Consider the following 128062-nt stretch of genomic DNA (forward strand, 5'->3'; position numbering starts at 1 on the left):
TCATTTTATTTGTATACTGAACCCAGTGTGGCCTCCATGTTATTAAAATTACTCATGCAAAATCTATATGGAATACTCTGTCACCTTTATGCATCACAACGTGGCTTCAGCTTATATAGTTGTGCAAGCTATGCGTCAGCTGTTTTACCACAGTGCTGTTGTACCAACTAAAATCTCTGTGCACTAATAAACAGAGTGCACTACTTCCTCCCTCATATTATATCTGTTAAAACTATGCAGATGAACTTACGAAACAACTCCACAATCATCTGTGACCAAGTCTGTAAAATAACGTAGCTGGGAAAGAAACATGGGAGCTGCTCTCCATTCTTAGCCTACAGTTTTGCGAAGATGACCTTGACTTATCCAGACTGTGTATCAAAAACAAACAGCAAAAATGCAATGAAACTTCAAGCAACTTTTTGAAATAGAAATCACCTTACTAAACTAGTAAACTGTGCAGAGATCTCTACTCAAACTCAAGCTTTTCTGTTTAACCAGACTTGTCATTAATTCTGTTTTCTTGTCCACACACACTGCCCATAAAGACCAAAATTGTGCTAAGTTTCCGCTGTGTGACCTTTAGGTGGGGAGGTCTTAAGATCCCGTTTGGACCCGGAGAGAACAAGCTCAGGAGGAGCTCTGACATCATGTCATCAATGTTTTATTAAAATTTGGGGCTTTTTGTAGCCTGGAAGGACTTTTACATTCCACGTTGGTGACTTTTCTTTCAGACAGATTCCAGCTGTGTTCATTCTGGAATACTCAGCCAACAAATTAGGATAGATTAAAGGATTTTTTTAGTGCACATACTTGCTGCATAAGGAAACACAGTTTCTCTATCCAATGTTTACTTTGATTAGAAGAAAATGATTCTGCTTGTGCACTGATACAGTTTAAAAAAGTCCATTAAGCTGGAAAAAATGTTATACTTTAGACTTTTTATATTTATGTATTTTCACTCGCTGACATTCTGATCCAGCTCTTTTGTTTAGCTAAAATTTTGTTTTCGACTTTGTAATCAGGTTTTTAGTTTCTGTTTCTGTCAATATTTCTATTTTTCTGTTTCTCATCATATTCTTCAGATCTCCTCAGTTACCTCGTCTCTGGATCACCATGTCTCTGCCTGTTCTTTAACCTTCACCTTAAACCAGTTATTTCAAATGAATCCTGCAGTAGTAAATGTCTCCCTCGGTTTTTCTTGTTTAGAAGAGGGTTTTTGTAATATTTTGATACGTACTTTCCTACCCTACTTGCGGATGCTTCTTCTCAGTGGACAATAACTGAAAAACATTCAAATGGAAAAATCCTGATGAGATGAACCACCTCACCAGGCTCCTACCATGCAGAGTAACAGCATCTCTTTCCCTGGATTATGGCACCCCTTTCTTTATTTTAGAAACACAAAACTCAGCAGTTCTACACATAAAGATTAGCTGTTTCCAGGATTTTGTTCCCATGTATCATTAAGATAGGTGACAGTTGTAAAGTCGACGAATCGATAAATCCATAGCTCCAGCTTTCTGTTCAGCTCTTTATCCACCACCAGTTCCCACAGCAGCACCCTAATTTTCTGCAGATAAAGCCCTGATTTGTCTATCTGTCCCCAACACCATCCTGCCAAACATTAAGTTGAACTCCTCCTCTTGAGTCAGAGTCTCATTTCTAATCTGAAGAAGCCATTCTTTTTTTTCCATGAAGAACCATAACCTCAGACTTAAAAGGGCTGACTTTCATCCTGGCTGTCAACAACTGCAGTGCACACTGAAGTTCATGGCTACAAAACACCAATAAAATCACATCATCTCCAAGAAGCAAAAATGAGATCATGAAGGGCAATACTGCTCTTGCTTTGTTGAGACGAGAGAGCCAGTAAGTGCAACCCAGGGACCCCGTATTCCTGCAGCACCCACCAAAGAGAGCCTCCAAAGACTTATTTATAAGCCTTCTCTAAATTCACAAAACACGTGCATTGGATAATCAAATCCCCTTGAACTCCTTTATAGCAACTCTGTCATGGTAAAGATGAGTTCACTCTTCTGCTGACAAAAAACACACTGCTCCTCCTGAATTTAAGGTGCCTCAGTTGATGGAAGTCTCCTTTCTGAAACTCGAAAGTAACCTTTCCCAGAAGGGCGGAGAAATATAATGCCCTGGTGGATGAAACAAAGTCTTTTGGCAATCCAGGATTTGGTCCCTGTTTTCCATGTGTAATTTCATTCATCTCTGAATTTAAGAATTAAAGAGATAAATGCTCCCAAAAGACATGCCTGGATCACATTTATTCCCCGTAAACAAATTTAGTAACTTAATCCGATTCAAGCAAATCTTCCATTTTGGCATGTTGCTGAAAGAAAATGCATTTTAGATGTTGAAAAGGAGGAAGGAGCAGTAGGACAGAGACAGCATGGAAAGGCCTCTCTGACAGGGCAAAGGGGAATAACTTTGATGAAGAGCAGAACTTTGTTTTATCCCATAAAGTTCCTTGCGGAGAGCTTTCTGAGGAACTGGATATTCTTAATACACATTATCTCTCTCATTTATCACTGAGAGCCTGTAAAATGACATGAGCTGGAGCTCAGAACCTTTCCATAGGGAGGAGAAACATGTCACAGGAAAATGAAGAGGTTCTGTGTTTGAGGTGAGCACCTGAAAAATGGCCTGCGACTCATTGCAGCTTTCTGATGATGACAGCTCTTCACAGATGAAAACATACAGAGGGGTTTATAAAATAACTTAGTCTTCATTTGCAAAGCTTTCAGACCCGAAAAGGCATATTGTGTAGAGTAACAAGTGGCTTTAATAAAGCTGGATTGAGTCTTTTTGTTTAGCCTGGCGAGATTTCATCTCCTACATGATTACTGCTGGGGCTGCCAGTGTGACGATCAACTTCACAACGTGGCTTTGATTCTGTGAAACATTCAGGTCTGGAGCAATTGAACTGCACATACTTTAGCTCATTTAGAAACAAACAAAAAAGAAAGATATCCAAATTTCAAATGATGATTTAATTTGTTAAGGGGGGAAACTCAAACCGACCCGGCCTGATATAAATAAGCAGTTACTCCCTTGAACATAAGGACTGGTTGTGCCGTCCACTTTGGCAACACAAACTTGAATGTGATTAATATTATCCGTATGCTAAATAAAAATGTGAAGTCACAGAGTGACCAAGAGTGAGTCAATCAGTATTTCAATGTCATAAAACCACAAAGGCAAAACTCAAAGGATCAGTGTTGGTGAGTTGGTAAACCCTTTACTTAAATGTACAAAAGATTCTCAACATTTTATAATCCAGAACATTTTATGACAAATAGAAGTGGGATTGTCAAAGGGGTAAAACACCTTTCACTGTCTGACATTTTGTTTTTGCAGTCTGAATGAACAGACATTTCATTTCCAATCAGCTGATTTATGATCATATTTCTTGAGCCAGCTTATATGTCTATCTCTTCCTTCTGTATCTTGTCACGCCTGTTTTCTGTAATTCTCAAACTTGATCCACATTGTCAATATTTGTCTAATATTTATGGACTCAGGTTGGTCAGATCATTATATTGTCCTGTTGTTCTTTCTGTTTTGTTTGAGCTTTTTGTTTGACCTTTTAATACATTATTTCATTAACACCTACTTCGCTCTCAGAGTCTTCCTGTTTTTTGACTCCTGTATACTTCAGTTGCTAAGGTTTTATAAAAATATATTTTTACCTTGCATCCCTTAGATATTCACACACTACTAGGATTCAAGCTGAACTAAACTTGTAATATAAAGGGAAGGATTTACAGCGATGTTTAAAAAGAAAGCAGATGTTTTAACTGATCAAGATAAAGAAAAAAAGCATCTGGTCTTTACCAGGTTGTAAAATTAATAAAATGTACAAGTTTACAATGACACACAACAGATTTCACACTGTCATTACTTACCAAGCAAAGATGAAGCCAAAGGTCTGACCCATCTGACTGCTTGTAGAGCCACCTTTAGCAATAATAACTCTTAGTAGGCTTCTGTACTATTTTATCTGTCTCTGACATCGTTGGAAAAGAATTTTGGCTCAGTTTTCTTTTGCTGGTCCTACAGGATTTAAGAGAGAAAGTAACCAGGTGCTGTGGATCCAATTGGCTCATTAACTGATTATCATCTGTGTGACCACCCCTCTAGAAGCAGGGGTTTTATCAATTTTCTTCACTGGAGCTTAAAAGTGTGTTTTAGGTTCAAGGCAAAGACTGAGAGACATTAGCAATGACCTTAGAGAATCTGTTCCATAAACATAAAATATCTCTGACAGGAATAGAGAGTTCCAGAAAGATTTCCCTGACTATCCTTAGACTAAAACAATAACCCAGAGTTGATATATAACTGAGACACTATGTTTCAACCATTAGTATATACAGTACAGACCAAAGGTTTGGACACAACTGTGTGTCCAAACCTTTGGTCTGTACTTTATATATATATATATACACTTGCATTTGGACCAGGACAGATACCATAAGGACAGGTACCAATGGACAAAAACGATTTTTATTATATGTACTGGGAGAGCCCCAAGTTTTATTAAACAGTTTTGTCTGTTGTTTAAAATAGAAATAATAAGTAAGAAGTATTTACAAAAAAATTAAGTACAAGACATGTCTGTTGGATTTCAATCATTCCGATTAAAAATCAACACTGCTCTTTTCAATTAATTTTATCATTCCACATTTAATTCTTTTACTGCATGTTGGCAACAAACTAACCACGCAGAAAGTTGTCACAGAACACCAAGCGAAGGCAGTAGTAAACACATCTAAACAGATGGATGTAGACACAAAGGAAAAATGTGGCTGGATGAGCTGCCAGCTGGACAGCAGCCAAGAAAAACGGATAGGATACTTTATAATAGGCTCAGTTTTGTGAGCGGGGCTTGTTCATGTGCTCTAACAGAGCGAGGGAATGCTAAAAATCTCCAAATGGCTCTTTATTACAGTATCTCCGTAACAGTTGTAAAGAAAATAATCCGGTCAGCCTGCCAGATGCTGGGGTTGATTTTCCTTTAACAAACAACTTGATTAAAATACAACTAGGGACTGTTGAGAGCTGATTCTTCCTCTTAAAGCAGATAATGGATGCTTTACTGACTTTAAACAACACATGTTGTATATTGATTTTTCCTTCTTTGGACAAGAAGAGTTTGCTTTGAACTAAATTGAGTGACCAAAGGCTGTTTAAATGGTCCAAATTGGACTTCATCTGCATGTACGTAGAACAGTACACATGACAGTGGCCACTAGAGGGCAGACAAAGTGGCACTCAGCAGTTGTAGGAATGTACGACAGTGAGTCAGAATAGTAGGTAAAGATCGGCACAATCGCATTAACAAACCACATTCTAAGAAGCTGATCGATTCTGATACGGGATTGCTTGAACATGGATGATCGTATTTTGGAATTGCTCAGTATATTCCTTGATTATTGTGTCCCATAACTACCATGGGAAAAATTAATCTGTACCAAAATGTTTGAATGAAAAAAAACATCAGCCATCTGTAGACATCTGGAAGCCCCAGCAATGATTGAGCTGGCTGACCCAGAGTGCTGCAGAGTGTAGCTAAAGGCGGATATTTACTGATTGTTCAGGGCCAAGAGTTGGTCCAAAAACTCACCTCATCATCCCATGGAGGTCCATCGATTCAAAGTTCCCTTTAGCCACCTGCAGCTTAAAATAATCAGTCCAGGTTTCATTTATCTGCCAACTTCTTGACTTATGGTTTTTTCAAATAACAGGAGCAAAACCTGTTTTACTGAGTCAGCTCAAACCAGTGCCATCTTTCTCTTCTCTACAAATCCAGATGTTTCCAGTATGATCACCTGATTTTACATGCTTAATGTCAAATCTTTCTGCATATTGTTGCAACATGACTGAATATGCACATATGCTCAAAATGATGTGTGTATTACGAAAAGCTTTTCATGCTAAACATTTACAATTGGTGGACAAAAATAGGGCAACCAACTCAAACATCATAATCTTAAATTTGTGAGGTAAAATTTATGAGCAGCTGCTTCATCCACTACAGTTTTTTGGGGTTTTGTTAGCCACAAAGCCATATGATTATTTGCCAGTGCACTGAGGCAAACTCTGCAAATAAAGTCCCGTGGCGTGCAGCTCAATTTTAAGCCTTAAACAGCGGGTACGGGCACAAATTGGGCACATAAAAGTCCATGTGTTTCTGTTGACACCCACAGGCCATGAAAACAGGTCTGCATGAGCACAACATAATCCTGAAGAAACATCTGCCAAACATCAGTCAGCTACAATAACCATAAACATGATGTCATATCATTAGTCACGGGTTTATGCAATCAGTCATTCAACTCCTTTTGGTTGCAGGTTCGATTTAATCCTAAAAAGTGACTCAGAGACCAATTAAAGCAAACTTTGATTCCTGAGAAATGCGCTGAGAGTTTAACTGGCATCAGAAGTCATGAACAGTGCTCACCATTACGTTATGATTCTGTCCAACATCATTAGCTTGGGGGCCACACCTAATTTCTTCCAACAATGGTTGAGAAAGCTTCATGATTTATAAACAGTGACAAATACAAGATGTTGAGACAAAAACTTTTAGAGAGCTGAACATTAATGGCAAACTGCAAAAACATACAACTGAACGGAAGAGATTTTTTTTTTGCAGTGGGTCTTTGGTCTTCATGGTTATGACCCATTGCAAGTTCCCCATAGCTAAAATCTACTTGAATACTTGAGACCTGTTCTAAAAATGTTTACAGTAGCATATTTAAATAGCTCAAACACAAAGCATACTTTAACATGGATTATTACATAAAGTGTAACATCTTAGCATTGTAAGATATACGATCTACAGTTTTCCTTATCTCAGCTGTTGGGGATGCAACCAGTCAGCACCAAGGAAAATAAATGGCTCTCCTGGATTGATTGCTTTACAAACACCAGTCAGTAACATGTCAAGAAGCTTTCAACTTCTCAATCTGCATTTTCTTTTGAAAATTCTAAATATGTTCTATGAAATAATCAGCGATTAGGCAAATTTTCCATGAATAATTTGGAGTCACATTCCACAGAAAAATCCCCAAATAGTTGAATAGCTGAATAGGGTCCACTTAGGCATACTTTTTTGTAACAAGCTTCCATGAAGTTGTCAGTAATATTTACTTTTTCTGTGTTAGACAAGTATCTTCTTGTAAGATTTGAAGAAAAGTACCTGTAAAGACTATGTTTTTATCTATTTAAAACAACTCAAGCTGAAAACTTGATCACTGTTTTATCAGATATTCACCATAAGCAAATCAAGGTTTGAAACACGTTGTAATCTTTGTTTTTTACGATCGTTATCATCCCCACTGTTTCAGCAGCCTTCAGATGTCAACGTGTTTGTGCAGCCTTTCAGCTACAACCACTGCTGTAGGTCAATTTAAACTAACCGTTTTGATTTATTCCAGAGAACTGCTTTTGAACTTGAGATCAAAGCCGTCATTAATTGTTTTTGATGGTTCAGTAAACTTCTATTCATACATGTTAACCTTCCTGCACTGAAACTCAAACATGGGACATGAGCGTCTGTCCACACCCCTCTCACGCCTTCACATTATGACCCCTCCATCCCCAGTGACTCAGCTGGGAATAAGTCCCTCAAATAGTGACGCCGAAAAGGAATTCCACAAGTAGGACTTAAGAGGTCAACACTTCAAGGAGCCAGGGTGTGTGCCAGGTTCTTCAGAAACCATACATCACTGACGCTGGCAGAAAAGGGCTGGAACATACATTGGGGATGACCGACACTGTCAATGCTCAAAGTTGGTGGTCCACCTTTGTCCCCGCCGTCTGCTTCTTTTTTTTGTTTTACTCTCAATAGATGAAAACACATTAAAAAAGTAACTGAATGGATTTAGAGTTTCAACAATACCCAAATGTAGTTTAAGTAAATTGTTATATATAAGTCTTTCCAGTAAAACTGGAAAGGAGTTGAGGGGAAATGGGAAAACTGACTAATATGGCCACTGAAAAACATCATCATGCAGTAAACAGAACTGCTTTTTTGTGCAGATGGTTTTTATTTGTCCTAATCACTGTTTCATTACCCAACATCCATTGCTATGATTTCAAGGAAGTGGGTGACAATGTCTTCATTTAGACCTGGGGTCATTCCACATCTGTTCCAAGATTTCACTATCTTGCTTGTTGTGTTGTGAATGTTGTGTATTTCAGGTTTTTAATGATTTCTTTCCAAATGTTTTTTTTTTCACACAGTGGAACTGTTATACAACTGTTATTAAAAAATAAATGCAATTATTACTTTTTTTTACTCTGAATTTTTCTGTGATTTTTCTTGTATGACCAAGGCTTCAGAATTACAGCACACTATAAAAGTTTTTATAACCCATAAACCACTTTTCAGACTTTGTTGCATTTCAGTCACAAACTTTGGAGTTTGGATATTAATAAATATTTTGTGCAATAAAAAAATACATAGTAGTCCATAATTGAGAAGTAGTAGAAAAATTGTTTCTAAATGTTTTAGAAGTTAATTCAAAAATACTTTAATAATTTCAAAAATATGTTAATAATTCCAAAACATTTAATTTAAATGCTAATTTGATTCAAACTATCAAGGTTTCTTCAAGGAGTCACTAGATGATAATGGCTATGAGCAGAAAGGATGTCCTGTAGTGGTCTGTGTTGCAGAAATTGTGATGAAGAGTCTGAATGAAGGCCTCCTTTTGCTGAATTAAAGTCTCATCTCTTCTCCAAATCCCCACCAAGACATTATTGACTACCTGAACTGACAGGTGAGGCAAGAAGAGTGTTACACAGAGAAGCAACCGAGATATCATCATCGCCACCAACTGGACAACTATTTTGTTCACTCTGCAAATCTGTTACAGACTGCAAAACCTACAAAAAGTCATTTTCACAATTCCATGTGGGGGGTAAACATATGAAAGAAGACACTACGGTCCAAACTTGAATGTGTGTGAGGTGAGTGTGTTCAAAATTGTGTTCACCTCACACACACCACACTTAGAGCAAAAAGCAGGGGTTGTACTGTCATTGTGTGGGGTAAAATTTTCTTTTCGAAACAGGGAATCTGGTCAGAGTTGGTGGGAAGATGAATGGAGCAATTTATATTGGTAAAATATTTTTGAAAACCATGTTTGGTCTTTTTTTTCCAGGTCAGGATTTTTCTTTACTTTTCATTTTCTTTTTGGTCACATAAAATCCTAATAAAATTGTTTCTTGTGAAATGACATAATGTGAAAAAGTTAAATAGTATGTGAACACGTTTGCACGTTACTGTATAATGAAGCCTAGGCGCAAATTCAAACTGGAAGACTCTTTTATCCCCACCGGGACCCGTTAATTGAAGCGACCTGCCCACAATCGTCGACCTATCAACGCCGGACCAAGCCACGTCACGTCCAATCATCGACCAAGTCCCAGCTGATAAGGACCTTCATTCATGGCGTCCTTCGCTCTCCAGCCGAGCTCAACCCACCACCACCCCTTCTCCTCCATTCGCCCGGTCCTGAGGCCCGCACCCTTCTTCAACCTCCACCACCAGTGCCGAGCCCTGGGGGATGACGTTCCTAACAGCATCGGGGATGCTCATCTGAAGCCTATCGCTAACGCTGCGATAACCGTTATCCCCAGCCGGGGCCCGAGCGCCAACGACTTTAAATTCTGTTTGTCAATAAACTCTTCTAATTGTCTTCTCATCTCCGTCTGAGTCTCTCCAGATTGAATGTGTAAATTATACTCTATGTGTACAAACTGTTCATTTGGAAATTGCAACTCAACTGCACAAAAAGCTTCTGTGATCATCTTGGCTTGTCATTTGACTATTTATTCTGGGCAGAGTTGGTAAAGTTCATTTGAATTTCAGATTGTCTACCACAGACCTGACTCTTAAGCTATTTTAAACAAAGTTAAGGTCAGGACTACTCCAGAAGTACGACAAAACTCAGGTTTGTGCACTCAGAATTTGTTTTTGATGTCTGTTTGGTGCCCAATGAGTATCAGGTTGGACGACCATTTGAACTTAACATTATAGCCATCTAGCTGATGATTTGAGGTGAAGTTGAAGAATTTAGATGTAGTCCCACTAGGCTTTAGTGAAATTATGAATGTGTAGCTATGCAACAACATGACCACCCGGAATATTGAAGAAGACAATGACACAACTGGCAGATATTCTCTATGGAAATGCTACAATGTATTCAGAGGCCATGTCTCTTTTGGATTAACCTGTTGCTATGTTGGATACTTTCTGAAACTTACCTATGATTTCAGAAGCTAATCCAGAACTGCCCTAAAGTGGAGATGTGCTTAGAAAACATAATAGAATCGGGCGGGTATATTTACGTGCGTAAAACGAGCATAAATGGTGCCCAAATGTAATGTTGATAGCTACTAGAGACAGTCCCACCTAGTAAACTGTTTGCTACACTTAGAAAGTCTGTCAGACTTTCTCCGGCTCCTGGAGCAGCTGCCCAATGTGATTTGTTGAGTTTGGTTCCGATTTATGAGGTGTGCTATAAAAATTAAGAAACACTCTGTTATGTATCCTTTACCGGAGTCCAACAAAAATGTAAGATTAGCAAACCACATGTTCTAAATGTTTCTGATTAAAAAGATGTGTGCGATTCAATTACTGAAAGCTGTGGAGTTTTGCTTTAAATTATGTTTTTTTTTTTTTTTTCTCTCAGTGAGTGGACTACATTTCTTCCTTGTGTGTTTTGTCAAAACCATACACACACAGCAGAGAAACAAACTACTTTTTTCACTCAACAACCACTCATATTGCTCGGTATTAATCAGAGGAATTAAAATGACTCGCAGTGGTTTTTACACAAACAGGAACCACCTGACGACTGACAAACACAATCAAGCCTTGTGTCAGCAGCGGAGAGGAGCAGCCATTCAGACTGTGTACACTCTCCCACATTTCAAACAGTGGCTCACTGCAGGAATTTCTTGTCAAAACACAAGGGTTTTGGAGAAGGGAAAATACCGGATGTTCTTCAAGTGTCATCCCATTGCCAGAAGCCGTGTGTGTCAGATCTAAAGCAGGCCTGTTTCTGCAGAGGAATCAGGCTTTATGTTCTGTACTTTACAAAGCTGATGAGCTATTTGTGTGCTGCAGCTGAAGCTACCCGCTGTCACGTCAGACTGTACTGATCTGCTCACAGGTACGGAGAAAAAAAGGAGAAATCTACAATAAGATGTGTAACAGCTGAAGGAAAAAAATAATGATGGAAACAAACTGACTCTTATTCTTTATATCAACACATTAATTATCTCAGTTGATTGTTTGTGTCTCTAAATTGTTTCCGGATTTTCAGCAAGAAAGAAAACTGAGACAATTCACAACTTGTCAGAGAGCCTTTCACTAACCACCTATTGTAATTAAGGGCATATTTATTCGAGTCTAAGTTTTCTTTGTTTTAAAGAGTAAAGTTTGTTGCCTGAAGAGAGCTTCAAAATAAATAATCTGCATGACCATGCTCTTTGCAACATCAAAGTCTGAAAATAAAATTTCTGACTTGAAGGCTGATGTAATATCCCCTTTTCAACTAAGAGGAGAAATGTGCAGCTTTGTTAATCTCCAGTCATAACTTGTGCACATTAACTGTTATTGCCAGATGGAATGGTAAAAATGTAAAAAGTAAAATGAAAAAAGTATTGGAGAATTAATTTTTCTTTAAGAATGTTATTTTACAAATCATTGATGTGGCCTCACCATTACAGGAAGAGAAAAGAGTTGATGAAATGTTTCCCATATGAACAACAGCTTATTACTTAAAGCTTTAATGGCTCTAAACTAATTGAGGTAAAGGTTTGTTGAGCTGAACTAAAAGTGAAATTAAGAAGTTAAAATTGAGGACAAAAATATAAAACTGTTTAAAACAGTAACTAAAAACAAAAAGCACATAAAGATAAAAACATTATAGAAAAAATGTTTTGTGTCATTTGGCTATGTGCCTTGAGTCAAATACTACTGCACCCTCTAGCTTCCCATTGCAGTAAAACGTCTGCTACTCGAGTGTCATTTACTGTATCTTCTGTTGTTCTCCGGTGTAACATTTATTCTGGGTCCCCAAACCAGACATTACTTTTCAAACAAAAACTTCAAAAGGTGTTAAATTTAAATAAAATCTCAATGATCAATAACGATGATATGATTGGGCTGAGTAAGTAAAATTCAGGTCAGGTTATAGTGTAAAGATTCATTTGATGCTCTGAGATTTTTAGTGTAAATTGTTCAAAATTGCTACTTAATGTTCTTTAGATTCCTGAGTCAATCGTTTTTCTTTTTTATTTATTTAATTGAGAAATAGGAGTAATAAGCAGAGAGGCAAAAACAACAGTCAGGATGCTATAGACTTCCATCAAAGAGTCTTCCTGCCACCTGGGCCAAAATTGTGAAGTTGAAAGCACTTATGATTCACAAAACGTCTAGTATTTTTTTCAAATTATATGAACAAATTAGTGTGATTCTTGCAGTAAATGGTATTAATAAATTTTAGATGAGTCATACACATGTGCTTTATCAAATAAAACTTGTTTGGGTTCACCATTTCAAATTTTTTAACCCTAAAAAGTTTTTATTTGGGTTTTCTTTGCAACCCATTGTTTTTGAATGGGTTGCAAAAAACCCATTCAAATGGGTTTGAGGACCCATTTACAACACAATGAATTAAAACAAATAATAAATGAAATATTTATTTCAAATATAAAAGCAATGAATGTGAGAGGAAGAGAACTCTTAAACTCAGAATTAACAATGTAGAAAATTAGATTAGAAATAACATTTATTTATTTCTATTTTAAAAAAGAGTTTGATGGATCAAACATTTAATAAAATGCTACTTCTATTCTCATTCTACATGTACAACACGATGATATTTTCTACACTATATATAAAGTAAGTAATTTTCTAATCAATTTCATAGTTATACACTGCACACTAGGGTTAGGGTTAAGCAATTAACTATTAAAACAACACTGAGGCATAAAATGTAGTTAATAAAGGACAAACATGTTGCAATCTACTTTTTCTATTTAAGAATTTTACTTTTTCAAATATTTTATCAAAAACCTTGCATGAGTGAAAATCTTCCTCTGCATTTAAAGTGTCCTTCAATATTGCTTGTGCAGGTGGGCCAAACTTCTAGCTTTCTCGAATGATGAGTGAGGACCACCAGGATTCTGGTGTTTTAAAGCAGAGACCTATCTAAGAGTTTCAGGACATTGGCCCTAGAGGACCAGATAAGACCCCTGGTTTCTACAGGCAAGAGTTACTGTAAGACCTCTCTCATTCACTACTTCCAGCTTATCTGGTGAGATGCTGAAACCTTCTTTTCGGTTTTACCCAGTGTCCATGACCTCAGGTGAGGGTTGAAACATAGATCAGAGTGTGCACCAAAGGTTTGCTTTCAATTCTCTGTCTCTCTTTACTGTCAGACTGCTCTCCAATGCACTTTCAAGTATTTTGAGTACAGTACAATAAAGAAACATTTCACAACTATGACAAATAACTGTACCATTCCTCTTCAATCTGAGCTTCAACTGTCAAGCTATCCTTTTTGGTACGCAGACATAGCCTCTCCTCTAACATTTATTATAAGGACAGCTTGACATAGTCTGTGGCTTAAGACAGCATAGAAGATCTTCATGTTTCCTCTAGAGGGAACAGTTTCTGACAACATACAGAAACTTTAACACAAGTTCAGTCATTGAGCTCCTGTCCTGCTTCTAGTCAGTTTCTCCAAACACTTCGATGTTGCATGACTCTAGTTGATTTTAAGCTGAAGGGTAAAAATGTGCAGGATGTTACAGGAGAAAGTCTGTTTTAACAATTCCCACTCTGTCTCTATGGGGTAGCTGGGGAGATGGATTAGAGTCAGCTGAAGAACCACAGACCCACTGAGAGTTTTCTGTGCAGGCGTGGGTGTGTGTGTGTGTGTGTGTGTGTGTGTGTGTATGCGTGCGTGTGTGTGTGTGTGTGTGGCCATCAACAGTAAAGACCAAAGATGAATGCTGAACACTATGATAATGAATGTATGTCAGTGTGTGCATCACTTTATCATTACTGTCATTAACTTTACAAAAATAAAATCCTGGATGAATGACGTGTGGAATATTGAACTATGTTGCTGTGGTTCAACACGATTTGGAGATATTTGTTCTGCACAGCTGTCTTAAGGTCCAACCACAGCATTTCAGCAAAGCTATGATCTGGAGTTCGACTGGACCATTGCAATAATTTGATTCCTTTCTTCTTTATCCATTCTGTTGTGAATTTGCTACATTATTTGGGATTTTGTAGATGACCCAGTTTTGGCCACACTTCATCTATCACACAGAGGGGCTTCTATTTGAAACTAGAATACTTCAGTGTTCTAGTTGGCTCAATGATTGCAAGGTGGAAAGGTCCTATAGATGTAAAACAATTACAAATCATCACCCATCCACCACTGGAATTGAAAGTAAGGTTGACGTGTTTGTGTTGACGTTCTTTGTTCTTGGTTGAACAGCTCTACTTTGGTTTCATTTTTTAAGGAATGTTGTTTCAGTCTTGCAAACCTAAGTTGGGCTAAGCTATTCTTTTAAGAGAGAAGAGTCTTTCTCCTTCCACTCTTGCAAACAATCTGCACTTGTTCAGTCATTTTCTATTTATGGGCTTTGACATCAAACATGCAAACTGAGGCCCTTAGAGCCTGAAGTAGAGCTTTTTTTTATGATTTCTCAGAGCATTCTGGGATGTCCACTCCAGGGAGGATTTTCATATGTCTTAAATATTTAAATGCCTTTCTTTCTTGGCATTGTGGAAGCACATGTCTTCATGTCCCAGAGCAGCAAAGATTTGCAGTCTTGCTTATCTGATGCGTGAACTGTGTTCAATATGGCTAAAAACTGAAAAGTCAACTACTTCTTTAATGTTTTTTTTCTTTTGTCCACAAAACTGCAATGTTTACAGATGATCTGTGAAAGGAATCTGGAGTAAACTGTTGCATAAAGCTGCCTTGTTGTTGTGCTGGAGACAAGGTGATGAAATTTAGACCAACAGGCCCCATTTTACTCATCACCCCCGGCAGCAAACACTATAACTGGCGGTCTTCACCACCAAGGAAGTGGTAAGACAGACACTATACAAAGCTCTGAGGTCAGTATAATGAACCAGAAAAGCATTTGACAGTGTAAATCAAGAGTTCTGCTGCGGTTTTTCAAACAGGTTTCCTGAAAGTAGTGAAAAGTTGCAGGTTTTATACATTTCAACTTTAAAATTGTGCTTTTTCTGCTGGTCTGGAGGTGGAGCTCTATAACTACCACACATCATAATGACAGTAAAACTGAATCTCACAGACAGACTCCTGTTTGTTTCACACTGGGAATGTTTTTTTTATTCTACCGTAAATAAATCGTAAATCTTCATCTCTGGGCATCCAAGAAAATTAGCAGCCATCATTATGACACCAGCGATGTTATCTGAAGGCAAAACAGTTGGGTGTGTATTTTCGATTGGCTTCTCTGAACAACACATTCCAATGAAGTGAAACAGCAAAACCACAATACAACTTCTGTTCTCAAGATGAAACAAAGGAGGTTAGTGCTGTCTGTCTGTCAGGGAGGCTGAACCGCTGCAGGCGAATCCTCCTACCGACTGACGCACTGTTATTGTTTATACAAGCATATACAAAATAGCTGCAGATATGAAAACCAGCATGAGGAAAAGGATGCCAAAATCCACATGACAAGGGCTTATTAGTTCCACAGTTAGCATCGAAACCTGCTGGTTTGCACGTTTAATCAATGTTTTTTCATGGATCACAGCTTAATGACACAAGTGACTCATAAGTGTCTTTTGTACAGTGAGGAGCTCCACTGATGGTATCTGTACATCACAGTTAAATGCAACCTTGATATTCCCAGAGACTGCCCTGAATTCCAAAACGATATATTGCCAAAATGCTCCAAAGAATCAAGTCTTTGTAAACATTTACTCTCTTGTCTCATGGTCTGTTTGAGAAGTCAAAAATAGCTCCAATCATCTGTTCTTCCATCATTTTTTCCATAATCTCACTGGAAAATGACATTTTGTTACAGAACATATAAAAGGGAAAATATGACATGGCAACATAAAACAGTCTGAGATGTGTGGGTTTACCATTGAATGTTCAAAAGGATCATATGTCAAAGTAAAGTTTTAGTTTCACAAATCATATCCTAAATGTGGTTATAATCAGATTTAAGAAAACACATAGGTCTGCACAGAATAGTTGACCTATTTGTTGGGAGACCTCGATGTCAAGTAAGCTTTTTGGAAATTCACAATTTACTCTATACAGAATCCTGGAGGAACAATAACTGGGGTCTAAGTATATATTTAGCAATATGCTGCATCCTGAGCTCCCACAGTGAAACTGAATAAACATATGACAAAACTATAAAGTGGTTCTTACTTGCAGTGAATCTTTATAGAGTAGATAATATTCACTTATCAAAGCCTTCTGCCTGTATTACTTATTTCTGCACCCTTCTCGTCTGATCAAGAGGATCAGATCGCCCAAGTATCAACCACATATCAGCTCCTGCAGCCAGAACTGAGTCAGTGTGAGAAAATGTTTTGTACTTCCAAACGTCTGGCAGGAAGACAAGCACACATACAGTGAAAGATTTAAGGCAGGAATCGGAGGAGCTGTCTGACCATGCTAAGTCTTAGAATAACAAACATCTGTATGTTTTTTTTCTCAAAGTGGTGCAATGTCAGAAACCTGTTTTTAATCCCGTTTCAAACTTTGAGAGATGTATGCATGACTGAACACATTGACCCCTCCCACCAGGTGCAACATGGAGAATAGGCCACAGACTTCTATATGTGCAGCAGATGCAGAAAGTGAATTAAATCAAATTCTTATGATTTGTGTTGTTTTGAATTGTTGTGTTTGTTGATTCCACTTATTTACTTTATATGCCTGGATGAATTATCACACTTGCAATGTGTAGTGTTTGTAATATGTGTTTTTTTTTTTCTTTCTTTTTCAAAGAACACCTGAAGTGTGAGTCTTTTTTCCAAATCCCTTGGAAGATTCAAAGTATTTTTTGTTCACACTGGATCAATAGTTCACATGAGTCCTAAAGGTCATTCAGTCTTAACCATTCACCTTTGGTTGAGCATGACACTGTCAATGAAAGAAAGGCCTAGGCCTGAGGATTTTAAGTTTGGAAAGGTTGCATTTAAGAGGTGGGCCAGAATATGCAGCTTGTTATTTGAACCAACATCCAGACAGAAAGACAAAATTTGTTCCCATTTCTTTTAATGGGAACATTTAAAGAATGGGAACAAATTCCCACAAATTCAAATTCTGAAGAACAGAAAATACAATTCTTCTCAAGTCTCAACACTGATATGTTTGCCAAACTTAAACTGATTTACTTAATTCCAAAGAACAATTACTTTAAAAAAACACTTCGCACAAAATTATAATCAATGAGTGTCATTGCTATGAAGACAGGTCAGATGTGTTTGAAATCATTATTGTTTTGTCATTATTGTTTTCACTGCAACTAAAACGTCAGACGATCAGTTGCAGTGAAGAAACTCCAAGACCAATTCCTTTGAAAAACATTTTTACTGAATCCTGTTGCAGACACAAACTCCACATTTGTAAAACATAGACTTACAAAATAACCAGTAAGCCACTTTTGACATTTTGGTAAAGCTTGTTGTACACCGTAATGAAAGGTAGAGGTCTTTAAAACCAGGTCCTGGACAGATTTTTTAAAGTTTTAGACTAAAGGTTGAGTGTCTGCAAAGCTTATGTGGGTTCTTAAATAAGCTATTCATGACTAAGTTGAATTGTTCATTGACAGGCAGTAATTAAAAAAATGTTGTTAAACAAACATATATTGATGTTTTTTTCTATTTTTTTTATCTAATCTAACACAAGGAGGAAGTAGCTGGAACTTTTTCCTGTCACATTCCAGAGCAATTGATTCCTTAAATGCCACTGTCACTACGTGTTTTACGGGAACCAAAGCAGTTCATCCCAGGTGACTTTCTCCTGCCTGTTTATCAAATTCATCCACATTTGTAGGCTTTGCCTTCAAAAGAAATTCAAAACAATGAAGTAAGATGACGATTCTTGGACATTACAGTTTGTATCTTTGTGGTAAATATTGATCACCCAGATGGGTCACTCAGAGAAGAACTGATTCTTTCCTCATGCGGCTGATGTTATCAGGCCTTCCTGACAGACAACAGCCAGTAGTTTAGTAACATATGTTTAGCATATATTTCCATTAAGTCTGTGTTTTATCTCTCACCTATATCTAAACCATAGGGAAACAGACAGCCAGACAAAAGCCATATTGTGTCCAATTTTGGCAACCTGTGGCCCTGACATGTGCCAGAAGACTGAAAGGTGTTTTCCAGCTCACGTCTTTGACAAATATGCATTGTTTGAAAATTGGCAGCTGGAAGTTGCGAAAGATTCTTCCTTACAAAACATTCTTTCTTCTTGTCACCAACACCCAACACCTGACCTCCAGCACAAGTCGTTATTAAACTAATAAATCGTTTATGAGATGACATCCGTACAACCAGACCAATAGAAAACCCACCTATAGGTCACCTCCATAACCAACAATTTGTTAGAGAATCAAGTTTAATATATATTTTTACCTTATTCTTTATGTGTTTTAGACCGCTTGGGTCATGCACCAACATACGACTGCATGCTGCGGCATGTTGCAAACTGCAGATTCTAACTCAGCCTCCTGATACTAAACAGTCCCTTCTGTTTAATCTCCCTGAAGTTGTAGATATGCCCATGATAAGATGGGGCTACACTTCATCAAACTTTAGTGTGAAATTTCCAACATGACCATTAGATTTTTCATGAAATTTCTTACTGACTAACAAGAAGGTTACAGACAAACCAATATACGTTAGACTATTGTCTTAAGATTGTTTTGGCTTTTAACCCTTGTTTTGAAGATATTGACATATGGAGAGAGTCCAAAACTATTCATACTTCTGGCACATTTTGTCAAAAAAAATATTTTTATTCAACCAAGAAGGTTGTTTATATTTAGTAGAACCATGTATTTTTTGCCATATATGAATCAAGCCTCTCTAATGATTAGCAATCAACTTTTTGCAGGTTTGTACATGTATTTTGTTGATTTAGTTTTCCCAATGAGCTCTATGGTTGGAACACCTTCTTGCTGACACCCTAATGTTTGTGTCCTTTCACACACATTTGATCAGATTCAAGTCACTACTCTGGCTTGAGCTCTCCAGTCAGAAGAAAAAATAAACAAAATTCACATTTCTTCGAATCTTAATCTGCCAGGGGGGTGAATAATTTGGATCTTAGCTATATAAACTTTTGTCAGTTATTTTTAAAAGATTTCCAAACTAAAAATAAATTCCCACAAAATTAAATATTTTAAATATTTATTCATTTGACAGGGTTCAGTTAAATGTTGTTTATATACTAAATAATTGTCTTTAAACCACCAAGATATTGAAGGCAAGTTAAGATCATTTGTATAGTAGATACTAGCAATAGGGAAAAATTCAAAATGACAAATACATAAAACAACCACCAAGCAAGAAACATTACATTTCTGTGGCAAAATAAAGGAAAGTGACGAACAGTTGGAGTACACACTACAATTATTATGATATTGTAGTTATTATTAATCAGAGGAAACGCTAAACAAATGGGTTTTTGCCTTGATTTAAAAGAACTCAGGGTTTCAGCATTTTTCTGGAAGCTTGTTCCAGAGAAGCTAAAAAAAGTTCATTGGTTGGTTCTGATTCTGGGGATGCAGAGTAGACTAGAACCAAAAGATCTGTTTTGCTGAGCGGTCTGGAAGGTTCATACAACAGCAGATATTTAATTTATTTTGGTGCTAAGTGACATATGAATAACAAAATTATTTTAAAGTATATTCTCTGAGATATGGGGAGCCAATGCAAAATTGTGGTGATTTGCTTTATTTTCCTAATTTTAGTGATAATGTGAGCAGCAGTGTTCTAGATCAGCTGCAGCTCTCTGAATGATTTCTCAGGCAGACCTGTGAAGATGCTGTTGCAGTCATCAATGGGACTACAGATAAACTCATGGATCAGTTTCTTTAGATCTTGCTGGGATATTGGTCCTTTATTCCTAGAAATATTCCTCAGGTGATAGAAGGCTGACTTTGTAATTATCTTTATGTATCTGTGGAGGCTCAAGTCAGAGTCAATCATTGCACTCAAAATGTTGGGGCTAACATATCATTTCTAGCTGTAACAGTTGAAGCTGGGTGCTGATTCCTGATCAATTTTTCTCTAGTACAAAAATTACTTGTATAACTTGTATACAAAACAAAAAGATGTGACTAATGCCACATGCTTTGACTGAAGCACAGATCCGTTTCCATTTTGATAAAAATAAAGTTGCAATAATTAGAAGCAAACCTGATGCACACATTGGATTTCAATCAACAAATTAATCTTTTTTTTCAGCCTTTTGACCTCATTTAGCATGTCTGATAAGAACAAGTTCTTTTTACTTTTGTCCCCAATGTGAATGAAGGACAGATGAGCATGTTAATGTATTTATTGGCAGACTTGATATCATAATCCTACACCATTACCCTTTTAGTGCCATCAGTGTAGGAATTAAGTCACAGTTGCCTGTTTTGCTTTACATTTTTGACAAGCTACACTAGCGCAGTACAACACCAGTTCTTAAAAGTTGCACCAACTGGGATGTTATGTCTTTATGTTCCCACCATACATGTATGGCTTCTTCTATGGTTGTTGGATATGATTCATTCTCTTTTTGACACAGCTTGAATAAAACGTGTTGACTTTGATTCTTGAACATCAGCCAATCAGAGCAGAGCCTGAGGTTGTCTGTTTAGACCACACACTTGCAGTTGCTCCATCCGTCTGCTTCTCAGGTGTTTGGGAAGATCTTTGAGGAGCACACCTGCCTAAACTCCAGATAAGAGTGATAATGACGGTGTGAGAGCAGCCTGCAACATGTAATAGAAAAGAACTTTAGCTGCAGGCAGCTGAGGAAAAATTTGTTATGCATGGGAAGCATTACAAAGATATGTGACGATGAAGACTATTTAATGACTGTCAGTCTTGTTGAAGGATTTTGACATATGGCCAGCTGTTACTACTAAAGGAAATCCCTGTCGTAAGTTTGCCTCATTAATGAACTTTTTTTTACATTGGGCCTCTCTCAGCCCAGAGAAGGTGAAGGTGAAGTTCTAGATTTACTGGACTGTATATCTACACTCCAACTCTCATTTGTGGTCATTAGATGTGTCTCTATAAAGTGATTCTCATGGCGACCGAAGGGTAGAACTGTGGCTCCTCCATATTAAAAGGTAAGGTGGTTTATCTGATCCCAGTGCCTCTTGAAGCTCCACCCTGTAGGTTTCTGCTTGGTGGAAGGAGAGTTTGGTACCAGATGCTTTGTCCCCTTAAACCTTCAGAACTATGAGTTTGAAATTTTAACAATCAGTCCTGCTGTCAGGATCTTGGGTTGTTTTGGGTTATTCTTGTTTTGTAGTTTTTGTTTATTTGTCATGTGTTTGCCTTAGTTATTCTTATTTTGATTTGATCAACCTTGTTCTGTTTTACTTAGTTCAGCCTGTTCTTAGTTAGATTTTGTTTATTATGTATTTCTTGTGTTTAGTTAATCTTGGTTACAATTAGATTTGTTTTCCAAGTTCCCCTGTTTGTTTACTCTCCCTCGCCCTCTTATGCTATTCTCTCTCTCTCTCTCTCTCTCTCTCTCTCTTTCCCCCAGTCTGCCTTCTGCTCTCTCCCCTCACACCTGCAACCTGTTAGCCAATCAGCCCCAATCTATTGTTCCAGCATTCACTCACTCTCACAGTATTTGTCCACTTTTCTTTCACTCACTCCTTGCTGGTTCCTCCTGTTATTCACCAGCTTGTTCCATGTTACCCAGTGTTTTGTTGGATTTCTTTAATTAAACATTTATATCACAATACACTGTTGGAATCTACTTCCATTGTGGTCCAGCCTCATTCGAACATCATCCCCTAATGGGTTTAGGAATTGTTAAACTGTAATTGAGTATCTTCCTTGAATTATTCTTTAGTTTTTTCAAGCAAGAAACCAGGAACTAAAGGTTTCTGGTGGCATTGTGTAATAATATTGATTTATATGGCATCCCCATGAGGCAGCAAACATATTTTATTCACTTAAATCTTTGAAGAAATGTCACAAATGTAGATCGAATGATATATCTGCCTTAACATAATGTAAATATGGAGAACCAGTTGGTCATAAATAGGATAGAGTAATGCGTGATAACAAGCATCTTCTGCAGTGTCCACTAAAATAACATCAAAATGAGCAATGGTGAGTCCAGACTTTCAATGATATTTTGAAGGAAGTTCTGATCAGCATCTCATTGCAAGATTGCAAAAATGTCTCAGAATTGTTGTAGAAAAACTGAACTTTGACATCAACAAATTCAGGCGGTTTTAGAGGATAAAATCTTCTTTAGTGGGGGGGTTATGGAAGCTTTCAGCAAACTGCTCCAGAATCTCTGCTGAACTGATCTGACCACAAACACTGCTGAGAGGTTTCAGAAACTGAAGGATCAGAAGGGATTAGGAGTGAATATCCTGGAAGATGAATCATCCTCATTCCCGTTTGTAGAGTAAAAACACCTCAAAAGAGCGACGCCTTGACCATCAGCACCCCTTTGAAGGGAGCAGCAGCCTGCTGCTGCTTGTTGGTTATTTATCTGTCACCATCCCACACTCAGAGATCTGTACTGTCAAAAGGAGCTCAGAGCTCATGGAGTCTTCTCTGAAGTTATCTATATATCTCACAAATTTTTGCAGTGTTGGAAATCTTTGAAAACATTGTAAATATTTGCAGTGACAATGTGTTGAGCTCATTGGTGGAAAGTTGAGTAAGCAGCTAAAGGAGTAAATACTGTAAAACATCCTGTTGCATTAAGTTTAGTAATTGGTGTTAAACTAAGATCAAGAAAAAATTATTTTGTGCAGCTATCATTTGGAATATTTTTTATAGGCACATTTTAAAAGGTCATTGAAGTTCAAAGTTCAGGTTTTTGGAAGAGGTGCATCTTTATTCAGGCACTCCCTAGTGGCCAAAGGGTCTCCAACCTCAACCTGTGAGGATCTATTCAGCAACATTTACTTTTGTGTCTGCTTCAGTACATTTGAATCACATGTTCATTACCAGGAGATGTTAGATTCTACATTAAGAGGCAATTTCCAGGCTGGAATAAAATCCTTTATGAACTTTCAGTCCTAAATTAAATACTGTCACGAGGCCAGGATAGAAAAAAATGTAACAATGTTGGTCAAGAAACGGGAAATGATTGTAAAACCACTGGCTTGTGAGCAGATAATAAACAGCTTCACTCTCCATTTAAAACAGAAGATTCACTCAGGATGCTGGAGTTGAATTATTTTTAAGAGATTCCCATGGACTAGTCCTACTGTCCAATCTTAGTCGGAGTATATTTGCTTTGTCTCAAATGTCCAAAATGCTTCTGTCAAGGAATGAACACTTGATTAATCCAAACAGGAGGTTGAAACTAAAGCTGACACTTCAGGACACATGTGGTCTGCTTCCAACATAAATGTTGGTTTGATAAACGGTAGACTTATAAAAAAAAGAAAAGAATCACAATCAGTTGATAATGGGCTCAAGTTAGCATGTAGGAAGCACATGAGCCACAGATGAAAGCATATACTGCATTTGATTCAAAAGTGGGGCTATGGACAAATATGAAATCTAACAGTAAAAAATGTTGTGTTCAATTTAATAGATTCTGATTTTTTTGTTAAATTACATAGCTGTTTCATCCAAACTTTAAAATTCTTTATTTTAGAATTAGATTACTCAAATTAAACAAAAACATTGTACTTTGAAAAAGGAGACTTAATACTCAATAATCAGTTCATCTTTTGTGGATTTATTTTTGCTCTGTCGCTCCCAATTTACAAAGCAAATAGAGTTAAGGTACTGCAAACGCATCAAGCTGAAAAGGCATGAGAAGTTTGCATTCTTTTCATTAGATTGCTTTTTTTGCAACTACACGTTAGGCAGGAATCTCAATGTAATAGGTTTCCAGACAAACTTGTAAGCTTAAAGAGGTGAAGTAGATCCTGTTGGAATATAGGTTTTCATATCCCAAATGAAAAAACAACTTTTTAAAAATTTTAAGTTGCAGCAGGCAGTACTGATCCTTGAAATGTTGACCCCCTTTCTTCCTGATGTTTACTTATTAAGTGAACTGTCATTGCAGAAAACCATATTTTCTTGGCTGCAAAATCTGAGAGGCAAATGTATCTTTGAGAGGGTTTTGAGAATTGGGTGCAAACGTTACACAGTAATTTAGCTAGTCCCAGCCTGAGTGTTTATCTTTTTTTCATTTAACTTTCCAGCTACTCACAGCTTGCTTTTATAAACAGGATTAAGTGGACGACAAACATCAATTCATGTGGTGAAGTATAATTATTTCTAGTGCAACATCAAGTAAAATCCTACCTTGTTTATTTCTAAAACAATTTTAAAACAAATGTAGGCCTGCTTCCTGCATCAATGATAAAACAGGTGTACAGCAACCATTAAGACTGGCACAGTGTTAAAGATCTGTCATTTGATTTTCATCTGAAATTAGACTCGTAAGTAATGGCTTGACATGCTGATTGGAAACGCAAATTCAAGCCTGTAATCATTCCAAGCTGTCGACTCTTCATAGGTGCCAGCAAGGTTACAGTTGTGTCAAAAGCTTAACCTCTCTAAGCCAACATTTCCACATGATCTGTTACAACATCCCCATGACAATTGTTTTGTCTAGAAGTCCACAGAAAACAGTGGTTTCAGCCGCACACTCTGGAAGGGATAAAGTACATACAAGTACATGAGGGTGGGTTGTTTGGCTAAGGTTTCCCAAGTTGCTTTTGGAAAGAGATCAGACCTTGAAGAGGCCCTTCATCATCATGCTTCATCCCTGCTGGCCATGTTATGCTTGGACTTTTAGATAAACTCCTACTCCTGGGTCAGTCCAGCACTAAGACCAGGGCTTCTTTCTATCTGCCACATTTACTGAAATAACAGTTTTAATGTGGTATCACGTCATTCAATGATAGCAGTGATAAAACCTTAAGGTTACAGACCCTCAATAACCATCATATGCTTATGATTACTTTGAACTGGGTGTTGAAAAATCTGCATCTGTTAAGTAAAAATGCTCATACCAGTCTAAGCAGTTTTCTTATTTAGACCTTATTTTGATTACATGAAGTCCTGTAAATGAAGTCCAAGAAACTCTGGAGATCCATTGAATTAACTTGGCTTAAATTGAAATTACGAACATTGTATTACAATCAATTTTAATATTTGTGCATATTCTACAGTTATGTACAAATTCAAAAGTTTATAATGATACACCTGTACTAGTTTCACATTAAACAAGACTAAGTTTGTTAAGGTAGAGCTGCGGCAATCTTAAATTTGATGCCCACAAATATGTTTTCTGAACATTACTACACTGTATTTGAGAAATGGAATGAAATTCAAAAGTGAATGTGTATGTAAAATGTGTATGTATGCCCATCAATGCTGTGTGACAAGAAGGCAGTCTGCCTGTAGCTCTGTTGGAGTGTTAAGAAAACTCAGGTTGATTTAATTGCGACCTTCATCCTGTTGGAGCTTTTGGCTCTGCTGACTCTTATCTTCCTCTTGACGACACTCTATAGATTCCCTGATGGGGTTTAGGTCATACAAGGTTGCTGACCATTCCAGCATAGTGACAGGTATTGATATGGTTTTGGTACGTTTGTGTGGGCAATTGGTAAGCCTTGCTGTAAAATAAAACCTACGTCCACAAAGCTTGTCTTCAGGAAGAAACATGCAGTGCTTCAAAATCTCCTGGTAGATGGATGCTTCATAACCCCCTGCCCCCCCCCCCCCAAAAAAAAGAACCAACAGCATCAGATGAACCCTCAAATCATCACAGACTCTGAAGCTTCACACTGGACCTCAGGCAACTTGGATTTTATATCTGTCCACTTCTCTAGAATCTGACCTTGACTTCCAAATGGAATACAAAACATACATTGAGCTGCAAAGATGACTGTGGACCACTGAGCAACCACTGAGCAACAATCCCGTGTCTTTTCCCCTTAGCCCAGGTTTGATACTTCTGATGTTGCCTCTTGTTAGGGAGTGGCTTTCTGCAAGGAATGTTACAGCTATTGGCCAAGTCACACTTTTGTCATGCTTATAGATTTTTACAAGTTGTAAAACACGATCATCAATCATCAAAGAAAAGTTTGAAATACATCCCACTATGTGTGACGAATCTACGTAGCTTTCACTCAAACTTGGTTTGTGCTCTTCAGCCTCCTTTCATGCTCCATGTTGGAGCTTCTCTCTGTTTCCATTAGGACAAGAAAAGGACTCTGAACCTTTTGATGACTCCTGTACGCAGAACGTCATAGATAGGGTGAATGAATTAAATTCAAGTGTGTGGATGTAAATAAGTCTTAGATGTGACTGCATTAACACACCACACAACATAACACCAGCTGATGAAGGTCAACGCTAGATTACAGTTATTTATGCAGGAAAATCTATAAAACTGACAAAAACATCTTCTTTATGGTCCTCACATCAATGCTGTCCATGATGTCTGATCATATTTACATTCTTTAAAGCTGCCAACTATATCTACCTCTGTAAAGATTTTCTTTCTTTCCCAGAAACTGTGTAAAAGCATCCTGACAGCCTCGCTGAGCTCTCTGCATCCAGCTGGGTTTTACAGCATAGGATATCAATGATAGAGAGAAGGTGAGAATATCCAAGCAAAGGAGGAAGCAGTGCCCTCGCTGTGCTGAGGTTTATTTAGGCTTCTACCAGTGGATATGATGGTATTTCTGCCACTTCTACTTCGGGAAGATTATTAAATGTATTGAAAAACGTAAAAGAAGAAGAAAACGATCCTGAGAAAGCAAGTGAATTCCGTCTTAATCCTTTGAAAGAACACGACAGGAAGGATAATCGGCCAGAAGGATTCAAAGTATTCACTCACCTGCTATTTGTCCTAATAACAAGTAACAGGACAGTCCAGTTAACTAAGTCTGTGACACTTGTAATAGGAGAATAAACTGAGTGTGGATAAGTAGGAACAACATCTGAACAAAAATAAATGCCAAACGAATCCTTGACTGAAGTCACAATTCTAAATAGCAGGAATGGCTCTGTACCAGAACGTAGAATGTTGGTTAAACTCATCTTACAGATTGTGACAGCTTGTTGTTTTTTGTGGGATTTTATTGTAATTTTGCCCAACAGCAAGAACAAATCTTCCTTTGTTGGGTATTTTTAGTTGAGTAATATGCGTTCTCTGTAGAGTCAAGGCTATGATTCAACACTGAAACAATGAAATAATTACAACAGTGTTTACCCATCTACCTACTGGTTGTTACATCATCTAAGTCTTTCTTTCTGCAGCTCAAATCTAAGAAGAGGAGCAGGGAGTACTTGAAGGCATGTTGCCCTTTGTGGGGGCTCCCATGGAAACTATTTTGTTAGCCTCTTGTCTTGGGTAACAAATGGTCAGTTACCCTGAAAGACAAAACGACAATCTGTGAAGCAACTCAGAATGTCAATAAGCAATCATGCCAGAGGGGAAAAAAAAGCACAAAGCAGTTGGATTGATTGGATAACTTTTGATTTGTTGACCTCACAGACTTGTCCACACAACTCAATTGGTATTGTGAAAAGTATTTTCCTCCTTAAGTAATACTTCTGTTTTTAGATGCAAAAAAAGGTTGGAGCTCAATGATTAATGTCCAACTTTACTGATTATTCAATAACATTGGACCTTGACTTCAAGCTTTTTTTTGCATTTGTGAGTTTAACATCCTTAGTCATATAGCACCTGATCCAGTCACTGTTTACTAAAAGATGTGCAGAATGCCTCTGTTTTACTGTTATTTTTTTCTTATCTTACATTTATTTTCTTTAGAGCTTCAAAAGTGTAATAGCAGCCAAAGATAACCAGAGTAAATAAAGTAAGTCTTTTGTTCATGGTTTTATTTATTAACAGAAAATGACTTTTCCAACTAACTCAACCCTATGTGAAATAAGTAATTGCCCTACCTATTGAATAATGAATTAACTATAATTAGCCACAGTTCTTAGCATTTAGAATAGCCACACTTTCCTATTAGACTTAAATTGAATCTGTCTGGGGGCATTAAGTAGACTAGGAGATCTCAAATATACCAATTATACAAAAATTCAAGAACAGACATAGAGCCAGGTCAAATATCTGTCAATAAGGGAAAGGTCACAAAGACATTTTAAGGCTTTGAGAGTCATTCACAATTTGATAAAATATGGTTAAGAGGTGAATCTCCCAGAAGTCACTTGCCTAAGAGGGCATCAACAACTCATCGTTCTTGATGGCAATGAGTGCTCCATACTATTACAGAGCCCCCTAAGGCACATAAAGGATTTGTTTTCTTTCTTTTGCTTTACCTCAGAGGAGTATTGCAATCCCTAGGAATAGATATTGTGCTCCCAATAAATAAGTTAAATTTTATTAGGAAATAAAATGGTGCAGGGGTTAAGCACAACCCACATAGGGAGACGTTAGTCCTCAGTGTGGCTGTTGCAGGTTCGATTAATGGCCTGGCGACCTTTGCTACATGTCTTCTCCCTTCTCTCATTACACTCTTTCCTGTCAATTCACTATTAAATAAAGGCCACTAGAGCCAATAAAACCTTTAAAAACTGGAAACAAAAAACCCAGTTGTATACAGTCACAGCGATAACAAATGTGGGGGACTGCATAGTACTATAGAGTTGAACAGCAAGCGTAGCTTTTCATCTGACCTTTTACTCAAACCTGGTAATGACCTGATGACATGAATTAAGTATACTATAAAAAAAGGTTTATTTAATGAGGCAAATGTAGGAAGAAACTGTGAAATAAAATATCTGAGTCATTAATGTGAGAAATAAAGGATGTTTAAAAATCTCAAGAAATAATTGGAAAATGTTTGATTTTGTCATTCACCTTGCTATAAATAAATTTGGAGAGACATCAGGGATAGTTTTGGTCCAAACTGATGTCATTTCAAGGATTTCACCAATTTGACCATCATTCCTTCATTTTACTGACATGTTATGATAGCATGACAATGAGACCTACAGCGGCAGGAGAGCGGAATGTGCTTGTGTAGTCCTCAGGAGCCAAATTCTCAACAGTGAGACTTTCAGATGAAAAGAGGAAAATGATCCATCAGACCTCAGTGCACTCTCTAAAGAAGCTATTTGACATGAGCCTCACGGGCCTGAGTGCTGTTGTGTTTGGCTGCAGAGAGCTTGAAGCTGCAGGGCAAGCAGGAGCCACCTGTGGCTGCTGCGCGGGAGCCGCCCGGCCACCCGACGTGGAGATGGAGGGATGCGGAGCAGGACAGAGGAAAAACTAGTGAGGTGTTTAAGTAAAATTGAATGTAACGCCACACCCGATTAATCAAGAATGACCCATATTTTTCAAAAGCTATTTTTGTATTTATAAAACAGTTTCAGATTTACGTACTTTAATGATTATCATGCAATCTGCTTTGGAGCTTCAGAAACCTGTGAAGTTCAGTACAACTTTGAAACTAAATAAATCCAAAGCTTTATTTACAACCAATAAATTCGGTAAGGTGTATATAGTACCTTTCAGTATTTGAATTTATAAATTCCTGTATGTCAGAAAATTGGGAAACATTGCAAATCAGTAAATAGAATAATTTTTTGTTACTACTTCTACTTAAAAGTATCTTAAAACACAGAGTCCACATATTTTAAGTTTGGTGTGAAAAAGGTCCAGAGGCTTTGCTTTTCTGGGTTCCTCAAGTATATATTGGTGATGCATGCATTTAAACATAGTACTCTACTGGTAAGAACAAAGATATCATATTGTGCTAATGTTGATTGGATGTTGATGAACTAAATAATTTAAACTACCAAACTCACCCAACAAAGTCAAGGGGCAGTCTGCATAAACTAAAGATGTGTGTAATTGTTGAAAACTACATTCATTGATTTCAATCAATGAGGTCAACAATCTGATTCTGAATCCTAAATCTAATCTTTGCCAACAGGGAAAGTAAATGTCCAGTCACTTCCCAGGAAGACCAGCAAGATGCTATGAAAATAAAATACAAATTACTTGTTAGAGGAATCACAAGTGATCCACCAGGAAGTGCACAAAATATGGGAAGATTAAAAAAAAACACAAATTTTAGAATAATGACTGTGAACTTCAGCTCATGTTGCATCCAGAAGGGATCAAAAAAACATCATTAGAGGGAAGTAAAAAACATTCTCTTACATGACACTTAGGCTTCGATGTTATCATTCACTCTGCCCTGATTGGCTGAGATTACCTCAGGTTTTTTTTATGCTATGGAAACATTTGCTCTGCACAGGAGAAATAACATATCAGCTTTATACAATGTGGCTCTTCTTCTCTTAACCACATAAATGAAGCTGCGATGGGGAAACACTTCAAGGAGCAGGAGATGACAACAGGGAGAACAAGAAGAGTTTGGCTGTTGGTGGAAGACTTTGAGCAATGCTTTTAAGCCCAGGAGGGAGCACTGTGCTGAGTACCCGAAGCACAGCAGCTAGATTTCCCAAATGTTCATAATTAAACGTTTTCTATTTGAACAGGCAGCAGGGAACTCCTCCGCTTGTGTTTTTGTAGTGGCTATTGTGTTTGTGGAGCCAAATATTGGAAACTTTGATACCGAATCCCCTGATGTATGTTAACTTTGGCAGCCGCCAAAGGATTCTGGGGATGCTTTTCCTGCGCGTTGCAGCACCTCCACTGTCCACCACCCACCATCTCCTCAGGTCGCGGAGTTCTGCTCAGCCACTGCTCGCTGGGCCAAGGGCAAGGAAGCACAGGGAAGACATTGTGATGCATCTCTGGGTGAAAACTTATCTTCAGTGTCCCAGAAGTTTTCAGAGAAAACACTTCATTGTGGGAGTTTTTTCGCAGGGGCCTGTCTTCAGTTGGTGAACTCTGCTTCATCCTGGCTCATACTAACAGCGCTGCCTCTGTAGCCACAGGGGGGTTCAGCCACCCCCACGCTGTATTCTTCCCGTACAGTGTGCATGGTGCATGCCCCTTTGACCCTGTGGTGTCCCACTCCTACCTGGAGTTCAATGGATGTTCAGACTTCTGTTAGGAAGATTAGAGCAAGCATTCCGACTGCTCTCAGGGCAGCACAGGATGATCCTCTGCTGGAAGGGAATGTGAGCTGATGGCCGCACAGGAGGAAATACAGAGTCAGCAATCAAACTAAAGAACAAATAATCCACATACTATGTTTGGTATTAACTTCTCTATTGCACAAGTGCATTTGGTCAAACTGGGGTATTTTCTGTTGTGTTTTAGGGCAGACTTCCACTGCATGCTCAGTTTATATAGGCTCCTTACCTGCAGCAGTAGTTTAATTGTCTGAACAGCAAACATTTCAACTATATATTGTCTTTTCTTACAACCTCAGATAGTACCTTATATTTCAATTTTCCATAGTTTTATAACATGCAGCGGCTCTCCCAGTATATTAACCCACAAATTTGCTTAGATAAATGACACAAAAGTCTCTGCAGGCTGCATTTAGCATGTAAACTATTAATGATAAGAACAGCATACTTTGAAAAAGACTACATCTTGTTCAGAATGGTAGGGGGAGAAAGGAACTTCTCACTAAACAGAGTACGTTAGGTCTGCAAAGCCACATTTGAATGAATCAAAAGAGATTGGAATAATATCTTATAGATGAGACCAATGTAGATATATTTGTCGATGAGGCAGAATTTCCTTTTTGCAGAAAACCTCACACCTAGTGACAAGCACTGGGGTGGAAGGTTGATAATTTCTTGCTTTTTTTGCAGCAGGACTGGTCAGTGTTGACCATAAACTCTTCTAAGAGCACTGCAGTTTTCTTTCATCTAAGTGGAAAAAATATTCCAAACCTCGATGCAGACATGCAGCAAAATTGTTGAAAATAAAATAATCATGAAGTTGCAGTGACCTAGTCAAAGTCTACACCTCAACCTGATTAACATGCAGTGGTGGAAGCTTGTCTGTACCGCATATTTCAGGGAGCAGTGTAAAAATTAATGCCTGAAAACGTCCTTGACCTGAAGTCCCTTTGGAAAGAAGAGAGGGCAAAAAATCCTCCACAGCGATGTGAGAGAGTAAAAGCAGTCAGTTAACAACTAGTCAAAGTTAATGCTGCTTAAGGTTGTTCTACAAGCCGTGTCTGGTGCTTTTTTTTTTTAAGTGTGATTGTTTCTTTTATTTTCTTTCTTTGCCCCTCATTTTGCAAACCGATCAGATTACCTCTTGGTACATTAAACCTCATGTAAGACAGAAATTGTAGTTATGCTTTAGTCACATGACTGCAGCACTGTCTTTTGTCAAATAGTTATGTGATACTATACTGTTGCAGCCTTTGTTTTTTTATTTAGCTCATGGATTCATGTATACCCATATGACTGGTACTGACTTGTGTAAGATTAGCCCAACACAACATTGAAAGTCAGGCTTTGAGACATGAGTATGTGAGAAGAAATAAAACAGTCTTACTTGTCTTAGTTTTTTATGTATCTTTTGAGAAAATCTGGCATTATTCAGAGGTGAGTTTACGTTCCTGTTTTATCTCCTTACTATCTTTGCATATAATTTCACACTTGAATTAGTTTGTGCTGATTTGATTTTGACTCTGCAGCTGCACACTGCAGAATAAAATGTGGAATTTCTTATATTAAGTAGGACCAATTACAACCAAAATATGAACCATATGCTATCATGTTTGATCTCCCTTATCAAACATGATAAATAAGCATCAAATAACATTCTGTTTCACTTTAGTAGATTTTATCTTTGCTTCATTTCAGTTATATGTTCTTTGTCTGAACAACAATTGCAAACAAACTAGTATCAAACTAATAAACATGACTGCCAGAAGTCTCAAAGGGGTTCCACATTGAGAGTCCTGCAGCACCGTCTGGCAGCTGTCCCACATCAGGATCTGATGTAGGCAGGCACTTCCCCTTCATCTGGGCGGCCTGCCAGTTGGACCGGTGAACTGCTGGACCAGGCAAAGGCTTTGATGGGGTAGAGTAAGCCCACGGGGCATTACAAAATACACAAGAATGAAATAATGGGAGTGTCATGCTAACACACTTATTAGAATCAGCTTTCTCATGAGCTAAGTATGGAACTCTCTTCTTCTTGTTATGGTTCAAATTGATGCAGTACATCAAGGACTGATGAAATGGATTTAGATCTTTGAACAGACATGGAATATAATACTAATTAAATGTTTTCATTGGAGTATTGACCAAAACCCTAAAATCTTTTCTTTTACTTTGTCAAGTAAAAAAGTATAGCTGGGATGGATAAACCAAACAAACAGGCTTTGACATTGTCGACATGACCACCACAGGTGTTTCTTTACTCCCGAGCTGAGATTGGTGAAAAAAAGAATTTCAAAATGAGACTTGATTTACACAATACAGCAAAATGCAAATTATGCATCTAATAACCAAACCTCTACAAATGTGTGGATTGCACCTTGAACTATGCAAGTAGTTTGAACCACACATCAGCATCACTTGTTGATTTAGAAAAGCCATCTAAATCATGGCTTCTTGTAGTTCTCCATGCAGTTTTGAGACATAACCTTGTATTTAAGTTAGAGTGCAGTCATTCTGGATAAGGACTGCATAAAACAATAACCAGAATTTGGTTGAAGCATTTCGGCAGGGTCTCCTGGGGCTTATTAAGAATATGATTTAAGCTGACAGGTCATGAAGGGAACTTTTAGCAAGCACAACACCTTTGTAAAAATGTTCACTTCTAATTAGCCTAGTCAAGGTCCAAGGCATGGTGTAAATGTAAACTCATGGGATGGGATTGTCCTGGGCTTAATGTAGTAACCGTCCATCTATCCATCCGCCTGTCCATCCCTGGGGTGTACCTGCGTGTACTTGCAGGGTTTTGAGAGGCCAGGTGTCTGCAGCAGTCAGTCAGGTACAGTTCTCATATTAAGTTTTTTTTTTTTTTTTTTTTTTGCTGTTTGATGGTATTTTTGAGAACGGTGCAATATAAATAAAATGTATTTTCTTATTTACACTCATCACAGTGCAACACAGAAACACTCAGAACAAACAACTATGCACACACACTCATACTTCAGGCAATTCAGTGGCTATCCACCCACCTTTGACATGTGTCTGAATGAGAGACAATGTCTCTTTTGGAGAATCTGTACTTCAAAGTTTCCTTCTGTATTATGAATTATGAATAATCCAAGGTCAAGGTTTCTTCCTGTGGCTGGAATACAGACACCGGATGCACAGACAGTAGACTTTACTGACTCCTGGGTTTCTGGTAAGAAGCAGTTATCCTTTTGATAGATGAAAGGAGGTTGTAGCCCTTTGTCTTCCTGATGTAGCCTTCACAGATGATGAGTGAAATGGAGAGCGACTCCATTTGGTGGCTGTTCTTTATTAATGTTGTCACATATTCACACAATAAACTTCCTCCTCTTCCTGCTAAGCTGAAAGTGGTTAATGCGATGCATTGTGGGAATATTTGTTCTAATACCGGTCTACTTGTTTCTTATAGTTCAGCCCTTCATGGCTGGAGGCCCGATAGCAACTCAGTGTTTGGCACGTAGACATGATGAAGATTATTTGCTAAACTTTAAACCAGGGATCACTTTGCAGAAGAAAGGGGATTTAGATGACTTTGAACGTGGCACAGTTGTCTCTTGGTTTTAGAGAAAATCATTGAAAAAGAGAAAAAAAAAAAGTGATTTGCAGTTTCTGAATGATAATATATTTTTGTTGTCAGAAGAGAGGACACTCGTATATGGAATGCAATGGCAGTGCTAGCACATACTGTACTTGCACACTTATTGGCGCTTTTAAAAACATTGTCAGGATCATTTCTGAAGTGAACCAAAACAGATCAAACTACAAAATTTAAGCTGGACATTTTATTAAAAGAACCAGACATGGCCATCATGGCGTCATGTCCACGGAGCTATGTACTGGTTGGTGTGTGTGAAGAATAAACGCTTTAGCAACAAACACCAATCTTCACTACCGGTCAGGCTCAGCCTCAGTGGATATACTCACCTCCTCCTGGAAACTCCACCATCTGATTAGCAGTAACATCTCCTCTTTCATCATCTTGGTCATTTTCCAATCATAAAATTCCACCTTCAATAAACACCTTCCTCTTCTACTCAGTGCTGATCTGGAACTCCCTGCAAAACCTGGAGGAATATATACTGCTCAAAAAAATAAAGGGAACACTCAAATAACACATCCTAGATCTGAATGAAAGAAATATTCTCATTGAATACTTTGTTCTGTACAAAGTTCTATTTGCACAACAGCAGGTGAAATTGATTGTCAATCAGTGTTGCTTCCTAAGTGGAAAGTTTGATTTACTTGGAGTTATATTGTGTTGTTTAAGTGTTCCCTTTATTTTTTTGAGCAGTGTATATGCTGACTTCTCACATCAGTAAATTGTTTAAACATTTCGACTGTGTCTGCATTTGCGTTTGGAGGTATCACAAAAATCCAACATGTTACAAGGATTATTCAATAGATAATAAAGTGGAAGCATATTTTTTGAAAGGCATTTGCGGTGCATTTGAAGATTAATATCTCATCTCACCATGAAATCACACAGTGAGTCAGTGAACATGACATAAAATGCAAAGGTAGTAACATTTTCTTGTGCCTTCTTTAATAGACTCTTTTAGGGTCTTGCAAAATGGAAAGACGAAGCAGTGGCTTCTAATCCTCTTCTAATAAAAGTTTCTCTAAGAGCACAAGACTGCGCCCTGGATGACCCACATGCTTTGAAAATTGAAGTTTTTTTGAGTGGTTCTTCATTTTTGCATTTAGTCAGTTTGGTGCAAGAATTATGTTATAAAGTTTAGTTTATAGAATTAGGATTTAAAATTTGCTTCAGTGTGTCCTTTGTGTGGATCAACATAAATTACTTAGTTACACTAGAATGGTCAAAACAAGATTTGTTTGCTATTTTACAGGTTGCAGGTAGGGCTATGCTCCTTTGTGGTGATAATTTTCTCTTTGTAGATACTGTTAAAATTAATCATGATCCTGATAAGCTCAGAACAATAAATTTACTACACCGTAACTCACAAAGCCTTTGGACTAACCCTCTTATTTCTAAATCATGTGTTTTAAATCAGAATGACTTCTTTTCTCCACCTGCATGTGCTACTCCCAGCTGGGCGCTGTGAACCTTTCCCTGAAGGGAGATCAGAGTCAATCCGTGAAACACTGATCATAATGTTCAGCAGTATAACAGACTTCAGAACACTCTGTTTTCATCCATGTGTTCCCATAAACACAGTTTGTAGCAAGTACATCTAAAACAAAATGTATAAACATCTACTTAGGCTCCCACTACATAAAAAATAAAAAACAAAAAACTTAAATTACTGTTGAAAATTTCCATGTGTGCATTTAGGGTTATGCACTTGAATCCAAGGGTATGTTGTTCCTTAAACACATCCATTATGTGCATGTTAATCCGTGTGATTGAGCCGTTGGAGAAAACTTCCAAATGTCCACATGTCATGTTGAAGTGGAAAGCTCCAGTACTGGAAGGAAAAAGAATGCGTTCCCAATTCCGATACTTCAGACATAAAGGGCTGAGCGTCACAGCTCTTACTGTGTTTAATTTTTCAGGTATGAATCAGTAAATTGAATTTACGCACTTACAGTTGTTTTTCAAAGAGAAAAGAACACATTGTGATCTGATGGTAGAATGTCAGCCTGCTTGTTTGAGTGTTTAGCAAGTCAACACTTAATTCACGGAGTATTTCAACCATCAAGGTGTTGCCTTTTTGTACCACTGGCCTTTAAACAGCTCTTGATTTTTTTAAATTAAATTTTTTTCTGTTGAACAAAGAAAGTTTTTCAATTCATATTTGTTTAGCTCCAAATGAAGAACAAATGGAAACATGAACAGTTGGAGGAAAATGTTACCACCAGCAGAAAAAATACAGCTGCTGAGGCAACCAGACAGTGAAAAAACAGTGACTAAGACCTTTTCTAAACAGCATTAGAGCTATTTCTGTATTTCATGCTGACTGGCATTGACCAATATTACAAAGAAAAAGTGGTTAATGGAAAATACAGGTACTGCTCACTTGTTTGCATTTGTGTTGGCTGCATAGACTGGAAGATTACATGGCATGTTTTTGAAAATGATCCAACAAGGAAAGTATCCCTAACTAATTTTTCTTTTTTGATTCATTTTACAATGGATATTGTAGGACTTGGACAAAAACTTCAATTTGTAAAAGAGGACAAAACATCCAAGTCTCCACCTCTCCACAGGTGCAACTCATGGTGCCAGATGGGTCATCCAGTCTTTCTAAGACGTTCAACGGGTTTGCATTGATAGAGAATGTCTATGCCTCAAATATTACTGTCACAAAACAATCCAGAGGTCCCTTCAGCCAGAAGTATTCCTCAGCTGCCCATATTGGATCCTGTCCTGCCCTGGTCAGTCTGTATAACCCACTGTTCACTTTATAACCCACCACCATTGATTAATTGAATACCAATATACTTAAACTCATCCAACCTAATCAGAGATCCGCTCTGACCAAGAGGAAGTATAGTCCTTGTTTCAACTGGGAACCATTTTCTCAGATTCAAAGGAGTAGGCTCTCATCTTTTCCTCTACATTCACCAAGTCATATAATTTAAATACCACCAAATCTATGTACCAGCCATAGTTACTTCTTACCCACATACTGTGGCATATATCACACAATTTGCACATTAAAACTCTTCCACTTGGTGTAAAAAGTTTTAATGAACAAAAATTAAACACCCAAAGGGCCCAGGAGGAGCAAGGGTGACAAACTAAAGGATGTCAAACCCATTCCAGGTCTTTTTGTTTTCACTGCACAGCAATAACTCAGGCACCTAAAAGCACCTCTACCTCGTTGAAAACCCTTTGCTGAGCTAGGAGAAAATATTAATTTAATGTAAGCAAAAATCTAGTTAAAATGCAGGGAGCACAATGAAACAACACAACAAAACTTTAAGAGCACTTAAAGTTTTGTTGCACTTCTTTAAGTTCACATCTAGATAAAATACCGAATGCACTCATTATTACAAGGTTTTTGAATTTCACACAATTTTCAAAGAGATTGTTCTCATTAATTGTTCGAAAAGGGATCTCCGATTGTTTGCATTATTTCAGGTATAAATAAGTTGCCTATTAACTCGTAGTTCAAGATGTGGATTTTTCCCAGTTTGGAGAAATTTCAGTTTTTTGAAGAGTTAATAGTGAAAAAATCTGAAGCTTTGGGACCTCAAATCTACTTTAACAAAACATGGCTTTAACTTTGTTTTATGACCTAAATATACAGTATATGATACGGTGCAGAGAATAATGCATTTAGGATTCTGACAAAACTATTTCATGCAAAGAGTTTGCTTTTGATCTTTATTACTGCTCATTTTATGGAGTGATCCACTGCAGAAAGCAGTAATGTTACCTCTGGGATGCCTAAATGCCTCACTGGTATTTCAGAGGTTAAAAGGTAAATGCAGGCTGTATTTTAATGCAAACACTAATTTCAAACATTCCTTCAAAATGTTCCTATCTGCATCCCTTGTACAGTATTCCCATACCCAGCGCCTACATTAAAGATCCATTACCTTTGACTACAGTATTTAACTTAGTTGCTTGACTTTGAAAAATATTTACTCAGTTACATTGAACAGTTTATGCCTGAGTATTTAGTAGAGTTTGCAATCAACTTATCTAAGAAATAATTTACAGGCCCTTTTTAAGCGTAAACACTGAAATGACAAAACAGTTTAGGTTCACAGTTTCAGTTTAGAAATGAATGTCAATAAATAAAATGCAACAATAATGTCCTGCCTGAAAAAAATGCAAAATGTCTACCATGTCTTTTGGTGGCATTCACTGCTTATGGTTATGAGGCATCTGAGTTAGATGGGAGCGTTCTGGGAATGAACCAGTGTTACATATTTTAGTTGGATGAAATGGATTAAAGAGGAAAAGGAGCATCCAGCTTGTTGTCAGCAACAAGTTCCACAGCCAGGATCAGTGATGGGTTCCATGAGAGGAAAGCCCATTTCCACTTCTATGATGACAGCATTAATGCAGAACATGTCACAGTCCTAGGTTGCTGTTTTGTTTTGTCATTTCTCTGCGTAGCTGCTGTTTCCTGGAAAGGTTGGGGACGCTCTATTTACTGGACAACGTCCTTTTTGTCCTGCACTGCGGCGTACACACCTACTTATCAGTCTTCCAGGTCAACCCATCATTCTGCCTTTATTTTTCCATACGGTGAGGAAAATTATCTCCATCCAAGATTAAATATCTTTGGGGTTGTCTTTTTAACTCATTTGAAGCAGAACCAGCTTGAATTAGCAAATAGAATCATTGATCATCAGCACATCAATTAAACCAGTGTTCACTTTACAGATATGCCCCTAAACACAACTTTCTAACCCAAATACAGGCACTGCACTTCACCTGAATTCATGTTCTAAACAATATTTGTCATATCCTTGTGGTGTTTGGGTTGTTTTGTTTTTTCTGTGTTTGCGTTTTTACTTCCTTTATATGTGATAAGCCATAGTTTGTGTTTGTTCTTTAGATCAGTCTTTTCTTTTGTTGTTTAGGCTAAATCTGTTCACTTCCTGCATTTAACCATTCTTTGTCCAATTAGAATTATGTTTTGCATGTTTGTTTACTCCTCCTTTATCAATTGTGCCATTTCTCTCCCTCAGCCTGCTTAGCTGGTCCTCTCTCACACCTGCACCCAATTACCAATCAGCTACCTGTTCCTTGTCAATAATCAAGCTTCTCTATTTAAGAACTGCCCTCGCTCAATGCTTGATTTTTATGTTGCTCCTTGTTCCTGACAGAATGTTTCGAGAGTCTTTGCTAAATGAAGAGAGACAGTCCAAATCCTATTGCTGTTTTCCATCTTGGTGCAATAATGTGGAATCTGTTACTTATTCAACATGGCCAATTTAATCAAATCTCATTCAAAAACACTCATTGCCTGAATGTGTATGCATGTCAAAATAAAACCTGCCAGATACTTGTCCCATGGAAGGCTTGGTGTGAATATGTCATCCTATAACAGTATAATGAAATTAAAAATCTCCACAATGTAGGGAAAACTACAACAGAGCATGAAAATCCTCAAACAATAGGCTGTTTTAAAAGGTCTGAGATGATTTATAACAAGCTAAATAACATAAAATAATTCCGTTGTAGAATTTACCCAATTTTTTTAGGATTTATTTGAAAATTTGTCCAATTTTAGAGTTGGAAAGCATACAGATTGGAATATTATTTGGCATGTTGATAATCCATATGTTCATAAAGTGATGATAATTGACCATTTGACATCAATTTGGTCATTTAAAGAATGTTGTGTACAATCTTTAAGATGCAAGCTGACTTCAGAATTTCAGAAAAATATAAGTAGACCATTGCAGATGGTTGAAAGGCTTATTTTTGAAACTGCTGTGTTTATATCTTTTTTTGTGGATGAATTATCAAAAGCCAAATATTATCCACTGATCTCAGGATAACAGTTGACTTTTTAGCTTGTAAAGATCTCAGCAGCCACCGCCTTGCTTTAATGCAATGCAGCTGCAGGTTGTTGTGTCATTATGAGACCCCAGCAGTGGCGAGAGTCACTACGCGCCCTGTGCCATTATCCCTGTATAACCGTGGGTGAGGAGGCCAGTGGCCATGTGGAAATGATTTTCATCAAGACCTGCTTTCACCTTCCTGGTCTGCTCTGATGCTGCTGTAAAACAACTGTAATGGAGATGGGGAGCAAAGGGGGGCTTCTTTCCTCTTTCCTCCCTTACTGGAGGTAGCCAGGGAGGCCAGTTCAGTTCAGCTCTATATCTGTCAGTTCACGGTGCGTTCATCCTGCCACCCTCCAACTCAACTGCCGGGTGGAAGCCATAAAAGTGTCAGTGAACCAGAGTGACATCTACTGTGTACAGCACCACCTTCAGAGCACTGCGGAGGCTTCCAGCCCTTCCTAAATCCCCTTGTGAGGACAGTAGCAGTGAATGACATTTCCCCCAAGCCCAGAGGACACAGAGGTAAATTCAAGGCCAGCGGGAAAGCCGTTCCCTCTATTGTCATACAACACAGGCAGTAAACGTAAAGTCTGACAGCTTTCAATTATTTTTATGTGCTATGCAAAAAAAAAAAAAAAAAAAAACAAGCTGTAACAACTGCATGATTTAGATATATTATGAAATAAGGACCAAAGCAAGCCAAAGAGAAACAAACAGTACAGCCAGAATGTTTTTAGAAACTCCATTTAGTCCTGGCAAATCATTCTTCTGCAGCAATCTGGCATCATCTGTATTTACTGACCTTCACTCACTATTTTGATTTACTTTGATTCTTCACAACTTATGCTCCCTGATGCCTAGAATAGACGCACCAGACATATCAGCTCCCAAAGCCTATAACTTTGTACTGAATTTAGATGAGATTTTTTAAGGTCTATTTATTGTTTTTTTCTAAACACACCTGCATCTTCATGGTTGTTTTTAAATTCCTTTAGCCACTGAGCATTCTTGAAGTTAAATCTAACCAAAATCTGCATCATCTGTACCTAAACAAAATATGGTCTAAAAGTAAAAATTTTATACATTCCTGTAAATCAAAGTTTTAAATGCAACCATATGGCCAAGCTTGACACATAAGTCAGAAATTGAAGTAATAAACTGTGTTACAAGTACTTTGCCAAAATTTGGTGAGCTAACTGGTTGCACAGACGATCCGATGCAGAACAGCAGAATAATTCCAGTGATCAGAACTCTTAAAAAGATTAAAAATTAGAATTCATGAAGAAAAATTACAATATTTAAAAAAAATAGATATTTGATTTGTTTCTCTCATCATGTCTAACAGTTGTCCTGTCAGTGCCCACCTGTACACCTATGATGGGTCATGGATGAAATAATTTCCTTCCTGTACTTCTGTAGTGTAGCAAATATTTTGAAAATGTCTTCCTACTTACTAATGTTCTCTGCATGTAAACTAAACTTCCTGTCTAAATGTGGTTTCTGCAACTGTTACAACAAAAATAAACAAAACAAATCATGCACAATGGATACCAAGTTCAAATCTTGACCTTCCAATGTGGAGTTTACCTATCATCTCCAACTATTTTCTCCAAGTATGTAGGTTTACTCCAACAGTAAATCGTTGGATATTCGTGGGTTATTTACTCTGGGCTGATTGATTGAAAGGTGTGATGGTCTGATGCATGGTTGATGCATGGTTGTCATGTTTGTCATCCCAATGATGAACTTGTGACCTAAAATGGATCTAACTGGTTTTAAACCTAAACATAGGGGTGTAAGATCAATTGCCACCAAACTGAGAGTTTGAAAGAAAATTATAGAGGGAAAAAATGAAACAAACAGGGTGAGATTTGACACAATTAAATGTGAACTTATTTTGCAACAGTCCTCCTCCTATTTTTGGACTAACTAAGACCCTATGTCACCTTTGAAAGTTTCCAAACCTATATTTAGGCTGCTTCCCGTCACACTGATATAACTTATGTTTGAGCTCGACAGCATATATTGCCATGCTGTTGAAAAGGGCAGTTTGAATGGATTTATGATTTCTAGACACAAATAAAAAACAATGTTCCACTGTAACAGGGCTAATGGCTTAAATTTAAAGCGTTTTAGTATTGCTTTTCAGAGCCTCTTAAATAGGCTGCTCGACAATGTGGATAATCACTACATTTACAAAGACAAGACTATCAAAAGGCAACGTGTGTCTCTCAACAGTGCTCTTTGTTCCCAGTCGTCTCAGTACTTAAAAGTCTGCAGCTTTGTCAGCAGTAGCACAAGTGGACAAAGAAGAAGTCCCTTCAGTAGTACCCAAATCAACAACTACCAAGAAGTCACGTCCACAACCCTCTGCTGGCTTCAGCTGTCCACTTGTGTTTGTGTCTCTGGCTACTCAGGGACTCGATGACAGACTGATGAGTTCCTGACTACAAGAGAAACGGTGTGTGGGTCGGCCATCCGTTCAGCTCTTCTCCTTCCCCTCAACCAGCAGCTTTCTTCCTGCATGACGCACTAAACACGTTAAGCGCACAAAGACACACATTACATTCAATTACTATGTATGCTGAGTGAAACAAGGTCAAAGATGGTAGATGATGTGCAGATCTGGTTGGGTCATCTGTCTGATCACACCTTCCAAGGCTGAGGGATATGGCCTCTCCTTAACCTTTGCCCTTGAAGAGTTAACTTCAAGTTTATCTTGTTCAGGTCACTTTTTGTTTCCCAAGTCAAGCTACCAAAAGATCCTTCAAGTTCATTTTCCTGGTGAAAGTTAACAGAGAGATGGCTGAACTTCTGAACTTCTGTTCAGTGTTGTCTTGTCAGGAAAAAAAAAAGGTTTTCAATAGTTTCCCAACTTTAGAAAAAGCTGGAAAAAAATATTGTTTGAGAATTGGAAACAAGAGAAAAAAGATCTGAAGCTGGAAATCAGAAGAGAAAAAGTGTTGTATCCCTCCTGTTTTGGGGCTGAATTTGTTCTTTTAATAGTGGAAGCAAACAGCTTAGCAAAGAAGTCCTGGGGATTCCTTTTCTGTGTATGGTGGGACTTCTTGAAGAGGAAGATGTATCACAATAAAGGTCCAAAATGCAGACAAACCAGTCTATGAATGTCAGACTGCTGCGATCATGTGCATGCATCTCACATTTGAAAATTATTTATACAGCCTAGGATTTTTATTTCCATTTGTCATTTGCATGAGACCAAATCAGATTTGAATTTTGACTTTAATCGGTCTATTGAACTGTTTGTTAGTGAATGTTGCTTCGAATATTTCTTTAGGTGCTTTTAATTGTTACTGCATTGAAATAAATCATTTGTTTTCATCTTATATTTGGTTCTTCTGCAAAGAGACAATAATAACAGTAGCATGAAGACTGAGAACTTTTAGAGCATTAACATGAACATGATAGAATTAGACATATCAGCAGTAGTTCTAGATATTTCCTGCGCTTCCAGCACCTTTTCTGAAACAAAACATAGATCAAGCACTCTGCAAAAATAAGTAAGTCAAATAAAATAATTATTGTATTTCAATTTTTCCTCTCTTGTCAAAATCTTTTTGAGCATATTCTGCAACATTTATTTGAATACAGGATTACAATGTTTTGCATATTGTTGCATTGTTGTATCATTTACATTTTACAGTCAAACTCATGTTTCTGGGGAGGGAGTTCTAGGTTAATGCAGAACCATATTTTGCTAGCAGGTTTATATGCTGACGTTTTAGCATGGACAATGTATTAAATTCAAAGGAAGGAGGTTCAAACGGTACACTGCATGAGTGGTGTCAATATTTTCTGGATGTTTGGACTTTACAGTGTTTCTTTTTGGAGTAACCTGAATTGTGTGCACCTCACTGCTGCAAGTTCAAGTAATTTTTTGTTTATGTGCCAGGCACATTCTGCAAATTCTTTTTTATATATATTTTTCTCTGTGATTATTGTATTTGCAAATAATGTTAAAATAACATTGCAGGCATCAATTTTTCATGAGGGTTTTTTTTGTCAGATAATGTGACTTTCATAAAACTTCTACTGGTTTGAATTGTTCCCTGTTCCCCCCAGGTTAGAGCACTTGACTTCAGCGTGAATTGATTCTACAATAGAATGTAGAATTTAACAGAATTCACTTATATCAGTGAAAAGACGAACACAAAGTAGTTACTGTAGTATTTTGGAAACCCCTCAGTCCCTCATGGTATCTGTCGCTCCTTGGTAAGGTAGGCATCAGCTCTGTTCTGCTCTTAACACAGGCAGAAAAAATGGTCAGCTATGGGGAAAATACAGGCTGAAACACCATTTTTCTTTTTCCTCCAAAGTGAAAAACTAACTTTAAACAAAGCTAAAAAACAAAAAAACAAAAGTAAGAGTAAAAAAAAAACACAAAACGAAATCTTAGATTGGTTTTATTAAACTGTAAGATAACTTTTCTACATGTTTTGTCAGCACAAAACTGGTTTTATGTGGAAAGTTACATGTGATAAACACTTACAATGAAGGAGTCAAAATTGCAAATGGACGTGGAAGAGGGATGGGTGAAGAGGTGAGCTAAACATAAAAAAGGTGACAATCATGTGCTTTAATGGAGTGAATAGCGTTTCACTGTTTGCAGGTTTCATGTGTCATTATGAAATACATATATTTTGGTATTGAGTTTGACTGAAGCAGTTTTACAAGGAAGATTTTTATTTTAAAATGGGAAATATGTGAGAATGCTTTTTTTGTTCTAAAAAAATGACAAGGAAGCAGTTGCAAAACTCCTCAATGTATTTCTGAAATGCAGCACACAGAAGAACTGCCAAAGAACTCTACTTTTACTGTAGAGTTCTTGGCTATTGACTTGTGTAATTATGTTTCAGTAACTATAACTCTCTCTCTCTCTCTAAATATATATACAGTATATATATATATATATATATATATATATATATATATATATATATATATATATATATATATATATAAGCTCTTTTCAGCTTCATTAACATGATTAGAATTTAAAAAAATTAATGTGGGAAATAATAAAACTGAATTTTGAAAATAAAACTAATTTAGGGCCTTTTTGTGACTTTTACGCCTTGGAGAAGCTACATAAATGTAGTTTTGTTGTTATCTTTTATTATTTTTATTTTTACCAACACACACAATCATCACTTTTGCGCTTTGATTTCCGAGGTGGGGTTGCTGAGGCTCTAGAAGATGCATCTCTCTCCTATGTGACAGTCTAAAGAAAGATGCTAACATCTGGTTAAAGGTTTAACATAATCAAATAAAACATGTTATTGTGAGCATTAATACTGGACCTTTACATGAAGTCATGAGTGGCTATCTAAGATCATTTAAATGATGACAACATAAAATGAACACAGCCAACCTGATACAGTAAAATACTTTATTTAGAAATGATTATTCATTTAAAAAATAAGTTTAGGAAATCCAGTGATATATGTCAATAATTAATAATCAGGTTAAAGTGCAAAAATACAATTTGATATAATGCATCTGTACAAAAATAACATTGGAATGTGATATTTGTGTGTTGCTAATATGGCTTCTAGAAACATATCTTGCATACATGCAGAGTCCATCTTTAGATTATAAGCTTTGCAACAAAATATTTGTGCTGAGCAGCCTCAGGAGTTTTTTTTTATTTTTATTTTGAGGTCCATTTCACATTCCACACATCCACTGAGTTTGCTGCCAAATCAGGCACTGATAACCCAACGCACAGTCTTTAAGGCTTATTTCTGCATTATTTCTACAGAGAATCCGCTGCTGGAACATTTTTTCCTTGAGGAATGTTCACACTGAAAGCTGCGCCTCCAACGGCTGAGATGAGAAAAAAAGAAAATATCTTTGGCGGTTGTCTTTGGTCGTGTTGTTTTTCCAGTGTTCCCGGTCCCTTTCCCTGCTGCTGCAGTGAATCACTTCATCTTGGCTGGCTTCAGTTCCTTGACTTGCATGTGTAATGTTTTGTGGACAGCCAATGTCCTGGACTGACAGAATCCTTTTCCGCACTCTTGACATTTGAAGGGCTTTTCTTTGGAATGGATGTATCTGCAGGGGGAAACAACAAGGCACAGTATTATGCTACAGGAAGGCTTCAAAACAAAGTCAGTTTTTAGTTTTTCTTCTATTTTACATTTCACCATAAAGTCAAGGTTATACATGTATATGATGTAGCATCTACACAAGCAGCAGTTAATTCATGGCTGCTACCACAGGTGACCTACATTCACAGATGCCTTTGTAGATGTGTCATCAAATATTTCTCTTCACATGGCCAGCAGCCATATTTAGAAAGTGTTTAATTTAGATTGAAAAAAACAGACAAAGAAACTGTTAGGACTGCATTTTGAATAGAAATGTCTTTGGTAGAGTTGAGGTTAATTTAGGTTTTTCATGGACAACACTTTGAATGTTTTGTACCTGTAGTTTTCCGTGTACAAGTTCAACTAATGCTATAAATCTTCTAATCGTTGCAGGAAGTGTCTTGTTTTTGTATCTCTGCTGTCAAACGCGAGGATGATTTAATGGCTTATTTTTAACCCCATACTTCAAAGTCATCACTCTTTCAACAAGAGTGAGAAAAAAATAAAACTGGATTTGACTGGCTTACTTGGCTAAATCACATTTTTGTAAAAGCCACAGTGCCGTTGGAATGAGAACAAGGTGTTGCATTGATAAAGCATTTTTCTAACCTGTGGTCCCTGAGGTGATCTTGTCTTCTGAAGGCCTTGTGGCAGATATCGCAGGTGTATGGCCTTTCGTCTGTATGCGTCCTCTCGTGGATCAAGAGGTTGTAGGATTTCGTAAAATGTCGGCCACAAAACTTGCAGACGAATTCCTTCTTGGTCTTAGAGGGCAGTCTGCCTCGGCTGGACTTGCGCTCAGGTGAGGACAGTTTGGTCACATCCAGCAGGCATCCCAGGCTGGCCGAGGTCTGGTGTTGAGATGATACCTGCGCTGCAGCAGCAGCAGCAGCAGCAGCAGCACCCGTCATGCTCAGGTCTTCCACCTTCAGATGGTCCTCCTGTGTAGCTGCTGCTGCCAGGTTGGCAAAGTCAAAGCGTGGTTTGCTCTTGGAGCTTTGCAGCAATCCTGCTGTGTCCAGCTTTGGCTGCAGAAGGTGGGGAAATATGGGGAAGGAGGCCATGGAGGAGAACTGAGGAGGCAGCTTGGAGAATGTGCAGCGGGGGAAGGCCAGAGGTTGATAGCCGAGGGTCCACTGGTGGAGATGGATGGCGTGAAGAGCACTAAAGCTGTAGATGCTCTGAAAATGATCAGCTGGTATCTGGAGACCCGAGGAGGTCTGGATGAGGGAGCAGTTGGCCAGCTGAAGGGACGGGTGAAGAGGGACGGGAGCTGGTAGAGTCTTACTGCCCATGGCTGCTACTGCAAATCCCTCAGGCAGTCTGACAAACACAAAGAACCAGAATGAAAATAAATAAACATGTTACTCATTACAACCGAGTCCAAACAGTAGACCAACAAAACATAATTTTCACTGACAGATCTTTGAAAGTGGATCAGCTATCAGGCTTTGGTTTAGCTAAATCCTTAGACCTGCATGTACTGTAGATCTCTGAAGGACACACTCTATCTGATAAGTCCACAGACACAATAACTGACACCACACAGCTGCATTTTATCCTGTGTCCAACATCCATTATTTATGGGAATAAAAATTCTTGGCTTGTAGGAACACAATCAGTAGCAATAAAGTAGTGGTTTTCTGTATGACTTTATCTTTCTGTTACATCGTTAAGGAGGAATTTTGACCTGCTCTTCTTTCTAGTGTTGCTTCAGTTCTTTAATGTTTGCAGTCATTTCCTGTGGTAGTTTTTATCACTCACAGAAGCATTTTATTCAGTTTTTCATCAGGACTTTAATTAGGCCATTGTGCCTCAAATTATTTCATTTTTATGAGGTTGTTTTGTCTGTTGGTTCCAAGCTTCAGCAGTGGGACACAAGATGTCACATTTGACCCTAGAATACTTTGGCATCCAGAGAAGTTTATGGTTGATTATCATGCATCAAAAAAAAAAAGTTCCTCAAACTTTAAAATTTGTGTGAAGATAAACTTTGGTCTTAACAGTGAAGAATAATAATAAATATTTAAACCAAGATTTATCACCTTGACTGTGAATAGGCTTATTTTTTTTAATGGAATATTCGAGACCAACGTCTCTGTAAATGAAAGTATAGAACCACTGCCAACGTTTGTGCATACTCCCGAAGCTGTGTGTGGGTGTTTCCTGTTCCCAGAAACATGCCCAGGGCTGTTAAGGGCAGAGAGACAGAATGACAGCATTCAGCCACAGAAATACCTGCGAGCTGTTACATCAGGTTTGATAAGCTGGAGTAACAATAGACAATAATGTTGCTTTGTCTGAGGCAGATGATGATGGGCATGAGCCGCCAAGCAGCAGCAGCTTTAAGTTTTTAGAGCACGAGCCACACCTCGGCGTAACGTCGCTCACATCAAACCTGCTTACAGATATGCAGCTGCCGTTTTGAGTTTGTGAAAGTGTGCTGACCGAAGAAAGGACTGGTCGACTTTTATGTGAATGAAATTCAAAGAAAGATATCTGGATGAATGCACAATGTTTTTCATAATTTTACAATCTGAATGTTGAGAATTTATGGTCATACCTCAACTCATGCAGCAAATTTTACAGTTTTAAATGCTAACGTCATTTTGCACGTTTTGAGAAGATCAAGGTCATTTTAAAGTGATTCTGCATTCACAAATGCATGCTTACTATCTCTAATGTCTCACACAAAGGTGATGCAAGTTTTAATGTTAGTGAAAGTTCAAGTTATCCAGAAGTGTGGAAGAGAAAAACCATAAGGATGCAGCACCTTATAAAAGATTTCACTCTTTATATAATTACAACAGCAACAAAAAAAAACTGTATTGCTTATCTATAAACTGCTATTTGCTTTTATAGTTTTTTCTTTAACCTTTATTTCCTGTTTTATTCAGAGTGAAATTCATGAGGGTCATGATTGAGAAAGTATCTCTAATAACAGAAATATAATAAATGTTTGTGAGCATACTTGCTTCATTTCTTGAAAGTTACTAAATCTGTTATTTCTGATTGGCTTCTAGCCTGTCAGCAAAATGAACAAAATGTCTGTAAAATTGTGCTATTTACTTCTTTTCTGAAGTCCTCTTAATGACAGTAAATATAACAAGAGGCTTGCTCTTTGTCATCCTTAGCTAAACTTGGCAGTGTCAGCTCCTACGGAACCACCTGCTACAGCAAACTTTTTAAAAATCATAAATAGAACATATTTTATTTATTTAAAAAGTGAAAACATTTTCTTAAAAAAAAAAGTAGCTTTATACTTTGAGGTCCTTTTATTTATTTTCTTCATCTTATTACATCACTATTTTGGTAAAACTTTAATGAAAAGCAGCTTTTTAAAATCTGAAGTATGATTTAACTAATTTAGTACATATAAAAGTCAGTTAGTAGACCAGTAAGTAAAATAAACAGCTAGTAGTTAAAAAATACATATCTAAGCTATAGTATATTTCAGTAAGAAAATAAATAAATCAGCCTGTAGCTTAATAATCGAGCAACTAAAACTTAAAATAGCACAAAAAGTAATTAAGAAATCAATAAAATACATTAGTCAAAAGTAAATTAAATGAGGAAATAAATAATAATCAATTAAGTGCCTAATAAATAAATATGTCAGCTACACAGTTATAAATAGGTAGTTAAATAGTGAAATAAATAACAAGTAATGTCATTATGTAATTAAGTAAATAACTAAACATAAATACATCAATAAAAAAGGTAAATAAATAAGTTGTTAAATAAGTAAGTGTGCAGGTAAATAATTAAGAAAATTACATTGATTTCCATTGTTTTCTGTATTGGTCACAGGGGAACAACTGAGTGCAGGGAATTTTCATCACACACACAAAGAAGGAAAGCTATTAATTTGCATCACAAGTGTGTTTTTAGAGAACATAAGTTAGATATTTTATCTAATATGCCTTACAGAGGAAATTATCACACTTTTATCAGAATGTTGGATATATATGTATATTATTATTCAAATAACATTATAAATTCTGATGCTCCAGAACAGATTAATTAGGAATGCAATTCAGATTTCAAAATAATATTGAAATAAAATGTTTGAAAAAAAATTAACTAGATATATTTTATGTTAAGCATATTTTCTCCTAATAATGGCATATTTTCTTAAACAGTTTCATACAGTTTGTTCCATTTTTTCTTGCTCCAATTTTACTGATACAGAAACTAAAGCTCATTTTACAGAGCAGGTGTCTGTTAAAGGAAGACAATCTAATTTCAGTCAATAACTCAACAGGACAAAAACACACTTCTCTTACACTGTGTGATTTTAAACCCTCAAAGTTGCTGACCGTATCGAGCTGACAGGCGAAGTCCTGGTGTTTAAAAAACAAATATGGTTCCTTCAGTATTTATAAAGATGAAAAGCTGAATTTCTAAAAAAGTAAAATAAAATAATGTATGGGAATTTTTTAAGGCTACTCCTCAGAATATGTCAAAATAAAAAGTGCATGAAACAATTAACTTCACCTTATTGGGTTATCATGAGTTTTATTATTAAATAAATATATTTTTATATTTGAAATCTGGGGGCATCTAATTTAAGTCATTTAAAAATGTGTATGTGATTTTTTTTTTTTAAAAAGTGGAAACAAAAAAATGAGAATCTTCAAGAATTAGCCAGAAGTCGCAAATGTTAGCTTGAAAACGCTGAACTGAAGGAGGCCCCTCCTGAAACTGCAGCAAAGGTTGCTAATGAGGAGAAGAGGAGCTCAAACAGCCCCCTGCCGGTTCCTCCTTTCTGATCACCATGCAGAAGTAATTGACTTTTATGCTGCAGGTCATTAGAGGAGATAAGTTCCCTGCTCCTGTTAACCCTTCTGTGTCTGCAGGGGCCCCAAGGTGTCGAATGGCCCCCCTCTGTTCGATCGTGAGATTCAGCACCTCAGAGAGCTTTACAGCGGGACGCTGCTTCTCAACTTCACCTCAACACACCAAGAGGAGAAGATACGCAGCACTCCTCCTGCTGATGGATTTGTTATCACTCTGCTGCAATAATTTACATTTTAACACATTTAGGAAAACAAAAAAGTGGAAACAAAAGCGGTAAAAAGAAATCATGTGCCTGTTTCTTTAAATTTTTAATTAAACCCAAATCAAATTTAAAGGTACATAAATTTACAGCTAAGAATGAGCAGTTTTGTCTAATGTCTCGTTCTCTTTATTCCTTTTAGATTATGTGGGAATTATAAAGTTTTATGTACAAGCATGAAACATTTTCAAAGCACCCTACATGAGGATAACATCCCAAATTAAATGAGAGTTCCACTTCAAGGCCTGTTGGAGTTTGTTCTCTCAGCTAGATGAAAAAAGTAGACTCGGAGTTGAGCCCAGAAAGTCTGTGAAAGTGTCCTTTTCTTTTTCTCCCAAAACAATGCATTAACTTTGCTGAGGAGTTCTAATGCCTATGAAGCTGCGGCAATGATTTATAAAAGTTGTGGACGTTATATCACAGATGATGAATGGCTGCTTGTTTGGAGAACGCGGCGTCCTCATGCACTCGGCAAGAGCACAATTTCTTTACTGCACTCTGAAGAATAAACACCTGTCAGCAGGAAACTGTAAACCCAGACCTCTCTCATGAACTTTAGATTCAGTGAAATGTTAAAACCAGGATTTCTGAAATTGTGGGTTAAGATCTACTTACTGTACTTTGGAAATACAAAACAGGTACACAGAAGGTACAGATCTTTACTTGGTAAAGATCTGATTTGCTCCAAGTGAAAAAAGCTGATGAACTTCAAGTATTCTTCAAGTAGAATAGTTGCAAATTTGACAATGAAACCAATATAAGAGAATAGAAAGGAAGCAAAAACAGAGTGAATTACTTAGTTCTGGACATTTTAATAGCAAATTTCTGTATATATTCTGAATGTTTGATGTGGAATTTTGATTTGAGTTTTATTACAGTGCACTAATCTGGGATATTGTTACTGAGACTTTAATCGGAACAACTTAATATTACAAAACGCCACATTTGTTATTACAAATGCAGAGTTTCATTGTTAAAAAAAATATTTTTAAAAGAATCTTCTAAGGGAGAGCAAACTGAGGGCAGGAAGCGTAACTTCTACCAAAGTAGTGGCTGATTCTGAGTTAAGTTAGGAGCATATTTACTTGAGATAAATCACAGTTTGATCGTCTGAGCCGTCAGATTTCTCTCCGCAAAGACTGCTTTAGTATGCATCTAAACTTAATTAGATCCCATGTGTGGTTTGGTGGAGCAGTGTGATTAATCTGTTGATGAGGCCGGATGGTGTGAAGGTGTCAGAAAGTATCTACAGAAATGTTTATTCAGAGAAGCAGCATCTTTTTTTGCGTTTGGAGCTCATTAAACAAGAATTTCATCAATTCAAAACAGCTCAGTGTATCCAGTTTTTGCAAACATATACGTTAAAGCGACAGTTGCTATTAAAATGTGTTGAAAATAAATTACATCGCAAGTGAAATTAACATATTTCATATACAAATAAAGAATTAAACCGCTTTAAAAATGAATAAGAAACAACTTTGAGCATCAGTAAAAGCCATGCAGCCACAAGAAGGAGAAACACCTGTTGCGCTTCCAGTCAATATGGAAATAACTATGCTAAAAAAATGTTTCTAATAAAACTTGTGACCAAAAACAGTTACTTAACGTTACTAAGATTTAAAATAAATAAAAAAAACTTACCAATAAAGTTTTTTGTTTTATAGGTTTTCTCCCGCCGGACGCTCTGAACGCGAAAGCCCGCCGCGTAGCAGTCTGAACCGGGACGGAGGCGTTAATGTGTCGGCTGGGGCAGCAGCATGTTCCAGCTGCCTTAATCTGTTCTGTTCTGGTCTGATCTGGGCTCAGATGTTCAGGCACTGTGGTGTTCACGTCTCTGCGCTCTGCCGCACTGTTCTGCGCGCTCTTCTCTTCTCAGCCGCCTCTTTATCTCAGCCCACAGTCCGACACCTCCTGGCACGTCACACAGCCAGCCCATAACCGCAGCACCGCTGTGGAGAGCATGCACAGCTGGACAATGAGAAGAAGTGGCCCTGCGTGATGGGGTGGTTCTTCATTTGGCCATCAGGGTGCGCACACGCTTCTGGACTCATCCAAAGTGGCATTAACTGATGGAAATTGGGATAACTGATAAATACTTAGTGTAAATGTTTTTTTAAGAAGTTTTTATATCTCTGTTTGTCTCACTGCAGCTTATACCACGCGTGTACACATGCACGTATAATGTTCTGGTCATTTTAATCACCTTTACTTACATCAGCGCAGCGCTCTACAAGTTTGCTTGTGGATAACTTGTGTCCAGTTCTCCACAAACAAAAATGTTTGAGAATATTGACCCCTGTAGGCCTCACATGTTACTACAGCAGGACTCTCCAGATCAAAAAAGACTTAATTTTATTTCTTTCAAAGAAGCTTCATTAGGAAGGATGGCCAAATTATTGAATTTAACTGTCTATATTATAATTAAAAAAATGTAGCCCTAAGCTATCTTTAGCAAGGCGATACTTTTAACTGCTTATTAGTGCAGCATTCTTGATGTAGTCAGTCCAAATTTTCATCAGTATTTGATCTTAAACACTCAGACACACTTAATAATAATAGTTGTTACGGTCAACAAATAGTCCATCTGAAAACAAAGAAATTCAATGTTGCATCACCTTTCAAATTTATTGTAATGAACAAGGCTCTCAATCCGAAACAGCTCTGCGGGCTCATCAGAACAAATTAGAATATAATTGAAAATTAGATTCATTTAAATAATTTAAATGAAAAAGGCAAACTGATATAGATTTGCCAGACTCAGAGTTATATATTTCAAGTGTCTATTCCTTTAAATGTGGACGTGTTTAACTTACAATCAATTAAAAGCAAGAGTTCAGTTTTAATATGTGAATATTATAACTTACCTCCATTATTGACTCTGTGTCTCGCAGCTTCCTCTTGACAATACTCAATAGATTCACTGTGGAGTTCCAGTCAGACCAGTTTGCTGCTCAATCAGGCGCAGTGATATGACAGTCATTCAAACAGTTATTGGTGTTTTTGAGAGTGTGGGTGAGCCAACAGGTGTGATGTCCTTAAGGAAAATGAAAAACATTTCAATAAAGATTGTCAGAAGAGGTAACCATGAAACATCCTGGTAGACGACTTCACTTAATTAATACAATATAGCGTAGTCACATCATTAGATGGCATAGCTCAAATAATAATCACTTACTATAAAAACTTCCCTCTGGACCTCATGGTCTGTGCCTTCCTGCTCTCTCTCAAAACTCTTGGCTCTTGATTTCCAAACAAAATGCAAAATTTACTTTATTCCGAGAAGCTGAGTTTCAACCACTTAGCAACACTCCAGTCTTTTTTCTCATTAGCCTAGGTAGAAAGGCTTGCTAATATTGTCTTTGGTTCAGGAATGGCTTAAACCCACGTAATTCAGTAGTTGTGACACATGTTTCTGATACATCTTCACAAACCTCTCAAGGTCACAGTTACCATTTTTCTTCCACAGTTTTTCCTTTCACTCAACGTTCTACCAAGAGTATAAATACAGCACTCTTTGAATACTAAACATCAGCAATGACATTTAGTGACTTATTTTTTATTTTTTGCAGTGGATTTCGATGACTGCTGGACAACAGTCATGACATCAGTCTTCCCCATGATTTTGCAAACCACAGAGAAATATTTCTGCATAAAATTAAAAACTTAATGTCTGACTTTCATTAGATGGGAGCCAAATCAACAAAATTATCAAAAGTTAGCATCTGAAACATATCCTTCTGTGTGTAATGACACTTTATCTTATGGAATTTAATTACAAAAATAAACTATTACTTCTACTACTACTACTATGATTATCGTAAATTACAAATTTACAAATTCTTACAAGTTCACAAGTTTACAAATTCTTATGGAATTGAATTACAAAATAAACTATTACTACTACTATTACTATGACTATCATAAATTGCCATGCAGCTAGACATTTTTCTGATAGTTTTGGAAACTTATATTGAGCTCAAAATAAAGTTCAGATTAAAAATGTAATTAATGAAAACATTTTTAAATTCATTTTATAGCTTAAAGTAGGTAATAAGTAGTTTTAGTGTAATTCAAAATCATTTCTGCTAAAAAGACAAAATCCAAAATCCAGCCCAATTTCAGAGGAAAATCACACTTTTAAAAATTCTGCATTCTAACATTTTATGTCTTATAACATTTGACAAAGAGCTTTTGGGATAATGGCTTTACCCAATAGTAAAATGACTCTCCAGTTGATTATCCAGTTTTGATCCACTTTTTAAGGTTCTGTTTGGAAAACCTCCAGCACAGCGCTGATGTGACGCTAAGAAAAACTCTTTTTCACTCTGATGGTTTCACTTAGTTACTATGTAGAAACCATGTAACCCAGGCAGCAAATTCTTGGAAAGAAACATGAGGCACCTATATATTTTATTTAGAACAGATGAAAGTTCTGAAATGTTTGCACAAAGTAGAGCTGCAACGATGCTGAGAGATAAACTGTTCTAAATGTTGCTGCAAAATGAAACACAAGACCTTCTTGAAATCTTGGATAAGATGATCAGGTGTATATTGGAATGTCCGAATTAGAAAATAAAGCTTTAAAATATGATGGAAGTCATAATATTGGAACGTTTAACAAAGGCAGGTGAGATAATTGAGTGAAGATCATGCCACCTGGTGGAGGAGTTTTACTACACCAGCTTTAGTCTGCTATTAACCTGGTTGAAATGAAATGTGATTTTCATTAAGTAAAATTCTGTTATACCCGTTAAAACTTTTATTGATTCTGTCCAGTCTGCCGCTTTTTGCTACATTATGAAATCAACTCTGAATAAAATCATCCAGTCTATCCATGTTTACCTCCAGACTCCTTTAACTCCACATTTTAATGCATTCACTATTTCTCATTCAATTATGTCCTGTCTACACACACTACCGTCTGATAATTGTCCCTCAGCAGACTCATTGGATTTTAGTTTTCCCAGTGCATAATCTAGTTTCTCTCATCCTCACCTGTCCATGCTACTGAGTCTGTTTAGAGATGGAGGTTTCTTGATGTTCATATCATACTCATTTCTGTTGAACTTTCTTTTTTCTGAGAGATTTAAAAAAATTATTTTAGTCCAATAAACACAGTGTTCATGAGGGCTGTATGGAAGCATTCTGATGAATCTGAAGCTTCTGATTGTTTCACAGCAATGAGATAAAACAGCTGGTGTAACTTCATATTATTGCTCAACAAACAGCCTCTTAAGAAGCAGTTGTTCAGTGTTAGATGGAGGAAGCTCAGCTACAAGCTTGTGCCCATCACTTTTATCTTATCTGAACTCAAACTGAAAGACAGAGTGACAGCTGAACAAACTACCAGAGATGGTCTCCCTCTGATGCATGTTCTGCTCCTCTCGGTGCCACAGCTTACCTGACTTGCTTCAGTTCTTGTGTTTGAGTCCAGGCCAGTGCACTATGAGAACGTGTAATTTTACGATCACATGAAACCACAGAGGGTGGTTGTTCGTAGAAACCAAAACACGGTTGACTCACGCTGCAACTATTTGGTATTGGAGCTGCTTTTGATTTAGACAAAATTAGGTCTGCGTGCAGGTGCTCTTTTGTGCATGCAAGTGTGTGTGTTCAACACGTACTTTAAGACAGCACACTACCGCGGGCTCAGGGTTTATTCCTCTATGATTTCAGCATTCCTGCAGTAACCGCTGCTGCTGGAGAGCAGGTTTTTATTGCTTTAGAACTATTTTACACTGTTCTCAGGATCACAATGTGGAGGTTTAATTTGAAGAGTTCTATATGTGCGCTGGAGCGCTGCAATATAATGTGCAAGTAGCTGCCAAGACCATCATTTGTTTGCTGGGAGTGTTTTTGATGGGGGAGCTTTATGAAAGTGATTCTGGTGTATTTTTCAGTGTGGCAAGAGGTGAGCTGGCTCACAGCATCCCAAGAAACCTGAGAAATGGGAAAGTAAATGGTAAAATAAACAGATCACAAGCAATTCCAAGTCAAATGTACATTGTTACCTGAAGTAGGTTTGATGACCAAAGTGTTGACTTGTGAAGATAAAGGTGGGATCTCACATTTATAAACGGGACATTGTAATGAGTAATTATTTGCTCTTTGACAAGGTGTCAGAAACATCCCTCTGAGATTTTGACCTAATTGCTGGAACTTTCTTGGCTGGACATCTGTTATGTGAATCTCCCGTTCCACCACATCACAATGCTCTATTGGTGACTATGGCAACTGCAACCTTTACGATGTGTGTGGGAAGCCCTCAAAACCACTGGTTCTGAAAAGATTGCACAATCCAACCAACCAGGCCTCATGCAAACACAGAGTTTGACTCATAAGAAGCTCCATCAGGTATTGGTAATGATGTTTAATGAGCACAAAGCATGTGTCTGATGACCTTCACACTGTTCTTACTGACTGATGCTCCAGTCATTGTCTCTAATCACAATAAAGCTATCTGGTGGCAGTTCCAGATGTTACGCAGGACTAGATTCTCAGTCATCATCAATTTGACAATCCTAAATGATTAAGTATAAATCAATTTAACTGAAGAATCCTCAATGGCTTTTCCAGTTTTGAACTTAAAGGCACAGTATTATAGGTTTTCCAGTAACTATGTTACTTCCAGTTGTTAAAAAAATGCTGCATTTACCAAACATGACTTCCTAATTTCAAGCCTTCAAATTACTGTCTCTTTAAGAAATGCTTGGTCTTTTTTACACCGTAATCACAACATCTGTCCCCTTAGCAACATTTTTACCAATGTAGCACTGAGAAGTAGTTTGTATAATGAGCTCAGCAGATGCACAGCTCCACCAGATGTTTGCTAATTGCTGCTTGCTAGTCTTTAGGAGCTGAATGGGAGAGTTTCTCCACTCCATATATGTTTTTGATGAGGGAATAACATTATAACGTAAAGCTCAAAAAGCTCATTTTACATAATACTGTCCCTTTAAGGAGTTTCTTGGATAAGAGTTGAAACACCTCCATGAATCAAAACCCTCAGATAAAAACTTTCACCAACAAGACCTGTGCTTTCCTCCAGGTCACTTAACGATAGCCTCACCAGATTTTAAAATAACCTCTCATTCCCTTCAGGTGTCATTCCTGTGATCATAAAAGGACATTTTTTTTGTCAATTTAAAGGCCAGGAAGCTTTAAAATAATTCACAATTACCTGTAACTTTCAATTGTTAGTTTCTAAAACAAAGAATTACATGTTTTCAAAAAAATAGTCATGTGAAAAACTCAGTTGTGAGATTTTCACGACTGTGGAAAAATTTAAATCCATCTCATTCAAAGTGCTTTTCAAAAAACATAGGATCCATTTTTTATTGCCTCGCCCCAACATCTGTAATGTTCACTTTTGATTTTTTGATCAATCCTTTGTGAAATCTCCTTCCAAGAAGGTCTTGCACAATTGACAAAGAACGGATTGCGCAAACGTTTGAGGTTTGGTTCCATTAAATTTTATTCTTTGTTTGTTTGAATTGTAAGGTGTTCTTCATTTTCTTCTTCTTTTGCAACACAAGATTTTGCTTTGTTTCTTTCTTCAACATCATGTCTACATGATTGTACAGTGTATCATACTTTCCTCATGCATGTTTCTTCTCTATTTCCAAATCTAAAGCAAGGAACCACCCAGGATTTGAACAACCTGTACCAAAACTGATATCCTGTCTGTTTCTGGCTGATATGAACAGCAGGTTTGAAATGACACACATACAGATTTCTATTTGTTTCAATAAGAGGTAAAAAGGGAGATTTTGGACCTAACTATGTGCTTTTCCCTGTAATTCATAAAGAGATTGTCTTTGATAGGTAATGGCTTACATATTTGAAAACATTAAATAATTTAGTTCAATATTGCGACAATGTGGACCAGTATATCAAGTTTTCTGGATGACAGCCAGACTGAGTCTGCAGACCAGGCTTAATACAAACTTTAAGAAAAGTGCACAAACGTTTGTGCAAATGTTGCTTTAGTTTAATGATAAATGTACAAACGATAAAGATCATCATTTCTTTAAGTTAATAACACTGCTACACTAAAAGCAACCTACCAGTCAAGTATTAGATATGTTTGAAAAGTAGATGAAGACTCCAGCACCCGACACCCCCAGAGATATTTTGGCAGCAGAAGAATGACTGAAACAATGTAAGCCAGGCGGTTTGAATTTGTTGTATATAGGAAAAATAATAAATGATCAGTGCTGGCTGGTGCAGGGAGTATAAATCAAAAATCCATGAACTACCGTGTCTTGTTACCAAAAGATGAAAGCAAGGATCATGGCGGCCAGAAGCTGCTCTTCCATCTTCAGCTATTGTCCTTGATCTGATGCAGGAGGTTACTGATGCCTTTCTGTGCCAGACATGGATGCTCTGAGGATAATATTCCAAAGAGAAGACTTGGCTTTGATGGAGGATATGTCCTACCTGTGGATCATAGTCATACTTCCAGCAGTAATGGGTTCCACATGGAGAAGCTACTGCAGATTGCAAGAAGCAGCTGTAGATACTTGAATAACACAGTGAACATTTCTTCTCCTTGCTTCCTTTTAATCACTGCATGAAACAGATTCTCGGAACACTGATGTTCCCATGGATGCACACAGTAAATCCAAAACATCTCCTTCCTCAGTGTGTTCAGAAATTCAGATTGATTCATGAAGCAGATTGAGAGCAATCAGACCGACCTGTAGGAGATGTGGTTCTCATGCCAACAGATCAAACATGGTCCTAAATAGAGGGAACTAGCTCCATTTTGGGGATTAGTAGTCCCAGGTCAAAGGATTAGGTAACCAGGAAATACCTGATTAGACTTTGTCATAAATTATTGTCAGTAGCTTGTAAAGCATTAAATATGAACTTGGTGCTATTCACAATTAGGATAGTCTAAGCAAAATTACAGAGCTATAATATTTTAGTTGATAAATAAAAAGAGTTGCCAATTATTGGATTCAGTCTTTTAGAGTAGATTTGCATTGAAGTATGAACTGATTTTGACTAAATCTGTGTTTTTGCATCTCCGAAATATAGAAAAATCTCCTGAAAAGAACATGGACTGAAACAATGCCTTCTTTCCCAATGGATCAGAAGCATTTAACAAATTCAAGATTAAATTACAAGCAAAAACATATTTGCCGTAACCATTCAAGATGACAAAATGCAAACATCACATTAACTTTGACAGCGTGAGGAAAAACATGTTAGACCAACCAGGTTTGACCAGAGATGTTTGTTGGCAGTAGCATGGTGGTTGGAGTACTGCCAGCATGATGTAGGTGAGAAGAGACCAAACAAGCTGCTGTTACCTGAGACAGTACAAACCTAAAGTGGCAGGGTTGGTGTTAGTCTAGAATTAATCCTTCAGCCCTGTCAGATTTGAAGAAACGTAGCTTTAACAATTACTGAATTGAAAGCGCTGAGGTAGGTTGGGTTTCGTGTGGTAAAAATATGGTGGAAGAGCTTTACCATTTCTGGACCTTGTTTGAATATCCTGCAGAGGCTTATGATTATGATGGTCCTCATCAAAGCAAGACCAGTTTTTGTGCTATAGTTACAAGTAAATATGTTTCCCTGCCTGTGTAAGTCTAAGCTGGATACAAGAGTTGGGCAGAAGAAATAATGCAATGCATGCCCCAATCTTGCTGATGTTGACCAGTGCTTCAGCCTCACAATGACACTGGTGGATGTTTGGAATTATGCCCATCTTTGCTAATAGTCGTTCAGTTGCAGTTGAAGCCACACCTGCTGCAGAGAAGGCGCTTTCGTGTAAAGAAACCAGAATGACAACTCAACATTTCAAAGTCAGAAAACAGGAAATTACCTTAGGTTGGGAGTTGGGAATAAAACAAGTCTAATTATCCTCTTTTTATTAATCAGTGAGTGAAGATATGAAGACTGGGGAGTTAATTAGAGCTGTGCCTACAAAAATGTAACCATTCCAACATTTAGAATGTGAAACGTGAGCTCTGGCATGTTTAGGATTGTGAGCGTTGATTCAAGTCTCCATGATTAAAAACCATAAAAAGTCATCAAAAGAATAAGATTGAAATTATAAGAGTTTCATCAGAAAAAATGTTGGTGTTACATTTTGGAATAGGACAAGGAAGTTGGGTCATTCATGCTAGGATCAGTGTAGATTCATTGCTCCTGTGTCTGACAAGTAACCTGTTGAGTAGGGTCAGAGAACCAGAAACGTTGACCTCAGATGTCTGCAAGATGTAGGTTCAACAATCAGTGGAGAGATCATGTCTCAAGGTTTATCTGGGAGAGCCAGAGTAATTCTAGACCTCTCAGCTCATAATGAATTCATGTCCTCATAGTGAGTACCAAAAAGTGGCTGAATGAAAATTAAAAAAAAAAAACAAACTCATGATAAACTGTGTTCATTAGTCAAAACATTTCCCCAGCATTCACAGATGATGTTACTAATAAATTTAGCCTTTAATGGACTAATATTTCTTCTCTGGATGGATGAAATATTTTGAAACACTATGATCATCTAAACTACTGACAGATGGCTGCTATGGGTTCAGTCTCCTCTGTGGTTTTATGACCAACCAAAAACATTTGGAAAAAAAACTAGTATTAACAGTTACAGACAATTTCAAGTCATATCCTTTCTGAAAACTGGTGCGTAGGTGAAATTTCCTCTGGGCACATTAGTTTTATACATGAATGCAACGCTGCTCTGGAATGTGTTCAGTCTTAATATGGTCCTCTTGGGCAGCTGTACAAACCAAGAACGTCTCTGTGCATACTTAAAGTCATCTGTCATCACTTGAGAACCTTTGTGGTATCACAGTGTTTACTTTAGCTGCTGCTTAATGTGCTGGCACTACAAACTCAATGCACTTAACACATAATAAATACTGCACTTTTGAAATAGTTATCATTTTCATGTTTCTCAAAGGATAGTGCAGTCTCCTTAGATAATATACACAGAAGCCTTTTAATATCTACTGCTGAATGAATGTGCAGCGCCTGAGATGCAAACCTTGGAGGAGTTGAACTTGTATTGGGAACAAGTTTGGTTTTGAGAATGCAGACACAGATCTTGGTTTGGGTATGTGAAGAAATGAATATCCTGTAAGAGCGACTACAGCGCCCCCATATTCCCCACAAACTAAGTTAGAGAGTACAGCTGTTAGCCTTCTCCAGATGTGCTAAACATACGCATACAGCTCTCTGCAGATGACTTGTTTAGTAAACAGTCAGTAAAACCACCTAAAAGCTAAAATATAACATCTTGAGAAAATTCTAGACAACTGATCAAGAGCATCTCTATCAAGATGGGTTATGGCTGATCATTTCAAGAAAAATATTCAAGCAGCATTCAAAATGTTCAGAAGTCCAGGCCTGGTCAGTGTAAAGGTCCCTCCAACAGGCAAGTCAAATATCTGACCTTCATCATTTCTTTTTATTTTTCCATGAAGTGTTTAAATGTTTTACAGACTGTAACGCCTCTCTAAGGCCTAGTTTTGTGAATGTTGTTCTTTTCTTGACATGGGAAAAGAAGCATTACATGATTTGATTTATATTTTCTTCTGTCCTCTGTGAGACTTTGGAGAAAAAAAGCTTTAAGCTTTGGCTTCTGTTGGGGGGGAAAAAGGGAAATATTGCTCCCTGTTCGGCTCATTTTTACAGGAATGTCTGTCACAGCCTTACTACTGTTCTCTGGACAGATCAGCTCATCCTGGAGTGAATTTATTCTCCCCTACCATGTCCAAACTCATGGATCAGATTCAGTTCTCACAGGAAATATAAAATGTGTCCATGTGTTGGGAGATTAACAAATAAAATCAAAGTTAATATTTGATTATTCCTTCAAAAATCCTTAAGATTGTTTTCCACTAATCAAGGACTCAAAACAAATAAATCAAATAAATATGTTTAGAGTATATATGTCTTTATAGTTTGCATGCATTAGTTTTATAAGGAGGTTTTAGTGTCATATGCAGTTCAGGGATTTGCACTTGACCTGGTGATAGCTGACATATTCTAAGCATGCAAGGATGTTAGTTTCTCTGCAGACAGTGGTAGATTCTTATTAACAAGTTCCAGAGTACAGTGGACCCCCAGACCACAGGCACCCACGAATAATTGAAATCTGCGAATACTTGGAATCCCCTCTAAAAAAGCTTGTAATTCCCTGTTTTAATCTTTTTATTCACCAAATACATTTAAGATGACTTAATACACACAGTGAAAACCATCTTGGTATTGTCACATTTCTCCACTCTTACTTGTACAGCCATCACCACCAGACAAAATGAATATTGCTCCTTGGATTGGCTGTTTTTGCAAGCAACAACCAATGACAAAGCACCTAGGTATTTCAGCTTGCCAAACAGTACTTTGTCTGAGAATAGATTGACTTTCTGTGAATAATTTTGAGTTACATATGGAAAAATCTGTAAATGGGTGAATCCATGCATACAATACTGCAAAGAGGTGTACATACCAAAAGCATTAGTGGAACAGTGCTTACATCAATACTTACCTATAGCCCCCTGCAGAATAGCGCAGACAGATGACTCTGTGGTCTTGCAAGCCTGAAATAATTTCCAATGTTTGAATGAATGAATTATCATGTAGCTTGGTATAATGTGACTGAGAAGTCATCATGTTAACCCTTTGCTGCCCAAAGTTTGCTTTATTCCTTGACACTTGAACTTCACCATTAGTTTCTATGTTGTGTTGTGCAGTAATGAACATTTCCCTCTTGTGCATCATGGCCCAGAATCTATGCACTTCCATAAATGTTTATTAGAGACCAGCTTTTCATTAAATTTCGAGGCTTTTTCCTTAGGCTTCCATTCTTCTTTGACTATGTACCACATTAATTAGTAACAGACACAAGTTACCTCCAGCTTTAAGCCCAAAGAGGTAAAACATTAGTTTGTGGCTGCGGGATGTGCACATTGTGCCATAGTTTACTCCCCTTGTTCAGAGTGGGAACAAAGTGGAGAAAATGACGGAGCAAACATGCTCTCAGGGGGCTGAAACCAGATCCTCTTTTACAGCCACTTGCAAAACAACCCCTCTTTATAATGTAATGCAGTGTTGATCTGAGCCCTGCTGAGCCAGCAAGCTGCAGAGGCATTTTTAATTGTTGCAGGTGGCCTGGCTCGGGGAACATAGCTGCGATGCTCAGGGATCTGCAAATAAAACTCCAAAGCGTGCATGTGTGAACGGGTACACAAACAAGTGAGCGGGGTCCAAGACAGCTGTGTCTGGGATCGCTGTGCCAAGGTTCACAGCCTGAGCTAACAGCATGGCCTCCTTCTGCCTCAAGTCACTGATTCTGGATCTGCAAACGGCCGCTGTGGATTCAAACACCAAATCTTTCCTCTTTCTGTATCAAATCAGAAATTCCTGGGAAACATGGAGTTGTTTGTTAGTACTTTGATTCTCTTAGGTATTTTTTCTTTATACCTGTTTTTTTTTTCTGCTAGTCCACAGACATGAAGAACTGAACTGAAAACTATTGCTCTCACAGTGATCGAACATTTTTTGAGTTCATTTTTCTCTTCCCAATGCGCATAAGAGATTTATTATTTAATCGTGACAGCACACTGTTTGGAAATCATTTTAAAGAGCTTAACCAAATACATTAGTTCCACTCTGCATGCATCATATTAACACACTGTACTCACATGTGCATAAGAACTCAACATTTCATCACATTCCTCTCCGTGAAAATATTTTTCCAAAGAGACTCCAAACACTTGACAGTCAAAGTCATTCTTCATTTCCGGGATGTGTTCAGTTTTGTTTCTGGGATCCATCAGACTGGCTGCAGGAAAGTATCCAGTTTAGTGTTTGGGTCAGTCATTTAGTAGGAGGATATAAACTTTAATTTGTCTGTGTGACTCAGGCAAATTAGCAGCTGAATCACCTCCTCTTAGTCTTATTCAGCCTTCATATGGGCTGCTGACAGTTGAAAAGAAAACAAATGTCATCAACCTTTGAATTCCTCTGATGTCATCTCAAATATTAAAAATAATGCCACACAGTTGAGCTACCTGTCGCTCAACTGGTAGCTCAACCAGAGGAAGACCAAGCTCTGGTTCTGCAAAGGCAGTCCACCGTCTATTGCTGTGTGATGAACAGCTTCCTTTTCCTGCCGTTCTGCAGCTGTTCCGGGCTTGCAGCCCATCGGGGCTGTAAATCAGAGCCTTTGTACTCCAGAACAAGCCTATCAACCACAGGTGTGGGCTCTGCCTGGGGATCCGACAGCTCTGCACTGGAAACTGGAGAGCAGCAGCCGACTTTTGCCAAAAACACTCAAAGGGGGAGAAGAGTTTCCCGATCTGTGATCTTCAAGGTTTGGTGGAGTTTAGGTGATGAAAACTCATTGTTACATGGGTTCTGAAAAGGTTAGGGTCTTTTTTTGTGCCTGTAGTGAGGTGGAGTATATTCATTATTAGCCATTTACACATTTTAAAGCTCTTCACCAAAACAAACAGGTTAGTTCACAGATACATTGACCTTAAATGTATTACAACATGAACTATTTCACATTTAATCCTGGTACAACCACAGTTCTTTTGTTGTTTTGTTGGGATTTTAAGTGATACACCAACATAAATTAGTTCACAATTCGTAAGGGGAGGTACAGTGATACATTAACCTATCTTTTCATCAGATTCATCTGACAGTGTCTCCACACACCATGCTTAAGTGTGGGGATGTTGTGTTCAAAATGACATAGAATCTTAGTTTTCCAGTACACATTGTGTTTTGAATGAAGGTCAAATCCAATTTTCTTCTCATCTGAACAAATCAAAGTACCTTTTTCCACATGGACTGTGGCAAAAATACAAACCAAATACTGAAATGTTTTGCCTAAAAATCCCTAAATATATATTTTTTTCTCATTAATCTTACATATGCATTTCATGATTTTACACATTGAGTATCTCTTCAGTCTCCTTGCTAATGGAACAGCTCTGCAGGTAACTCTTTCAGACATGCAACGATTGACATTGGTGATCAGAGGCACCTCCAAGCTTTTTGTTTTTCAATCACTCCTTAGTTTGACTTTTAGAACATTTGGACTGTTTGATCAGAGGATTCATTTGTACATGAATGTTAGAGGATACATCTGCATTACTTTTCCCTTATAGTGCACATCTGCAAAATTGGGCTTATACGCTTATGGTTTCTTCCACCCCTTGACAGGATTCTTAAAGGTTAATCAGATATTTTAGAAATGAAGAAGGATCTTTGACAGTTTCTGTAATTTTGTCCACATGTCTGTGTTTCATTTAATGCAGCCAGTACACAGCCTAGATTATGAACAGCTTGACTTTTTTATCTGCTTCTAGAGCAGCTGTGCCTCCATCCAAACTCTGCGGAGGTGAAACTTCACTCTGCACGCCAAGTAACGAGGGTGGGTGGGTGTTACCAGAACTGTGTGCAGCCAACCCCCCTTTTTGGACACCGACGAGGGGGAAAATTCACTGATGAAATGTGGCACAGGCCCCGGAATGCAATTTTCAAGCTTCCACATCTGGTAGACTGATGAAACCAGGTTCCTAATTTTACAACCATGATGTCAAGAAGACGTGACAACTCTCCATCAGGGCAGGTGGACATTTTTATTTGGGTCGTAGGACTGTCATCTGCTAATCAACATGTTGAGGAAGTGACTGCTGTTACATATTTACTGTGGTATTCAACCTCCTTCAATGAAATTCCGGAACAACTATGAACATCAAAACTCACAACTTAGTTGTGAGTTTTGTAAAAGTTTCCTGGAAAAAGATGCCTGTAGATGACCACAGCTTCTGTAGATGACCACAGCCTGATCTCTTACGCGGTCCGCAGGCATCCACAGCATTTTGTGAAGGAGCAACAGACTATGGGGCATTTCATGGAACCTCCCATCGGAGCAGTAAGGTATCAGTCAGGGGCCGAGGAAGCTGAAATAATTGGATCAAGAATGTTTCCTTAAAAATTTAAAGTTCAAAAGCCCATGCAAGAAAGACCAGAAGACTGCAAGTGAAACTTATGCAACAGCAGTCTTTGTTGAGACCAGTATCTAGAAAATAAATGAGTATATTGTGATTATATTGTGATATGGGCAAATGGGTGGGCAGACAGATGGATGGATGGAGAAAAATACAGATGTACTATACATTTGATAGCAATTTAATTCTAAAGTAATTTCTACAATCTGGGCTTTTTGTGTAAATTCCGCTCTCAATTTATTTTCATAGAGTAACAGAATTTACATTAATTTAAATTAATTGTGATGTTTGGAAACAGGCATGTAGGCCTCTTATTCTTGCCTCCCTCCCATCTGGTTTCTCACACTTTTTCTCCATGGTAATGGGTCAAGTTTGACATTTTCAGGTCAAACCTTAAGAGTCATTACACAACCATCTATTTCGCACTACTGATCATCTCTCAGAGCATCCTGAGGGATGACTGGGAGAGCATCCTGCTCTCCATGTTCCAGGGGAAGTACACCATTCATTGTGATCTCCCTACTTCAACATCTTTGAATCGCTCAAAATTTCAGGTCTGGAGCTCAGTCACCTGGCAGGAGCTTGGAGTTACAGGAAAGAGGCTTCCCACTCTACTTCTTACCTACTTACTAGAGCTTACCTTCAGGTGAAAAAGTAAAGGTAGGGATCACTTTACCCCTAACCAAAACTGTGTGCTATTGGGAAAGACTCATTCAGTCCTCAACAGGACAAAGCTGTTGTTGAGTAACTTATTGTGCCTCTAACCAGTGTTACTGTAACACTGTCTAAAATCAGAATTTTTAACAACTAAGGTGTTCTGTTTGGAATAAAACAATAAAAAGAACAAGCTTAGAGATCATTACTCCTCAGAGTGTCATTATGAACTTCAACAAATTAAAACAAGATGACTAAAGGCAACCTATAACAATACAACACAGAGGTAAATGAGTCATAGCTTATACAAACAGACAGGTGTGATGCCATAAAATACCCCCACGGAGACAAACAGCAGCAGGACCACAAGCCAAGACTTTTGGTGTATCAAACGATGAGCTCAGACAAAGAAAAGTGTCACATACTGAATCACTTACTGCAAACCTGCAGTTGTAAACACAAACAAAAGATTTCAGAGGACCATGCACATGTGCCCATCATTAACTGCCATTAACTCAACAGTCAGCTATCCAAACAACACCAGTGAGCATGATGTCACCAAAAGGTTTGTTTTACAGTCAGAATAAAACGCTTGTTCTTTGTCATAATCTATGAAACGCCTTTGGCTTTGCTAAATTAATGACAGCTACAACGAAATGTAAGAACAAACCCTGATAAAAAATGAGCAGATGGCAAATTATAAACTCAAAAACATACCCAATGCTTGAACAACTTTAACTGTAAATGTGGAAGAAAAAAAAAGGGCTCAACGGGTCTGTAATGACAACATGAAGTATTTTATAGGCTTTAACTGATGAGTGTTTTACTGGAGCGGAGGTAGAGTAGATATGATGTAAATTTTATCATGCTATTAATCATTTATATGAGGAAAATGCCAATGAATTCTCTATATACACTTACTGTCTTTCAAGACATTTTAAGCCATTATTAAAAGCAATAAAGGAAATCCTAATGCGGTACATACACAGCCCATGCTGTCAAGCACATAGATCTAGTGATATGGATTTGCCTTGCAGCTGCAGGACTGAGGCACCTTGCACTAATATTGAGTTGAAAATATACAAATTGTAAAATCATCTATCTCGCAGAAACTTGGCTCAAACTGATTTATCAAAAGTACAACCATCTTAAACATAGAAGCAAATCTACAACAAAGTGAAGGTTGTTGCAATGGTCCAGTCAAAGTCAAGACCTCAGCCAGACTGTTCAATTCACAACCAGACATTTCTTTGGGACCAAGTGTTGCTTTGATTCATTTTTAAAATCTGTGGCCAAAAAAAGTGGCAAACCAGTAAGGTGGTTAGTGCTTAATTATGTAGTATTTTCCCAGTGGATGAAGGTGTGCTGTGTCATCTTTTGATTTGCAACCCATTAGAAACAAATCAATGGAAACAAACACCATTCTCCACTATTTTCACAAACAAGAGTTAAATTCAGCTTTAAAGTTACTCAACCAAGGTTCACCTTTAGCGCTCCATTTGATTTTCCACTGGAATTAAAGGGATTGGGAAGAACAATCATACACTTAAATTGTATCCTTATGCAGATGACTGAGTGATGGTTTACTCACTTGATGTTTTTTCTGATGCAGGTAAATAGAGCTTCAAAATACTTTTTAGCTTTCACAGACTTAACTGTGTGACTTAAAGATCTAAGTTTATGCTTTCCAAAACCAAATCTTAGATCTCAAATAATGTAAATGTCTATACTCTCAGGAAAAAAAAACAAAAAAACTTATTGAGTTAGTGTCATCCTGTAACCTGATTATCTGATTATTAAATGATGGCAATTCTTTAAAAATGAATATTGAGCATTTAGTAATAAAAAATCTGAGAATTAAACTGGGATTTGATTTATTCAAGGAGGTAATGTCTTAAATTATCAGCCAGGAAAAAGCTTGTTTAGGCTACATTTTTGAACGCTCTTGATTAGGGTGACATTATTTTGTAGATGCACACTGCTTTTTCTACATTTTACTGTGTACCTTCTTCTCTTTTTTGAGTTCATGCTTCATAGCTGCAAACAGTTGTCATGATTTACGAACGTCAAGTAGACTTTCTGAATTTTTTTTTCTGAACTCCATAGAACTGGGGGCAGTTGGCAGTCTTCAGGGTACACTCAATTGTAAATTGCCTTTACTTGCACAGTGCCATGTCTAGTCCAGTGAACTCCAAAGTTCCTTGCACTACATTCAGTCATTCACCCATTCATACACTGATGGTGATAGGCTATCTTGTCACCACAGCTGCCTTGGGGCAAACTGACACAAACGAGGTCGCAATAAAATTGGTGCCACCTGCTGGTGCATACCAATAGAGCCACCAGCAGGCCAGGTGGGTGAAGATTCTTGCCCATGGGTACAATTGCTGAAACGGACAGAACTAGCTTGATCTGGTTACAGGACAAACAGGTATCTCTTTAGCCACCGTCGCCAATAAAACATTTTTTGTTGTCTCTCTGTGATAGTTTGAAGTTCTTTTGAAGACTTTCTGTTCAAAACCAGTGGACAGAAAGAAGGCTTTGGGATTGTATCCTCTGCTCTAACAGCTAGACAGAAGATTCTTCTTGAAGCCTTCAGGTTTTAATAAGAAAACATGATCACAGCATCCACAGTCATCCCACCACAGACATGTTTTATGGGATTTATAATGATGTGCATGAATGTTGTTCATTAGTAGGCAGCGGAGTTGAAGGTGGAGAAGAATGTCAGATGGAAGTTTAATAATACTGATGGTGGAAACTACAAGCTCACAGCTGCAGCTTAAAGACACTGATTAACCCTATTTCACCTGCTTTGTTCAAACTAAACACTGCTGGTCCTGTTTTAATGAGTCTGACTCAAGACTAGGATACAAACAAACTGAATGGAACTCAAATCAGAACGTCACCCATGGAGATCTGAGGCTGATTCTTATCAAGAAACAGTCAGTAGCTCTATACCACCTATTAAATATTTTGTTACAGTTTTCAGATTTACAGCTAAAAGCTCAGTCTTGAGATCTTAGAGGTGTTTCCAGAAGTGAGTCATCAGAGAACAGGAAATCTATAGTTGTTAACCTTTGATGTGATTATAGCCTGTTCCAAGAGTTTGTAGGCATACTTGAGACAAATGTTACCAGATTTCACTGATGATGAATAGATACAGCACTGAGATAGATATTGTTTTAGATGCATGCTTGATTAAAATAAAAAAGGGGTCACCAAAAGTCATTATTAATGGTGGTCTTTATCTTTATCTTTGCTGATATGTATAAGAAGCTGACATTAAAGCAGAAACCGTGTGGTCAGTTAGAATAAAAAGTAAAGCTGGGCATCATTGCAATAACATTGGCATAATAAAAACAAGGAGCAGAGATTTGTTTTAAAAGAAGAGTTGGAGTTAATAACGAAGAGGCGACCCAGGCACAGCGCCGTGGGGATCACCTGTAGAGAAACTGTAGAGAAATGATAAATTTCCTTGCCATGACTTCCTCATGGTACCTTGGTTTGTCTGGTAATTTGATTGTATAAATGTTGCATATACAGTGAATAGATGGACCTTTGTTTGTAATTCTGAGGTGTTAATCCTCTCTGATTCACACTTTAGCGGTGCAGGCTTTATTTCAAAGTGGTAGTTAGCAACTAGTACATTCCCCCACTTAAAACTTTGCTGGGGTCTCTCTCTTTGGGGTATGAACATATCCTTGTATGCCTGCCTGGGTTTTATGCTTGTTTCCTCCAAAATACAACAACTAAAATGCAACCTAAATTGCTGAAGTTTACATAGCACATCTTTGTGTAGGTCCAGGCTGCAAAACAGACATTGACAGTAAAGCCCTTTTCATTACATGAACAGAACAATCTTTGGAAAAAGATCTTGCACAGGAGCTAAGATTTAAAGGACTGACGCACATCTTCTGGTATTGATTAAAGAGAAACTTTTGTAAACATTTTTAGTTAATTTTTAAGTCTTTAACATGTCAGAAATATTTATATAATCTATATACAGTTATTCAAGAAGGAAAGCTACATGGCAATATCATCTGAGGATAATTGTCTTAGAGAATGTTTTTTCTATACATTTTGTTGGTCAAACTGGATGAAACCACAGACATTCATTGTTCAGTTGATTCTAATCAAGAAAGAAGTAAATACAGATGAAAAACATGCACAGTTTAGACATATGGAAGACTTATGTATATAAGCAAAACATTAAATAAGTTCATATTTGGTTTTGCATGGTTTACTGTATATCAAAGCGCTGCTCCACTACTGTTTTTGGTGATTTGCTGACACCTAGTGGATAATAACTTACTGCAGCTGCAAAAGGGAAGGGAGAAAATTTTTAATCTGAACATACGCCAACGCCGTGCTCTTATGCATCTCAAAGCTTCTCGTTTATTGCAACACACACACACATTATCATCACTCAGTTTTACTACAGTCTACATTAAATATTTGATTACGCAAATAAACCTAATGATTTCTCCAATTTCTTCCTTCAAGATTTCTCTTTCACAAGTTAGTAGTGTAAAGTTGTCCTCCATGGATGTGAGCTGAACAGCACCAGAGAGGCATTTCAGTCATTGATTGATTGATTCTGTAGTGATAAACTTGGGTTTCTGTAACTTTAAAATATTTGAAGACATATTAAAAAAATAAATATCACTTTAAGCTGCTTTGTGCAGGATGCAGACAGTTTTCATAGGTTGGGAATTAAATTTCTGAACCCTTTTGAGAACTCTGAAACACCTTTTAATTATATTGTCTGAAAAATTACATTTCAGAAGTGGCTTTCATTAGATGTAAAAAGCTCTATGGGTCTTTCACGTCTCTACCGTCCCCACAGGGTTACTGCACGTCCTCTTCCTTTTCCCACTGTTTCCATCGTCATGACACCCGACCACCCGTCCCTCGTCGCCCGTTTGGAGTGCGGACATTGGTTCCTCTGGGAAGCTCTGTCCAGGTCCCAACACCTGTCTGACAGTCACATTCACTCTGGAGCTTTGAATGTACCTGGAACACACATCCCAATCCTCCTGAGACACCGGCTCCAGGACGCTGCCAGTCTGCAGGGCTGAGGCACAGCTGAGCTCTTCTAAAAGAGCCGCATGCTGTGGCAGAGCTGGAAGAATCCGAGGGACAGCATGATACAGCAGCCGGCTCTGTCCTGACATCAACATCACGTCTCCGCTGTGCATGAACATAGCAGTGGGGGGGTCTTGTCTGTGGGGGCCACCCAGCAGGAAGATGGACGACTGTCCGAAACTGCGGGAACAAAACCACATTACTGAGGACATTCCCACAATCCTGCAGAACCTTTGAAGCAGTTTAGGTTTCTTCCTCTCACCTGAGCGACAGCAAAGGACGAGAGTGATCCAGCTCTGACTCGTCCACATGGATTCCCAGAGAGGAATCTGATCGATAATAGTTCAAGATGGCTGCCTCTGAGTTGAATCCCGGGAAGCCACAGGCAACTGTTATCCGTACGGAGAGCATGTGCAGATCAGCCGGGAATGGCGTGTAACTGTTGGCAGAGTAAGTCTTGGAACACATAAACAGTGGGAATATGTTAAGCTCCTGGAAATATAAGGGGGATTTATTTTAATGTATGATTTTTGAGATTTCCTGCAAGATCTTCTAAAGTACACTGGAAGTAGAGGCAATTCGGACAACCTTAAATATAGGAATGCAAATAGATAATATTACACTACTAAATATTAAGCAATTAGAAAATAAAATTACACATGAAATCAAAAATAAAATTCATTTTAACATTTTCAAGTAGATATCTGTGTAAATGTATGCTTTAAATATATTTCATACATTTTAGCTTGTATGTATCATGTCCTTTAACTAAGGATTAACCTAGGAACTGATAAAACACTGACACTATGTTAGTTATGTAAAATTTTACTGATAAAAATGTTTATCTTTGTCATGTGCAGGTACCTTGCAAGCTCACCTTAGTGTCCCAGTTGTAATGGTATCCCAGGGTTACCCAGCGCAGCCTCTCTAGTAGAGTTTTTGGTTGTCTCTTTACAGAAGCGGGAGTCCTGTAGAGAGGATTTATATACTCAGGTCAGTGCATGCTGGCTGCTTAGGCATGATTTACTTTAGAGCAACTTCTTAGAGTGAACTCTAAAAAATGTGGAAACTGATTTATCAGACTTTCCATCCATCCAAAAAGGGATTCTTCAAACATGGGCCTTCTCTTTCACTATAGCACCATCTGCTGGTGGGAAAATTCAATTAAAAATATTTTACTTATCCCAGTGGGGATAATTGTTGCAACTCATCTAAGTGTCTTCAAAGAGTTGTTGAAGACAATGTGAGCAGGAAGGATCTTTAGTAATAGTTGGTGTTTCAGAAAATCTAAAGAGACCTCTGACTGAAGTCATTGTTGCTGTATGATAAACCCATGGCTGTCATGCAATGATAATAGCTCAATTTCCAGGTAACAGAAGCAACATTTCACTGTAACATGTCCTGAACAACACCATCAGTTGTTGGCAAGCACTGCTAATCCACCTGATTTGCTTTTGCTGCTCTTCTTTAAATCTGTCTGGTCGCATTGTCAGAAAACTGACAGAGGTAAGTTGTAGTCAGGAATGGGATCCAAGCCCATTCTAATACCTCTGTTGTTAGGTTCTGCTCTGCATCCATGAAACCTCCATTTCAACTCCTGTGGGATTTGGAGTCGTTGCTAAGGTGTTATCTGAGATTTTGAAATGCTGCTCCCAGTTGTACAAACAATACCTTGTAACCACAGTTACACATCATCTGTCTGAAAGTAAGGAATAAATGTCCAAACATGGAACATCTCAATCAAAATCACTTATGAATAAAAGTCTAAAAAAAAATAAAAATCAGAACTAACATAACAGAGCTACTCCAACAAGCTGACACTATCAGCAGCTAAATTCTAACACCCATTACTTACTAATATTTTGTGAAATAATGATACTACTGTTAGAGCCTTTTCCCACCTCAGAGCTTGCACACTCCTGGCCCAGATTTCCTGTGTGTCAGAGGGTGACATGTGCATGTCCAGGTTGCACACGTTCGGTTTCTGAGGGTATGTCTTCAAACACTGTCTAACCCAGAAAGCTTGGGAGCCCCGCAGGAAAGGATTGGAGATGAAAATAAAGCCTACAAAAGACACAGGTGATTATTAAAGTTAGTTGACCTTGTGCATTGGCTTGATGCAGAGCTTCTGGTCTGCATCAAGCCAGATGCAGGAGTCCAGAAGAAACTCTTCCTTCAGAGCCACAATGTTTCCATGTACCTGGGTATCCCTGCAGTCCGAAAGCTCTCCAGTCTCTGATGGGCTGCAAACCGACACAGGCAGCCTCTTCATCACTCACAGCAGCTGGATCCAGTTTTACTGGAACAATCTTCCCGTTTTAACACAAAAACAGCAAGACATATCAAAATTACTGCCACTGTTCAACACCCAATACTGTAAATGTGACTTAATCTATTTTAAAGTCACATGTCGAACTCTGTTTTCTGTTAAGGTATTCCAACTTAACAACATCACTTTGGAACAGTTTTTTTAACCTGTAAGACCATCAGAATTCAAGTTTTGCCAGTGTACTCAAACATATTTGCAGAAATATCCTGCAAGAGACCTTTCCTCCTGATGCTGCTCCGCTGCTGAAGTCCGTCACGTCCCTTAAGTCTGGAGGCGGATCCCTTCTTTTATAAAACTTAAACATTTTTCTGAAAACATCCTCTCCGCTTTCTACCACCACGGAGGCTGCCATCTTGGCCATGACGTAACTGACGCATGTTGGATCACGTATCTGTATACGTCAGGGGTCATAGTAGCAGGAGAAGGAGACAAGATGGCAGCCTCGGCTAAGAAAGTGTTGGAGGTGTTTGTGTCTAAAATCCCCTGGACTGTAGCTGGCAGTGAGTTTTCTTCCTGTTATCAATTTTTGCCGACTTGTAGCATTTTTATGAAAGTTGTAGATGAAGAAAAAGCTCTTTCTGGGTGCTTTTAATTGCCTGTGGTGTAACACGTGAGGACAGAACGGTCAACTCAGCCTGTGGTTGACTGGATTTAATGTGTCGGACTTTTGGAATAACATGTTTTTATTTATTTTCCTCTTTAGCTATGTCCATACTAGTAGTTCAGGGTACTTGTATCAATTTCCACGTCCGAAAACAAATTGTATACATATATAAAACAAAGTGAGCACCGGTCACAGAAAGAAAGCTAAGTGCAGAACTTGACATCAGACCCTAACACAACTGCCACCCAAGAGGAAAAGAGGGATGGATCCTAAGACGAAGATTAATCCAATGAGGAGGAGGAGGAAGTCAGAAGAAATTTTGTCTGATTTAAACACGCTCTGTGGTTAGCCAGAGCTCTCCAGTCTCTGGTTAAGTTTAACATTTCTGCACATCGTTTATCTTTGATTAGCGAGGCTTTACTCCAAAGCTCTAATGTAGCGGTCAAGACATTCTGTCACATCACTCTAACTCCATAACTCGGTCTGACTGCAGGTAGTTTACTCACAATGTAAAGATTCCAATCTGAGCCTGGATTCTGCTCAGACACAGAGAAAAATTAGGCTGTTGCATGTAAAGGAAACCATTTTTCTAGCTGGTGCCAACCTCAACCAGCCTTATGCTTAATAATCAACAGCTGCCAACTTTAATGGCATTGGCTATATAATAGAAATCCCAATAACTGGCCTCTCATCCTTTAAACACATGATCTTTTAAAAATTATTTTCTTTTGTAAAATCAGAGAGGAAACAAATGTCTTCAAACTGGACACTATGTAATAATAAATAAATAAATAATCAATTTGGATTTGACCAGTCCATATATTTTAAAAATCCATTTAGATTTGGACTAATTTTAGGATTCTACCCAAGCAAGGGTTGAAAGACTTCAGACAAAGTTACTGTTTAAGATGAACTTGAAGTCTGGTAAATTTCAGGATATTAAAGGATGAGTCCTGAATTCTGAAACAATCTGTTCATATTTCAGAGGAGATGAAGGCGTATTTTGGACAGTTTGGTCCAGTGAAGAGATGCATCCTTCCATTTGTAAGTTTTTACTCCGTTGCTTTTAGTTCAGTACAGTTAAAAACAGTATGTCAAACTTTGTGGATTTTGAGATGATGAGGATAGAAAAAATATTTTTTTGTAAAAATTAGCCTTGTTTGTGTGGTATTATTTGACTGTGGTCTTTGTGTTTGATCAGGACAAAGACACTGGTTTCCATAGAGGGTTCTGCTGGGTTTTATTCTCCACAGAGGAGGGACTAAACAACGCGCTGCAGAAGGACCCCCATATTCTGGAAGGAGCAAAGGTAAACTATTAGACAGGATTTACAGCCGATATGAACGGTTTCAGTCTCAGTATGGAAAAGAAAAAGTCCAGCCCACTTTATTTAACCGATGTTATTCTTTGGTTCCAGCTTCTTGTTCAGAGGAACAGACGTCCCTTTGAAGGACAGAAGTCCAACAAAGATGGAGACTTTGACTGAAGCTTGGTGGTTCTACTGAGCAGATGAGACCAAACATGTTTTCTTTGTTGGAACGCTTCATTCCTCCTGCTTTATATCTGAATGAACCATTCAGACAGAAGCAGGATCAATGTGTCTGCATGGAGTCCAGCTTGAGAAAGATTTCTTCATTATTCAGACTCACTTGAACTGAGCCTAAATGTTACTGTCAGTTTATTCACTAATAAATTCTGTATTTATTGTGAGAAAGATTGCTCTCCATCACATACTGTCAGTTGCTTTAATCAATAAAAATGTTTATTGCTATTTTACTTGGGTTTTCTTTCATCTTCAGTGTTTCTCCATGCAATGGATGCATACATTTTCCTGATTCAGAAGAGTTAACATTAAATCTACATTTAATCATGATCATTTGACAAAAGTAATATATATTTTATTCCTTTGTCAATTTCCAATGGTCAATGGGGTACACTTGGACACTGTGCAGCTCCATGTGCATATGTTTTTGTAATATATTTTTGAAAAATGCAGGGACAAAATTGCTATGTATATGGAAAATTTAATTATTTCCATCTAAGTACAAGCAAGTACTAAAACTAAGTATAACGAAAACTATTTAAATTGACCTTAATATTGGGAAAATTTCATTTACCGTCCATTTTTTAAAAGAAAAAAATACTAAAATCTTTGTTGAAAAATTCTCAGGTAAGTGGAAATTTGGATGTTGCATTAAATGAATGCAGTATTTATTTTTTTTACGTTAAATCTCTGTATCTCCCACATTTCACAAACATTTTAATTATTTTTTAGGTAAGGAAATGAGGCATTTTCTATTTTAAGTGAATTTTGAACTTCATTTTCATTTTATTTATTTATTTTTTTGCATTTGATAATATATTTTGAGCCCAACAATAAAACATCCACGCTGTCAAAATGCCATGCGTTTTATTATAATTAGTTTTTTTCAGGGAAATGGAAAAATATTGTTTCCGTTCCTTAAAGACTGTTTTTATTTTTCTTGTAAGAAAATCCAGCATTTGATTTTTCTTTTACAATAAATATAAACATTTGCGAATCCATCGTTGATGTATCGAATCACTGTTGTTGACCGAGACGCACATAAATACGTCACTGAGGTCACCAGAAATGTAGTTTAAATCTGCCGTAATCATCATAAACGAAAGCGTACAAATCTACTGTAGTAACCTAAATACCTTTGGAATATATTTTTTGTAGTTTGAGTGTAGTCCTAATGCCTCAGGGTGCTATTATAACTTAAAGATAAATCTGAATTAATTCCTTACCTTTTCTTTGAAACTACATTACCCAGAGTTCCTTTTCGCTCGAAAACCCGGCTAAGGGGTCGCAAATCAAACCGGTAAGTGAATGAGTGTGATGCGCAGGATGTGGTTGATTTTTCAGCCAAGTTGTTATTTTAAGTTCAGATAGCTAAGTGTTTGTCTGTTTGCGTGACAGATTTCCGTTTTTGTAAACTCGCTCCGATCCTCACAGCACTTACCAAACAGTGGTTGCATAACTCAGATGTTCAAGAGGCGTTCAGGTCAACACTGCCAGCGGACTGAAACTTATTTGTGTCATTTTAAATATGGTACTTTCGTGAAGACACAACTTAAAGATGGTGTTTGAGACCCGTTGCTAGACGGCTGTGGAGGAGCTTTTATCAGGAGTGGGATTTTACGCCTGAGCCTGTCTCTTCCTTCGTGGGGTGAGTGCCGAAGAGAAGAGCCGGTTTCACTCATGAGTACAACCTGTCATTTATCATTTATAGATCCGCTGACAGCATGCGTAAAAACAGAAGCCCTTTTAATGAGTAACTCTTTGAATGGAATGCGAAGATCGTATTAAAACAGTCTGATATTAGTTCCTTAATAAGGAGGACGTATTCATGTTGCATTCGATTCGGGAAGCATCTCAGTTTTTTTTTTTGTTTTTTTTTTTTTTTCATTATTATTATTAATTTTCCAATAGTTGTAGTTCAAAAACTAAAACGCAGAGGACATATGCTATTTGTTTAAATTTGTGAAATTATGAAATTAAATGACCAGCAGCTAAACCACACATTTCAGTTCCTTATAAAATGTAAGTCTTTCCGGTGTAAGTGCTTTAAGATCAGAGTGGTGGTGTTTGCTGCAACTGCCGCCTGCCATTTATTGGTATCTTCAAATTTCATTCATTCTTTCTCAGTTATCTTTACAAAAAAAATACCGTTTTCTTTTTATCTGTCTTTAAAATGTGAACTAATTGGACCTCTTCTTCTTCTACAGGTCTCCAATGGCGGGCAGGCTCCTAAAAGTCTCATCTCTGGCCACAGTAGTGTTCTCCTCCTCGGGGTTCTACCTCTACAATAGGCAGCTCGACCTCAGTGACCTGAGTGTGATCCGCTTCGGACGAGCAGCAGCTGCCGTGAGTTCACATCTTAAATGTTCTCACATGTATGTCTGATTTGAGATTGAACACATTTTCTGAGAGACAGTGACAGTAAGCAGAAAAGGTTATTGTTCATTTGTTTACTTTTTGTTTGTGGGTTGGATGAGCTCTGTGAACCAGCTTTATGAAACACCAGCCATAACGTAGTTTCTTTTTAGATATAACTATTTAAAACAAGCAGAAAAGAGCATCAGTCACTTTTTAAAATTTGTGTATAAGCATACTAAAACAAGGAGAAACGTCAAAATAAAAGACCCCATTGTACTGAAACCAAACTTGAAAAACAAATGTGTTCCTTTTTTTTTATGAAGGATTTAACTGATAGTATAGATGCTGCAGCATGGATATGAGGAGGCAGGTTATTCCAGAATGGAGGGCTTGCCACTGCAAAAGCCTGACTCCCTTTGGGTTGATTCCTTTGACTGCACCAAGAACATATGGCTGGATGATTTCAGGACTTTTCTGGGTTATAAAGGTCAAGCAGTTTTTTAAATAACTTGGTGTCAAACCATTTTAAAACTTCAAAAGTAAGTAAGAGGGCAATGCATAGGCACTCTAGATACAGAGGCTATTTGTCCTTTGCATTATGTTTAGGAAGCAGCTGGTAAACAGCCAGATTACAAATAAGCATTCAGCAACAGCAAAAGTAAAGTAAATGGCCAGTAATTTAAAGAGTTTCCTTTTCCATATCTGTCTTATGGGAAATAATGAGATAAAATGATGGATTGCTTCCTTACAAGTCAGAAAACATCACTGAAACAAACTTATCTAAATGGGCTGTTAATGAGAAGATGTTAAGGTGGAACTTTTATTAAGAAAGTATTAATACAGTCAATTTGTGGTCAATGTTTGCACTTTTAGTTGGGATGTGCTGAGAATAAGAAGCGACTCCTTTTCCTTGCTGCCTTTAAGCTGAAATCTGGACTACAACATGCATTCACAACTACAACATGAGATATGATGTTTAGCAGCAAAATGTATAGTGTGTGTGACAGTGTAAGCCACTAGCGTGTAGGTAAGGCATTACACATTATTGTCTTTAAGATGTTCTCATTGGGGCTAAATATTTGTAAAAGGATCAAACAGCTCTGATGAGACGTAGCTTTGAAATTGGACTGTTTGTATCGAACATAAACCTACTTTTAGCGATGCAAAAAGACTTTAACTCAAACACAGATATTTTTAAAGACTTAAACACATATTCGCCTAACATGTTGCTGTTTGGTTTAATGTCTCAAAAAACTGCATAGAATTTCCTCACCTATTTATGCTTGTGTTTGCAGACAGCGGTGATCAGCTATGACTATCTGACAGCATTCAGACATGTGGAGTATGGCACAGAGGAGTACTGGACTCTCAAGTCCAAGGTAAGAACTAGTTTTTATAGAAGTTGATTAGTTTATAAAATAAGTGAGATAATCTACTTTGGTGTGGAGTACTTTAGATGATATCTTTGTCTACTTATTTTCTGCCATAGTACTCAACAAAAAAGGAATAAAAACATGTATCAATCAATCAGTCAAATTTTATTTGTATAGCACATTTCAGCAGCAAGGCATTTCAAAGTGCTTTACATCATATCAAACACAGAAACACAATGCAACAATCAATAATCAAAACACAACATTAAGTCAGGTTCCATCAATAAATTTGTAATTGATTACTTTTCAAATACAATCCTAAACAGGTGGGTTTTTAGTCGAGTTTGCATCCATAAAAGCTTTACCGGTTACAACATGAATGTTGAAATCACCGACAATTATTAAACAATCATAATCAATACATATGAGAGATACAGTAGAAGCTCATTCAAGTCAGTAAAGACTTTTGAGTTTAACCGTCTCCTGATGAGATGCATCATTCCTGCAAGTGTTTGTCAAAAAGGTCAGCTAGGGTTAGTCAGGTGAGCTCTGCAGAAACAACCTGCTCTGCTGCTGATGATGATGGTGCAGGAACTCTGCAGTGAACCTTGAAGAGCATGGTTCAGCATGGCTGGCCACATGGATGGGACTCAAACACTCAGACAAGTGCTCCTGCCCCTCAGGCTGCGCCGGTCAAGCCCGACTGCACACGCTGATTAGAATTAATGCATGTTGCTGATTTATTCCAGGGAGGAGGCTCAGCTCCTAATTATCCTGAAGTCAAAGAGGTGAGGCTTCAGAGCTGCAGCTTATTCTTCAGTTTTTCTGCTGCAGACTCAAAGGACCACAGGTAGAGATAATGGGTCAATGACTTAATAAAGTCTGCTTCATCCTGTAAAAAAGAAAACACAAGCTTATCTTATTTTTTGGGGGAAAAAAACACTTTACAAATCAATTATTTCAATCCAATCAATCAAATTTTATTTGTATAGCACATTTCAGCGGCAAGGCATTTCAAAGTACTTTACATCATAACAAATACAAAAACACAAAGTCATGCAACGTAGAATCAACAATCAAAACATTGCATTAAGTCAAGTGCCATGGTTAAATTCGTAATTGATTGCGTTTCAAATACAACTCTAAACAGATGGGTTTTTAGTTGAGATTTAAAGGAAGTCAGTGTTTCAGCTGTTTTACAGTTTTCTGGAAGTTTGTTCCAGATTTGTGGTGCATAGAAGCTGAATGCTGCTCTGGTTCTGGGGATGCAGAGCAGACCAGAACCAGAAGACCTGGGGGGTCTGGAAGGTTGATACAACAACAGCTGATCTTTAATGTATTGTGGTGCTAAGCCATTCAGTGATTTATAAACTAACAACAGTATTTTAAAGTCTATTCTTTGAGCTACAGGGAGCCAATGTAGGAACTTTAAAACTGGTGTTATGTGCTCTATCTTCCTGGTTTTAGTGAGAACGCGAGCAGCAGCGTTCTGTATCAGCTGCAGCTGTTTGATTGATTTGTTGGGCAGACCTGTGGAGACACTGTTGCAGTAATCAATGCGACTAAAGATAAACGCATGGATGAGTTTCTCTAGATCTTGCTGAGACATAAGTCTTCTAATCCTGGAGATGTTCTTCAGGTGAATGACGGCCGACTTTGTGACTGTCTATATGTGGCTCTGAAGGTTCAGGTCAGAGCCCATCATTACTCAGGCGATTCTGGCCTGATCGCTAGGAATACATGTGTAAAGATAATATCTGGACCCCGGTCTCAGACTTCAGAAACGCAGAGTGGTGGATCCTCTGGGAGTTCAAAGGCAGGTGGCTTAAATGAAGTGAAGTTTGCTATGTGAGCGCTAAGGAGAGACGTGCCGAGGAGAACCTGTTGATTCATTCCATCTGTAAATTTGAGAAGCTCTGGTAAAGAAAGCATTTCTTCATGGGTATCTTGTGAATGTAGTGAATGTGTGGAGGAGCAGAGCGGGAGGGGACGAGGAGGAGGGGAACCAGTTGCTCTTTCTCCAGTCGATATTATATCAGTTTGTTTTGGAATAGTTTGCTCCTGATACACGTAGGGTTGCACCCTAGTTAGACATCCTTGAGCCTGTTCTTCTGAAGCGAGGATCACACTGTTGTCCTTGTTGATAAAATGAAAAGGGTTTGCAGTGAGAAGCTTTATCCCATGTTTATTAGGATTGCGTCCACCTCTTCCAAAGAGGTGAAAGCGCTGCTTTAAATTATTTAATTAACATACAGTCAAAGAATATATAAAGTAAATTAATTCAAATATGTTATGTGAAAATGACAGCTCACAAATGAGTAAAAACAATTAATAAATTGATGAAAGATCCTGGTGTAAACCATGGCTGCTTTAGCTTTCATTTAAAAATATATATAAAAAAAAAAAACAGGGGCTGTCACACACTGGACAGTATTTACTTAGAAATGTGACCAGAGTCAACGAAGTGAAAAAAAAGGATCACTAGGCATAAAGTTAGGTCTCCAGTAGATGCACTGCATCTGAAAGTCTTGTATTTTCATAAAAAAAAAAAAAGAAACCACGATCTGTGGAATCCTTAATCCTTTATGAAATCATCTACTATAATCCAGGCAGTCAATATCAAAAAGCAGGTTAAAACCATGTAAATCCTGCATGTCAGATGAAGTCATTATGTCAGCACCCACTGACTTCTAAAATTATTTTCCTCTTTCCGACTTGTTTGCCTGCATGGTTAATGAGCTGCTGTAAGTGCTCCTCCACTTCTTCCTCGTCATCCTGGCTGCATGTTCATCGCTCGGCGGTGCAGCCAGCTGCTTTCAGCCTCTCCTGAAGAGCTTGATTCAAAAGCCACTTGAGCAGCCAGTCTCAGAGCCTCATCAAAGGCTTCCCTGCGCAACCCGAGGGGCCATTCACCGCCAATTAGAGAGCATCACAGAACAAGCATGCGAACACTCTGAAGTCTGCCAAATGAGAGCTGGAACATGCCTATAGAATCTCATCAGAGTCTGCTGACTAAATGACTTAGTCAAATATAGTTTAAAATCATTCCTAACCCTATTAAAACTTCTTCTGAAATGACAAAAGTTGGATTCAAACACCCTTTAGTTATTGAAAAAGGTCCTCAAAATTGAGTAAGACAAGCCAAGATTTTTTGCATAACATATTTCAAAGTGTTTTACATGATGGTAACATAAACGATTTTCAACCAGCTTTTTTAAAAAGACTAGTATGAATGTAAAAGACATGACTGTAAAAGATTTCAAATTGGTAATGTTTTTTTTTTCTGATTGTCTTTTTAGCCAGTATTAATAGTAACAACTGAAATAATTTCAATCAGAGCTTCTAACCTGGTTATTTTGCAAACTGAATATTTTCTTCTTTGAACTTCTCAATGCTGTGCACAGAACATTTTGATGTGTTTTTAAAATGCCTTCTAAAGTTAAACATCCCAACTTGTCTAGAACAACAGTGAGCTTAATTTTGTTTTCCTATTTTATTTCTATTTTATTATTTCTTATTTTGTTGACAGTGGTATCCTCAGATTGCACTTCTTCCTTTATTCCTTTGTGGTCATTCCACCTGCCCTTCAGCTCTTCATGCCAGTGAGTCAAATCAAAGACAAAACAATCAGACAGATTAAAATGCACATCAGAAGCACCATTAATGTCAGAGTGCTGTGCGATGGAGATAGGTCTTTATCTCTGCACTGATTATGCAACCCTCTCCTGGTCCTCTTTCACTGTTGTCTCTCTTCTACTCTCTCCCTCTCCAGCTGTACAGGCTTCTATTAGCATCTCATTACAAGTCATGCCAACACATGATTGGGAAATTAAATGTAGCTTACTTAATACAAATGAATAATGCATGACTGACGACTGAGGCCTGCGGGCGAGGTTGGGAGGGGTCGTTCGCCTTGAATGTAGAGATTTGAAAATACAGTAATTGAACGTTGCCTTGTTTTAAAGATAAAGCTGCTTGTTAGTTCTGTCTACTGTCCATTTTCAACAGAATCTGTGTAATTGCAAATCAAAACCCTGAAGTTGCCTTGTGTTGCTTCTTTACTGCTGGTCCTATTAGCAGAATGTGATTTGCTAAAAGCGTGATCTTCATGTGTTTAACCTCCAGCTCATAAAGCTCAGAAATGTTTTTTTTTTTTTTTTATTTCCAACCAGCAACAGTCACGCTTTGTAGAGGAAGGGTTCACCATAAACACCACAGCAGAGAATACAACTTCTATCATACTGCAATAGGTGTTTCTGATTCTGTCTAATCTGTCTACTTCGTTTTACTCTCCTAGAAATGCAAAGTCCTTTGCAAAGAAATTACATACTTATTGCATGTCTGCAAGGCAACCAATCTACATCCCAATCAGACCACTCCTTCTAGATGCTTTTCTTTTATTGGCAAGTGAGTGCATATGAGTCATTGAGCAAAATCTTACTCATTGTTGAATTTGTACATCTAGCAAAGCCACAAGCTTTCCCCCTTAGCACACTAAAATATTACCAATTTGCCAATTTTTGACTAAAAGGGGGCCTGACTTTTATACTGATTATTTTTCCTTGTTAGTCAGCAGCAGATAATTTCAGATGGTGTAATGTGCCCTTTGTGGTTCGTCTTTTATGTTTAACAGGAGGAGCCTCAGATAAATGGTCCCACTCTACGTTACAGCTGCTCTGCAACTGCAAAACAGGATCTAATGGCTTCATCCTAACAATGTCCCACTAGCAATGTCTAAACCTTCATCAGAAGCAAATGTGAAAGTATGCTTTTTTTTTGTTAATATCTTAATAACTTCTTGTGACTTTGCATTCTAGGCTACTTATTTGAGAATTTGTCAGAGATGGTATTTCGATTAGTTTAAAAACCTGGGTGCAGTTTGGTTGGAGCTTCTTTACATCACATTATGGTTGTCTGTTTTATTTCTTTTGACAGCCTTTGGTTGATTTTAACCACTAGAAAAAAAGAAAAAAAAACGAAGGCAGCAAAGGTGGGATTGTACACTTCTTATTACATAATCATCACAATTTGACCTTGAAATCTTTTGCATCACACCTTGCAGTCAGGTTTGACTGCACCATACAAATTAATGTTTTTCTTTCTTATTGCCCTTTAAACCATTCACACTTGAAACCTTTAGCTTCTCCATCACATTTAGGGTCTGTAGGAATGAGATTGCTGATCTTTTTTTTTCTATAAGCTCTATGTTTACCTAACATCCTCCACGTGTTTTACTTTTATGTGATACCAAAATTTCTTCAAATGACATTGAATGGGAAAATAAATTCTTTAAATTAAATTACTGGCATTGACTGAAAATGTGGATAAGATATTTTTTGTTGAAGTTTTTTCCAGCTAGACTTTTAAAATATAAATATAAAAAGACGTGTAAAGAATATCCCACTTTGTTAAACTTACATCTGTAATAATAGTGATTCTTGGTCAAAATTAATTGAAATATACTGGTACGTCAGATGTTGGAGAAAGTATTGTTTTCTTGTTTCCATGATGAACCAGTATGAACTCTAAGTGCTGTGATGGCATACAAAGAGAGAGCCTTTAGATTAGATTACTGAAACAAACTAAAGGCGTAAGGAGATGAAGATACACTGCAGGTGTTTAAATTCATTTTATCTGATGGAGAGAAAAGCAAAGCACGAAGAGAGATGTGATAAACCGGTGATAGTGACGTCTAATGATCTCTTTGCCTCCTCAGCTGCAGGAGGCAGAGCAGCTTCAGGCAAGCAGCCATTTTGAAGGTGGCTTTTCATGGCTGAGATGAAAAGAACAAAAACGCTGATTCACTCGACACATCTGCACAGCATTATGCAGCCTCTGTCTCAGCACCACCCAAAGGTTAAAGATAAAGCACTGCTTTTTGCCCCCGTTACACTGAATATGTCTTAGGTTTGTCACTGTGATATGAAAGAACCACCGAGGGGAAGGAAATCAGAGCCTCGGCTGATGCTGATTAGTGACTTTTCACCAGAGAACAACAAATCACGCTCTGTATCAGCAGCTTTTCTGATACTGAGCTCTACTGTGTTTTTTTTATATTTTGCATATGTGATTTACTCTCTTATCCACAAAATGCAGACACGATTACAAATTGCTGCAGGGCTCTGCAATCATCCGCACAAAATCATCTAATCAGTGGTCGTTTATATAACCAGTCAGTCCAGATCAGGACTGTTTGTTGTTTAACATTGTTATATGCAAAATTGCTGTATTAAAAGACAGAGTTTCAGCTTTAAGCTAATGTTTAATTTTTAATGTAAATGCATTTGAATACTGAATGGCTGGAAATTAATTGGAAGCACTTGCAGAGAAATCAATAACAATGAAAGAAAGATACAGACCTGGTCCTTGGGAGGTCTTCAAATTGAAATGTTCAAACTCTACCCTTTCTCTTTCATGTAGTTTCCGTTTGCTTTAACGTGATGTTTGTTTTCAACAACTTGTAGTAGTGTTTTTCAGTGGTGTGTCAAGTCTGAGCTTTGGACATCGTGCCGATAAACAGGTTTAAGAGATGTTTCAATAGTGAGTGTCTTAACTGTATGTTTTATTTGTTAAAATAACAATGCTGTAGGTAATCTTGCTTGTTCCTTTTGTTTGTTTTAGGTTATAAGAAAAGTTTTCCACATTGTATTGTGCCCCTATTACGGTCTTTATCCCCAGGAATTGGCCAGTGATGTGAGGGGGGGTCCCGTCTTGTAGCGCTTTTGTGACTTAACATTGATGTTGTGTCATACATGCTGGGAGGTGCAGTTCTTTCTGTCTGTTTGTAAAATGTAAGTCCAATAATGGGATCTCCAAAATATGAAAAGCTCGTTGCCTTTTTAGTGTATTATGCTTAAGCATTTTTTAAAATATCAGTTTATGTCAAAATCATCATTAATTCATCTCTTTAATTTTAAAACTCAAAAAGCTATGAAATCTGCAATTCATTTTTATTATCAATTGATGGTGTCAAACCTTGAATCTCTTTCGTTCAATGGGATGATTAAAAGTTTTAGAAAACTACTAAAGTGAAAATGGTCATGTTTTGGTTGTGGCTTGTAATTTAATTTTCTTTGGTTGCTGAATGTGACTCCAATGCCATTTCTGATTGGTTGGTAGGGGAGTCATGCATTTTCCGTGCACATTATTGCCATTTTTATAGCACAATCAAGTATTTGTTATCTTTAGTTGTTATTAAAATGCTGTGAATATATAAAAAATAACTTAAAAGAAATTTAACTTCACATCATAGCTTGAAATTGCCTGTCTCTTTAAGAAACTCTTACTCTTTCCAATACGCCATCACAACAGTCCTTCTCCATTATATCATTTATAGACGTTCTTAGGAGCATCAGATAAATAAGTACTTTGTATGAAAAGTTCAGCAGACGTGCAGTTATACCAGGTGTTTATCTGCTGCTGCCACTAGTCTGGAGGACCTGTGTGGAGAGATGTGAGGAGGGGATTCTCAGTGGGGTGGGATCTCAGCTGGGTACTGAATCACCAAGGCAGAGCTTTGGGCAAATAGGTGTTGCTTTGTAGGAGAGGGGCTGAGACACCCCTGAAAGGCTTTCAAGGAAAATCCAAAGATTTCTCAAACATAGATGAATGAATCCAAGCAACACTTTGGGTATGTGTTTGATGAGGAAAAAATATTCTAACATGATTTCAAGCTCAAAAATGTAGATTTTACATAATATCCACCTCCCTTCAATACACAAAATTGAGAATAATTAAGTTCATGCTGTAAATGATCTAACAAGGTTTTCTGCCTGCCTTATTAAAGTTGTCGTCTCAGTGTCAATAATCAAAATCACCCAGTCTTCCAATGGTCTGGGCCAGAACTGACTGCCTTTCTGCTTTGGAGCGGCCAGTAGGCTGATCCAAACAGTTATGGCAATGAAATATCAACTAAGGTTAGAAACTGGATTAGGAATGATGCAACATTAAAATTACATTAATAACAAAACGTCTGAAAATATTTGGACAGAAGTAAGGTGTTTTTAAAAAAATATTCTATTGTGAAAGTTCTGATGTTAAAAGTTGACATTTACTTCTTTTTTTTGTATTACAGCCAACATCTATATTTGTCAATGTGATTGAATTCTCTTGATGCCCACAAATTTTATATGCTTTAGTAGCTGAGGTCCCAGTACTCACTAGGAGACAATATCAATTGTAAATTCTGCAATATTTAGAAGCCACGTCCCTATTCATTGCTGTGCTGATGTTGGGCATCTCTTCTTCAGACTGATTTTTTTTGTTGTTTTTTTATAAGACTATCACATTTTTGTCCTTTATTAGATTGGCAGAATAAACATAATATTTTCTTCTGGTCACTATAAATGATGCACAAATGTTTTTACCTCTTATTTTATTCTTTGAAGATTGAATCTTATTCACATAATAAGTTCTCTGATAACTTTTGAATATTCAAAAATATTATAATTAAAATCAACTGCAGATCTAAAGAGGAGATGACACACAACTTCTGGAAAGTTGAAGGAGAAAAGCAGTTCTATAGGAGTGTAAAGTTAAGTTCAGAATAAAACAAATAAAAAGTTCAGGGTGTATCTTCGGAATTAAAGAGTTTACTGCTTCTGGCCTACCTAACCCCAGATTACCTTTATTGTCATGGCTCTTGGTTTTAGAGTTTCAATCTTTTAGGTTAAAGAAAGTGACGTTACAGTGCAAATCTCTGGGGGTGTTGCACTCAGATGTTTCCACCAGCAGATGTCAGCAGTGACTGCATCAGTCAGGACCTCATGACAGGGAAAGGGGTGTGTGCTGAGCCCTGATAAGGGTCCACCACCACTCCTGGAGCTCTCGCTCTAGTGAGGGACAAGCTATGTAAATATGGGGTGGGGCCAGATAACTGCTGACCTTGACGTGCTCACGGCAGCAGCTTATCAGCCAAACAAGTCCGAGGCAGGAAAATCCTTGAGGGATGATGGAGAGGAGGGAACGTTTAACATTTGCTTCCCGACTGCCTGCTGTGGTTACATCATGGCTGACAAGCTGCTCTCCAGCAGTAACAGCGGCGTAAATACTCCATTTCACTGTTGCTGTTTTTTTTTCTTTTTTCCCTTTTTCTTTTTTTTTTGCTGTGCCAACTACAGAAGACGAGTCCCGCGGCATCTGGCAGGGTGCCGCAGAAATCACACCATGTTGTGTTTTTAAAGGAGTGGCCACTGCACTGCAACATGATGTGCAGGATAATTTAATTAGGGAAATTCCCCACTCCCTTAAACCTGAACACACCTCACTATTTGATTACATATCAAGAAATGTGTTAATGAAGCTGAAATGTTTAAAATCATTAAAAAAAGGTTTGAGCAAGTACATTGAGATGAGAGACATGGTTTGGACATGCTTGTTTCCATGGCGACCTAAAAAGTCACTAAAGTTTGCTATTCTTTAGAGATGTTGTGTTTACAATTTGTTTCTGTCATTGCTGCTTCTAGGTAAAGCCTAAACCAATTTAATCCTGTTTTTTGTTTCTAAGCAATCATTTCTTTTTGTGTTTGCTTCATGAATGCGTTAAAAGCCAGACAGCCACAGCAGTGATGATCCCTGTTTACTGCTGTGAATAAAAATGAGGAGAAACTGAAGGAGGAGTTAAATCTCAGCCTGATGATTGGGGTTTACAGAAATTTGTTTTAAATAGGTAACAAAACAAGCTGCTGGCTGAGTTTTCAGATTTCAAAAGTTACTGAAATTCTTATTTATATGATTTGTATTCAAAATAGCATTTAGAAAGGAAGCCAAGATGTTGCCTGCAACAAAAAAAAGATAATAGTTAGTCTAACTGTAACATAAAAGAGGATACTTACTCTGACCCTCATGATATAAAGCTTAAAGGTTCTGGTCATCACAGTGATTTAACTCAACAGTAAATGATCAGTGATTACAGGTGAAGATTGTTTAACCTTAGTTCAGCAGTGTTGTTAGAATGTTGTTGTGATGGAGCAAATTAAGACAACTGCAAAATACTAAACTTAGAACAGCCGATAAGGAAATAATTTAGTTTGTGGAGGCAAATAAATTGAAAACATTTCAGTGCAACTTAGCAAGGGGAAACAAAATAATTGCCTTGTTGTCTTGTATTATACTATATAAGGTTTCTGATTTGACAGAAGGTAGTGTCTACGAGAGTTGCAACCTTAACAAACCGTTCTCTGGGGACATTTGTAGAAGCACACACAGTTCCTGCTCACAACACATTCAACTAATCATAGCACTCATTTCACAGACATCAAACACAGCTGGAAACAAAAGGTCACTGGACAGATACCTTACAAACTCTCATATTATTCTCATAAAATATTCTAAATCAATTATAGAAGATGTCATTCTGCCCAAGAAAGACTGTAAGGCATATTTTACTAAATAAATTACATCCACAGATATTTGCACCATTTCTGAACACACAAAATTCTGTCCTACATTTAATAAGACAAAACATTTTGTTTTTCAGGTCAGTTACTAATATGCTTAAACAGTTTAGGTGGCTCTTTAATGGTAGGGGGCTTCTAATAATTCCCTACCATTGTGTTAAATGGAGAGACATATTTTCATGTGTGTTAGACCACACAATCATGGGGAAGACTTCTAACTAAATCATCCACACCACTCTTAAGGAGGGTATGCACCAAAATGTCATGTCAAATGAAGAAGACGGTTCTTCACAGAGTTCCAAGCAAATTAATAGAAAATTAAGTGGAAGGCAGAAGTGCGGTATCAAAAGGTGCACCAACAACAGGGACAACCACAGCCTTGAGGGGATTGTCTAGTAAAATCCATTCCAGACGAGACACCGCACACAGACAAAATCTTGACATCTGCTACAAATGTGGCATTCTCCTTATCAAGCTTCTCCTGCACCAGTGTCAGTGTCAGAGGTGTCTTACCTATGATAAGGAGAAAAGGAAGTAGACTGTTATGCAATTGTCTAGAGCCCTGCCTTCAGATGAAAGCAAAATCTGCATTTCATTTGGAAATCAAGGTTCCAGGCTCTGGAGGACTAGTGGAAAGGCATAAAATCTACATTACTTGAAGTCAAGTGTGAGGTTTTCAGTCAGTAATGCTTTGGGGTGCCATGTCTACTGCTGGTGTTGGCTGACTGTGTTTTCTGAAGTCCACAGTCAAAGCAGCCTTATACCAGAAAATTCTAGAGTAGTCAGACTTGACACTTGCTCACACTGCTAAAGGTGCTGGTTTAATAACCTGTTCTTGATTGGTCAGCAAACTGAACTTAAACCCCATGGAGAACCTATGATGTATTGTCAAAAGGAAGATGAGAGACACCAGACCCAACAAGGCAGATGACCTGAAGCTATCAAAGCAATCTAGACTTTCATTGTACCTATGCATTGACACAGGCCGATTGCCCCTATGCCAAGGTACATTGATGCAATAATTTATACAAGAGGAGGCCCAACCAAGTATTGAGTGCATAGAAATGTAAACAATTTTCAGAAGCCTGATATTTGTGCTTAAAACATCAATTTTGATTGGTCTAATGTGATATTCTATTTTTCTAAGACACAGAATTTTGGCTTTTCCTAACTGTAGCCATAATCATTAAAACTGCAAAACATAAAAGCGTAAAGTCTTTTACTCTGTGTGATGAAGCTCTATCTGTTGAGAGAACTTAATCTTTAACTTACCAAGGAGACTTTAAACCTTTAAAGCAAAGCGTATTTTGGTACAAAGGAATGGACCAAAATCCCTGCTAAGATGTGAGCAAGCCTGGTGAAGTGAAAAAGAAACTGCCTCAGTATTTGGTGGACCTAATAATGAGGGTTGAGAGTATAATTTAGTTCCACCAATTTCAAATATTTCTTGTGGTGAGGAAGCATTTGTAATAACCAGTAACGGTGGCTTTCTGGAGTGTATTCTGTATTTGTTGGAAGGTTGGTTGGCTTTTACTGATCCATAGCGTCCACCGGCTTGTGGCAGAGAGTCTTTCTGCCATTCTTCCAGCACCAGGCACCACCACTCAGGCATGACAATAAAATGCAGAGCATGAAATTAACTGTGCCTGCTGTTGGAAAAATCAGCACCCTCCATCTTTCTGTGCCCTCTTGCTTCTTTGCTTCCCAGACAGTTTCCCCTGAACCCCACATACTGGCTGTTCTCAGGATATTACGATGAGAAAGCTGCATCATAGCTACACTGCGACGGCTCAGAGACATAACAAACGGCTTTAAAATTTCTCTCGATTTGCCATGTTTCTGGCGGGCTTTGTTAAAATAAATGTATTTTTAATATCATCTGGAGCTGCAGAGCATGTGTATTAACTGCAGGAGGACTCTTTGAGAGTTGCTTTGCCTGGATAATACTTGTAGCCAAGGCCTTATTGACCGTACAGGCTTAAATCTCAGCACAAACACTGCACAGCCTCTCCCCTCCCCAGTGACAGGCGGAGAGATGAGCCCCAGTGAACTGAGTAACGAGCTAATCATGAGCATCCCAGTAATAAATAGGTCTTGTTCATAGTCCACTAATCCCAGTCATTTAGTCGTGGTGAGGCTGCAGAAATCAATTACTTCAGCTGGAGCTTGCTCTCTGCTTTCCAGCTGCACACATGTCCACCCCTCTGACTCTTGAGACAAAGAGTTACATTCTTAATGTGTTTCCAGATTTATTTGTTATATAGTAAATTCATACTGTTGTATTTTTGCTCCTTACATCTTATAATATCAGGTTCCTATTTTTCTATCTACCCTTTAATATTTAGACTAATTTGAGGTTTATTTTATAGTTAAGATGAGTTTATTGAACACATCGCTGTAGTGAGGATGTGTTTCGAACTGATTTGCCCAGTGTGTTCCGTCTCTTGACTTTACCCTTCAACACTATCAAAGTGCACAAAGCAAGGAGGAGGGGCGTGCACTCCTAGAAAACAATTTGCCATCTGTGCTTAATGGCATCTGAAGACCATCCACCGTCAGGCTCCACAGGGAGCTGGCCTCAAGGTCCCCATGTTTGAACAAAAACAGAATAAACACAGACAAAAAACCCCCCCAAAAAACAAGATCCAGTCTTCTATCACTTTCTGTGGAAATCTGTAGATGAATCAGGAGAAGAGTTAAAACTATTTTTCCTTGGCAAGCTGAAGAGCTGAATCCCATGGATATCAATTAATCAAGCGGTTGCAGACTTCCTGCTTTAGAGATTTTTTGTTTATTGCTTATAATCAAAATTATACTTTGATTAAAGGATCTGAGGCTTTTAAAGGTACCAGTTTTTGGGGATTTCATTCTTTGTTTTCATCCTCTTTTGCCTCAGCCTCGTATCCATCTCACCATCAGACTCCTGCAGCTGATTCTTTCCTTCAAATCACCATCTGAGTGCAGAGAATGAGTGTGGAAACACTGTGAGGCATTCTGCACCAACCCATGTCTCTCACAAATTAACCCTTATGTCTCAATCGCTAATAGTCCGTTTTATTCGATTGCGCATGTGTTGAGGTGGTGGGCGGCGGTGGGTGCCAGCCTATCCCCGAGCAGCGTTCCCCCTCTGGCTTTCAGGGAGCTGCATCGCCATGGTGATGTCATGCTCAAGCCGAGCGCCCGCCTACATCCAACAAAGCTGACTGATTACTGGAGGAGAGGAGAGGAGAGGAAGAGCAGCGATCGATCTGATGATCGAACCACGAGTCGACGTCACTTTGGGTCTGATCAGCTTCCAGGATGCATTTTCAGTCACAAGCTTTTAAAGTTTGCCCCTTAAAGGCTGTTGATCAGACTGACATGATGATGACATAACCTTCTGTGAACAAGTAATCATGATAACAAGCTGCGAGGTTCATACAGTTTAATTTAATCTCATCTGCAACATTTTCCAGAGTTGCAGTAAAGATTTAACTGAAAGCTCACAATATGGTTCCAGAACCAAAAGGCCTTCTGATAGAGGCCTTTACACAGATTAAAAGAAAGAACAAAGCCTATAGGATTTTTTATTTTATTTTTTATCTTAAGTCCATTAAGTGCACTTTTTACTTTACTTTTAAACCTTGATAAATGTTATTTTTATTTGTTTATTTGTTTGGCCATTTTTCCTGTTAAAATATGAAGTATAAATACATGTTTAAGTTATTTTTGGTGATTGTAATAGCAGGACAGTTTGTTTATTTCTAATCTTCTGAACACTTAAAAAATTCAGTTTATTGTTTTCCCTTGATCAATTTTGTACTTTTTACAGTTTTTGAGACCTGACTCAAAGGACATAACAAAATGGGAGACACATCACATAAGAGTTTATGACATATTAATTTAACACAAACTTGGAGTAAAATGAAAGTTTCTTACATGAAATATGAAATCAGTAGTGTATGGTGTTCAGGAAGTGCTGTAATGGGCAATAATAATATTCTACAAAGCAAAAGCAGGAGCCCAGATACAAGTTAGTTAGCAACAGGTATTTAAACAATGGAGGGCCTTACCAGATTGTTGTAAAGAAAAGATAAATGCCCATTCTGACTACAAGGTCGGTAACTCATGCAATGATCCCTGATGGGGAATAAAAAAAATGTGTGTATTTTGTTGTGATTAAGCAGGATTTGAAACACATTATGTACTTTTTTTGTAAAATGAAGATAAATGAGATAACATTTTTCCATCCTTCAGATTTGTTGTTGGAAGTTTTCTGTTGTAATTATCACATTATATTTTAGTTGTTTAAGTATATGTTTAGTAAGAAAACTGAATCATTTACTGCCAAAGTTTGCAATGAGATTTTATTCAGAATATAAAATATAAAAAACTCAAACATGTACAATCTTTTGCAATCATAAATTAAGAATATTTTTTCTCTTGAAATAAAAATTACTTTCAAAAAATGCTTCTTAGATGTACTTGTAGAATCTTTATTTTCTTAATTTTTAAAATGTTTTAGGGTTAAAACTAAAACTCACCGTCCATTTGTCTTTTTAGAAACATTATTTATTCCAGCCACTGCTTTTGGTGTTGAAGGAGTGGTCCATACACCCCAGTGTGAGAAGGTGGCGCTGCTGTAGCAAAATGCATTTCTGAGCAGAAAAGGCTCATCTGGTAATCTCTGGTGACTTGTTTCTGTCATTGCGCTGTCATCATCGGCCAGATGACACTAGTGTCAAACGCTCCTGAGGGAGTCAGCTGTGTGTGCGAGTGTATGGGGTGGGGGTTACCAGGGTTAAGGGGAGCTAATTTCACGCCTTTTTATTTGCACGGGTCTCAGGAGACAAACTCTCTATAAGCATTATCACTTCCAGCTGGTTCAAATGGGACAGACGAAACGAGACCAGCACACAGTCTTTGTGTTTGTCCCTCTACTGTCTCAATGTGACGATGCCTTCCAGCACAAAGCTGGATACATTAAGAAACTATTATCATTTTCCTATTTGTGGAGGAAGGAAGGTTTTAGACACAATTTTGAACCTCTGTGCTGCAGATTCTCAGATTTCATCCGATCTTGAGTCATGAGCCATTCATAACTGCTTGCATGTTTTTGAGACTGATTAAAAAATATTATCATGTGTTTTGCACAATAATCTGATTTTATCCTGATACTCCATCTCCTGTAGGTGCACCGACGATCAGCAGAGCGCCTTCGAGACTTGTGTTGCGTCAACCGGGGCACCTTCATCAAAGTAGGCCAACACCTTGGTGCTTTGGACTATCTGCTGCCTGAGGAGTACACCTCCACCCTGAAGGTTCTCCACAGCAGAGCTCCTCAGAGCACCATGGAGGAGATTCGGCAGGTCATCAGAGAAGATCTTGGAAAGGAGGTACATGTGATTTAACATTACCTGCAACTCCAAATAATGACAGATTTTAGGTTAATTTGAAGGTTAATCTGAAGTACTTATACAATGAAACAAAGGTTTTACATTTAGCTATCATTGATCGTTTGGTTGAGAACAAAATGTTATATTTTCAGAAATTGCTAATTTTGATGTACGGTGATGAGACGTGAAATTACAGAAGAAACATGCCCACAGCATCACCAATCCTCCTCCATGCTCAATAGGCATGAAGAGCTTCACCTAATCTTATTGTTTCATGCCAGTCCAACCAGCAGTGTTTGCATCTGAAACACTCAGTCTTAATTTTATATGACCTAAGTCTGAGTAGAGTTTCGCAAACTCAGATGCTTATGATTGTGATGGCAGGAAAGAAAAGGTGTTTTTTCTGGCATACCTTCCAAACAACCTGTGGATAGATAGCATCCAGTGGTACTTAAAGAGACTTGGTGATTCAAGTCTGGTGAATCACCACCAGACTTGAATCACCAAGTCTGGTGGTGGTGGATCATGATTTGATCTTAGGATATTTTTTACATCCTTATCACCTGTTCTCTGTAGATTGACAGTGTCCAGCCTTGTGTGTCACAGTATCTGTTGCTCTAAACTTTTTAATTGCTGCCCTGAGTAGATGTGGGCATGATTAGGGCCACAGTGTGTAGTATTTTTGAGATTCATGATGGTTCACACACATATCTGACTTAATTTAGTCGCAGCCTCTCTGCTCCATCCTATTTTAAAAACTAGCTAATAGAAATACTTCATGCTTCCGACTAAGTCCTAAATACGCTGATCAACTGGTAATGAAAAAAGTAACACCAGTTACATTTATTTTATAGGAATGCTTAGGTGTGTCTTTGTTTGTGATAGTAGAGGTTTTTTTCCCCCACATTGAATAAATGTTCTTCAATTAAAGGTTTTTATTATTATATCTTTTTCATGATGTCAAGCACAGATAAATCTGCTGGTTACCAGTATTGGGATGGAATATGTTTGTATTTTATTATGTGCACAACAGTAGTTGTCTGTTCTGCCATGGAAATAGAGCATTAATTGTTCCCACATCTGTACCACAATCGGCTCAGTTTGGATGCAGCGCAAAGTCTGGCGTGATATGAAGTCCCACAGCCGATTGAAATACACACCTTTTGATGAAAGCTGTACTAATTAAACAGATTTGAATCCTGAATGATTCAACTCCTATCTGTCACCTAAAGTCTCTGCTCTGTGGGAGACACGACGACTGTGGCGTTTGATCGGAGTTGTCAGACATGTTTAACATTAGCAAAATAATTTGTCACAAACAGTTTTTCAGACCAAATGAAACATATTTGTTGAACTGTACAGGCATCTCAGTGTTTGTTTTTTTCAATGGCATTGTATTTGCAAGATTAGAGGAAAAAAGGTGTTTTCATGAACATTGCTTCTATACTAGTGGTGTAAATTGAAGTGGAAAAGACATTGAACATTTTACGGAAATCTTTGATTTTTATGCGACGTTCAGGAGCCTGTATACATTTCTGTATACCAATCCAGTTTGTTATAGTATTGTAAAATACGGGAATTTTCTCATTGTGAAAGCAGCTTGGATTGACAGTTAAGTGTAGAAAGTACAGGTTCAAATACAAATAACAGCAGTTGAAGCAAAGTGAGATTTGCCTTAACAAAAGAGTACAAAGAGCATTTTATTCTCTGTGAAAAGAAAGTATGTCTTTGAGCTCCCAATTTTCCCTTAATGCACTTACATCTGCACTTTTTGGCATGTGGGGCTCCTTTCTGACGAGCTCTGATTTGATGTTAAATGTGCACTTGTCTGCACATGTGCACTGTGTGGATTGTGGGGAAAGAGAGGGCAAATAAACCAGAACTGGACCAGGCTGACATTGTGTCCTTGTTTGGTTTTATAAGCTGAAAAAGCTGTTACAGCTGTTGGCACAGAGTGCAATGTTTGCTCTCAAACTGGTTGTTATGACAGCCTTTTAGAGCCTGCAGGAGGCCAGGCAATTATTCTGTTATACTCTGATACACAGGTCCTCTCCTAACACACACTCCCCTCAGTTGTGTGGTAAAGAAGTGGACTTATTGTTCTCATTGTTTTGATGCACTAAATCAGCAGCCTCAGTCAAGTTGCATAAAACCATCAAGTTTGGACTGAACTTTATTCTGTTGCTAAATATATCTAGTTATTTCAATCTTTTCCATTGGATCAGAAGGAATACATTCTGCAGGTAAAAGGTCAGAACAACACATTTCAGCCTGCACATGTTGATCATATCTTCATTCTTTGTATTTTGTTGTTGGATCACTTTTGGTATGAACTTTCACAGTTTTACAGTTTCAGGCTTACAACGATTCAAGTAGGTTTTGGAATAGATAAGGCAAAACATATTTTACTGCTGAAAGTGGCTACTGTTTCCATCAAAGGGTGTAAGAGTAGAATAGAAATACCCCTTATTGTTCAGAATACAGAATTACATGAGGACAAAGTTTCAACATAAATACTGTGCAGTTATTAAATATAGCATTGTCTGATCTAAGCCAATGTCTGTTAGTTAATATAAAAAGAATGTACAAAATCTGTATTTGAGCATAAAAGAACAACAACAGACTATTACAAAAAGTGACGATAAAAACTGTGTAACAACTGAGATGTCCAGACACCAGAATAAATTTTATTTAAAATGAGAATATAACTGCCAAATAACTGCAAATACCAGCATGTATGCAAACATTTACTGAGTAAGTTGGAAGCAGGGATGCGGTTACAGATTCTGACAGCTACTGGGAGGAAGGATCTATGATTCATACCATACAGTAGTGTATGTAGGATACAGCAGTCTGTCACTAAATGTACTCTCTAGCTTTGAAACAGCTTCATTCAGCTGGTTTGAATTTTTACATTGACATATGTAAGAACATACAGTATATAGTTAATTTTTTAGACTACAAAATCAATTGTGTCATTTGGAAAAAAATATCCAGAAGAAACTTTTATCCAGTCTACAAACATTATGCTTGATTTTTCAGGGCAGTGCAATTTCAAAAAAATAACATTTTGAGTGAACAGGATTTAATGGGAAAATTAGATTTTATATTTTAAAACATATTTTTGCTAAACTTGATGGCCCGGTTATACATATAAATTTTATATAGTTTCATTTTTATGCAGTTGTTCTCTATGGTGACTGCACTCACATCCAGTTAATTAAAAAACACATTATTTGAGATTTTTATTTTTTACAGGGTAGGAAGCAGCTCCAACTTGCAGGCTAATTATTAGCACCACTTGATTTTCAAACCATGTTTACAGCAGTGCACCTGCAGCATCTCCAACATTCAGAGGAACTTTTGTAAAGCTCTCAGAGGGGGGAAAAAAAGCACAAATTATAAGTTTAATCTTATATTTTATATCTGTACAGTTATTCAGAGTCATCCTCTAATGTACAACCAATACATATTATTTTTCTCAGGCTTTTTACAAAAGGTGCTCATTGGGTTTGATTTCTACTGCTTTCTGCGTGGGGCGTCATTATCCCTGAAAAGGCAATGATACAACTCTTGTATGTGGAAAGCAGGGGGAATGGGATGAATCAGTCCTCTTCCCTCCTGAAGTGGCTGGGAAAGAAGCGATGCTGATGAGCTGTACCAGGCGGCTCCGGAGCTGAAGCGGCCGCCGCTCCAGCATCATTTCCGTTTCACTGCACATGCTTCTTTTTTACAACATGGCCTTTTTGTCATGTAGAAGGATCGAGTGGAGCGTAGAGCTACCGTGCTGTTTCCAGCACCATTTGTGGCGACATATGCATTCCCACTGTGCACAGATCTGGCTGCAGCGAATCTGCTGAAAAGCCTGCTCTGCACAATATGTTGTTTTACCAAACTGAGTCCAGGACGAATGTCACACTTAGCTGGTACTAAAGGCGTGACTCGGGAGGACATGATGGCAACATGGCTGTTCAGGTTGGGCAGTGTGGGTGTGGGGACATCTGCGGACGTGGCTTTTTCAGGAAGTGGAAGTGGAATGTCGTACTCAAGCTGATAAAATCCCAAATGAGCCAAAGAATTTAAACAAAAAAACATGAGGGGGAGGATTATTGTGGAGGCACACTGGTCGTACTGGAAAACTCTGTTTTGCTATCAGTGTTTATAATTGTTTATGTGATGTTATTTGGATGAGATGGACAAATCAAAGCATTAAACAAAAAAGCATGATGTATCACAGAGATGTATTGTAAAACTCAATGCGATGCAGAATGATGCAGAACAGCCTGATTGAACTGATTAATTGCCCATTGGTAAAAAGATATTATTTATTTATTTTAATCTAATCTAAGCAAGTTCAAGAAGTTCTCTGAAATATGTTACTTACCAACAATCCATCTTTGCCATTGTTACCCTGAGGAAGCACAGGGTGACAGTGGGGAGAAGAAATCTCACTGAACAAGAACTATGGATTTAGAAAGTAATAAAATCCAGAAAAAAAAATCAAGATTACATAGCCTCTCGTACTTTTTTAGGAATGAAAAAAATGAATATACAGAGATGAGAACAGCAATAATTGTGTTCACTATTTGGCCTAGCTAAATAGAGAATCTGTAATCCAGGTGCAGATGCAAATAAAAGAGAAAGAAGACAAGCTAATGGCAGTGGATAATTGCTTTGTCCAGGAAAAAGTCAAAACTATATACAGAAGCCCTGGACCAGGTCGTGTGTTGTGAAAAGAAAAACTGAGAGAATAAAAACAACTTATTACAGCAGTAGATCTGTCAGTCACTTTGTTCAAGAAATTGTAACCGGCCACTAAAGTTCTATCAGTGATCCTATCCAAGAGAGAAGCAAAGCTAATCCCAGAACTGATCTCAAACTATTTGGAGGTGCTTTAGTATGGGTGGAAGATAGAAAAAAGGTTTAGTCTAAAAATATTACCAACAGATACTTTTAATTAAAGAAAGGTATGGTAGTCTTAATGAGTCCTTACAGCGTAAGCAAGTATTGTTTAAGTAAAAAAAGTTCTGCACTTAGCAATATACAGTATGTAGGTGATAGATTAAATGCTATTTGGATAAAAGTGATCTTTATTAATTCGGACACCAGAAGCTTTTTTTAATGACAAGCACCTGCAATGGACAGCAAAGAGTCCACTTATGAAGAGGATTGCCAGGTTTTCTTCCCCCTGTGGGAGCAAGAAGATGGAGACTGCAGATGGAAGATGCCAACATCGTGATGAGTTCAGTGACTGATGAAATGTGGTAGAAAGTAAAGCATCCAGGCTTCTGACTCCAGGGGGATAAACTCTGGTTCAGTACAGATGGATGCCAATCACTTTGGAAGTGGAAACAATAATAACTATTTGTTGTGATGAGGAAATAAGTGTGGTTATACTTTTTGTAGACATAAGAGATATCCTCTTATAACTTTTCAAGACAACCTGGTTGGTCCATTTTTTATTGTCCTGTCATGACTTTAACATTTAACATGCCGTCTAATGCCTGTAGAGTCTGAAATAGAGATGTTTTTTTTTTTTTCTGAATATTGTATTTTAGAAGCTTTCTTTAATGTTTAATATGCAAAATTTTACATTTATTAGATTATTTGGCTGTTTTTTATATATATCCAATGCAGGCCAAGAAAGGGGTGTATGTATATATTTTTTCATATGGCTTTGAGGTTTGCATTAAGATCCCTTGAAAGGGCCGTTAGTTTTTCAACTTCTGCAAAGCAATCTCTCTTTCCTGCTTCTTTCTTTTTCTTCTCTTCGCTCTGTAATGATTTATGTATTTTCAGCCAGCTGGGGCTGTGGCTCACTGCCAGCAGCCAAACTGGCCACCTTTCCGCTGTGACACAGACACCAATGTGTTTCCATCCAACTGCGAGGCCTCAGGGGCCATTTTATTTGTGCCATAACTCATTTCAGGGAACGTATGTCACTGAGGGTCTGCCCTGTGGGAGCAGGGCCCAATCGCATGCATTACCATGTTTATTAACTCCACAGCTGAATTGAACATGAGCATTGACTGCATGGCATAGAGCTCCAAACATTCATAGTATTCCCTCCTCTCTTAGATCATGTTGATCCGAGTTTCTGTTTGGATTTTGTTGGGATTTCTCAGAGCTCAGGCTGCTGCTTAAATTGATGGGCTCATCTGAGAAATTACACGTTTCCTTAACCCATGAAAGTACTTTTGGCATGTCAGATCCCACTGGATTGTTGTTGTCGTCCTGTGTAGACACTGGTGGGTGCGGACAATTTCATTCCATTTAGCATATTTGCATAATGAATAGCTCAGCTGAGGCCGCACAGCAGCTCATGCTGGATGTATAATTTAATATCTGGTGGCATCTTCTGCAGGGCTCATGTTCTGTCTGTACCTGATGGGCCAACATCATGTTCAAATTAGCCTCTTTTCACGTTACACAAACAGCAGGGGATGTTTCCCACTTATGGACTGGTTTGAGTTGGACACAATATGATGGTAGTTCTAAGAATACAACACAGGTTCCTGGAGGAGATGGAGAGGAATGAGACCTGAATGAATAACCTCTTATGCCTCATAACGGTTAGTTTGATGGCTTCTGGAGGTGTAACTATTCCTGGTGTTTTAACAAAAGGTACTAATTATTTTCTTTTTTCCTACATACTCAAGTATGGGGAAAAATGTTAGTCAGTTATTTTTGTTAACATAGAAATTATGTAACAAATGATTTGAGTTTGGAAAAACAGTGCATTTATTGGTTTGGAGAACAGTGATTTGCCTTGACATTACATGTGCTTTGGTACTTTCAGCTTTGACCCTTCTTTTACAATAACTAACAATGCATTTCATAAGTCTTTTTGTGACTCCACCAATTCTCTCAAAGGTAAATGCAAATGATAGTCCTGCAAGCTAATTTTGAAGAAAAAAAAAAAAAAAACATGAGGATTAACAGTTCCTCCAGTTCAGTCCTAGGAGAAGATAATCTGCTATTTAGAATTTGAAATGTTGTTTCAAAGTTCAAGTGTTTGTTTAAATATGTCTTCAGGATGCATTTCACTCTTAAAGTTGTTGTGTATAACAACAGTGTCAGCAAGGAGCTGCTGCAGCACTGAGGGAAAAGTATTTTCTTGAGGCGGTATGTTGCTTTTTCCTTTAACGGAACAGATTTGTCTCCATGAAGCAGGGCAGCCTCAGGGCGATTCTTAGATTCCCAAGTACACAATAAGTCGTTTCTAATAACTGAAGGTCCCTCGGGAAGTCTGTTTAACCTTCAAACCCACACACTAATTACTGTGTGTGTTCTGGGAGTCCACGGAGAGCAGTGGCAGCTAATGAGGGACCACCTATGCTCTGAGGACAAACTGGGGGCTGAATGCTGTGATAGAGACATGCTGGTGGGCTGAGGAGATCAGGCTGCAGCTTGGATCTGTGTACTCATGGTTCCTTTTCTGGATATTCATATGGTTGATGTTTTTTGTCAAAAGACGTCTTGCAACATGAAATACACCTGTTTGCAACCTTTAACTACATAAGTAAAAAACTGAGGGATGGATGGGACAACATATTGTCATTGTGGTATACACAAGACACGGGTAGTTAATCTTGTTTTATAAACACAAATTAACAACCCTACTTGTCTTCAAATACACAATCATACTTATCATGTTTCATGTATAATTAGTGGCACCCAGTTGCAAATACTCCAAGGAGAAAAATCTAAGGTGCATAAATTAGCAATGTAAATTAGATTTTTACCTGCATTTATAACTCTTTACATATGACATATGACCAGACAATGAGTTGCAATTTTCTCCCTCTCTTTGTCTGTTCTCCCGCAGCTGTCTGAGTTATTTGTTTCATTCGAGGAGAATCCTCAGGGCGCAGCCTCTTTAGCACAGGTCCACAAAGCTGTCCTGCATGATGGGAGGACGGTAGCTGTCAAGGTCCAGCACCCCAAAGTCCAACGACAAAGCTCTAAGGATATAATGGTGATTGAGGTGAGTTTGAGTTGGTGGGATTTTTTGTTTTGTCACTCTTTGAACCGTAGAGCCATACATCCTCTATCTATATCAGCTCCATCATGTTTAGGTTCATATTATAAAGGGCTGGAATCGATGGACCACAACGGGTAAAATAGTCATCCATCACCACACACACACACGCCGACACACCTATGGGCAATTTAGAGTTGGATGCAAGTTTATGGGGAACCTGGACAAGACCAAACTATGCATTGTGTGAGCACACCAACTTCAGACTGGAGCAACTGCACAGAGCAATGCTAGGGATGTTTCTTTCACAGAATCATTTCCAGCACTTTGCTAAACACTTCCTACTGGTTTATTATCCTCGGACTTTTTTTTGTGATGTTACAGTTTGAAATACTCCAGTTTTTAATCTTAAGTTATACAACAGGTGTAATTTTAATTTTGCTTGAAGACATGACATCCTAACCAAGCCACTCAGGGACCATGTCACAGTGTTTTATGCTATTTATTCTGAAAAATAATAGTAAAATCAACTAAAATGTGTGAAAATATTTAACTGAAACTTTAAAGTTTTCAAAGCTCTTTTTAGGAACTCAGTCTCAGACTAGGAAAATTTGAATATTTTAGTGTTTATATTCTAAGATACAAAAAACACAATTACAACTCCCAAAGATGGTGTTTTGTTAAACAATACAGCTTCTTCATGTGGTGCTGATGCTTTTCAGGATACAACTAATAAAAATCCAGGGATTATAACAAGTATACTTGTTATAATCCTGTATACTAAAGTACAGCTTTGTGTCATCTACATAGATGGTCAACATTTCTAAAACCAAATTTTTGCTGTAAAAGTTTCTGGGTCTTTGTTTTACATTGAAGGTGCTGATAAAGGCAGTGAACTGGCTCTTTCCAGACTTTGCCTTCATGTGGTTGGTGGAGGAAGCCAAGAAGAACATGCCACTGGAGCTAGACTTCCTAAATGAGGGTCACAATGCTGAAAAGGTGGCCAAAATGTTGTCCCACTTCCCTTTTCTCAAGGTACACACATTTTAATATTATTTACCTCCATAGCTTTGTTTTATAGCCTGAAATTGAGTAAACCTAGAGCACACTTCTTTTATTCCACAGCTGTATGTCTCTAATTAAAGTCGGGGTATTTAAAACATTCCTTTCTTTCTTTAATAGAGGTCAGAGTCTTCCTTTGTGTCAGAGATCTTTCTTTGTGTTGCCTGTCAGCTCCTGTACGTTCAAGCAAAGCTGCATTTGAAGAATCATATTTCCATTACTAGATAGAGTTGGATTTCATGTCATTATCGTTTGATTTCCTGGTGTCCTTTATCTTTAATATGTTGGTTTGAGAATTTTTATTAGCTTTCTGAATGTGAATTAAGTTCTTCATGCTCTGCTGGGTTTTTGTGTTTTTATTTTTTGTTGTTTTATTTCAAGTTGCAACAAATTCCAGAACAGTTTGTTCAATGAGAGAGGTTTCATACATTGTAATGTTTCCAGACTTTCTGCTCGCACTGAGAGGTTCTGATATTGAAAATATTAAGCTATGAAGAGTTTCTGGAGGATTCCTCCTGCAAACACGTTTTAAGGTTTCTAAAAAAACAAGGCTATCATCATCCCAATTATGATCTAGAAAAGTTTATAAATTTTTCTACATTGTAGGCAAGTATACTATCTTCTTAGGATGTATTCACACCCATCACGTTTGGTTTGCTTTAAACAAACCAGAGTTTGTTTCCTCCTTTGGTCCAGACGTTTTGTGCCAGTGTGAATACACTTGAGGAAACCATGGTGTGAATTCAAAATTACAGGGCATTCCTGGTGTGATTACACCCATAATCAGCTGAACGATTGCCATTTATGTAGAATGTGGTTTTCCACTGTCTGGAAAGCTTTTCATGGACATCGCTGGAAAAGAAGCAATATTGAAAGCAATGTCTGACTTTTCTGCTGTCAAAGAAGTGTATCATCTCATCACATTTCCCATGTTTTGCTTTTTTTAGGTTCCCATGATTAATTGGGATTTGTCCACAAAGAGAATCCTGACAATGGAGTTTTTAGAAGGAGGACAAGTCAACGACAGAGAATACATGAAGAAACATTGCATCAACGTCAATGAGGTCCTGATTCTGTGGATAATAGTTAAAAGTCAGAATATGGAAGTATTTTCATAATTGTAACTTTAGACACCATCAAACACATGCTTGAAACAAAACCCAGAACTGGGTTATTCTTTTTTTGTTTTTTTAATAAAAAAGCAGCAGCTTTAGGCCAGGAAAACTACTGCTGCAGTCTTACTGACTAGTTTGGCTTCATAGTCAGTCAATGTTTTATAGACCTAACACAAATAATTAAACATTTCACTCGTCAAGTTTAAAAGTCTGCTTGATTTTAAAAGTTTTCTTCTAGTTGTGGAACAATGGCACAACTATTTCCTATAAAGTATTTTGGAGAAAACAATGGTGTTTGCTGAAGCAGTTTTTTTTTTTTATTTGGAGAAGACTCATGACTTTTTCTGTCTTGATCTTATGTGGTTAATTTGGACATTTATCTGAGGTCCATTTAACCCTGTGCAACTACAGAAAGAACCTGAGTTGAATTTCTCATAATTCATCCAATTGGTTTCTGTGAGTGTGCAGAATGTGTACATGGAAAGACAGATGGATGGATAAATGAATGGATGGATTATAAATAATTGATTGACACTGCTAGATGCCTCAGTGGAAAAATATCTGATCACTTGGATGTATCCACCAATGCATTGATATGAACTGTTGGACTGATGAATGCATAAAGGATGTCTGAATAGATGAATCGATTCATAGTGGATGGATATTTGATATGATGAATAAATTAATGACAATTTGTTGATGAATACCTTAATGGTTGAAGGATAGGAGCTTTTTTTGTAGGAAAATCCAAAGAAAACATGTACTATGCAATAAACGAAAGTTATAAAGAACATATACTTAATGGGTAATAAAGAGAATACTTAACTGACGCTTTTTGGATGGATTGCATTATTATGTTGCATGTTGGTGTCTGTGTATGTCGAGTCATATGATTTATGAAGAACCAAATGGAATTTCTACTGAAGTTTCCTGCTCGATTTTGTCAGATAGAGGCAATCCTTTGTTGTTTTTTCTTCCTAATTTTTCACATCCCTCCTTCATGTTTCCATCAGATCTCAGAAAACCTGGGTAAAATGTACAGCGAAATGATCTTCATCCACGGCTTCGTCCACTGCGATCCCCACCCAGGCAACGTTTTGGTCCGAAAGTGTCCTCAGAGCCAAAAGACAGAGATCGTTCTGCTCGATCACGGCCTGTATCAGGTAGGAAATCTGCAGGCTGCCTGCACACAAACAAAACACCGTTTGCTGTAATATTGCAACCCATTTTTCATGCTGCCGACCGAGGCTTTGGCTAAATTGGTGGAGCAGCAAACACGCAAACACAGGGATGACGCACACTCTCGGAGACAGACACACTTTTATTAGAGTACAGCAGGATAAAAGCTTTTTGATAAACAACTCATTTGATGTTGTTCTTCGCAGAGTGCCGTGTGCTGGGTTTGAATGCACTGCAGCCTAATCACACAGTGGCGCACACGCACACTCGTGTCAACACACACACACTGTTGCGCCTACAAACACCCACAGGCTGATGCACAGAGCTCTGGCATGACTTTGTTTGCTGCTAGTTGCCATATTCATGGGAGACTTTAATCATACATATGCAACTACATCATCTGGAACAAAATGTGCCACACACACTCTTATACAAACCAGATACATGCACACACATGAATGCACTTGCTTGCCTTGGACCATAATGGGTCCAATTTATTCCTAATGACTTGTGATTTTAGATGTCATTTTGGAATAGAATATTAATCCAGTGTTCTCACACAAACACACACACACACCCCAACGCACACGCACACAGAAGAAAAAAATAAAACATGGCATTTTCACTGTCATAATCAGTAGGATAAAGCTTGATACTCTGTATAGATTGAGAGACTTAAATTTTTTAAAAATTGAACCAGACCTTTCTGCATAAATAAACATTATTTATTTCAACATGTTGCATAAATAATCATAGTAAATTATAGAAAACGGCTCAGAACAGGCCCTGTTTTCTCCAGTTGCTCTTTTTCTGGTTGAGAATTACTTGGATTTTACCAGACAGATTAAAGATGAGAAAAATCTGACCTGGTTGTCAGTGTGAGACAACAACCCCAAGGTTGCACGCTTGGCCCAATCATCAGATAGTATCAATAACTGTTAATAAGTAAAGATCCCAACAAAAGATTTGCCTGAATTATATGACACCTTTACACATCCATTCGTCTGACCGTCCGTGTGATTGGTCAGCAATCAATTTCTTTTCAAGAATCATACCATCAAAAATTCTAATTGAATTGTGGAAATCAATTTCCACAATTCATTTTTAAACGAGGGGCATAATAAGTCCATTAAGGAAACCGAGACATCCCTCTTTAGCTCCTTCTGGTGGATCAGTAGACATACACGTGTCATAAAATGCATTTTGTCAATGACTCATTTTAGACACTCGTGTACAGGTGCTACATGTTCAATCCTGATCCATTTTTCATGACCACTGGTTAGGCAGGACTATGGATATACCACTAATCCAGAGTTTGGCCTTTCTGATCTGCACCAGGACAAACCAGACCAAAGCCCTTAACACTGCAGATGAACCAATGCTTGTGGCAGAAAGTCAAGAAATGTGACATGAGACCCCACAGCTTGTTGTGATTTCATATGAAAAGGAAAACCTGTCATGTGCTAGCATCAGACTTAAAGATAAAAAGCATCTCATATTTCAGAGATGGGTGAAATCTCTGAATTCACCCATTGATTTTTTAAACAGAAATAAATAACAAAAACATTAACACAGCTTTGTACTAATGTCCTGTTTCAGGTCTTGCAGCCAGATTTCAGGATGGACTACTGTCGACTGTGGATGTCTCTCATTAAAGGCGATTTGTCCAGAGTGGAGCGTTACAGCCGCAGACTGGGAGCTGGAGATCTCTACCCCCTCTTTGCTTGTATGCTTACTGCTCGTTCCTGGAATGCCGTAACTGCTGGAATCAGTTCTGTTCCTGTGACACATGCAGAGGTATGGCATCCTGCTGTTCACTCATACAAATACATATAGTGTCAAGTCAAATATTTGCCCCGTTACTTTTTTTTTTAGTTTCAGATCGCCAAGGAATTTTAAATATCACACAAATATACCTTGAGTAAATAAAAAAAAATGTTTTCATATGCCATTTTCAATGATAATGGAGAAAAATCAAATCCAAACCAATTTTGAGGTTTGGATAGAATATTTCTATTTAACTGTTCCTTTTTTCCACCTGCAAGGTTCTTGTTTTCAAACGGTGCAGCTTTGCCTGCATGTGTTTTAATAGTAGTAAAGTCATTGTTGTTAATAGCATTGTTTTGCTGTTTTTATGGTTGTGCACATGCACAGAAGTCAACAAATAAGGAGAGACAGGCAAGACAGCACCAGTGTGAGTTAAGAAATCTAGCAGGAATTTCTGTAAAAAGCGAGGCGTGGAGAAGCCGTCTTTGGTTTCTGCATCATGAGGAAGATCATGATCAAACCTGGTTGACATAACAAGTAGTATATTTGGCAGGTTTTGTGATTTGTTTTAACATTGTTTTTCAATGGTGAAATATGCATAAACTATACATCTGCATTGATCTTTTTAAAAAGTAGCTTACACTTATAAATTGGATTTTATTTTTATTTTTCTGACCCACACGGCACTGAAATTATACTAGTCTCAAATACATACCTACCTTCACCTCAATCTTTTTTTGAAATGGTCCGATAGTGTTTTTTTTTACTAGAAATGGTCAAGGTATATTAACTTCTGGATAATAATCATGATTGACTGCAGCTGGTGGATTATCTTCCATATTACAAACAGTGGTTTAAACAGTTGGAGATCCAAATTACATTTGTTCAAAAGACTGAGCAGAAGAAAATCACCCAGAAAAAAGAAATATGCACACTAGTTTAACATCAACATGGACTAAGAGAGAAGTGTAAAAATTCATATTTTAGCCCGTAAAGCTCCAGCAGGAAGGTTGGGATACATTTCACTTTTTGTTCTGATCCTCTTCTACCTGCAGTTGTACAGTTTGAGCTTCCATAATCGCAGCTCCTCCCTGTTGGCAGCTTATTTCCACACACAGTCATTTAGGGGTGGTTTAACCCTCTAACAGGGGGATTTGGTGCTGAAAGCTGTGGATTCAGGGTGACTTAATTGTCACAAAGTTAGTTAGGTTTTTTTTTTCTTTTTCTCTTAAGATGAGTTTCAGACTCTATCCTGGACCAGGTCTCATCAAAACCTCAGGTGTTCTACAACACCATCTGTCCTCAAGAGAGGTTATTTATACCTCTCTTATGCAATTTGTTGAAGCTGGCAGAAGTACGGCACAACGGTCTGCTACAGTGTGCCACCCCCTCACACATGATGGGGCCATAACATAAATAACTCTGAGGGGAAAAAGGAAATCTTTGTGCTTATTAACCAGATATGTAGCATGCGTGAGGCGTAAAAGCAAAAATACTGATTTAAACTTTTTAGACTTGTTCATTATGACAGGAATCAAAATTTAACATGAGCAAACAAGGGATTTTACCTTTCTGAAGTAATGCTCAGTTATTTTTTTTACATACCTGTAGAGTATGTAAACTTCTAGAATCTAGATGGTCACTGGGAGGGGATGGGATTTGGACCTCACACCACCCCACTTTTAGGCATCAGTGATACAAAAACAAATCTAAAAAACGTCATCATTGTTTAAAATTATATTTATGCTTATTTTTAGACACCTAAATACATGACTGCTCGTTTCTGACATTGTCAAGTGTCGGCCTTCATGCTTTCAATAATAAACGTTCTCAAGGACAAGAGAAAAATTACAAAAAGAAATCAAAGTAAATGGAAAGTATGTGTAGAAGAATGATTTCTAATAGTATTTTTTTTTTACCTTGAATTCTGTTGTTTTCATGAACCATTTTAGCTCTGTAATATCCACGTTGTACCAGTCTATGAAATGTCTTTGATGTGCAGGAACTTGTATTTGTTTTTCCAAATATTATTTGTTGTCCTGCATCTGCATCAATTTTGTCTTTTGCCAGTCTGAAAACATGTGGCTTACCTGCTGCTTTTTTACTCTATGGTGTTATTCTGACACCATATTTATTCTAGATTTTAAATGTGAAGACTTTGCCCTGTTCACATCCACTCACTTGCATTGTCTCATTTTTGGTTCCCTTCAATTTTTACTGTCCTTTCCTCTTCCATTTATGCCGGTTTTTCCCTTCCAAAGCTCTCTTGTCCATGGATCATTTTGACGCTCTGCTCCTAACAGCCGATGATGCATTCCATTAGTGTTAATGCAATCACGTGCACGCACCCAGTGTTGAGTGCTTTTAGAGCTGTGGCTTTTTGCTGCCTTTTCTTTCACAGGCAGGAATATTTTACCTCCTTAATGAATGTGTCTCTACAAAATGCAGCCAAAACAAAACTGTTGAAACGAGCCAAGCATATTCTGCTGCGTCTTTTATTGTGCTGCTTTTTTTGGAGCTTGGGGAGCAGTTCAGTGTCAATACTTTGGTCATATTATTTTATTTTCTAATTCATGCATTAATTCATGCATATGCTTTTTAATTACATTTAAAGCGACATGACTCTTAATTTAAAGTATTTTTCATCTTGAGAAATGGTGGAGTTTTGTGGCGCAGAGGCTGAACTGTGTGTGAATATTAGTCTGACTGCAGTTTATTGTCATTGTGCTGATGGGATTATGATGTTTGTGACAAGACTGAGTCACCATAAACCTCTTTGCAATTTGTGACAGAAAAAAGGCTGTTTCTCTGAGTTACAAATTGGTTTTTATGTGGATTTTCTTTCCTCTGAGTTGATCAAAAAACCAAAATATAAATAAATAAATAACCCTAATACATTTTGCATAAGTAGGTTTACTCCTTCACATAAATAACTGACTTTTGGTTTTGTTTTCAAGTTATCAAGATATAGCAATACAGTATCTGCATGACTTTTTAATGGTCATCCATATATACATACATTTTACACTCTGTCTAGTTGCACTCAGTCAAACGTCCAACTTTATCTTCACAAAGCATAGTCAAGTACATATTCATAAGCATTCTTCCAGTCAACAAAACATGAAGATGAGTTGGACAAGCTCCCTTACACCCTTGATCTGGTCTATTTGTGTATTTATAGGAAATGATTTAAGAGATTAGTGATGCATCTTAGACATGATAACAGGCTTTTTTTGGCCTATTCAAGGAAATAAACTAAAGCTTCTATTTAAATTAACCAGTTGTTTACAGGTACAGTGTACTTTTTATTTTAGTTGAGAATCTGGTGAGTATTTATTATGACCTGAGAAGATGAGAAATTGAGTTGTTGTGTATTACATCATTCTAGACACGAGAATGTAAATCTTACAGCAGCCCTTTTACTGCATTTGCTACATTTTACATTTTTAGTTATTAAAAAAAAAGCTTTAATAAAAGCAAGTAATACAGTCCTGATCATCTTTTTCTGCCTGCATGTCTGAGTATTATATCCAACTGTCTGCTTTCTGATTCTGAATATGCTGTAGAAAAAGAAAAATCACCAGCCTGATCCCCTCCCTTTCCCAAATGAATTTCCTTTGCCTTTTGCACAGCCCATTATTGCGCCACTCGCAATACAATATGTCCTTATTGAAGCATTCAGATGCAAATGAGAGCGCCATCACCTTCTCTGTGTCCTGCTGGCAGCTGTGAGGCCGGCCTCCTAGCCTCCGATAATTGCTACTAATTGTTATTCCCAAGGCAGGACTTAGCGGAGCACTCCTGAAGACCCTGTTATTTGGGCTGGAGGGGGGCGAGGCGCGGGTTTGTGTTGAATGTCGATGTCTTTAGCTTGGTAATTCTGGGTTTAGATTGTCATGTAAGCAGAGGAAATGAAGAGGTGACGGTTGAGACAGTAAAGGGGATGGGTCACAGTTCTTCAAGGAAAACGAGTTGGAGAGGGATTCATTGTTAAAACTGAATATTTTAAAGAAACCTGCAACCACAGAGTCCAGATAGTTTGAGAAAAATCAATAGTCACTAGCAACAGGACTCTGAAGATACGGCGTCTGAGATACTGGCATCTCATATACTGTAGATGCCAGTTATTTAAAATATTTAAGGATTTTTTTTGTATGTAATGGTCCTTCAGCTCAACGCAGGTATTTTGCATATTGTTTTTATTCCTGTGAATAAAAATGGACTTTAGATAGCCAGACTAAAAGGTTGGAATGATAAACCCACACAAGAACACCTTCAGTGTGTATCTATCCATTTGTTTCTACAATATAACAATGTGAAGTTAATATACAGTATAATTCACTTGCATTCAGATCAGCTTGATTTTTAATCAAGGTTAGATAAAGAAATGGTATTTTCTAGAGAAAGTTCATCCTTTCTGTAGCTATAAAAATGTTGTGCAGCAAATCCAGTTTAAAATCTGAAAACTATCTCGAAAAGAATCTTAAAACCTTATCGGATTTGCCTCTGATTCTGTACAGAACTGATTATTTTTATTTATGTGTCACAGATATTTGGATCAAGTCGACCGTAGAGCATAAATCACTCATGATGTTTTCTCTAGTTATTGTTACACAGCACAGTTATTTTTTTCAGTATTTATTCACCTTGTTCTGTTGGGTGGTTTATATTTTTTAAAACCCTGTTTAAACACCCAACCTGTCATCTAAAAATGGCCCTGTTCCTGTGAAGCACAGTGGCACTGCCAGGAACAAAGTATTCCGTGGTTTTACTTTGGTTTGACCGCTAGTGTTGCGTAGAATTTAACGCGAGTCGTTTGGACAAATAAACTGGGCAGTTTTTTATGGAAAATGAGTGAAGCATTCTGCGTTCACGGAGGCAGTTTCCTTTTTTACTCTAAAGGTAACGAGTGACATAATTCTGTGAGGAAACATGCTTAATGTCATGATGATAACACATCCTGTTTAACATTACTCTGCCAAGCTGCTCATGCTCTGTTATATGTGTGCAGGATATTATGGTTGTGCATGTTTGCTGCATGGAGGTTGTCACTTCTCAGCACTTCCTGTGGGCATCAGAGACAGACGCAGGGTTTATCCATGTCATATTGTTGACTGGCTGTCCGTCTCCCTCTGTGCGTCTCAAATCTCTCTTTATCTAGTCCGACAGCTCTGACAATCATGATGTTACACTTATGCTTACACAGATCTGGACCCTGAAGTGTATTTGCTGCAAGAAATGAAAATACAGTGAATAAAAGTAAGTAAAGGTGGCAATTGATCTGACAAAGTTTGTCTCTTTTAAAAGAGAGAGCCCAGACACCCTTCTGAAAATAACGCTATTTTTTTGTTTTTCATTTTAAAAAAGTTATGGTAATTCCAGGGATTTCATAATGTAGTACACACTCAAGAATTATTGTTTGGATTGGTATTGAAAGGAGAATTTACCCAACACCGCTTGTTGTGGTTGCTCCATTGGCGTACATGATATGAAAAATTTCTCATAAGACGAGACAAAATCAAAGATTTTCAAAATGTAGTTGTCTGGTTTTGTTTAGTTTAGAAATCTAGAAATATTTAAAATAATTTATAATCCGTAAATCTTTAAAGAAAATCATGGAATATTCAGTGGAAACAGTTTGTCCTTGGTGTCTCTCTGTTGTCCGTGATGGACCGGCGATCTGTCCACGGTGTATCCCTGTGGACCCAATGGCTGCTGGAGATGGAAACCATGTCCTCCATGACCATGAAAACACCATGGGTGGATGCTTGGCTGCTAATGTTGTTCTGTTCAAATGCTCTTCTTCTGTTCTGCAAACTAATTCATTTATTCATTCCACATGGTTGCAGCAATGAATTATGACCAGTCTGCTTGAAAAATCAAATTGAATCATTTTTAATAAATGTTTTAAATTACAGTATTGAAACTATTAAACTGTAGTGAATATTAGAAGATTTGAGTATTGGTGACTATAATTTACGGTGGCCGACAGGTGCAAATGCGCAGCAAAAGAGAAAACATGCAAACAAAAAAGAAGACACCCCCGAATGAAATGCAGCAAATAAAAAGAGAGACGCAAACACCCCCGAATGAAATGCAGCAAATAAAAAGAGAGACGCAAACGCCCCCGAATGAAATGCAGCAAATAAAAAGAGAGACGCAAACACCCCCGAATGAAATGCAGCAAACAAAAAGAGAGACGCAAACACCCCCGAATGAAATGCAGCAAACAAAAAGTGTTGAAAACGGAAGTGCTCCAGACCACTAGGGGGAGTCAAAGAAAATAGTATTCATTTCTATGGGACCAGATGCAAGATTCTTCTTCTTCTTCTTCTTGGTATTTATTGGCGGTTGGCAACAAACTTACAGTAGCATTACCGCCACTTACCAGTATGGAGTGTGGTTCGAGATGGTCTATAAACTTTCACTTTCTACCTTTTCCCTCCATTAACTCCTGATTAAACATACCCCCACACATACACACCTGCTTATATTATCCAACTTGCTTATAACTTTATATACCCCTCTTTGATATTCTTTACACATTCACACCCAACTTGCTCTACTCATATCCTATGAAATAGCTTTGTTTTTTTAAGATACCGAATAATTATTTGAATATGTCTACTCCCGAAATCTCTCCTCAAAAATTCTATTAAATTAAACCTTTCTTTAATACCTACACACTCTCTCAGCATGCATCTTCTCTCTTCTTCATACTTACAACACTCTAAAATAACATGCTCTATTGTTTCAGACTTCTCACAATAATCACACTTTCCAGATGCAAGATTCAGAGAGATACCTTTACTTTCTTTCAAATTTCTTTCTCTGAATCTTGCATCTGGTCCCATAGAAATGAATACTATTTTCTTTGACTCCCCCTAGTGGTCTGGAGCACTTCCGTTTTCAACACTTTTTGTTTGCTGCATTTCATTCGGGGGTGTTTGCGTCTCTCTTTTTATTTGCTGCATTTCATTCGGGGGTGTTTGCGTCTCTCTTTTTATTTGCTGCATTTCATTCGGGGGTGTTTGCGTCTCTCTTTTTATTTGCTGCATTTCTTTCGGGGGTGTCTTCTTTTTTGTTTGCATGTTTTCTCTTTTGCTGCGCATTTGCACCTGTCGGCCACCGTAATAATTCACAGACTAACTCCGTCTCTAAAAGACATTATTTATTACCAAAGAATAAATGTCACAGACATTCACAAAATACTTCACAAAGAGGAAAAAGTAAGTGTTGAAGCATACCTAAAGGTCAGAACTATCAGTTGTTGTTTTTTTTTTTTTTTTTTTTTTTTTTCAAACACATTGAACACGGCTGAAAAACGTCTTTTTGTTTTATGCTTCTTTTATGCTAAATTACACCTAAATAACAGGATGCAGACACAGAAATTAAGTGGTGTAAATGTTTTCTTCATCTTCAGCGATTAACTGTAGAAAATAATTGAACTGTGTCTCCTCATTGCAGTTTGTGTGTGCTGATACAGGTTAATAAAACACATCAAATAAACTCAGTTCCTTGTGCTTTGAATTAGAATTGTCTGTTTAACCCTCTATGGCATGGCGTTGCCCTCAGGCAACAAACCACATAGCTGTACCTCACATTGCTCCTTTATTTTATTTTTTGGGGGGCATGATTTTTGACATATTTTTGTCCAAAAAATAGTTCTTTTATGAATATAGTTTTTGTTTGATTTGTATTTCATTTCTCATAATCAGTGTAGACAATCTTGGTGTTCTAGACCAATGTTACCCTGAGGCAACAAACCCAAATCTGGTTCCAGGAGGTGTCAGAGTCCGATTTTATGATTGACATGTAATTAGGGACCACCAAGCTCCCAAAGAATGCAGGAAAATATTTCTTCCCCACAAAAATAAAAAGTCATGCCATAGAGGGTTAACTTTCAATCAGCTCCTAATTTCACAGCAGTTGAGCTTCTTGTTGAAACGTCACGTCCTCGTGCAGATTGTTCATGTCCTGGTTTTCCTCTCTGCCTAAAGACTGCTGAGTGTCTAAAGGATTGTAAGCCTGCAGTCCACTCTCCTCCATGACTAATAGTGTAATTTAGGCCGGCTGATGTGCAGCAGGCAGAACCTTTGAAGTAGAGTAGAGGAAGACAGTGGGGCTCAAGCAGCAACATCAAAGAGAACAAATGGTTTCCATAGAGGTAAACGCTGCTTTCTTTCTTCCTGCATCTTTTATACGTCCTCTGCTCTTTTGTTCTTGTTTCCATACCCTTATCCTCCAGGTTGGATTTTTGTGGAAGTCTGCAGTTGCAGTCATGTGAAAACCTTGTTTCCTTCTTCTCACTGAACACTTGATATGATGCGGTCATTGTCTGTTAATAAATGGACCAACAAATGCTACTTTTAAAACTAAAGTGTGAAGAAATACCCCATATTTCCAGTTTTGTGGAGATATGGGTCAGTCCACATTTTGCTGCACAGCTGTTGGTTTTAACCAATAGGCTCACCAAAAGGTGATCCGTGTTCTTCATCTTTCTGCAGGACGTTGAAATTCGGACCAATGCCGCTCTCTACCTGCCTCAGATCAGCGACCTGCTGAACCGAGTTCCCCGACAGATGCTGTTACTGGTGAAGACCAACGACCTGCTGAGGGGCATCGAAACCACATTACAAACCAGAGCCTCATCATCATCCTTCATCAACATGTCCCGCTGTTGCATACGTGCTGTTGCCAGGTGGGTTCCTTGATTCTGTTGTTTTAAATCAGAAGAAAATTTAAAACTTTGACATAAAAAGTTATCAAACAAAGAAACTTGTTGTAATGCATGGTACTTAGTTCTTCTGGTTGCAAAGAAAGCCCAAAGAGTCAGCCCAGTCAGAATTGTTTGTGCTAATTCTAAGTGGTAAATATTCAGTCAAAGACCAAATCCAGGTTAGTCTAGATCCCCTAAAAAACTGAGGAATATTCCTTTACCACACTGCTGAATAGAAAGCCAACTCAAAGGTAGAGTTAATTGATAGTTCATTGATTTTTAAACCATTGATAATAAAAGAAGAGGTCAAAAAGTATAGTCAAGGTGAATGTTTTCTACTCAAGCAACCGTAGTTTTGAATGTAAAAATAAAAAGTATATGTGCTACTTTAGAAAGTTTTGATCTTTAAATGGAAAATGTTTAGGAATCCCATATAAAGACAGAGAAATGTCCTTGCTGTTTTACACACTGGAAATTTCACTGTAGAAAGAGTCATTATGTCTTTCCATCCTGGAGTTAAGACAAACCGGGGTGTGTAAGTCTGTGCAAGCAGTAAGGATTGCCTTTTTTCCCCATTCACTGCTTCCCCATCTGATTCCTTTAGTTAAATGTAAGTAAACCCTGAAATGTGACTCTTCACCTCCTCTTCTTCTGTTGCTCTAACAGGCACAAGAGGAGCAAGACTCAGTCCAGGAGACGGCATCTGCAAATTACGCTGGCTGAGTCTTTGAGTCTGTGGAAACTCTCAGTGTATGAACTTCTGCTGTGGGTCAAAGGATCTATGATGACCCGCTGGCTCTCTGCTTTGCTGGCGTTTCTGCACTGAGGCAAATCTGAAATAGGGACATCATTGTCATCTTCGGGTAGAGACACTGAAACATTCTGGCTGATATGTCCCACAATGCATGTTTGATACATAACTTTTCGTACTGAAACGTAACTGTACTTTTTACTATTATCACACCGCAACATTGGAAAAAATGTAAGATTCTCATGTGATAAGGTGAAAACTAGTTTAATTTTATTTATTTAAACTATCATTTGAGGTATCACATTATCGAAAATAATGTAGTTGTATGTTATTGCTCGCCAGGTCACTTAATCTACGACTGACCGAATGAAAACAGAAAATTGTCTTAAACTGAATGGCAAACAGGCTGCTTAAACACCATAAAAGTGTTGGAAATAGAGAGTCATCAGTCCCGTCTTCAAATTCCACCAAGGTGTGGAACATAAGCAGCTGCTGACCTGATGTTTGGAGTTTTATCTTGAATCTGTGCGGTTTCATGCTGAGGTTCCCTGCTTGCATGCTCCATTTCTGCTTCTCAACAGAATACCTCAAAATGTCCATCACATCACAGTTTTCCATCTGGCTTCTGACAGATTATGTTTACTGCTGTTTTTTTGGTCACATCCTGTTGCTTCATCCTTGCACCAAGAGTTTGCATTTCTCTCCGGACTCAATGTCAAAGTCACCTCGGAGGATTTTCAGTCTGTCAATGTGGGAATGACTGGGACAGTTCTGAACTTCTACAGATTGTTGCCTTTTTATTTCCAGAATGTTTCTCTGACTTTTTGTTGGATCTTGTGAAGATTGCTTTTCACTTCTGGAAAAAACAAAAAACATTTAAAGCTGCAATTCAATGTTTTTCAAACTTATAGAAAACATTGGTATTCCAGACTGTGTTACTTGTATTAAACTTACTGGAATCACCTCATCACAAAAGAAAAAAGAAGAAATCAAATGTTTTGTGAGCAAGTGCTCATGTACCACAACTACAACCAAAACATGTGAAAAATGTTAATTTTCCATTTGAATTCACTCTGTATTTGCTATCAGAATTAACTAACCTGTTGTTCCACATCACATTTGAGGGAGAAAACCACTAGTTATTCTCAGAGAGGTAAAATAAAAATAATCTCGACAGTTGGAAGTCAAGAGTTTTGTGGTGTTTCTTAATTTCATTTGCCATATAAACTTTAAGAATGTGATTGTTTATTTCATTTTATTTAGTTTTAACTTTTTTATTCTCTTTTATTTATCTATGTCATCTTAGTTTTTGTAGATCTGATGACAGATCTAAGTTCAGTTGTTGGAGCCTAAATGGTTGACCCTGCATCTTTAGGGAGAAGATTAATTAAAATGAAGCATAAATCAACAGTAACCACGTACAGTGTGACTTATTTCTGCTTTCTTCTAGAGGATTAAAACCTAGTTTGGTTCTTTTTCACTCAATAGTCTTGATGCATCTCAGATCTATTCACCCATCAATTCAGAGTTGGGTCAAGGTGTTCCCGGGCTAGAATGGATATAAAAGCAGTTTTGAGTCTGTAACAGTTTCTACCCAGAAGGAGGGGTTTTGAAAACCTGTAAATTTTCCTGATCTGATGAACCACCTCAGCAATGACTCTATCCCAACCATTCCCCAGATAACAGAGATCTTGACCTTGTATCTAAAGTGGAGTCTAGCCACCTCACATAGGAAACTCATTCTATCTCATTGTATGCCGGATCTTGCTTTTCCAGTCATAATCTATATGTCAGGACACTAGATGAACTATGAAATGTATTTACAAACTAGTCACCTTATTTAATTTTTGTCTCTCACTACATGCATTCAGAGCCTCACAAAGAGAAATAAACCTTTAAAAGTAAACTTGCTAATCATCAAAACAGGTATTTTACCACAACTCTTGTATTCGGTAGAGCAACTTCACTAGAAAACAGCAAACACCAAATCATAATTTAAGATGCACATGCAGCATGTACTCATTTCAAGGTACAGTGGGGGAAAAAGAGTTTAGTTAAAGTAATAATCTCAGTTATACTTTTAGTTTTTTTTGGGTGGTAGCAAACTTCAATTAGTTTGTTTGCTACCACCCTGATTATTTATTATCATAATTTGTTTTTCAAAGTAGCAAAAGTATATAATTTCCCACCACAATTATGGCCATAGGTGAGGTTTGGGAGATAGTATATTGAGAACTTAATCTTTCAGCTCAATTCCTTCTTCCCTATGAGAGATGAGAGTAATGCCCTCACTCACTGATGCAGATTGTACCAGTTCAGGCTAGTGACTTCAGGTCTCTGACAGAAGGCAAAGAGTACAGCTTGAATGTCTCATAAAAGACATTCAGGACTCTTTTCTATGACTACAGTTTAGAATCCTGTTCATGAACATAAACAGGATCGGAGACGAGGGGCATCTCTACATAATGCAGACACTATCCTCCACTAAACCCCTGTTAAATGTCCTTAGTGAAGTGTATGACTGTTTACCTATCACAAATCACAAAAGAATAGATTAACCAACTTTTCTGGGTATACAGTTGTGTTCGAAATAATAGCAGTGCCTTTAGAAAAATGAGTAAATGTCAAAATTCTTCAAAGAAATTGTACTTTAATGAACACAGATACATTGGGGACACAGTACATTCTATTCCAAAGCAAAACAATTGCGCAAAGTCATCAAAACTTAAATGATAATAATAATATTTCAAATAAAGTAAGAAATGGCATGTTCAAAAGAATAGCAGTGTTGCCATCTTTCCTTGGAAACTCAAAAATGTAATGTACAAACAAAGAAATTCTTGATAAGTGAACCTAGCTGAGTATCCTAAACTAATATTTTGTTGCAAAACCACGGTTTCCGATGACTGCTACACATCTGTGGTGCATGGAGTCAACCAACTTCTGGCATCGTTCCACAGGTATTGCAGCCCAGGATAATTGCACTGTATTCCACAATTCCTCAGCGTTTCTTGGTTTTGCCTCATGCACTGCACTTTTTATGTCAGCCCACAAGTTTTCGATGGGATTAAGGTCCGGGGATTGTGCTGGCCACTCCATCAGTTGAATCTTGTTCATCTGGAACCATGCTTTTGCTCGCTTGCTGGTGTGTTTGGGGTCATTATCCTGTTGAAAGGTCCACCTCAAAGGCATTTCCTCCTCAGCATATGGCAGCATGACCTCTTCCAGGATCCTGATGTACTGGAACTGATCCATGATCCCTTGTATGCGGTGAATCGGACCAACACCATAGTATGAAAAACATCCCCATATCATGATGCTTGCACCACCATGCTTAATGGTCTTCAGTGAGTACTGTGGCTTGAATTCTGTGTTTGCAGGGCGTCTGACATACTGCCTGTGACCCTGAGACCCAAAAAGAACAATCTTGCTTTCATCTGTCCACAAGATATTATGCCATTTCTTTTCAGGCCAGTCAATGTGCTCTTTGGCAAATTGTAAACGCTTCTGCACATGTCTTTTTCTCAGCAGTGGGACTTTGCGGGGGCTTCTTGCTGGAAGGTTAACCTCAGTAAGACGTCTTCTGATTGTCACAGTACTCACTGTCAACTGAAGGTCTTGCTTGATCCTCTTGGATCCCATCATTGGCTGAGTCTTCGCCAGTTTGGCTATTCTTCTGTCCATTTGAGGGGTTGTCTTTCTTTTTCTTCCTCGTTTTTCAGTTTTTTGCTCCCATTTCAGGGCATTTGAGATCATTTTAGCTGAACAGCCAATGATTTTCTGCACCTCTTTGTATGTTTTCCCTTCTTTAATCAATTTTTTTATTAGGAAACGCTCATCTTCAGAACAGTGTCTGGAACGACCCATTTTCATTGTTTTTTCAGGAGAAATGCACAGCCAGCATGCCAGTTGTCTTGATCCTTAAATACGGATCACCTGTTAACACCCTTTTTTCCCAGAATACCCTCCCTAATTGATGCCCTCTCTAATTGGACTCACCACTGCTATTTTTTTGAACACACCCTTTTCAGTTAATCATTCAATTTCACATAATCCACAGTATGCATGGCTGTCCTGTTGGGTTTGTTGGTTTTCTATACCTTTATTTTACCCCCCAGAAACTTATCTGGGGTATAGAGTTTGAAATGTTAATAAAACCAGTGATTTTCTTGCTGCTGTTGAGGCACTGCTATTATTTCGAACACAACTGTATGTCGCAACCCAAGATGCAGGAATTTATAGCATTTTTCAAACCATTCTTCATATAATCTTTGAGTATCTTTGAGATTCATATTGCTGACATCAGTCACAGTGAAAAGTTATTGGAAAAGTCACAGCAGCTCCAGAACACCGACTGTACTGTTGTCCTGACGAATATCTAAGGTCGTACATTTATCCACCGCTGGAACGCCATAATTACCTCAGAAAATCCAGATTAAGAGTACAACCACGCTGTGAGGAAAATACTTACGCACAGCAGGGTTTCGAGTTGAAAGCTAATGTCAGCAGGCATGTCACAATACTCAGAATGGCTGTAACATTCTTCTGTACAGCAGGTAAGACGTTTTCTCAAGTGGATGTTATTTTTAAAGCTGAAGTCAAACTGGATTTATTTAATCTAAATGATGATAAAAAGCTTAAAAATGAAAGGAATAAGCAGAGTTTATCAGCTCACAGTGAGGGTAGCATGCCTACAACAAAAGAAGCTCAGGTACAACCCAAACACCAACTGTCTGGACAAAATGAACAGCTTTCATTTTGTTCCGAGATTCAGCCTGGACTCAAAATATCAACTTCTCATTTCCATTTCCATAATCCCTCCAGCAGCCAATCTTAGAGACACACTCACCAAGTCGGCTGATAATTTGCTTCTCTCTGCAGTTCATCAGCAAAAATGCATAATTGCAAAAAAATGTCCAAAAGGGGAAAATAATTTCTCTGCTGCACTTTGGACATCTAATCCAGTGTAAACGTTGCTATAACAGCGTGCTGGATGGGCTTATTTTTGATGTTTCAGGAATTAAAATTAGCTTGGGGTCTGTTCTTATGGCCTCTATATCAGGAACAGCTTTTTTGCTGCTGATATTGAATTCATAAAGGAGGTAAAATGCACACAAAAACCACACATTTTCCTCTTCATTAGCTTCCACTGTTTGCCGGAGTGCTATAGCTGCAGTAGATGTATCGCTCTGTGTGTGTGTTGGAGAGTTGGATCATCCATCTTTATCATCCAGAGCCACCCAGGCCTGCCACTGTTAATAAGGGCAGTTCTCTCTTTCCTCCCTCTATGGAACAGACCTGGAGTGGTACAGAAGGTCACAAAATGATCAGATACGCATTTAAAATTGTGATGGTGACAAATTCTGTGGATGTTCTTTTTTTTAAACGCAATACAGTATTGTACATGAAAACACTGCTGGCATGTAGGTTGGTTCACTTAATGTGCAAATTGCACAAACATGAGCTTATACCTAAAAACATCTTTTGAGACAGTTTTATGAGAACAGAGTTGAATAAAAAGAAGCAAAAAATTCTGGATCCTCACAACAAAAGGTACAAAAAGTTCCAATGCCTATAAAATATTGTATACTCAAATGCACTATCCTCAAAGACTTGTCCAAAGAACCTACAGTCTTGCCACCAGCCCGACATCCATTCCCACACTATTTTTTTTATTCCTGTGGAATACAGAGAAACCATAAAGAACATTCAAATGCAAAATATACAATTATAACTTCAGATACATCTGAACCATCCAATTTCACAGTGGCTCACTTCTTGTATTCAGAGTAGACAAAGGACACAGCCTACATCAATCAACCACACCTTTTTAGAGGACATCATGTCTGGAATGAAACCCAACTAGGAAATACTAAGAAGCAAATCTTGTGCCACAATAAAAATCCATCCACTACAGACTGAAATTAAAATCAACAAGTCAACATTTCAATCAATATCAAGTGGATGATGACAACAAATTCACCATCATCGTCCCACATCTGCTTGCACCATTTTCTTTTCATCAGCTTTTTCTGGAAGTAAAGTTGTTATAAACTGAACTCCACTGAGCCAAAGGGCTACCGTACAAAACAATGTTTTTACCCTAATCCTAGACCCTGAGATAGGTTAGGCGAATCTGGTTTTGTCATTTGAGTTGAAGAAACATGCTGCTGCCCTTCTATGCAGTGTGGGCGGCAGCAGTGTCATTGTACCTCTGATCCAATGTGTTCAGCGTAATAAATGAGGTGTCACTTGGAATTGGCCCACGCTGTTCACAACACAGTAGCCGTTGAGGTAAGTAAACAGTAAGTGTTTCAATTCTCCAATACATCCCTCCTTCTGTCCTGCCTTTTTATTCTCCTGACAGTGAGTTCACTCACTCAGGCCTCCTGTCGTAATGTCTTCTTATTTAGACTGAGGTTGACATTTTCTTCTGATTAAAAATCCAATATGCCTTTTGCTGATCTCCACCTCCAACATGATGGATGCGATTCAGTTTGATTTCAGATTTACAGTAGAATTAATCATCATGACTATTTCTACCTCCCAGGAAAGCTGTTTGGATTGATTCCAGAAAATAATTTCTGCTCAATCTAGCATTGAGAAGTCTAGAGTGTTAAAGGTTTCATGTGCTTTTTGTTCCATTCTCCTCACAAACATGTCTCGTGGAAACCAATAGTATGAGACAATCATCTACACAAAGATTTGGTCCTTAAGGCAGTATGTTTTTCTACAGTAGCATTGCCAAGGGCATTAGTATCTCATGCTATCACAAACTTTGGATTTGAAACTCTTTTCTGACAAGAGGCTATATCATGTTTTTTCTTGCTTGTTTCATTTCATCTAACATAAATGCTGATCTGACCAACCATTTCTATTGTGTGATGATCCATCTGAAATGCCTCCCAGCCCAGAGAACTGGTTAACAACTCTTTATAAAGGTAATAAAATGTTTTATTTTTGCACCATAAAGTTTGAAAAGGCTTTTGAGAATATAACTTTTGAGAATAACTTTGCATTACAGACCTCAGCAAAGTCTCCCAAGGTAATATGTTGTCCATGAGGTTTTATAAGCTATTCATGAATGTTATTTATAGTGGTTAGGCTTGCTTACTTTCATGCTCTTCTAAAACAAAAAGGAGGCAGAGATCAACAGGCAGATGCTCATGGTGAAGAGAAAGCTCTTGATTTACCAATTGGTCTATATTCTTACCCTTATCTTTGGTCAAGAGCTTTGAGAAATCACTGAAATATTACAGGGAACAAGTGGCCAATATGAGTTTCCTTCACAGGGTGTCTGGGCTCTCCCTTAGATATATGATGAGATGCTTGGTCATTTAGAAGGGACTCTGAGTAGAGCCACTGCTTCTCAACATAATGGATCGATAGATATTCTTCTCTGCAGAAAAACACATATGCAATTTCTTTCCACTCTTTCAGCTTTTTTGTAGTCTGAAGTTTATAGAGTCAGCTCCTCAAAGTCTGAGACAATGGTTTCAACCGGAAAAAGATGGACTGGCCCCTCCCTGCTGGGGTCAAGCTATGCCTAAGGCGAAGGAGTTCAAGTAGCTTGTTGTATTGTTTCTGAGTGATTGTAGGAGGAAGCGCAAAGGTGGATAGACAGCTTATGGGATCCGATTTATCGGTCTGTGTACATTCTGACTCACTTCTATAGCTAAGGGACTTTAAGGACGATTGAAAGAACAAGATCCCAGATACAAATACTTAATTCTGCAGAGAATGGTGGATCTCAGCCTTCATGGGGATTTTCGTGTACTGGAAGGGTGATCAGAGTAGAGTTGCTGGTCCACAGTTGAGGTGGTTTTAAA

At 37.8% G+C, this 128062-nt stretch overlaps 4 protein-coding genes across 5 annotated transcripts; 2 read left to right on the forward strand and 2 right to left on the reverse strand.

The window, feature by feature from the left end:
• Positions 1–46179: 46179 nt before the first annotated feature.
• Positions 46180–53900, reverse strand: LOC102233054 (protein odd-skipped-related 1-like). Its single transcript, XM_014476222.2, has 3 exons — positions 53594–53900; positions 47503–48216; positions 46180–46858 (listed from the first exon to the last, which is right to left on the reverse strand). The coding sequence occupies exons 2-3, from the start codon at positions 48186–48188 to the stop codon at positions 46726–46728; spliced, it is 819 nt and encodes a 272-aa protein (XP_014331708.1). The 5' UTR covers positions 48189–48216; positions 53594–53900; the 3' UTR covers positions 46180–46725.
• A 19022-nt stretch (positions 53901–72922) lies between these two features.
• On the reverse strand, positions 72923–76385 carry alkbh1 (alkB homolog 1, histone H2A dioxygenase). The gene is made up of 6 exons (XM_005797731.3): positions 76227–76385; positions 75881–75989; positions 75582–75744; positions 74558–74648; positions 73943–74136; positions 72923–73860 (listed from the first exon to the last, which is right to left on the reverse strand). The coding sequence occupies exons 1-6, from the start codon at positions 76368–76370 to the stop codon at positions 73419–73421; spliced, it is 1143 nt and encodes a 380-aa protein (XP_005797788.2). The 5' UTR covers positions 76371–76385; the 3' UTR covers positions 72923–73418.
• A 32-nt stretch (positions 76386–76417) lies between these two features.
• slirp (SRA stem-loop interacting RNA binding protein) lies at positions 76418–78389 on the forward strand. The gene is made up of 4 exons (XM_005797730.2): positions 76418–76509; positions 77599–77657; positions 77815–77922; positions 78031–78389. The coding sequence occupies exons 1-4, from the start codon at positions 76443–76445 to the stop codon at positions 78097–78099; spliced, it is 303 nt and encodes a 100-aa protein (XP_005797787.1). The 5' UTR covers positions 76418–76442; the 3' UTR covers positions 78100–78389.
• A 1051-nt stretch (positions 78390–79440) lies between these two features.
• adck1 (aarF domain containing kinase 1) lies at positions 79441–121625 on the forward strand. Of its 2 annotated transcripts, none has more exons than XM_023353168.1 (11): positions 79441–79456; positions 80364–80502; positions 81810–81893; positions 97456–97659; positions 105488–105646; positions 106517–106675; positions 107650–107766; positions 108831–108980; positions 110596–110793; positions 119271–119464; positions 120149–121625. In XM_023353168.1, exons 2-11 carry the CDS (start codon positions 80371–80373, stop codon positions 120306–120308), a joined length of 1557 nt encoding a protein of 518 aa, XP_023208936.1. In that variant the 5' UTR covers positions 79441–79456; positions 80364–80370; the 3' UTR covers positions 120309–121625. The 2 variants fall into 2 exon arrangements, with proteins under 2 accessions (XP_023208936.1, XP_005797846.1); XM_005797789.2 differs by lacking the exon at positions 79441–79456 and adding an exon at positions 79467–79804.
• Positions 121626–128062: the final 6437 nt, after the last annotated feature.

Source organism: Xiphophorus maculatus, chromosome 19, assembly GCF_002775205.1.
Source record: "Xiphophorus maculatus strain JP 163 A chromosome 19, X_maculatus-5.0-male, whole genome shotgun sequence".
Taxonomy (NCBI): Eukaryota; Metazoa; Chordata; class Actinopteri; order Cyprinodontiformes; family Poeciliidae; genus Xiphophorus; species Xiphophorus maculatus.

What these genes read in the sequence shown, in the direction of transcription:
- LOC102233054 (XM_014476222.2), bottom strand. Translation starts at nt 48,188, where the DNA reads ATGGGCAGTAAGACTCTACCAGCTCCCGTCCCTCTTCACCCGTCCCTT. An exon ending in GATCACCTCAGGGACCACAG is followed by an intron (nt 46,859 to 47,502) that starts GTTAGAAAAATG and finishes TTCCCCCTGCAG; the next exon opens with ATACATCCATTCCAAAGAAA.
- alkbh1 (XM_005797731.3), bottom strand. Translation starts at nt 76,370, where the DNA reads ATGGCCAAGATGGCAGCCTCCGTGGTGGTAGAAAGCGGAGAGGATGTT. An exon ending in CGGACTGCAGGGATACCCAG is followed by an intron (nt 75,745 to 75,880) that starts GTACATGGAAAC and finishes TGTCTTTTGTAG; the next exon opens with GCTTTATTTTCATCTCCAAT. An exon ending in CGTCCTTTGCTGTCGCTCAG is followed by an intron (nt 73,861 to 73,942) that starts GTGAGAGGAAGA and finishes TTGTTCCCGCAG; the next exon opens with TTTCGGACAGTCGTCCATCT.
- slirp (XM_005797730.2), top strand. Translation starts at nt 76,443, where the DNA reads ATGGCAGCCTCGGCTAAGAAAGTGTTGGAGGTGTTTGTGTCTAAAATC. An exon ending in AGAGATGCATCCTTCCATTT is followed by an intron (nt 77,658 to 77,814) that starts GTAAGTTTTTAC and finishes GTGTTTGATCAG; the next exon opens with GACAAAGACACTGGTTTCCA. An exon ending in ATATTCTGGAAGGAGCAAAG is followed by an intron (nt 77,923 to 78,030) that starts GTAAACTATTAG and finishes CTTTGGTTCCAG; the next exon opens with CTTCTTGTTCAGAGGAACAG.
- adck1 (XM_023353168.1), top strand. Translation starts at nt 80,371, where the DNA reads ATGGCGGGCAGGCTCCTAAAAGTCTCATCTCTGGCCACAGTAGTGTTC. An exon ending in ACTGGACTCTCAAGTCCAAG is followed by an intron (nt 81,894 to 97,455) that starts GTAAGAACTAGT and finishes CATCTCCTGTAG; the next exon opens with GTGCACCGACGATCAGCAGA. An exon ending in AGGATATAATGGTGATTGAG is followed by an intron (nt 105,647 to 106,516) that starts GTGAGTTTGAGT and finishes TTTACATTGAAG; the next exon opens with GTGCTGATAAAGGCAGTGAA.